The 136,051-nt window shown below is 42.9% G+C and overlaps 5 protein-coding genes and 1 long non-coding RNA gene across 8 annotated transcripts; 3 read left to right on the top strand and 3 right to left on the bottom strand.

Annotated features, from left to right (window-relative positions):
* Positions 1–734: 734 nt before the first annotated feature.
* On the top strand, positions 735–3,659 carry prl (prolactin). The gene is made up of 5 exons (XM_034539393.1): positions 735–780; positions 1,624–1,736; positions 1,911–2,018; positions 2,590–2,772; positions 3,468–3,659. The coding sequence occupies exons 1-5, from the start codon at positions 735–737 to the stop codon at positions 3,657–3,659; spliced, it is 642 nt and encodes a 213-aa protein (XP_034395284.1).
* Positions 3,660–5,527: 1,868 nt separating this feature from the next.
* LOC117734780 (dual specificity protein phosphatase 3-like) lies at positions 5,528–8,384 on the top strand. The gene is made up of 3 exons (XM_034539046.1): positions 5,528–5,691; positions 6,993–7,225; positions 8,176–8,384. Exons 1-3 carry the CDS (start codon positions 5,528–5,530, stop codon positions 8,382–8,384), a joined length of 606 nt encoding a protein of 201 aa, XP_034394937.1.
* A 9,084-nt stretch (positions 8,385–17,468) lies between these two features.
* LOC117734510 (thyroid hormone receptor alpha) lies at positions 17,469–87,180 on the bottom strand. 3 transcript variants are annotated; one of them, XM_034538562.1, is made up of 11 exons: positions 86,851–87,180; positions 80,073–80,176; positions 57,969–59,202; positions 38,345–38,573; positions 30,687–30,748; positions 29,136–29,257; positions 26,289–26,436; positions 23,906–24,111; positions 23,012–23,158; positions 21,124–21,382; positions 17,469–20,145 (listed from the first exon to the last, which is right to left on the bottom strand). In XM_034538562.1, exons 4-11 carry the CDS (start codon positions 38,398–38,400, stop codon positions 19,895–19,897), a joined length of 1,251 nt encoding a protein of 416 aa, XP_034394453.1. In that variant the 5' UTR covers positions 38,401–38,573; positions 57,969–59,202; positions 80,073–80,176; positions 86,851–87,180; the 3' UTR covers positions 17,469–19,894. The 3 variants fall into 3 exon arrangements, with proteins under 3 accessions (XP_034394453.1, XP_034394454.1, XP_034394455.1); XM_034538563.1 differs by lacking the exons at positions 38,345–38,573; positions 57,969–59,202; positions 80,073–80,176; positions 86,851–87,180 and adding an exon at positions 34,386–34,851; XM_034538564.1 differs by lacking the exons at positions 38,345–38,573; positions 57,969–59,202; positions 80,073–80,176; positions 86,851–87,180 and adding an exon at positions 34,162–34,302.
* A 3,225-nt stretch (positions 87,181–90,405) lies between these two features.
* Positions 90,406–109,003, bottom strand: LOC117734779 (vesicle-fusing ATPase). Its single transcript, XM_034539045.1, has 21 exons — positions 108,968–109,003; positions 108,781–108,798; positions 104,106–104,191; positions 102,316–102,415; positions 102,131–102,170; positions 101,344–101,510; positions 101,136–101,243; positions 100,400–100,475; positions 99,762–99,917; positions 98,749–98,948; positions 98,511–98,676; positions 98,052–98,126; positions 96,999–97,186; positions 96,340–96,435; positions 96,077–96,233; positions 95,448–95,581; positions 95,173–95,319; positions 93,756–93,890; positions 93,220–93,333; positions 92,357–92,412; positions 90,406–90,427 (listed from the first exon to the last, which is right to left on the bottom strand). The coding sequence occupies exons 1-21, from the start codon at positions 109,001–109,003 to the stop codon at positions 90,406–90,408; spliced, it is 2,277 nt and encodes a 758-aa protein (XP_034394936.1).
* A 14,040-nt stretch (positions 109,004–123,043) lies between these two features.
* LOC117734895 (cyclin-dependent kinase 5 activator 1-like) lies at positions 123,044–124,217 on the bottom strand. Its single transcript, XM_034539222.1, has 2 exons — positions 123,708–124,217; positions 123,044–123,535 (listed from the first exon to the last, which is right to left on the bottom strand). The coding sequence occupies exons 1-2, from the start codon at positions 124,215–124,217 to the stop codon at positions 123,044–123,046; spliced, it is 1,002 nt and encodes a 333-aa protein (XP_034395113.1).
* Positions 124,218–131,482: 7,265 nt separating this feature from the next.
* LOC117735105 lies at positions 131,483–132,547 on the top strand. Its single transcript, XR_004609858.1, has 3 exons — positions 131,483–131,619; positions 131,763–131,855; positions 132,042–132,547. It is a non-coding gene; the product is annotated as an uncharacterized LOC117735105 (long non-coding RNA).
* The last annotated feature ends 3,504 nt before the right edge of the window (positions 132,548–136,051 follow it).

The following is a 136,051-nucleotide window of genomic DNA, read 5'->3' as shown; positions in this document are numbered from 1 at the left end:
TAGCAACTTACACTAAGTGCATTCAACCATGAGTACAAACTCAGAACAATAACAATCAAGAAAGTAACATTTCTTCAAAAAAAGCCCAAACTACAAAAATACCATAAGTAAGTGCCATTCAAGTGCCACTGAAGTGCATGGCGTCTTGTATTTTTTTCCCCATGACACCTTGCTGTAAACATGAGCCTTCTCCATTATCACTATTTTAAATGTTTTTAGAACAAGGATGTTTTTTTGTTTTTTTTGTTTTACCTACAGGTAAAGAACACACGTTGCAGCTGACGAAACTGACCCACACTGTAACTATGGGAAGGTCAGGTCAGTTACGGACCCACATGGTCGTCAACACTCCTCAACACCATCCGATGATGCAGCATCATTACCAAACATCGTGTGAACGGCCATGTTTTTATTCATCCATCTAATTATGATCTGGTAGCACTTTTTCCACGTCGTTGCCCAACGTGCGCACACACACACACACACACACACACACACACACACACACACACATACACACACACACACACACGCACACACACACACTCCTGTTGCATCCATTCAAATCTCCTTGACCATGTTTCTCATTACGAACGAAGTTCCCAAACAATCAGCACACGGTGCTGCATAACCAAACCGCCAAAGCCAAGTGGTATAAAATGGAGGCGAAATGGAGCAAGAGCAAGACGCAGCGACGAGATAAAGACTGACAGACAGGAAGCCGAAGAAGAGAGATGGCTCACTGCGGAGGAACCAATGGAAGCAAACTCTTCACGATGGGTGAGATGAGCTCAGCTTGTCTATTCTTTTCTATTTCTTTTTTTTTCTTTTTTGATCTATCTATGAAGTTATTTGCATTCTTTTTTCTGTCTGGGATAAACAAATATATCAAATCAAATGAAAATGTTAATCTAATACACCAAGAAAAAAATAAGCATCAAATTTTAAGATGTTGTAGAATTCTAATAAACAAAAAGCAGGGCGTGCCCTGCACACCTCCGGATTTTCTCAGCCAAAAATATCTAATTAAAATCGATATGTTCTCCTGCTAATATCAGAGATTTTAAACATTGCATAGATAATAAATCAGACGGGCCTTTAGCTCATTGCGGATACAGTATGTGTGTATGATAAACAATAAGAAATTGCAGTATAAATTGTTTATTTTCACATTGTAAAATGTCCCTTTATCATTTACATATATCGATATAAGATTTTTTTTTATAACTAGATTTAAGTGACACATATTACAAATATATGTTGGTATTATGTATTTAAGGTACCACTTTCTTAATTCGGCTTTTTTATCCAACACAATTCAATCATTCATTAGTCACTCACTAAATTCTTAATAGAATGAAGAGGTGTAGAGAAGATAATATCATGCCCATCTGTTACTGCTGCCGGTTAGGATAAGCAAACCTATTCTCGGTCACGATCAGTGAATGTCTAGAATATGTTATCATATTAATAAAATGACCATGTAACCCTTTCAGCTCATTGGAGTGTTTCAGTTCTCATTGAGTGGGTTGTGGATCTGTAAAAAGCCCATTGAAAGAGTGAATGCAATATTTGGCTTTACAGTACAAATAGGGTTGACTTTGAGAACTCTGTGCCCCGCAGTGCTGTACATGGCGGCAGCGTGCGGTGCCATCCCCATCAGCGACCTGCTCGACCGAGCCTCTCAGCGCTCCGACAAACTGCACTCCCTCAGCACGACTCTCACCCAGGACCTGGTGAGTATCCGGGCTTCCCTCAACAAACACGTCAAACCGGCGCTTGGCTTTCTGATTGCCTTGGGGGCCCATTATACTTGTCGAGTTATGTCATATATCCCGCTCAACGAACATGAAATACGACATGAGATGGTATAATAATCATCCTCTGACCCCCTTCACCCCCCCACACAGGACTCTCATTTCCCTCCTATAGGCCGGGTGATCATGCCCCGCCCCTCAATGTGCCACACCTCCTCTCTGCAGACACCCAATGACAAGGAGCAAGCTCTTCAAGTATCAGTAAGTTACCTACATGCATGCAATGTGTCTGATTGCCATATCTCCTTGGGAGACGAACTCGTTGAGTCCTTGTGAAGTTTTAAATGAGCTCAGCTTTCACCCAAATAGCTGGAGCCATCACTGAAGGGGCTCTGAGAGGGGGATTGAAATAAGCACGTTTCTTCTAAATGAAAGCAATTTGCAGCCAAACAATTGGGTTGCCCAATTGAAAGATGGAAATGATAAACGTGTGCGTTATCTGACAACCAAGACACAGTTTCGATCAAACGGTAATTTGAGAGGGTCTTGTAAAAATCGATCTGATTCCAGAAGAACAGCATAAAAATGAATAAGCAATGCGAGAGTTTTAAGTTAGGTAACGTACTTCATTACATGGTCTTTGTGACGGAACAAACGTTGTCACCGGAACCACGATCTTTTACTGAACCTAATGAAACATTTCTGTTGCCTGAACCTGAGTGACGAGTTGGGAGTGAGAATAGGGTTGAATTAATTTTCGATCCCTTGTCTCCCCAGTTACCCGTCAGCGTGTTGTACCATCTTACTATCATCCGTTTGGCTTCTTTTCCAGGAGTCGGACCTGTTGTCGCTGGTTCGCTCCTTGCTCCAAGCCTGGGAGGACCCGCTGGTGGTTCTGTCTACATCCGCCAACACCCTGCCTCACCCGGCCCAAAGCATCATATCCAACAAGATCCAGGAGCTGCAGGAGCACTCCAAGAGCCTGGGAGACGGCCTGGTGGTCCTATCTGGCAAGGTGTGCAAGTGTGGGAAGACACACGTATTGTTTTGCTCTTGTATTCATTAGCCATGCACGTTTCGGGGTTCCTGGAAGTTCACGGTAATTATGGTCCCTGGAGAACTTTTCAAGGAACAAAAAGGTTCCTTCCGCCCATTGATGTATTGTGTGTCCGTAGCGCTCTCAAGAATTGGGGAGATTAATCGGCTGACATTTGCCCACTGGTCACTGATAATGGCATTCAGTGCTGCATTGTGTTTACTAATGCACGTTGGATGTAATGAATGAAATGCAGAGGAGGAAAATGGTGGTCATGGTCAACGGACTTGTATTTGCATTGCACCTTTCTCGTCTTCAGCCCACTCAAAGTGCTTTTTACACTACATTCCAAAATCGATGCTGGAGTACTTCCTTGTTTCCGAATGAAGCGGTACAAGAGTTGTGTTTGGCCAATCAGCAACGATCTTCCCTGCTAACCATAAAATCCTATACTTTCACATAGTACTACTGCTCCGTCCAGGGCCTTTTGGGGTTTCCGAGGCCCTGGGGAAAGTTTATTTAATGTACTTTCTCCCACTTTACTTTTGTGTTTGACGTATCATACATGGGTTTGATTAAAGTCTGTGTAACTCCAGAGGAGGTCGGTGGGTCAAACATGTGAATTTGGCCCAAGAGCACGGTGTGACTCACTCATTGCCTCCTTTCTGTCCCAGATGGCTCCTGGAGCTCAGACCATCTCCTCGCTGCCCTACTTCGGAGGCAACGACATCGGCCAGGACAGGATTTCCAAATTGATCAACTTCAACTTCCTGTTGTCCTGCTTCCGCCGTGACTCCCACAAGATTGACAGCTTCCTGAAAATATTACGCTGCCGGGCGGCAAAAATGCTCCCGGAGATGTGCTAGAGAGGGAGGCAGCCGGCTGGGTGTTCCTCAAAGCTTGTACTCCCTTCCAACCCGTAGCTTAGCGCATGCTGGGACTCTGCTATCTGAGTTAATATCCTAGTTACTAAGCAGTTGTAGTTCTGAGCTTCCCGAAGGTGACGACGAGGAGGAGTTACGTGGCACACGCAGGAAAGTCTTTTATTGGAAGTGACGCCTTTAGTCATCATGGTTCACCGATCCAATTGTCAATAAAATTATGCTTAAGATATCATGAAGCGACAGCTCTTATTGAGAAATATTTTCCCTTGTAAATTTGCAAAAAAGTTACTTCCTAATTCTTTATTCTTAAAAGTGGTTAATAACTAACCTGGGAAACCTGAAGCCTCACACTGTTTTTCTAATGAGGACGATGAGTCCCCAGATGATCCCAGCTGGTCTGGCATTAGGAGCTGACCATATCCTGCTCACTTACCGTGGTAAACCTGTGTGCCATCTCTCCTGTTACTCCTCCTGGTCGTGTCCTTCTTCTAAAGCTTTTTTTAACTTCTAAAAGTCATCCTTCACACTGACTGGGAGGCTTCCAGGGAGGAGAGCTTTCTCTCCCTAAACTTGGCCCCCGACTGCAGCATTTGCACTTTAGATTTCATTCCACTTTCTTCAAGGCCTTTTTTGGAAGCAACGCTAATTAATTGAAATATTTCTGTTCGTCAATAAAAAAAATCATCTCTTGCACAGTAAAATTCTTTGTCTGTCTCTTGTGAGCCCATCGACTCTGTGGAAATGCCCCATTTTCGTGTGATAAAGCACACAAGTAGATGGTTCAAAACTAATACATGACAGGTGTATTATATCTGAGTAGAGGAGGCAGAGCATGATAAACCAATTCCACCATAATCTGATATTTGCTTGGTTGATAAATTAATAGATAATGTCAAAGTGGGTGCCTTGAAGTCGGGCACCCACGTCAAAAACATGGCGACATTTACAGTATCTGCACATCATGTGCTCAGTAATAATATGTGGACAGTGATGATACATTTCAGCCCTCAACACGGCCAACTGTCGATTGAGATCAAGACATCTGAGCTGGCAACGATGGCGAATACTTAAAGAGTCATTGCACAACGCTCACATTTGTGTCTTCTGTTTGTGTTTATTCGCCTCAAACAGCCAATGTAGCAGCTGGAGGCTCCAAACGTTAGCAGACTAGCACACGCACTGATCGTGTCTCACCAGATGTCAGCCTGTCCAGAAACTATAGTTATTTTTGTTATTTCCCTCCAGTCCTGCTTCCTCTCGTCTCTGTAAGTTTATGAAGCAGATTCATAAAGCGTTCCACAATTCACAGGGATACGTCTTTCTGTCATATATCACACTCGGTGAATTTCCATTGACTTCCTCGACTGGCCGACAAGGGCCGACGGGCCACAGGGGCCCAACACATTTCTGTTGGGAGAACCGTGCTGCAGCTTCAGGAAAACAAACACATCTACGAAAATCTCAAACAACAAATACAACAACAACAGATACATGTTGCAAATAGAAAAAAAACTATAGACCTGTGATACGGAATGTTAAGTCTGTGATGATGTTTTAAGAGGGGAGCGGAAGAAAGTAATGGGTCATTTCAAATCCAATACTGTTATTAAAGCGAACCCATCACCATGTCTACAAATATATAGTTTTCTTTCTCATTCCCTTCATTGTCTCGTGACCCCTTGGATGGGAACATCTGAGAATCCCCCCCCCTAAAAGCCCGGACCAGCCCTGCATGCGAGTCTCGCTCCTCGCAGTAGGGAGCCGAGTCGCCGCCACGCCACCTGTCCACCACTGTCCGCCGCCTGTCCGCCGCCTGTCCGCCACCTGTCCGCCGCGTCCACCTCCCCGCCATGAAGAACACGCACGGCCGACCGGCGGAGCGACTCGACGACACGCCGAGCTTCGAGGTGACGCTCCAGCAACTCAACGACTTGTTGACGGACGACAGCGGCTTGTACAGCTGGCCGAGTCGACACTTCCACGAGATCTGCCCGCGGGTCTACGTGGGCAACGCGTGAGTCGTTGTTCCGTTGCTCCACGCGCGTTGTTAGCCCGACATGGCGAGAGACTGTCCCCAGAGACGCCTCTGCCTATTTATGAAAATATGTGCTGCAAAACGATGTGCCCGAAATGGTTATTAATATATTATACCACAATAGATGACAACAAATAATAACCTGCACTATCATTATTGAAATCATTCAAGGGACTATTTTATATATATATAGTCACTTGAATGATATATACAGAATATATATATATATATATATATATATATATATATATATATATATATATATGTGTATATGTGTATATATATATACACACACATATATACATCTATACACATATATACACACTATATATATATATACATACATACATACATACATACATACATACATACATACATACATACATACATACATACATACATACATATATATATTTATTTGGGTGTTTCGTTCAAATGTCAACAATCTTTCTCCGGAATTGTTAACTCCACCTTTTAAGTCGATCGCAGCTCTCCAACATGTGCCGATTATGAAAAGAGTCATAATGGACAAAGCAGAAACAATTGAGTCTGTGTTATTGTGACAACACAAATACTTCAACAGCCCTGGAAGGCCGAGAGCGAAGAGAGGATGATGCACCCACGCAGGATTCTCCCAGAGCTGGTGGTCTTCGGTGTTGATGTGTTGGTCTCCACCTGTTCAGTGTGGAAGCCCAACAGACTTATTTTTTTTCCCGGCCGCGTGACGTTGGATTCAGTGTGTGGAGACTCTATTTTTAGCTCTCTACATCTAAAAAGGCAGGAGGTGCCAAGTGGGAGAGCAATCCCAGAGGTTCACAGTGAGAAGCAGCATATCTCTCATTTGTATGGAAGAAAGAGGAAAAGCAGATGAAGAACAAATTCAAGATTTAATTCCAAGGCCAGGTACTCGATAAAATGAGGTTTATTCAAAAGTAATATACCAAATAGCCTCTTGGCTAACTCTGGCACATTTACAGAAATGTTTTTATTAATGTGCACTGTCCCTTATCAAATAAACCAAAGTAAAAAAAAACAATATATATATATATATATATATATATATATATATATATATATATATATATATATATATATTACATTGTAGTTGCTCTAGCAGAGCTACCTTAGAAGTGTGACTGTTAACAACACAAGGAAATTGACATGAAACATAAAGCTAAAGTTAAACAAAAGGGCATTTTGAAAATGAATGACAATATGTGAAATAATGTGTGAAATAAACTCTACGGTGTGTATTTGTTTTGCTCCCCAACGGGTTGCAGGTTTGTGGCAATGGACGTGATGCGTCTGAAGCGTCAGAGCGTCACTCACATCCTGAACGCCGCGGAGGGGAACTCCTTCATGCACGTCAACACCAACGCTGAGTTCTACGCCGGCACAGGCATCATCTACCACGGCATACCAGCCAGCGACACCGACCACTTCGACATCAGTGTGTACTTTGAAGAGGCCGCAGAATTCATCGAGAAGGCGCTGGTGTACAAAAATGGAAAAGGTTCGAAGATTGCGTAGCCGGGATAAACTGAATGTCAAATCCCAATTTGGAAAAACATAAAGGAATGCATGTTTTGGTTTGGAGACTCAAAGTCCTGATAGAGGCTGTAATTAAAGCTGTACATATTTTTAAACAAACAACTAATCACATGACTAACCCATAGATAATTATCGCTTGAGTCTTAGCTCTACAACACTTTCAGGCCTGTTGTAGCTTATTGTTTTACGGCCCTTAAAACTGCCCTTATTGATCTTGTTTCTATTTTCAGGGAAAAATCTCTCGTCATTCACTTCATTCGTGTCATTAGCGCCATCCACTATGGAAGAAATAACCACTATTTCTCCTTTATACTTGTGGAAATCCCGAACATCAAACGCCTTGGCGTTTGGGTTCATAACATCACCCGTAGGCTCACACAGCCCGGTGACTTTACCGACTACGTCTGGATAATGGGCAACATCTTCGGTGTGAACGCAGCATTAGCGTAGCACTGGGGAACATAGCGGAGTATTTAGCAGCTAAAGAGTCAGATACAGAAACAGAGTTGACCAAAAAGAGAGAGAATATGCCACTTACCTTTGTACAGTAGCAATAAACACAATGCCAAATTAATGTAAATCTATTCTGCTGTGGTGTGTAAATAGGCACGTATCTACTTATGCGTTAGCCACGTTATAAGGTGATACATAGTTATTACCAAAGCTGCAAAGCCACACTACCTGCCTAGCATAAACAGAAGCACACAGAATATTAGAATGATGAACTTTCTTTTCTCAATGAATGCTAATGTTCCTTGTGTCTGCTGTAAGTGTGGGCACTGGTTTGCTAACACGTTAGCCATACCAACTCAGTGATAATGGCAATGTTGTGTTTATAGAATAAAAATCAAGCCCTAATAATATTACATTTCAGAGACGATGTTGTGACCTCGGTCTTCTCGTCCTCTCCAGGTAAAGTGTACGTCCATTGCAGGGAAGGCTACAGCCGCGCGCCCACCTTGGTCATAGCCTACCTGATGCTTCGCCAGAACATGGACGTCCACCCCGCTCTGGCTACGGTGCGGCACAAACGAGAGATCGGACCCAACGACGGCTTCCTTCGGCAGCTCTGTGGGCTGAACCAGAGGCTGGCCGCTGAGGGAAAGCTCTGGAACAAATGAAGCCGATGAGACTGTCCGTAACACACAAACCTCCGAAACGAACATACAGTATTTTAACACCTTGGTGATGCCGTGTGCTGATCGTACGATGTAATCTGTGAATATACTCAGTGTGTTTACTTTCTGAATATTAGATCAGGCGTGTCCTGTATTGTTTGGTGTGTTTTCCTGCTGCACGCTCTTCCAGAAATCAACATCAAAGTAGTATGCACTGTAAAACTTTTCTCATCCAGCCTTCTTGATCTGACTCGTTTCCTTTCCTCTGTGCCCTTTGTCTTGGCCTCACTCCTGTGATCACTGCCAAATCTCTCAGTCCCAGCTGCTCCCAGATTTAAAGTGGACACTGTGATGTGTTATTTTGAAATATATTTCAGTGTATCAGAGCATGATATTACGTTACCTTTTGTTTAATATGCCTGGTATGTTTTAAAAAACAATGTGTGTGTCAGTCTGCCTCAGAAGTTTGTCTCAGTGTCTTGTTGGTGCTTTATAGGAATTCTTGATACTATTTCATAATGCAAGATAAATACATTTAAATAGTAAGATAAAGATGGTTGGATGGAGGACGTGAAATTCTGGTGATCCAAGTCGGATCTAAACTGTTTTCTGTGTTTATGACTTAATAACAGTCGAACAGGTGGTTTCTAAGTTTCCTTACATTCTTTTTCATCGTTCCCCGAAAAACCAAGACGTATTTCCCGGAAAAAAAACTATTCCTTCATTTGACGTCCTCTTGACGACGTAAAGATTGACGCCAAAAGGTCCGTTGAGTGGAACCAAGCCGCGAACGCCTACGATTGTAACTTCAATACTGCCAGAATGTTTGTCAGAAACCTACACATTACTGTTTTATCGAACAGCAGCATGCTTTGCAATACAAGTGTGAGCCAACGTCTATACATATTTCTATTTATGTACCCAGTCACAGTGTGCATTGTGTGTTAGTCACTGTGTGCATCACTGAGTAGGATGTGATGTAATTGATCACGTCGGTTAGGTGTCCATTGAGTCTCGCGGATTACGACATGGCTATGACACCGTGATTGTTGTCGCTCTCTTTTCATACACTCTAATAAACTGAAAATGACAAACAGCGGTTTCTTTTCACAGACTATCATTGATTTATGTGGTGACATTCGCCATACACGTGGGATAGTTGACTGATTGATATTAACAATCGTTTACTTCTGGAACTCTGAAGATGTAACGCTCAATACTGCAGTAGATGATAGATTCCTGGTCAGTCGGCACTTTGTCCTGTAGAGGGAGCTGTAGGACTACTGCAGTCATCACCAGCTTCACAATACTGTAAAAACACCACTAGCACGCATGTGTTATGCATTGCATAGTGTTTTGAGTGTTTTTGTTGGAGGACACGTTCATGGAGATGAGTTTATACAGGGGGTAACCTGTGAGTACAATGTCTTTAAATACAATGCCTGAGTTACAAACTGGGGCGGGGAGTTTGAAAAATGAGACCATTTGTAGGTTTGTGTTTAAATATTATTTAAAGAGTGTTTATCACCACCATCATTAGAGTTGTTCTGATACCGATATCAATATCAGAAAAGCCTAGATGCAACCTAAAATGCTGGATCAGGTCCTCTACCACGTTATTATATTATTTATAAGCCCATTTACGCTACACAGAAACAGGAACACGTGCCACTTGCTACCGGGTCCCTACATCCTGCTGGCAGATAGCATCACGTCAGCCAGAGCTGTCAAAAATGTCAGCAATTTGACGATATTTGACACTGGAAGATCTGTCAAACTAACATAATGAAAGAACGTTTCATGGCATTCATCCTCTGTATGTATTAATGTTTTACAAACAGGACCAACCTGAGCTCGGCCTGACAACAAAGATCTGTTCAGGGTTAGCAGTATACAGCTGTTAGAAACTAATATTACAAAATTGGGCCTATACATACATACATATGGTTAAATATGGTATATAATGGTATCGGGACATCTCTACACCACATCCTAAAGATATTACCTGTACAAATACTTGATTTGAGGATTGCCATCTAAAACAAGATTCTCTCTCTTTCATCTCTGTCCTGATCTGACGCGGAGTTGATGCAAGGTTATGTTCTGCTAGAGGAGCTGGGTAACTCTTACATAACACCCGACTGCATGTATGAATCCATGGGGGTGGGGCAGCCATGTGTTTGCAAAGTGTGTGTGTGTGTGTGTGTGTGTGTGTGTGTGTGTGTGTTTCGAGGGAGTCAGGTGGATGTGTGTAATGAAGTATGACTGCACCATTGTCGGTCCTCTGTATTTAAAACAATTAATATCCAACTAATGAAATGTTTTTGTACCAAATGAACCAGGTTGATGGTTCGGAAAATGTTCATGAAATCTTTTTCCCATGTGATGCGCTCGTGAAGTCATAACAAACCTGGGAAGCCAACACGGCGACTACAACCGATGTTTAGCCGTAAAATACTGAAAAGGCCAACGGAGATGTTGTCATCTTTATGCTAAGCTAACTTAGCTTCATACATACCATGCACGCTTATGAGAGGTATCAACCTTCTCAGCTAACTGTTGGCACGAAAGAGAATAAATAGATTTTCCAGAATGTTAAACTATTCCTAGAAGGAGGAAACTGAAGGTTAAAACAACAACATCAACTTCATTAATATTTTGCATTTCAGTAGATTGACAAAACGGGTTTTGGATCCGACTTCAGAGAAATAGACTTTTGATCTCGGATGATGACGATAAGACACGTTACGTAATTAAACCACGTGCACTTCAATCAGCAGCATGTGAATCAGATGCAAGCGCATGCTTTTTCTTTGCGAAACGCTGAAAATGATATCATCAAAACACACCATTTTATTTTTAGAGGCTCACTGGGAGCACTTTTCCCTTTTTGTTGAGGGGAGAGATCTGTAATGGACGTCCCGGTCTGTCGATCTGTGTCAGCGTAAAACTCTCTCCCTCTACCTCGACTTCGGATTGGTGGAGGGGAAAGCTGCTCGTTGTTACATCATCAGCTCCACAACAGCACCAAGACTAATTTGGCTTTGACTGGCTTCCACGAATCTCAGTCAATAATTTAGTAGCCCGTTTCCAAATTTAGCAAAAGTGCCCCGTGCATAACCCATTTAGATATGCGCATGTTGGGAGAACGACATTTAATAAAGTTTTTTTTTCTTCATTCCATAGAGGAAACACATCATTAGACTACTTTTAATTTGGAATCATTAGAGATTAATTGAAAACATTGACATAATGTATTTAATGCCTTTTATCACATCATGTTGATACATTGCATCCTAGATGGTATAACAGCTTGATTTGCTCTCAACATCTAACTGGGAGGTTTTACTGTGCAACACTAACTACAGCCTGAAGGAGTACTTGTGTTAGATAACAATAATCTGAAATGCTAAGGGAGCAAATCCCAGCAGGCGGGTTCCAACATCTTGTGGAAAGCCTTCCTTGAGATCTGGAGGCTTTTATAGCAGCACTTTAGGAAGTTAAATGTGTGTAGACTACTGTGTGTAGGAAGTGGACGTAGTCAAGCCTTCATTTTGGGTTTTGGCTCGAGTTCATCATCTTGGTTTCTTTACAACTAGAAGTGACACCAGAGGGTGGAGCTAAATTGGAATAAGACATTCTTTGGCAACATAAACGATACAGTTCACTTTCATGACCTGAAATCACACTTAAAAAGGGTTAAAGTTGTTAAAGACAAAGAGCGGACAACGCCGTGGCAGCAACCTGTCAATCACTAGGTAGCCCCGCACTAGAGCATACTCTGCTTTATGGTCTATTTGACTCTAAATGGACTAAATTTACTAAATGAACATCATGTTGTATTGAAGAATACTTGAGGGAACTGAGGGAATAAATCAAGAAAGAAACGTACACTTTTATACAATCAGACTACTATTTGCAACCGGAGTCGTCGCCCTCTGATGGCCAGTAGAGAGGATGCAGGTTACCCGTAACAAAATAGGAATGCTAAAGATCCATCCACACAATTTAACGCCATCGATCTCATCAAATCAGTCAATGATAATTTGTATGCAGAGTTAAAAACTAAAATGTGCTGCATGTGGAGCAGCAGCTTCCTCTTAATGCAGTTGATCATGTTAGTTCAAATGAATGTGCCATGACGAGTACATGTCCTACAATCTGTTGAGTTTCTTTCTAGTTTTCAAGCTCCAGCACCCAAAGAGGTTCTAAAAGTGAACCCGTATATACTTGTTGTATAGCCGATTGTTCCTATGGAGTGAATAAAAGACTAATGTCTCTCTCGCAGCTGGACAAAGACAAAGGAGGCGCATTGATATCAAATCATTTTATAATGTTGAAAATGAATGTCACATAGCCACGAACACAAACAGCTTTGAGCCATTGAGATGCCATTCTCTGATTGTGCCATGAATGATTTGTCACAGGAAACAAGACAAACAACAACAACCGTGCCCATTACAAAATACACCATCAAACTCTCGTCTGGGGGCGCTTCGACCTCATTCAGCTTTACATTCAACACTGTGCTGTGCCAATTCAAAAGAAACATAAAAACACATTATGGCTGCTTCGCTAACCGGGGAAATAGCCGACTGCTGGCGCGCGGGGCCTCGCATGACGTCCGCTCAGACGCGCTGATCAGCGTCTTCTGCGTGAAGTCGCTGGAGGGCAGCGAAGAGCAAACAAGAGAGGACGTTTTCATCGTGGGAATAGCGCTTCGGGATGTTTCGGGTTCCCCGACCTTTCATGTTCAAGGCACAATTTAGCGGCCTGTATTGAAAGCACACTAACAGGGTGTAATTGCATATGTGCACTTGAGGAGATTTCAAAGGCTTGAAGAGGACGGCGTCTCACTCTTCGAAGCTTTTTTTGGGGGGACGGGGGAGGGGGCTCAGTTTATTTCTTGACGATGTTTAAAGAAAAAGAACGTAATTTAGATTTTTAAATGTTTTACTTGGCCAAAAAACTCATTGCACCCCAACTCTTGTCCTGATGAAGTCCTCTCTTGGTTTGTCAGAACACACGTAGAGATGGAATAAATATCTGGCAGCTGTGGCTAAATATGCGAAGGCATGGCTTCGTATTTTCATGCTATCGATTCCTTATAGACATAAAAGTAAGTGCTGCAGTTCTCAAACTTCTTCTTCTTTTTTTTTTTATCAACAACCTGAACAGATCCTGTAAGCAGTTTTAGTAAATTCACCCTCTCCGTAACACGATCAGTGTTTTCTTATTTTAGTGTAGCGTACATTTGAGGGACGAGCTGAGGCTTCGACCAGGAGCTCGGCGCTCAATTGTCCCGACTAAAACTAACACGAGCCATCAATTTTTTTTCTCACATAAAAAAACTTTTTATGTAAAACAAAAAATGGGGGCCACATATTAATCTTCCTGAGACCCCTGTGGGGCCCTTTTCTGTATTTTGCCAACCACGGGTGATTTCTGTGCTTGAAACTGATCTTCCTCCCTCCTTCACTCTGGCACAACGCAGTACAATGAGGTATGAATAGTTGTATATATTGTTGTTTTTTTTGGTTTCTGTTTTGTGTTTTTTGTTGTTGTTTTTTTTGTGTCTTGTACACTTTCCTTTTTGTAAGTTGAGGCAGTTTTTTTTCTCCTCACGAAATGCAATATTCTCATCACAACATTGATATTAATTATTAATATACGACAGATTTATACATCACAAGATGAGCCCTGGTCTAAGGTCAGATTGTGAGAAATCTAAAGGCTAAGACCAGGATGTGGTCTTCTTTTTGTATTTTGCATTTTATTTTATTTTTTACTTATTGACCCAGATCAGGAGTACGATGAGCAAAGTGAAACAGCCCAAGCAACTGTGGACAGAAGGATTCAGGTTCATTCACCCTCAGTTCAACTAATTGGAGGATGGATTTTGCGAAATCTTTGTTTACAATAAACGTACAAAACATTTTCACCAAAATAGTAACCTGATAATTGTACAATACTGTAAGCATCCACAATGAGCCGTTAGGGACTGTACGGAAATGAAGAGGGAGGGAGGTGTTCATCTTTTTAACGAAGGGAGGGTTGGCAATATATACATTTAACAATTATAAGATTATGGTACATCATCCTAAACTGTTATTCTTACGCATCTTTTATTAACATAAATGAAGTTGTACCAATACTGTTATATTATTTTAGATGTTGGTGGGAGGATCTAATTAAACTATAATTGCCATTGTTTGACTTTCCTCACGACGGCAATCATTTTGGTACAGTTCCTCGGAAAATCAAATGTACTCATTGGTTGGAACTCTTCGGCCCATTGACCCACCTGACCACACATGGCGCTGAGCAATGTGTTGACGTGTCATTCAGGTGAGTAGCATTAGCATTCGATCTAAACCCTTCGACACGTTGAGTGTTTGTAACTTGTAGTTGTAGAAATCCTACAAAACTCAGTTACAGCCAATCAAATGCACCTGTAGTCTTAACTTACATTAAACGCACATGATAGTGAGTGTAATTAGTTTAGGTATCCCAGCAGCTAGTTAGCTAGTTAGCTGTAGCTCCTCTAATAGCTTAGAAGCTAGATTTAAAGACCCAGAGATTTGTTTTTCTTTATATATCAAATCCATCTTTTCTCTTCTGTAAATTGGTTTCAAATCTTAAAGGATTCATCCTGCACTCGGGGGAGATTACAAAATGTTACCCAGTTTATACTTTGAATAACGCGAGTCACCTAAATGAGCGCCAGCAGACATTGCAGAGCCATCTCCGATGCTGAATGTGACCAATGGGCCAGTTCCATTATGAATACATAACAATTCATCAAACATTATAACACCAGTATAAGGCGACTGAGAAGTTGAAATGCTAAATCTGATGACACGTCCCGTGAATTGAATCGCAGGCTGCTTTAAAGGATCCATGCAGAAAGAGTTTTCAGCTGAACTGAAGGGGATTTGAACCCTGGCCCCCTTGTGGTGACATCTGATCACTACAGCTACCACTGCACCGACGATGGTCCAAAAAGTGCATATACAGCCATTTCATCACAGTAAAGCATCGACACACAGACAGACATTACCGAGAAAATCAGATGCAAATTAATAACGACATATAATCACTATCCAAAACAAAACCACTTCATCTTTTGCTTTAGATCCCTTGCTTCAGGCCTCGCAAGTCTCTTGTGAACATACTATAGTAAAGAAGAAGGACATCATCAGTAGAAGTGTGTCGCACGGTTAAGGTTTTGACCACGTCCAACCTTAGGATAAGCAGAACAACGAACACTTGGTGCACTACGAAAGCAACATCGACAACATCGAAAAACAACATGGGCGCGGAACCCCACGCCGTGTCTTTAAATCGTACAATTTTCAGTATTTTACATTCCACATGTGGACTTATTTACCTGCAGGAATTGTCGACCATCTCCATCGAAAGAGTGCTCGTATGAGTCTGGGAAGATTTTCAGTGTGTGCTTGTGTGTGTGTGGGAAGGGAAGATGGAGGTTGATACTAAGAGGACAGAGTGAAATAAATAGAGGGGACTGGGTTGTAAAAAAAAACTTGAACTAGAAAAGGGGTGTTGCTGACTTACAGATGTGTTTTCCCTGGGTAAGTAATACAAGTAGTTTGACTATGAAAGAGGTTGCATGAGAGTTGAACTGCTTTCAGAGTGGTTGTGTTGTGCTACGCTGTAGCAGCAAAGCTTAGCAACAAGTTCACATTATAGCTTGTTGGTTGTCTCAGAGAGAGAGAGAGAGAGAAACAGAGAGAGAAACAAAGAGAGAATGAGAGACAGAGAGAGGGAGAAAGAGAACACAATTATGTGGTCAAGGAAAGGACAGGAGGTTTGTGTTTCGCAGCTCAGTTGTAGATGTACATCTACATGTGGATGTACATTTAGAACGTGTGTTATGTGGTGATGGGAGGCATTTCCGTTGCTTATCAGCCACACACGCAGATGCAAATGCTTTTTTTTTTTTTTTTTAACTTAGATACTACTTTTATGGCATGAAAAAAGGAAAGAAACTTTCATAAGCTTTGATGACGCCATAAAAGTCGAGACAGATGAGTGTCTCGAGTGGTCGGTGGTGCCCGGTTAGTTTGATTCGGTCGGCTAGAAGCGACGCGAGTCCGTTGGAAAGCGCCGGCTGGATTGGCCCACATGTCTGAGGTGTAATGGCTTTGGTGGTGACTGGATGGAGGACGGGGACGGGCCACTGGTCCCACTGCTATGCTGGTGCAACTGATCGTGGCGGAAGGCAGTGTGCTCTGTGGTGCTGGTGTGTTTATTCTTTTTTTTGTAAAGAAGACTGGGAGGAGGATTTCGAGGAGGATTTCTCCAGTGATCATTTGGCTGAGAGAGAGAGAGCGAGAGAGAGAAAGAGAGAGAGAGAGAGAGAAAGAGAGAGAGAGAGAGACAGAAGGCAAACAAACGCCGCATCGCAATATGACCTCAATTGCAAATTATTCTGCGGACATCAATGCGGTTGACTGAGTTCCGACACGCGACCAGTGGGACGGGTTCATGATCGGATTTGAGCTGGCGGCAGGAATTCAGCTAATGCCACGTACAATAACTGTAACATTTATACATATATATATATATATCCATCTATCTATAAATATATGCTTCTGTATAGTGTATATTTGTATTACCGACCTCTGCGAGGCACATTACCGGGTCAGAGTTATTGAGCCAGCGGTTCCCTGTCGTGGGCCACGAGCGTGGCTTTCATTCACAGTGATAGTGAGCAAAGTGCAGTACGGACACAGCCGGCCTGGAGACGGCTGCTATGGACCTGTACTGCTTTATGATCATCCTATTGCTGTGTGTGTGTGTGTGTGTGTGTGTGTGTGTACTGCTGCTTGTGTGTGTGTGTGTGTGTGTATCCCTGTAAAATCAGTGCTTACGGTTCTATTTCAATACCCTGCAATGTAGATTAGTAACACTGAGTTCGTAGTCCTCGTTAGCTTCAACGGGTAATCAGATGAGATAGTGGAACGCGCGTGTGTGTGAGAAATATATAAAAGAGATTATCATTAAGACTGCAGGAGCAGGGGAAATATGTGGGCGGGGGGGGGGGGGGGGGGGGGGGGGAAGGGGGTTCGGGGCTACTAAGGGATACAGACATTGTGGTTTTAGTGCAACAGAAAAAAACCTGATAGTTATTCGTCGTGGATGGCAATTTGGGATATGGTTGGTGGAGCTTATTTCAGCAGTACTTAATTCCTATTGTTGTTACGTTTTCCGGGGATCGGGCCTTCCATCGCTGCGCTGGCGAGGGGCGGATCTGGGCCGCGCGAGATCAAGGGGTCCCGCGTCCCCCGGACGCACGCGGCCACACCCACGGGCGAATACTGCTGACTCCCTCGCTGTTTATTCATCTCCCAGTCACCACCCACAGTAGCCCGTTGGTCCGACCCAAACAGGGCCAAAATGGCTTCCACTGGAGTCCCAGCTTCCAGCTGTCGTTTCCTTTAAAGTTTAATCAGCACAAATTCATCCCCTTCACGCGCCCTAGTTTTGTCCTTTCGGGTACCCAAATAAAAAAAACTGAATCCAGAGTGATTGCGGTCCCTCGTGGTGTGTGGTGAACACTAAATAAAAAAGGCAAAGTCTGCCATTTCAGCTGTCAAACGTTGATCCACGGCCGTTTTAAAAAGAGCTGCTGTGTACTGTCGGCAGAGCACCCAGTGCTGGAGCGCGTGCGCGTGCGGGGCAGCTGCACAGAGATGAGAGGTGAGGTAGAATTTGTCGGCTTCAGGCGGGACGTGAAACGGGTGCAGGTGACACCTCCACCTCCACCACGTGGCGGCGCTGAACCCATCACAAGACGGTGGGGGGTGAGGCGAGGAGGCGGGGCCACGGTGTGATTAACAGGGCGGTGCTCCGATAAGAAAAGGCGCACGTGCACATGGTGTGGCGGAGCCCGGTCTGCTTATTGAGGAGGCAAAAACATCGATAAAAACAACTGGGTGCAAATGTGTGTGTGAGGTAATGATAACAGGAGGTATGTGTTGGTGAGGTATTCTAGCAATATTTATGTATATTTATATATATATTCATATACTGTATTTGAGTGTTATGGGTAAACATGACACAGTTCCAAGTCATGTCTTGTGACTTTAAAATCTTCTCTTAATGACTTGAGTTTGAAACTAAACTATTTTTTTGGACACTGTACAATAAAAGTGGTGGAAACACCTCCTATGTAGCCTACAGCGATAATGTATTTTATTTTGAAGATGCTCATTATGTATCATAACAATGCAATGATTTCTAGTCTATTATTTCCTTACAGCTGCTCTATAGCATGACAGCATTCGGAATGGTGCGTTCACGACTCGTAAGAAGTCTGAGTTCATGCTTTTGCCGTTAAAATGCTCTGGATTAATCACTGCTAGGAGGCATGAACACGGCTTATTGTTCTTACCATCTATGGTTTATATTACATAGATATACATTGCAGAGCTCTTGGTGCCCACAGACGGCGACATGAACGTCTCTCCACGCTGATGGCCGTTTGCGACACAGCGTCACGCGAATGACGCGCATTCCTCGTCTTTGCGTCGACTTTTGTAGGTAATTGTCGACGCGAAAGGTTCGATTCCTGTTTGGTGTGAACACACTGTTAGAGGGGCGTCCATCTTCTCACCTAAAAAAACAATAAGCGTTGCCTCAACTCATGCTGAACTATCAACAATCACACTTGTCTCCACGACTGCAGTTATAAGACGTAACAATGCAGACAGCAGCTGTTGTAATGCATTAGAATGTTATATATATGTATATCTGTAATATTCACTGTAGATAAATGCTTCATACAAAGTGTTCCCATTGTAACTTCTAACACTACCAGGGAGGTATATGGTAACTGCGGACTGCGTGGCCCTGTGCCATCTCTTGAGACGACCGTACCCACACAATAATGTGGAAATACATATTTTACGACAGATGAGGTAACATTGGGGGTGTGCTTGGCGCACATATATATATATATATATGTATATATTTCTATCCATATATATGTCATTGTGTTTCTGTGTGTATGTGAGACGGAAAGGTCAGTAGGGGTGGGGGTGGGGGTGGGGGTCGTCTGAGGAGCTGATGGTGCCAGAGATAAAAAAAAATTAAAAAATTGTAGACGTTGTAGAGTGTCGGTTGTAGTAGAGGTTAGTGTTGTCCAGCTGTTTGTTTGTACAGGTGAGGGAGGAGCTAACCGATGAGCTCAGTGTTTGCATATGTTCATGGCAGTGTGTTTGCAACCTAAACCTTGACGGTGTGTTTGCTGGTGCCGTAGGTGTTTGAGGAAACAAACAAAAAAGGTTTAAAGGGCACATTTACACTGAGAAGAAAAAAAATCCTTTTTTTTTTCCTTCTCCTTCATAGCCACAGCCACAGCCACAGCCACTCCCCCCCTCACAAAAACATTTATTTCCTTCAACGTGTCCAGGGTTCTTTTGCGTTGTGGGGGGGTGGAGCTTAGTGTTTGTGCTGCAGTTTTTTTTCCCCCGACGCTCTTCGAGTCACACGTCCTGGTCCTCGAAGACCTCCAGGAAGAGCGGGGGAAAGAGTTCGTTGGGACACTCCACCTTCATGTGGAGGAAGCGGCTGGCGTGGCACGCCCCGATCATACGCAGGTCCGTCACCTTCATCAGCAGCTTGGGCCAGAAGTGGGTGATGTTGTGCTTGCGGGAGTTGATGTAGTGCTCGAACGCCAGCAGGTAGGCCTCTTGGCACTGCTCGATCTTCCCCACGCTGGTCAGCCCCGAGCGGTCTGGTGCGACAAGGCAGGGGAGAGGGGAGAGGGGAGAGAGAGAGAGAGAGAGAGAAAGAGAGAGAGATTACCTTTGTGTCACATTACAAACATCATCTTAGACCAGAAAGTAACTTTAAAAAATGTCTCATTTTCGTCTTGTCCGTAAGAATATTAAACATTTTTTAAAAGATAGTGAGGGTATTATAGAAAAATGTTCTCCCATATTTGTTGAAATTCTCTTTACATCCTGACAGCAATCAAATCAAATGCTCTAAAAAAACAAACTATCTGGTATCTGTGGCTGTTGAGGACCGTAATGAGCCAGCCCGGTTCATTGGGAACGGTGTAATAATGCTGACAATAGCCGTGTTGGTTGTTTACGTCCATAATGATAATTGTTGGGGAAGTGGCTTTGAAAGGGAGGCCTGTAGGGTCTTTTTGGTTGGATCTAGTTGACTTGGTAATTCCTCTAATGTTGCCAGCTCAAGCGTCACGTATTTTCTGTGTGTTTTTCTTAGTATTGTAGTACTTGCAGGCTCTGCTGCCATCCAGCTGTTTTTGTGGGAAATTTTAACTTGCCCATACAAACGGTCCGTACCGACGTGCGTTACTTGATAACAAATAAAAAAGGGGACCTGATCCAAACACATGATCAAAAACGTAGTTGACTGAAGACAGACCTAAATACAGAAGCAGCAGCTGGCCAGTTGGCTCTGATCTATTTGGTCCAGTGACGCTGATCCTGAGCCGCAGCAATAGCACAGGATCCCACCAGGACCTGATTAGACTGAAAGTGATTCTAATCCCTGGTAATCTGCTATCTGTTATTTTTTCAGATCTTGCTCAGGTTTGCGACGTCAATTGTGGCGCTTGTATTTCACATATTTCAGCTTTCGTCTGTATTTGCCAGAATCTTCTATGCCAAGCTCGAAGACAACGCCGACCGCAGAGAAGTGAGGTGAGAATCGAATGTCAATGTCGTTATTCATCCCTCACCTGAGCTCATGAGCAGCACGGTCTGCATCAGAGCCACCTCTGAGTCGTCCAGGTTAAACTGAGCCAGGCTCTTCCCCAGATCAAAGATGGCGTCCGACACCACGCCCAGCCCGCCGTTCTTCAGCTGCTCGCGTTTCACGGCCATCTCGCCGTTGAGCGTCAGCGTCTCGCTCTCCGGGTCGTAGCGGACGGCGGCGCGCAACGACATGATCTCCATGCAGCAGCCTTTCAGCAGGATGATCTGGTCTTCACAAGGCAGCTGGGAAACAACAACGCATACGAGGTAATCGCATTAAAAAGACATTCATTATTTAAAATTGCTCTCATTTAATTGGACAAAATACTGAACAAAGACATTACGGTTAATGATAGAACTTTAGCTTTAACCCAACCTCTGAGGTTTTCTAGATTAGTACAGAACCATCTTTTTAAATAAATGAATGAACCAAGTTATTAAAATGGCTGGAATTGTATTGTTATTTGCTCAAATTACGTTGCTGTTATTAAAGATGCGGAAAGAGACAGGACATGTGGGGGAGTAGACCCCTGGCTATTGGGTCGCCCCATAATAACTTTTTAAGGTGCTGATATGTCAAAGCTATGTTTAAATTGGGTTTCTGTTGTCCCCATGTGGCCAGAAAGATGGTGAATGTTTTAATCTTTTCATAGTAAATAGTTTTAAAGCTTTAAATTGAGCACATTTGATGTCATGTTTACAACTGCTGCGCTACCCCCCTAGTGGCTAAAAAATTTAAACAAATGTAATAAAATGGTTACTGACATACGAATGCAAGCTGAAAATTGAAAGCAGTACAAAACTTCAATGTGTATGTTTTACTCATGGACTCTTGTGCTAATTAGGGAGAAAGATGCAAACATACCATTAATTAGCCCACAGTGAAAGGCAATAACAAGTGTTGAGAAATCTACCTTGTGGTATTATAGCTTTCCTTCAACCCCCCAACATTAATTATCTTGCAGAGAAAAAAGGGTTATCTTCTATTCATAACAAATCCCCAGACACACTTTATATAACCGGGAAGCCTCTGCAATATACATGACGGCTGCACTCAGTAAGGTCGAACCACACACACACACACACACACACACACACACACACACACACACACACACACACACACACACACACACACACACACACACACACACACACACACACACACACACACACACACACACACACACACACACACACACACACACACACACACACACACACAGTTCCTGTAGAGAGCAAAGCAAAATCAGTGAGCGGTGAGTCATCACATCATCCAGAGAGAGAGAATGAGAGAGAATGAGAGACAGGGAGAGAGAGGGGGTCCAAACTGCCACCTTTTCCTACTTATAGATAGACAGACTGTCTATCATTTATTGGAGAGGCCTTTTTTTGCAATTAAGTTCCTTCAAAAATGACCATAGAATGTTTCTACTTTTTGCTGCCTTTGATAAAGACTAGCTTCAAAACGAGAACCCCGTAATAGGCTCATGAATATGCTCGTGATGGCTACATTCATGATTTTGTGCTAGAAAGACGGAGGATAGGATGACGTCCCAGGCAACAAAAACAAATAAAAAGAAAGTCATGCAGGAACAGCAGTCTTCTTGGGTTGCAGTGTAGAGTTTAGTGACACCCTGGGACCCTCTACACCTGGTCGGGGAAGATTTGCTATTAATTAACAGGACATTCGCTTCAAAACTCAACATGTGGCCCCAGAGGAGGTCGTTAACGATGTGCTCCTCGGCCCGGAAGTAACACAAAGTCACGTTGCTGCAGTGAGCTAGTTAGCCAGACATTCCACCCCAAATAAGTTGAAGGACATTCTCTATCTCTCTTATCTCTCTCCTCTTTCTATCTCTCTGAACCTACCTCAGAGAACATTGGAAGTTTCTTGGCAAAGTCGACGACGCGCGTGATGGCCGGGGTCATGATCTTGGTGAACTCGCTGAAGGCTTCCAGGTCCACTTTATCTCCGTCGGACGTGGTCACGATGGGACCCTGGCCGATGTCGTCCGACTGGAAGGAAACACACCACAATGAATGCAGGCTGCAACACCTGTTGTGATCCCGTCTCTGAGTGCGCCACTGGAATATCAATTGTGACAACCAAACACGCCCAAACACACTTTGATGCTGTTAATAGTTCAAATTCAATGTTTAAAGCTCGATAACTCAGGGAACAAAAGCCCCGGAAAACTAAATTACGTTGCCATCATGCACACACATATTTCTGATGGCGTCGGCTATAAAAGGGTCTATATTAAAATCTTGAGTAAGGATTCATAAAGTCCTATCTCTCTGAAGCTGTAACAACAAACTGTAGCTGTGCTCTGATTAGTCCAGCCTGCTGTGTCACAAGCACCATTAAACGTGTTCCTCGATGCGTTAGTTTGTTGGTGTCATCGGGTAATTTTGGTGTTTTAGAGAGTCAGTTCGGGTTCATTTAAGTCACTCAAAAAAATGTTAGAAAAGCAGCTCCCGTGTTCTACGATGGTAAAAGAACTGGTTTTGTCAATGGGGTCTGGTAGCTTTGAAGAGAACGTCGATAACGGCTTTAAAGGGCTGTGTGGCGGCAAGAATATATATAGAGTGTTCTTAAACTGATATTGATCTTTTTTTGGGGCATTGTTGGAAGAAGACAGGGGATACAGGCTGGCATGATGTTCAACCTTTCTAAATAATAAGCAGCTGCGATTGCACTGCAGAGGACTCGTTTGTGAAACATTTCCGTTCATCTCCGTCTGCTCAGAACCAGATGCTCACCAGGAACTTGCGCTTCTGTTTCCAGCTGGAGCCCTGGGCGTTGGTGTGCCGGTGGGCCTCCGTCGCCATTCTGATGAGCTCCCACTCGGCGCTGTTCGGCTCCGGCCGCGTCTGCAACGTCCGCACAATCTCCTCCCTCTTCCTTTTCTGTCGGTTCTCCTCGATCAGACGCCGCTTGGCCACGCGCTTCGAATCGTCCAACACCACTGATCGGCGGGACGGGTGGGGGTGGTGGGGGGGAGACAGTTAGGCGAGTTAATGCAGTGAAACAAAAACACAGAATACACGCGTGACTGACTGCTGAGTTGGTCCACGATAGTACGAAATAAATTATATAGATATTCAACTTTCTCAGAACTGAAGCTGAAAGACTGAAAACATCCAGTGAAACACTGAGAAGAAGTTGGAATGAAATATCAGATGTAACACTGAAAGCTAAAATCACATATTAGGACTAAGACAGCTATAATTATTATTATTATTATTATTATTATTATTATTATGATTATGATTATTAAATGACACAATATAAATGCAAGGAACCCATCTTTATGTTTTGTAATATAAATGTTGTACAAAGATCCAAAGATATTTCTCTGGTTACTACTGCCAGCTGCTGTGAAATGTAAGCAACATGATTTAAGTGCAGTGCCATTCATCAAATTATCACGAAAAATGGAACTTCCATTTCCTTTATCCACGAGAGCAGCTGTACCGCTAAATCAATATCCCCATCAACGTGGAATTAGATTATGTGCATGTGTTCTGTTATTCTGCTCAACGAGGCGGACAAATGTGATTAGAGAGTGTCTGTGAACTACGGTTAAAATAGTTCTCAGATGTTAATGTGGAGTTTTTTTCTACATCTCGACAACCCTACGCCCGATATCTCCACAACTAGGTATCTCATTCCAAAACACACACACGCGTTGTATTGATGAGCTCACGTTATTGTTTCACCGCCGCTACCTCGGCTAATCGCGAATAGGGTTGTCACGATACCAAAATTATAACTTCCGATATGATACCTGCCATAAATATCACGATACCTTATACCACGATACCAGAATTCGATACAATACTACAAATACGATATGATACCGGTATATTTATCTATAATAGCAATAAATAAAACATTTGTATGGTTCCTTTTTATCAGCTTGTTCCTGCACAGCTTTTTGAACTCTTAACAAATGGCATTAGTATTAGCCTACAGCAAGATATTAATGAAAACTACATGGTGCCATCATAGCATTGATTATACACGGCTATGTAGGCCTTTTGTTTGTATCTGACCAGATGACTACATAGTTCCTTTCATAAGTATGAGCAATTGTAGAATTACATAATTTTACAGATGTGTGTTTGAGGTCAAACCCCCTTGGTCTGTGTGTCAGTGGGCTTTCCTTCACTGTCTGTGTGTCAGTGAGCTTTCCTTCACTGTTTGCAATGTAGCCAAAGTACTTCCACATTTCACTTCTGGCATCTTTTTCTCCAAAAAGCTGAGGACGGTCAGCAAAAACTGACGCCACGTCTCCTGCACTTGATGCCATGTCTCCCCTGTGATCACTTGCTGTGAGTGAGCACTGGGTAGCCCCGCCCCCTTGCGTACAGGCAGAATGACAGGGAGCGGAGCAGTGAGTGTGCTCTGAACACGCGCACGCTATTTTAATGAAGTATCGATACAACAAATATGCGAAATCGTATCGTTTTTAATGCGCGGTACCTTTTTAGTATCGATACACCGTGCAACATTAATTGAGAATTACTATAAAAAACATTAAACAAAAGCGCTCTGTATTTATTCTAACTGTTTAGCTTAGTTTGCAACGAATAGCAACATTCTTAGTAACTTAAAAATATAAAAACATTCTAATCCTGTTCTGAATTCATTCTTTCTTAAAATAATACGTAATGAAAAAGAAGCGATAAGAGTATCAATAAGAGTATCGATAAGAGTAGCGGTATTGATAAATCCTCACAACACCCAACTGTGATGCATGCTGGATAATATGTGCTTTATATTTGCTTTTCCATCAATATTTTTGCTCTACTTCAGTATTCAACGACACATATTCTGCTACCTAGATGTCACAGATCTAAGACTAATGCTCGCGGCTCTATGACGCTCTGCTGAGGCCCAGCGGTGCTTGAGCTAAATGCTAATGTCCACTTGCTAACATGCTCAAAATTACAATGAAATGCTAACATCCTAACGTTTAGCAGGTACGGTTTACCATGTTCACAGTTTTATATGAAACAGAATATGAATTACAGCTGTGCTCCTGACATGGATTAAATAGTTTTGCGCAGTGACCATCTTAACCCATGGACCTGTTTAGAAATACTAGTAATAAGAATACGTAATCTAATAATAACTCACAGTCCATGGCCATGCCCACAGCGATGCACTTCTTAAAGCGGCACAGCTGGCACTGGTTGCGTGTGATCTTATCGATGATGCAGCAGGCTTCATATTTACAGGAGTAAGCTGGATGGAGGTTCTTCTGGATGGTCCGGCGGAAGAAACCCTGAAGAGAGCAAAGGAAATGGAGATAGAAGAAGAAAAGACAAAATGGAGGAACCGTCAAATAAAAGGAAGAAAACAAATTTAAATGAGCAAAAAAAAATAAGAAAGAAAGAGCATTCATCGATTGAGGGGAATAAGTAACCCCATGCCCTCAAAATTAAATCCTCCAATTAAATGTTCTTGCCTTTTAATCGGCGTAAAACAAGTGCAATCAATGGTTCACATCACATGGCAGGCTGATGACTGCATGGCAGGAACCTGATTGAATTATAAGTAATGAAGCGGTGCTGTGACTGATCATGTCTTAGTGACCGCTTTTGAACAAGAGAGTCGGGGAGCAGTTTGATTAGAATCACTCTCTGGGACCGCTTTACAAAGACCTGCATTCAAGCAGAGAAGTATCAGGGTAGGAGGCTTTGCAATTTTGTAAAATCCTTCTGAAACCATCCAAAAATAAACTGCATCGCAATAAATAAATACTCTTATCACTTTCTGGCCGGCTTCACGATCACCACCATTATCCCAGACAAGGACAAGACAGAAACAAGGACCAGAGGACTTAACGACAACAGACCAGTCGCCCTGACCTCTGTGGCTCGGAAGTCTTTTGGGCACCCGGTCTTGTCCCACCTAAAACCTTCACGACCCACTCCTGGATGCCTTGCAGCAGTAGCCTAAAGAGCCAACAGGTCTATAGACTGTTCAGTCAACATCGCTCTCCAATTAATCAAACCGCAGCAGGACTCCTCAACAACCTGTCAGGATCCTGCTTGTGGACTTCAGCTCTGCATTCAATGCCATCATCCTGACTCTGCTGAAGGAAGAGCTCTCCCAGCTCCACCTGCAGCTGGATCACAGACTGTCTGTCCGACAGGAAGCAGCGAGTGAAGCTGAGGAAACACTGACTGTGACTCTCTGACTCTCAGCACCTATTCCCCTCTGCTCGGCTTCCTGTGCACCAACAGATGCACCTCCAGTCACCAGCCCGTCAAGCTGCTAAAGTGAGTGGACGACACCACCCTCAATGGACTCATCTCTGGTGGGGATGAGTCCGTCTACAGGTGGGAAACTCACCATCAGTCAGAACAACTTGACATTGACAACCACTTCTTGGCATTTTCTTTTAGAGACAATGACAAAGCAAATTAAGTGTTCTGACTTAAGAACTTAAAGTTTGACTCATATGATGAAGAACCAGAAGCCAGCCTGGAAACCACTTTTAAAAGTAAGTGCTGAGCCCCAACACCACGCGTGACATCAACGTCTTCATATCGGTCTACAAGCGTTACATTAACGCACATCTTCAGATCTTCAGGACTTAGATCTACTTCCTACTGTGAACCTTTCCACATTCCGTGAACAATTTTACACACCAACAAACAACCTCTAAGGACTGCACTCTTTCAATTGGATTCAGATATAATTTTTCTAATACTTTTTTTTTTAAACTTAATTTCCTCTTACCAAGTTTGTGTTAAATTCCTTTTATGTGAAAACCTACATGGCAATGATCTGGATTCTGAATACATTAAGGCTCTCATGGGTTTGTGAATCCCCTGAAGTTAATTTCTTCTTTTTAACACCGCAGCAGGATTTCAGTGTGCCTCATTTCCTGCGCGAGTACATCAGAAGCCATTTTTAGAGACTGCGTGCTGTCTGCTCTACGGGATGCCATTAATTGGATAATAAAGCTCGGCCCAGCGGACACCGACTACTGCAATCAAGAGGCCTCCAGTCAAGTCAGAACTGTACCGTGTAATAAGTATGAATTAATAAATAAAAGAACAGGAAAATAAAGTTACATTTGCTTTAGGCCTTAAATTCTGGATGATAAACAGCAAAGCTTACATTCAATGACTCACTCTAGTTCTGTCTTTCTCATTTGGTATTCTGAATTTTAACACTCCAGTGTTTTTGCAAACTTTCGCCCTCCTAACATCACGTAAGAGAGAAAAACATGTTTCGCCAACTTCTAAGCAGCTGTTTTGTCTTTTCGGATATAAGTAGAGTATTGAAATTAAATTAGCTTCCAAAGACTTGAAATCTGTTGCGATAGAGGGTTGTGTACCAAAACTATTTCCAGGCAACAAGCAGTAATTTCCCGGTTTTATCTGTGGCTGAAAATTGTCCCCGACAAATTTGATTAATAATGGAATTGAGGCCACAGCCAGGGTACAGAAGTCTGAAAGGTTTGAGAGACGGACTAAGACATGTTGGTTCAAACCAACAAATTCTGTTTTAGTGAACACAAAACCCCTTAATTGGTTAAAGTTAAGACGCAACAATACATGAAATGTAGCATAGTTCCAACAAGAAGGGCACTTTTCATCCCCTTTAACTCAGAGTCAGCTGACTCGAGGCATTCACAATCTAATTTTGCTATGGCCATGAACTTTAACCCTTTATACAGTGCGTTCTTCAGTCCATGAACTTTATGGTAACATTTGAATTGCCTCGATACGTTGTGTACAGCATTCAGATAATAAGCTCCACCCTCTTGTGTCACTTGGCGCCGCTTAAAATGCCAAACTCGAGGCTTAAAAAACTGGAGTCCACAAACCGATTGGTGACATCCCGGCATACCTGAGTACAGCTGCTAAGTTACGATTGGAAGCGATTGTTTCGGGGGGAGCGGTTTGGTGAACTCCAGTCTTAACTGAGTCAAAGACCATTTAGTAAAAGGGAGATGCTGCACTGTACCTTACAACCCTCGCAGGTGATGCAGCGGTAGTGATAGCCGGTCGCCTTGTCCCCGCACACCACGCACGGCTCATCCTTCTCCAGGTAGCTGGGGATGTACCCTGGAACAGAGGCACTAAGAGCTATATAGGAGAGGAGGAGGAGGAGGAGGAGGAGGAGGAGGAGGAGGAGGAGGAGGAAGAGTTAGACAGGGTGGAAATAAGTGTGAGCTAATGAGGTCAAACGGACAGTGAGGATGACGAGGTAAGGGGAGAGGCTCCTATAAGGCTCCTGCGCATAGGGGTCCCAGGAGGCTGTGATCCAGGATAGAACGTATAAGAATCTTTTCAGGCACAGAGACGTGACATCACGCCAGCCGACGAGGTCTACAGACACACTCCCAGAATGTTATGAAATACGCTTTTCATGTTGACATTTCAGAAGCGAAATGTTGAATCCTTTTTACTCTCAATATGCAACTCTGTCCTATAAGCTGCGGCGATGTGGAATAAAGTAGAATTCTCAGTGTAATATATAAAGTAACAAATCCACATAAACGCAATCGGAACAATGCAAGATATTAATACAATTTGATCTCGGGCTTGTTGGGGTCTTCGATGGCTCAGAGGCGAACAGACCATTTAAAGCTTCAGGGGTACCAATGACTTCTGTTGCAATCTTTGCAATCTGTCTTCTTGTCTGAACTGAATTAAAACAACACAAACGAAGAAGAAAGTTGAAATAAAATACAAATGATCTGTTATTCTATTGTTTGTTTTCAGATCATTTCACCCTTTTTATAATAGTTGACCACTATGTGTTGCTTATTGTATGCGTTAGTTGCTCCTGGAGATAATCAGAGGAATATAAATATATATTGTTTTACTTTAAGTAAAGGCACACTACACTGGGCTGATGTGCTGAAGGTAAACCCCCTTGTGTCCATTCCTACTCAGGGCGCACATGTGATTAATCAAGTGATCATCAGTTGTTCGTCCTCATATAAACTAATCACTGAATGAAATTAGTACATTACTTCATAAATATGTCCTTTCTTTACTTTGCATTTCTAAGTATAATTCCTAGAACGATGCTAAATATACTGTAGGCACTGATTTCAAGACAATAACCTTTATGGGGACTAAATCAAGTCGAACTGTACAATAACTGGCTGGCATCACATATGCTCTTACCCCGATACCTGTTGCTTCATTGATTGCTGTTCAGACTTTCAGCAAGGCTTGAGCCTGCTCATGTTTGGCTCAGAGATGTATCCAAAAACAAGTGCCATATGAAGTTTAAAACTGTAACTCACATTTATTTTGCCATCTGCCGCTCTACTCCGACAAATCTATTAATCTGGGGTCTTGTTGTCCTAGGTGAGCTAATTTGAGTCCAACAAAGCCTCTGAAGGAAAATAACAGAACTATAACGACGGAGAGGAGATTATCACAGTAATCACACCTTGGACGACGTTGAATGCCCGAGGGAGCCCATCAGCGTGGTGTTCGCTGGCTTGTTTGGAGTGGACAGAAACACAAAGAGGCGAAGGCGGAGATCATAACTCCTTACCTGACACGCTCTTCAGCGAACACTGGCTGTTCTTGCTCTTTCTCTTCGGCACATCTGGCCACCTGGGAGGCGGTAGTGGGAGAGGATTGGTAGTGGGGGAGAAAGAAAAGGAGAGAGCGATGTTACAATGTGAAAAACAATCGACCACTTAAAGTACTGTACAACTGATAGCATCTTACAACAAATTATAACAACTAATCATCAACATATGTTTTGCTACTCTGCTCTGTTTTCTGTTCTTTTTACAACAGATTGCAGAGAACAAAAAGTTTGCAATATATTCCCTCGCCAAAGCAAGTCACCCAAACTTAAAGCTGTATCAAACTATTATTTTGTCCACTTGGTGGCAGCAGAGCGAGGCGTAGACGCAACACCGGCCAACAAAAACAATGAGCTAAAAGAAGCTATAACGCAACACACAGCTGCAGAGTAGGGTGATAATTCTCTGTCGATTCCTCACTAGAATATTCCAACCAACTCTTTATATAAACATGCAAATCCACCAAGCTTTAAGATAACTGTTTTGTTGTTTTCACTCTGCAGCCCATGCAAAATGACCAGAAGCTAATTTAAGCTAAGTAGTAGCCCGCTGTACGCGTATGGCCGCTTATGGACGACTTCAACAGCAGCCAACCTTTAAACACGAATAAACAACAACAAAAAAGATGGAGTGGACTTGTGCTGGTGTGCATGTATTTTTTTATTAAAGTCTGCTTGATTGAAGATAAGTCGCTGCAAAACAGCTGGACCCGAGGCATGTCTGAATCCATAACCTCGAATGGATTCTTTTCTTTAACCATAACCTCAAATGGATTCTTTTCTTTCCCTGTTGCTGTATTTGTGAATTCATTTTTGCCTTTGCTATATCATTTCTTGATTTTCAATCACATATAATAAAAATACAAAATATATATAGGAGGTAATTCAAAGCCTAGCCACATCTTGTGCTTTCAGTGTCTGTTCGGTATAATGACTGAATCCTACTTACGCCAACACACGTGGAGACCACACACACACACACACACACACACACACACACACACACACACACACACACACACACACACACACACAGACACACACACACACCAGGATATGGATAACTTCTTCACTCATCTCTTTCCCACCTCCTTCTCTAATTCTCTGTCCTTCCTCTTTTCTCACTCTCATAGGATGCACTCTGCCTTTGCTCCTGGCAGCAGATTTGGATTACTGTCCTCTGTCCCTTCCCTTTTATCTGTCCATCTGGGCTGTTTGCTCTCCCCCGCCCACCACCCCCATTTCCCTTCTCTCTTCAATGAAATCTCTTTCTCTGTCTTTGGCTACTCCCCATGGCCACTCCTCATTTCTTACTCTATGCGTCCTCAACTTTCCTTTTTTCTTTCCTCCTCCCAGATATGTTATGTCATACAGTATGTTATCCTGTCCTCTAAAATTCCATCAGCAGTATTAGGTAACACCACTTTCCTCCCCTCCCTCCCTCTGTTTCTCTCTAGCTGTCAAATCCACTTTCCTCTTCCAACCCCCCCTCCCCCCCCAAAAAGAAAATCCTGACATCTCTTTCTCTGTTCTTGCTGCTTTTCACGGTCGAGCAGACTTATTACTTCTATTGCTGTGCACATGGTCAGGCAGTAACATGGTGGGTAACTGTCTACTCCAGTCTCTGATCACTGTGATCTGAGCTACTACCACAACAGAAACACTCACATTATCATTTCTGCCTCTATTAATTCAATAGTTTATGGAGTTTGTGACAGTGTTGACAGTGTTTCCACAACATGAGGCAATTAATTAAATTCATCAGATGGTGGTGGGCATGTAAACGTTGGCAGTCTAGTTTCCATTCATGCAAAGACGGCAATCGAAATAAATATCTGGCTCTGTCAAAGAAGACATATCGTGAGTAAAAAAACACAGTCTACTACAGTCTACATAGAAAAAACTTAGACATCTTTAAAACCTGTGATACAATGAGCTTTGTGCGATTAAAAGCGGCATTCCTTATTTGCTCCATTTTGATCTCCAGGATATATCTTATTCTCCAGCTGCTAAATGCTCCACTATGTTCACCAGCCGGTTGCTAACTTTGTCTGTCTGATGTTTTGTTCTCAGTGGGTTTCTTGAGCAAATTTGGGGCTGGATAATAAAAAGAAGCTAAAGCACTCCGTTAGCTGAGCCCTGTCCTCTCACTTTGTTCTCACTTCTCATGCTTTCTGTTCTTGCATGCAGTTTACATCAACGATGGCCGATTTGAAAAATGTGATACCACTAAAAATCGTAGCAATTTTTAAAACGGGCCCTTGAATTCAGGTTGAAATGACACGTGTAGCTGGTGGAGTTTAGCTCGCTAATCAAGCTAACGTTGGCTGGAAACGCCATCTCTGGATGAATTGAGCTGTTTCCAGGATTACTATTGTGTGTAGTGAGCTAGTTAGCCAGACGTGCTATCGTTTGACGCTTCTATTAGTGCAGATAGACACACATGTTACATCAATTCTGTACACTTTTGTTATTTTTTATTTGAATGGAGCACTATTTGATTTATTGGGGTAATGTCTACCTGAGCAGAGGATGAACTAATTCTTCCTCTGTGTGTGTCCTAAACTAAATTTCTCTGTTCTTTGTTTACGTACCTGGGCCTGGCACACATGCATTTTTTGAGCTCAGGAACCCACCTGGCTAGCTTACGGTCGCAGCTCCACACCGCACCGTTCACATAGCTGATTGCGACCGCGTCATCGCGGCAGCGTAACACCGACCCCCCGGTTCCCTCTCAGGTAAACACAGTTAGCTCTGTTAGCACTGTTAGCTGCAAGCCGTGTCGCCATGTTGACGCAATAGAAATGCTCTTAATCTCGTATTATACACCTTTTACGAGGGTAGAAACTTGACATTCTTTCATATTAAAACACAGTTATTTGATCCATTGCTGTCAAACACATCGCTAAATAAAACTTTAAAGCCAATGTGTATTCACTTTGAAAATGTCAAATGTTGGTGCCCCAGGAGCAGCAACAAGAAAAGACATTGTGGCAGACAGCAATAAATGCTGCTACAAAGCTTTGAATGGTGCCATCATTTCATTAGAAACCTTACAAACGGAGGCTTGAACACCCCCCGAGGAACACATGGTACTACAGCTGCAACCAAGGCAGAATCAGGCTCTGTCCTGAGGGCATCAGCTGAAAGATAGTCAGCTGGAAGATACTGTGGCTTTCACAAAAGCGTCAGTGTTAAGTTGGCATGGTTTATAGAATCACATGCATTAACAATGGATATCACCTCCCACACAATACAAAGAAAGGATGCACGGGCACATTTACATAAGTCGATTGCTACAGACCCTCCCACTCGACTAGTAAAACGTCACGTTCTCTTCCACTAATCTCACCAAATAAACACAATGTACTACTTTGAGGGATAAAAAAATGTTTTGCATGAAAAGCCATGTTTTATTTGAGATTAAAGTACATACATGCGATCATCTTTAGGAAATCCAATTTGTGGACTACTGTTTTGTGCATTTGTCAGCAGGGACAATAACACCAACCGACACAGAGGCCAGCCTTCTTAACTCAACACACAGACACACTTCTCACGTTATCTGCTCTAAACATGCGCTGGATGCCAGCGGACGCCCACACCCACTTCTAACACACAGAGTAATACATTCGCAAATACATTCACGCAAACACCAACCTGTTGATGCAGTATGGCTGTAAGATGTGCATGCTGCCCAGATTGCAGTACTACCAGAAGGAGGAGGGGAAGAATAAGAATGTCGCCCCAGCGACCCTTTTCTACCCTTTCAGCCTCCCAAACGGCCGAGCTGAGTCAGTGCACGTGTGCAGTCGCGTGGCTCCTTTTGTTTAGTATTGCAACAGTTCCACTGCAAAAGCAGAAGCCTGAGTGTGCACGGAAGCTTTCGTTGATCCGTGAACCACTGAGGAGGAGGAGGAGGAGGTCCTTAAATCCCACCACCCTGAACCCACCTCCCGGTGACCCGAGTGCTCAAGTCCATCCCAGAGAAGTACAGTAGAGTGTTGCTATCAGCTAAGATATCTAAGACAGTAGTGGCGCTCCGCCTCAGACTGGCTGCTGAGAGGAACGACTACTCTGTTTATCCCCCCTCACCGCTCTCTTTCTCTCTCTACCTTCTCGCTGCTCTCTCCAAGCCTCCCTCGGCTCACCCCCCCCCCTCTCTCTGTCTGTCCGTCTGCATATTTATTTCCTCCCCTGGTGTCATCACAACACACCGTTTCATGATCTGGTCTACCTCGTACAACCCCTCTCGCTCTCCATCGCTTTCTGTCCTTTCTCTATTCTTCTATCTCTCTGTCTTATTATCACTTTTTTAATGTTTTTATTTTTACAATCTTATTCTTTTCGTTTTGTCCCCAAGGAGGAAACTAAACAACCACAACACAAATAGGTTCCTGGCCTCTCTGCGTCCAAACTCACTTAAGCTTTGATGTTACCTCGATTACATAAAGACCGGCTGATGCAGTCTCAGTACGGCTGAGTGAGGTCTTTCGAGGACACAGGGGACGCTTGATATCTCATTAATTGAATTAGAGTGCACTGATTTCTTTTTTCCTCCAAGTGCAATGACAGCCAGTTATCGTGGAGGCCACGCTTACGGACGGATTTTAAAGCTGCCATGTACAGTGTTGTTGCGTGAACACTAAAAAGGGCTCATCTCGGGCTCACAAGCTCCAATGCCCGCAAATAAAAGTAAATTCTCCAAGTGAAAGTATTCAAATAACTTCCGTGACCAGCAACGAAAATGTACTTTTGCACAAAACAGAAAATATTTTTAATACTTTGCTGTTTTTTTCCTTCCATTTGTGTTCATGTTAAGCTGCCGTCAATAATACTTGTGACTTCCTGCTGGTCTTTTGTGTTAAAAAGGTACCATTCCCGTTATGGAGGTGTGTAGCTTCATTGGTGGTAGCTTAACAGCGATAACAAATAAATAAATAAGGAAAATTAAAAAGAAGCAATCAATATGAAAAAGGAACAGCATTGCCGTTAAAAAAAGAAAGAAGAGAGAGGTGTGTGTGACATGACTTTTTGTAGAGATGAGGATTTACTGTTTAATCTACATTTACCAAGATATCAGGTGAAAATGGTGGATGTTTTTTTAAACAAGACTGCTAACATGCTCCCAAAGACAATGCTTACTTTGCTAATTAGCACTAAATGCAGAGTTAGCCTTTAGTTCTGCAGGTATTTGGTCACACAGCAAAGTATTGGACAATATTAGACCTCATGGCTGGATAAAAAGAACAAAAAGTATCTTAAGGGGATCATGAATATTTTTCACCAAATTTCATTGCAACCCATCCGATATAATTCAAGACATTTTACTGAAAGCCACAATCCTGAGCCTCATGGTGGCTTAATGGGAGCAGTCAGGGAATCACAAGACAGGAGATCCTCTGGGGATCATGAATGTCTGGTCTACACTGAAATGTGTGGACCAGAGCCACGCCACTAGCTAAAATGAGGACCAGGTATCTGACTAAAATGTGATGAAATACATTATCCTTTAAGATGAAGGCTTGTCTGTCACAAAAGCCGATTTCAAATATAGACACGTACTTTTCTGCAATTGAGGCAAAACAATTACCTCTCAAACTAATTGGGCCTCCCTGCCAATTACTTAGAGAGGTAATTGTTTCGCTTTTTGTCCCGAGTTGATCTGCTAAAATAATAATAAAAAAATGTAAAAATTAAAAAAATAAGTACACATTGCTCCCATGTGATGGACAACTGTCACGCTGAAAGGAAATTACATCCTGGCGTTATATTTAATAGGACAATTCCTGCTTGCAGCTGTGCGACCGATGATCGACCGGGCGAAATCCGATAAATTGCCCCATGTGAGTCAGTGTCGGTTTGAAAGAGTTAGAAAGAAGTTACCGCCGCTGCTCAGCTCTGCTTGAGGCTACATTAGCCGCTACTAGCACAAAACACGGAATTCCAGTTGCATTGTGGGTAATGTAGGCACCATATATTTCTTGACAATGTCTGGAATCCTGACGAATCCTGCCGGCTGCCTCAATTCTGATTTGAAATGAGTCCAACAATGTTATAGCGAGGCAAGATTAAATCAGAACAATCTGAATTAATAAAAACATGCAAATTATGTTAGACTAAGTCTGTTTACCATGTCGTTTTTATATAAACATTTTGAAATAGCGCTACGATAAATGAAGATAGAAACAACATTATCAAGAGTTGACATTTCTGCAACAAATCTGCTTTGGAATAGCAAATGGCCAAGAGGCTTGTGAATTAATACACATCTGTTGTTGCGCTCGCTTGTGACGCCTGAGCTGATAAACTCAATGCGCGACCACGGAGGGGTTTACCTGAGGACAAGGCCTCTGAAAGAGGGAGGAGGAAGAATGGCCCTTCGAATGCTATTGGTCCATTTTACCGACCGAGCCATGCTGTTCCTGGTATAGTCGTCACTCACACATGCAAGATGCAATATACAACAACAAAACTTATTCGCTCCTTCGTACGCGCACCTCAGCCAATATGTTTTTTTAAATATTTGCTATATTTCCTGTAATAATCAGAGGCTTCACACTGGCACACACACAACATTCTATTTCAGCATCCTCTACTCCAGGCTATGTGAAGTTCTGCATCAACATCTCTGTGTGTGTGAACGTGTTCATGTGTGTGTGTGTGTGTGTGTGTGTGTGTGTGTGTGTGTGTGCGCATGCGTATCGCTCCGTGACTCAGCAATCAGAGGGGGAAGGGTTAGGGCATGAGGCAGCCCTCTCAAGAACATGTGCGCGCTCAATGACACCAAGAGAGAGAGAGACACACGCAACAAAACAAAAGTGACAATCCCCCTGTTGATGTCACATATCGAGGCGTCCTGATCTGTTCTCTGCTTTCTGTGGCTCCATCTGCCCTCGCTGCTCTTAATCCGGCTCCACTAATCTCTCTCCACACACACACACACACACACACACACACACACACACACACACACACACACACACACACACACACACACACACTCATGTGCATCTGAACTTGTTCAGTGTGTGTGTGACTGCACGTGCTGGAGAAATGGAGAGAGCCCAGATGGCAGCGTGACAGAGTGTTCTGTCTTAACTCTCCAAAAAATACACTACCCCCTCCCCCCATCCAGCCCTTTTCTCTATCTATTTATAAAGCTCACGCAGCACAAGCGCTCGTCTGTTATTGAGCGTTACTGTTTCTATCCTCGCTTTGATTAAAGCATCAAGTCTCTGATGCATTTGGACCTTGCATCCGCCCTGTGAGGATTCACATGATGTGAACTTCCTCAGTCCATCTATCCGTACATCCACCCATCTATTGATCCATCTGTGTGTACATCCATCACCCTGTCGATGCGTCCCTGCCTGCATGCATCCATCCCTTTATCCATGCATGCATCCATCCATCTACGCATCCCTCAATCCATGCATCCCTCCATCCATGCATGTATCGCTTTATCCATTCATGCATCCATCATCCCTCAATTCTGTCATCCGTCCAATCCATTGTTAATCTGTGCTCTCCTTTCAAGTTTACATCAAAGATGAAGGACATACACAACCAGAAGTGGCATCCATCACAGTGTGACACACACAGACACTCTTTCTCACCCTTTCTCTTCTCCCTCTGATGAGTTGCTATCCTGCTTGTTGGACATTGGCTCCATGTAGCCTCAGTCCCGTCCAGCAGCCAATCACAGGACAATGAGGCGGACCTCGACCTCGCCAGCCTGCTCAGCATTCGCCAGCGGCCCCTTCAACAGACAGCAATCTGTGAATCTGAGCAGTGGTTGGCTGAGAGGAGCACGGTGGGCGGGACATCAGTGGACGCATCAGAGAGCTGAAGGTGCAGAGAGAGAAGCCACAGTCAGAAACAGACACACGGTGACACAAATTGACAATGATCTGCTTAAAATGCATGACCGTCATGACGTCCACAAACCACCAGGGGATGTCGCAATGACCACGCCTACTTCTTAAGTTGTTACAATTTATTTGGAGGAAGGCATGACCGCGAAACCCACCATCATTTTCAATCATCTTAAATAGGTAATAAAAACCTGTTTATGCTCGGATTTTGCAGCGTCACAAAAAAGGGAACAAAACGATAAGGACAAAAGTGGTCAAAGTGTGTTTCATCTGAACTCCAAACATATGTTTGGCCATCAAGATATATAAAAAGGGAAAATAAAGGAGTGTTATTCTTTGAATACACCTAAGCCAATACATACACTAGCCTTTAAGCTTGTTTTTCACTGTGTGGACCACTGAAAGTGATCCCACGAAGATTCTTCGAGCACAAAAAAATGCTAAAAATGTTTGGCCGATTTTGAGGCGAGTTGACACATTCAAAACACATTTATTTTAAATGCAGCTATCTAGGCTCTAGGGATGGCGATGTCTGTTGGTGGGTCAGTCGATGGGTCCAACGCTTTAGTCCAGACTTCAATATCTCAACAGCTATTGGATAGATTGAAGTTGCACACAAAATATTCCGCTGGCACCATCCTGAAGTAAAGTTCATGTGTCCTTCAAGATGAATTAGAGAAAACTTTTGGGAATCCTCTCGTCCATCAGGCCAACGTTTTATTACGGTCCATGATGTCACCCGTTGGCTTGTTGACTGTTTTGACGGCTACATTTCTTTTAGGCGACCAACATGTTCCAACAAACTCTCAAGAACTGAAAACTCACTATGAAAGTGTTAAAGTTATACAATAAAAACACGGACAACTCCCATACCGGACAACGCTGTGGTAGCATCCTGTCAATCACAAGGTGGCCCCGCCCTAAAGTATACCCCGCTTTTGGTCTATATGACTCTAATTGTACCATCATTTACTAAATGAACATCATGCTGTAAGAAGCCACAAGCTCATGTTTACAATGTTTACTGAGGGAATACATCAAGAGAAAAGTAGAGTCATTTTCTTGTAGACTTCTATACAACCAGAGGAGTCGCTCTCTGATGGAATTTAGAGAGAATGCACGTTTATGGCACTTCCACACTGGCTTCCCTTTTTAGACTTGCAGATTGCCCGCCTGCAAAAGCAATGACATTCCCATCAGCCTTAGCAAGTGATAATTGCCAAATGTTAACATGCCAACATGGTACACATCCTACCTGCTACACCAGCCTCTCACACCTCTAGTTCTGCATTACAAACTGGAACACAATCAGTCCCAGATGTTCAAATGCTCAAAAACTGCACCTAAATGTTGAGGAAGGAAACTCACTTAATAATAATCAACTGATAATTCCATAACTCTATTAGTATTTGTTTTCATACTATGACCACACGGAGGATACTTGACTGGCACTGGCTGACATGATCATGATCTGATGTCTTTATCCTGAATACAAATCAAAGTAAACAGCAGCACGAGCTTCCTCCGGTAGGCTGAACACTTTGGCTCTTACTGGACCGGCTTTTATGAGTAATGGACACTAGCCAGAAATTTAAATATTCGTCTGGTCATGGTTTAGTGCGTCTGTCAGAAAGATCCTTTAACAAAAATAAAGCTATGCTATGATATAACTAATAGTAATATATTTTTTAAAAGATCAGCCACTCGCCATGTACTAAAAAAAAAAAAAACTACGACTACATCACATGTTTTTGACCCCCTCCCATAAACTGTATGCGTATGACCATGCGAGGAACAGCGAGCGCCAGATGAGGACACCAGAGTCACCACAACACCGGTGGTCTACCGCACATGTGACCTGAGCTGACCTGGTTCCCTGCACAGAGCCGGCCTGTGAGCTCGGATCATTTAGCATGACCGCTGGATAAAACAAACAGGAAAACTGTTGTCTTATGAGGGGAGGCCGATTCCCTGGAGGTTTATTTCATATATTGAGCAGAAAAATTGCACACAATAACGCACATGCATACGCGTACTTATACAAATCCGCACAGTGTTTCCCACAGGATCGCGTGATCTGGGTCATTCTCTCCAGGAAGAAAAAAAGTGTACAATTTAAATTAAATGCATCAAGCCGGGGTCACTGGAGTATTTCCATTTGATATAACTTTCTACTTCTAGTCCACTTTATCTCAGAGGGAAAGTACTTTTAATGTCACAGTATTAGATCCTAGTGAGGCTGCTTTGCAGATTTTGATTCTTCATAGAAAATATATATCAACTAATACACTATAATGTATTATTAAGTAGTATTTAGGCACATTAATTAAAATGAGCTGTATTTGTATCGACCGCAACATTAAAGTTATGCATACAATAATGGATCAGTAATTATTTACCCTTTCTCACATGAGCCATTCTGAATTAGGAGTACTTTTACTTTGGTACTGAAAGTATATTTTGATGTTAATCAGTAAATTGTGAGATTGTGCAATCCCAAAACTCAAAAGATAATTAATTTACAAAGAAACAAAGATCACAGAATGCATTCCTTCTTTCAGATTTTATTTTATATCTATAGTTGTTGCACTCACACATCGACACAAAATACTTTTTTTTTTTTTTTTTAAATACTCGAAATTGTAATATTATATAGGTGAAGGCTTTAGATAAGCCCAATGGGTCTTTGGCCTCTTCCTGCACTGTGATAATATTTATCTGTGTTATCTGTGTTATGCTTGTTTATTTTTTAAAATGCGCAAAATAAACTAAACAAAGCTTAACGATTAATTGGTTGTGTGTAATTCATTATTTCTCACTGTACTAACCAATTTCAATTTATTTTGTTTGTTTTGGGTCTTTTCTGTTGATTTTAATAAACATTATTTAAATAAAAAAGGTTTACTTTCTTTCTGCCAGTTTGATTTCTGCAACTATATGTAGAGAGAAATAAAAACAAACAGCTGAGCTCCACTTCTCTAGCTGCAACAGTAGATGGCATCAGAGTGTGTGCGATCAGAACAAGCAATCCACACACACACACACACACACACACACACACACACGTGCGCACAAGCAGCCAACAACAAACACAGTTTCAAGATGCGATTGCTCCTTGTTCCAATAATTTGGTTTGATTCGGACCGAGCACTTGTTCCGATGAGGTGAGTGATCTGTTTACATCCATCATGTTGCAAACAGGAACTGCGGATTTTGCATACTTCTAATGATGCCAGTTTGCTTTAAAAACATATATAGCCACATAGCTCAAGTAGTTGCCACCAGCGAACAACATGGCGACATTATACTTCCTGTATACTTCCACAAAAAAAGCCCCTAAACGATGGCAACTGTAGTTCCAAAAGCACAATTATCCCACAAATGGACGCAACATTTTCAGATCCCTGACTGACTTTGAAAACTGTTTTCAGTTCATCATGTATCGAGGAAGTCAGCCAACTTGCACGAATGCTCGTCTGTCTCCATGTGTCAGCCCTCTGATAGCTGGGATCAGCTGTTCTTTTCTGTATTCCAACATGTGTAACTTCATTTCCAAAACAAAAAAAATCCCCCTGAGAAAACTAAATATATATAATGAGAAGTTCAACTCAACCCCGTCCTCTGGGGCTGCGGGGTCAGTGACGCTATACAGATCAATGTTATGTGCATCAACTGCAGATGGACCAGTTTGTACTCTCCAATGTGTACATAGGGATCCAGTCTGCCTGGAAACAGACAGGCTCGGCAATTTTACACCCCAGCCTATTTTTGTAGGATTCTGCTCGAAAAACATACCCAAACTTAAAAAGGGTGTATATCCTCTACCAGAAGGGCTATTTGAATAATGTTGGTGTTATAATAAAGTAAAAACTTGTGAGAATACTTCAGATGTGTAAATATCAGCCTATATGTTACTGGTTAAGATTAAATGAAGATGGCACACAGCACAAAATAAAACAATTACAGGTTTGCCTTGTAAAAAACACTTATTATTATGATTATCTCTTTGAAATTATGCAGCTAGTAGTTTTTTTCTCCTCAGCGCAATATATGAACAATATATGAACAGTATCTCTGCAAAGGTTGACTTTGAAAAAGTGAAGCAGAATAGAATTAGAGCCTTGTTAGTAAAGACAGTTTAGGCGAGATCTCAAAAATGGGCATTTGGGCACATTTGGCACCATCTGTGCCATTTGAGTTTTCTCATGTACCAGACTATATATCTCACATTTATATTACTAATGGGGTTCAATACATGCAAATACAGCATAAAAAAAATTGTATTAGTAGTAAAAAAAATTGTTTTTTGAAATTTGCACACTGTATTGTGATGAAGCGATTTGTGTTACTGTGTTCTTTTGCTTGTATCACGGTGGGGGTTGGGTGTAGAGGATTTTTAAAACTATGACTGGAATCTGTGTGGACTCCTCTTGCCTTTTGGTCTTTATGAATATGATACTTGAGTTCTTATTTTTACTATTGTGTGAGTTGTGTTTGGAGCATTTGAAAACGGCTTACTAATTATTGTAGCTTACGTTCTGCTGTTTAATTTGTGTGAAACATCATGATATTATTTTATTATTATCTTTATGGTTTTACCTGAAAACCCAGAGTCTCCTAATTAGGACCCTTATTTGGGGGCTGTGGGGTTTAAAAGGTTAAGAAATCATACACAGGTGTTACAAAACACACGCACGCATGCACGCACAAACACATCACATACATACTATTTAACCATCAAACACACACATACATTCAGTCTTCGTGAAACATGTTCTCCCAACACATTTTCCTGAACACACCAAGTCAAAGGCACGTGCACGCTTCTCGTCTGCCTCAGAGTAGATGCCTTGGATGGCGTCCACGCTGATTAGATGGAGAGAGGAAGCAGCACAGCATGATCAAAGATCTGTTTCCCTCCCTCCCTCCCTCTCCTTCCTCCCACTATATCACTTGCTCGAGCTCCGTAATCACATCGGCAAATCAACAGAGGAAGGAAGAAAAAAATTCTATATTTATAGTCAGCGCACACACAGAGCTGCAGCGGCCCAAAAGGATTCTCATTTCAGACTAATCTAATGCTTGACACTAAGCTTTGCTCGGGAGGGGGGCGCTATCACAAGTGCATGTCCGTGGATCTACAATAAACTTCATAGCGCAACTTATTTGCTATTGTGCGCAGTAAAAGAAGTCAAAGCATCTTCATGCTTGTCGAGGTCCATTTAGTCGCTCTTCTGAAGCTGTTAATTATGTAACTTTGTTGTACTTGTTACAGCAATCAATAAATCAAATGCTCCTACATAAAAAAAGGGCAACAATCTGGTATTTGTGGCTGTCGCAAAACTGTAATAACCCCCCCCCCCTCTTGCAAGAAAACTCAGGTGGACACACTGCAGCTATCTGATGGTGGGGAATAGCGTTGTAACAGTTGACATTTGGATGTTTACAGTTCGCTGGGTGCATGTTTAACATGAGCGGCCTCGAGATAATCCAGGACTGTACTGTACACAGTACACGCTGCATTATATCTGGAGCTAAAATCTGACAGGTCGGCGGGGGCTGCAAGTCGGACTTAGTGGGCGAAGCCAGGTCACAAAGATTAGGCCCTTCTGGGCTAAGATGATTTTATCAGTGCAAATGAGCTAATGACTGAGTCTGAGCATGTTTATTTAACCCGCGCCCGGGTCACACGGTGCACGGACGCTTAGGAAATGATGGCCCCATATAGAGACCAATGAGACCATAAAGCAGGGTGGACTTTGGGCCGCGGCCACCTTGTGATTGAGAGGTCGATATCACAGCGTTAACCGGCAGAAAAGTGGAAACATTTCTAAAAATGTCTAATTCAGCACTAGGCAACCAGTGTCCCATCTGGCATTAGTCAAAATGACTCCATCCGCTTCTCATAAGCGGTCTTTGATCGTATCGGAGCCGATGGAAGCGCACATTGATGTCATTTATCAAGCGGACAGAAAAACACAAATGAATGCCAATGATGCTCGGAATTCTCTGGATGGGTTGTTGGGTAACGGTTTGCTAATACGGTCACCATGACAACTCCATCAGGTGAAAAACTGTACATCAATGAAGCTCATCCCGCTGCTCCCCGGTGGCAAAAGAATATATTTATAGACGTCAGGGTTAAGCATCAAATCATCTCATGTCACCGAAATGAAAAATCTAATCATGGCTCGAGGTCAAGAAGCTCTTCCCAGATGTTTCAGCTGTATCGCTCACAATTTAGAGAAGAGTTTGTCAAGTTGTGATGGGAGCGCAGCGTTGCCATGGGGACTCTCATTTATTTATGCTCTGGGGGTTTCTACACCATCACAAAAGATCTGAAGGGATTCAATGTGAATATACGGACGTTCACCCTCCAGCACGAGGCAGGTGCAGCCGCCAATGGAGGGAGCGGGCGGATTCCAGACGTTTGTGGGATGGCGCAGCAGAACAACAGCGGCTATGTGTTTGAACGTCGTCTTTGAGTCATTACCGGCTACTTATTTTATGTTTCAAAATCGACACAGAACATAGAAAAACAGAGTGGGAACTTATTCCGTGCCCCGTGCCTCCTCATTCCAGCCCGTTCTCCTTCTCCCCGGCTCCCTTTGCGGCATTGCGTCCTCCGCTCCATTCTTTTATTTACAGTAATCATCCGCTCTGTGTGCTCATTGTTTTCCCCGCTCTCATTGACTATGTATGGCTGCCGTTTTCTCTGCCAGCGACTGCATTTACCAGCTGCGTGTGTGTCTGTGTGTCTGTGAAGTTGTTGGAAACCGAGGAATATTCTCCTTGGGGAAAGTTGATGTTCCACAATATTTATCCAGCTGAGTGTGAGTGGGCAGGTCGTCATGGTTGAAGAGCAACTGAACAGCTTGAAGACGCCCCCCTCCCCCACACACACACACACACACACAAACACTGTACCCCCCTCTCCTTGAAGGTCTGTCCTATTTGCTCCAGTGTTCCTCTATCTCTTCCACTGTACCATCTTACGGTCATCCAGAGCTAATAGAACCAGGGTTACATATACACAGGTATATTCATTCAAATTCCATTTATTTGTGAAAAAAAACTCTATGAAATAAAAAAGTGAAAAGCTGAAATATTGCATTCGTACGCCGGTGGTTGAAAAGTTGATGTATGGATGACAGCAAAGTGCAACAAAGTGCAAGGAAGTGTCAAATAAATCATGATGTGCATGTGACGCGAATGTCTTTTGACATTGAAGAGATGGAAAATGGCAGCGGACAGATACATCATGTCCGTGGGGAGCGATGAGGAGGACGTGACGTTCCTCGAATGAATACATGAAATTAACATAAATCTCCCCCCTCCCCCAGCTAGCTGCTTGTGTTACGCAGGATGCTGTATTCCAGCAGCCTTACAGAGAGACTTCACCTGCTTTCAACACAAGTTCATTTTTTCCCAAAGTAGGAAAGTAGTCTAAACTGATTAAAGAAATTAACAAATCTCGCATTTGAGAAGCTGAAGCATTTGGAAAAAAACAGACTATAAATCATATAGTCCAAAAAAAACAGCTGTTCCAAAGGTCATGAGGAGGACTCTCAATTTCAGCTTTGAAGCTTTGATCGGCTGATCATGTGTTGGACTGAAAGCTCCAGAACAGCTCCTGGCTTGCTTACTTATAGAGTACCTTTTGGAAAGTTTGAAACTTGCCTTAACAGTCACATAGTGATAACAGGGACTGTTGCTTCAGAACTTTGTGTTTGTACTCAAACCGAACAACGTTGCTGAGCAAACCTTTTTTCCAGGCAGACAAGAAGAAAAAGAAGAAGAAAAAGAACAAGAACAACAATAAGAACAACAAGAACAAGAAGAAGAACAACAAGAACAAGAACAAGAACAAGAACAAGAATAAGAAAAAGAACAACAAGAAGAACAACAAGAACAAGAACAAGAAAAAGAACAAGAACAAGAACAAGAAGAAGAAGAAGAAGAAGAAGAAGAAGAAGAACAAGAAAAAGAACAAGAGGAAGAGGAAGAGGAAGAAAAAGAACAAGAACAAGAAGAACAAGAAGAAGAAGGCTTTTATCCTTTCTCAAGAGGCAGACCATGGCAACCTAAGTGCGCCATCTGCCTTCACACACCACAACCGCTTTGTGCGACAGCAGCGAGCGCTCACACGCATCACGATCACGGCATCGCGTCGGTACGCTGCCAAGGCGCTCATTTCATAGTTAATAAATTAAACAAAAGTACGGAGGGTGGAAAGTTCTAGATCTGTGTTTGAATTCACACGGCGCTGCACACAGTTTAAACTCAGATTACAGCCTCGGCCCGTTTCCACCCGCCAGTCATGTGGCATCTTACGTCCTCATCTATTGGACATCTGCGTGCAAGTGTCATGATTAGTAGACATGAATTCTTGATTGACACATTGGATTCACTTTCCAGACCCGGAGGTCGCCTCCTGGTTTCTAAACTAGTTTACACAACTTTAGTTTTTTTAATGGATGTCAACGGGAATTATAGTGAGTGGGTTATATTTTTCCTTCAAATTTTGGCACCATTAAATACGCCAAATAGAGATATCGGCAGTTCCTGTTATCAATGTGCCCACAGATGTACAAACAACTACGATTTCCATAAAAGCACCCAATTCAAATGATGAGGAAATAAAGACTATTTCTATACATCATTTTTATGTCATTTGTAGTTTTAATGATGTATTAGCTGCTTAAAGTTAGTGTTAGGGCGTTAAACAGGTGATAATTCCCTCTTTAACATGTATTTTATATTGCTGTGAAAACTTCTTCAGACAGCTGGGTTTATTCAAGTTTCTCACCAAAAACAAAAAGTATTTAAAAAAAGATTACCGTCCAACACAGATTTTTTACCAAACACAGCTTGAACGCATCATAATGTAAGTCTATGCAACCTCTGCGCGTTAGCAGTACGGCTAACGCTACAAGCTTTCACAGCATAGTGTCATCAGCAAAAAGCACATTTTGAATGAGTATCGGCCGAGAACGGTCACTTCCTTTCCCACTGTGGTTGTTAGACTGTGTAATTATACCACATTTCACATGCGTGTGTGATGATGGATCAGCAGCGGTCTCGCCATAAATCACTCTTCTGGAAAAAAAAAAAAAGCTTTTTTCTTTTGCAATGGACATTAGAAGACAAAAACATATAGTAGCAGCTAAAATGCATTACTTGAATACACTATTATGGTGTATCAAAATGTGGCGTTTCATAGGTTTTTATGTTGAAAACTGTATTTTTCATAGATTGTATAAAAGAAATGTTGGGGGAATATACAGTAAATAATCCATAGTTGCTGGTTTAATTTAGAAAATAAAGTGATTTGGGCTGATTTGGTTGCAAAGACATATGTATTCCCTCACACCCAGCGGCCTGAGGCATTGCGTGGACACAGATGTGTATTGAACACACTGAACGTTTCACTTCTTCTATATAAATTTGACATTCTTTCTTCTGTTTAAGTGAACAATATTAAAGCAACATACAAGGCTGCGCTGTGAACGCACACACGGAGTGTAAGGGCAAACATCGCTATATATACACTGTATATATATATTTATATGCATTAAGTCAAACATTAAAGAAACTGGCCCGTGAAGCCAAACACAAAACCGCTGTTCTTTCTCAAATCAAAGCGCCACAGCTTTCTCCCCCTTCTGTCTCCATATCTCTGCACTCTCTCATCCTCCACTCCTCTTTCTCCCCCCCCCTTCTCTCCCTCTGTAACGATCAGCCGCGCTGCCAAGAATGTGAGTCTTCCACGGTTGACCTTCCTTTCGCCTCCCCTCTCCTGTTTGTGTGGATGTGTTAGAATGACTGCGCCCCCACACACACGCACACACACACACACACACACACACACACACACACACACACACACATCTCTCCGTCCACCGTTGGTGTTATTCATTCAGCATAAGCTGCAGCTGTATAATTGACCCTGCTGTAGGAACAATCATAATCTGATACCCGCTCTTGTTGCCCAGGCAGGAACAAAAAGAGGGAGGCGCAACCAGCTGACTGGCAATTCTTTATTTGATTTTTTTGTTTCATTTTTCTGCAGCGCTTTTACAGTTTTAGATCGTTTCACTAACTAAAATCTGTTGTTGTTGCCATCCGTCCGTCAAAAAGAAAAGCTTGGAGTGAAGAATTTGATGTTAATTCACGTTGCCACTTGTTTCAGTGCTCGTGTTTACAGCACTCGCTTGCACGGCTCTGTAGTTGGCAGGTTGACAGGCAGACACTATTTTGAGCTTTTCTTAAAAGGCCCAAATGGGATCCATTAGCAGAAGTGGAATATAATATTCACAACAATTAGTTTAGAATCACCTGAAACTAAGAAGAGTATTGGAAGCTTAGAATGAGCCCTGGTCACCTATAAAGAAGCAGCCATGTTTCTACAGTAGCCCAGAACGGACAAAACACAGATTCTGGAGAAGGCATTTTGCTACCGTAGTTCTTAATATGGTTGGGCGATATGACAAAATATACCGTTCTCATGTAGAAATAAGTCCGCCTGGCAGAGATTTGGCGATTTAAAAAAATCACAATGCCTCGCTTTGAAATAATTTGAAAGGTGAAATAAATGATGGCAATAAAACAAATCCTTTTCCCCTTCTCTGTGGCCCTTCGCCTCCACAGACTTCCTGTTTGTTTGCGTAATGGCGACGCCAGGGGGGCAGCATACTGTGGCTTAATAACATGTGGGCATTAGGAAGCCGTAGAACCAGACAACCTGGAGCGCGTGGCAGTCACAACTTCCACAGGTCAACTAAATCATCACATTCTGCCAATGCACATTCTCCCTGTCGCATCTTTAACCAAATCTCATAAGGAGTTCTATGACCCCGAGGACACGGCGTTGGTGGTGGAGATAAAAACCCGGGACTTCTCCGTCATTGGATGGACTTAATAATCTCGAGACCAGCCTTCCTTCCTCTGACCTCCCCCCTCTACTAATCCTTTTCTTATATATAACCTGCTACGACCTCTCTGAGCTCCTCCCCCAGCCAATCTAGTTATGATATTATCAGTTTAAGTCACTTGGAAAATACCAACGGTATTGGAATTGCAAAATGAAGCCGGAGCGAACCTGAATCCCAACACCGTATTTTTCTGAGCTTCTCTTATTGACCTTTCCATCTTCAGCGCGTGGTCCAGCTGCTATCGGATGTATGCGTCTTGTGGATGGAGGAATTGAAACCCAAGACAACGTTAATGTGTTTAGTCCCATTTAGAACGGGGTGCACGTCAGCCTCTTGTGGCCAAAGTTAGTATGACACAGATAAAACAAAAAAGTAAGGAATTAAGAAAGATTATCCTGGAAATGTTCTTTCCAACTGTTCCTAAATCATAAAAACAGTAGAGAAAACTATTTAGATCATTAGGAGAAAATGGATCATCAGAATTTTCCCCTGAGTGCTTCCGTACTTTCTTATTATTATTGCGCATGGAAAGTGTGTGGTGTAAACCTACAAATGATTTCATGCAGTTTCCAAATACTGTAAATCATTTCAACTTATGTCTGCGTCCTACTTTCACACCCTGCCTATACGGTCTTCTGCTTTACAGATTGTAAACAGCGGCCATCTGTTAGCTCGTAAATCTGTCCAGCGGAAGACAACTGCGGGGTACGTTTCATACGTCATCTCTTTATGTTAAAGGTTTGTTTCGTTTCTGCAATATGCAGTATATATTTCAAATAATGTTTCATGTTCAGCTCTGTCGAGTCAGTATTTATCTGCCCCCTTGCCTTGACTAATGTAATTAATCCTGTAATGAATATATTCCGTTGCCTTAACTTTATGCGAGTTAGCTGCCGTTCAGGTTTAAGAAAAGGGGGGGTGGAGGGGGTTTAGGTAGCAATATGTCATATTTTGTAGGGATTATTTCTCAAGAGATTTCCATTTCTGAAATGAAAAAGCTTCATTATGCAAAGTTAAATAAAGACTTAAGAGAAAACTGCTAGAAAACCAAATTAAAGCTTTGTGTTAATTGTGATGGATCACCCAGCTTGGGCAAATTAAATTAAAGGGTTGGAAGTTGTTTGTCATAATTTGCAAGAATAGAGAGCAGCTTTTTGTAAAGGGAGGGAGAAAAAAAATGCTACCATGCGATGATCTGTGTGCAGACACACCAAGAGAATACTAAACAGGTGATTTGATGAGAAGAGGATTTAACTTCTAATTTCTAGACAAAACTAAATCATGAGCACAACCAAAAGGTTCTCTCACTTGAACCGGAACATTTAAATAACCCTGGATGCAAGCTGGTGTTTGGACTACAACTTTGACAAGTCCGCTGGCATTTAGCTCTTGTTGAACAAATGTATGTCTTATGTACACACTTATACAACAAACTGATTTAACTTTCCCCTCATTATATTTAATTTTGGACGAACAAAATACAGCTTCTGTATCCGAGTGCCGTGAACAAGAATCTACAACATGCCGACTCAGCTGGAAATGTTTCCGGGCTTTTCAGCCGTCTCACGGCACTAACAATAGCTAAATTAGCTAGCTAGCTAAAACTAGAAAACTAAAAATTAGACGCCTTTTTTTTCTTGATTCAAAAACTGATTATGAGTTCAGGTGTAATCTGTCATCATTGTCATTGGCCATTTGCTCAGAGTATCCGTGATAATAAATCCAGGTGGAGCAACAGTAACTAAGGGGAGCGGTGCTGAGCGACCAGTCAGACGTGAAATAGCCTCAAACACACATTTAGCATTCCTTCTGCAATTTCTTGCAGGCTTACATTAATGTTGGTACCGACCTCTCCAGTAAACTCCAATTATGCGGTTTACCGTGTTTCCATTAATAAGATTAAAGAAAAACTTTAATCCAAAGAGCTAATGGGCATTAAGCACACATTAGTCAAATGATATGATATTATAAGTCATGTATGAAAACATTTATTGAAAGTAAACTTTAGGTGATGTATGTCAAACACAGTATTGATAGTGTGTGTTCATCCGGTTTGCGTCAGTGTCAGCACACACGGGCCGTCATATGTCTTTATATTGCATTGATTGAGAGCAGCAGGTTGACAGATGCAGCAGGTTGACAGATGCGAGGGGGGCCACTGAATTGGACATGTGACACTGCAGGAATCGGCAGGCAGAAGATTGACCGATCCAGGCTCAGGCTGCTACGGTTGCTTGACATTTAGCTTTTTCAGACACTTGTCCCTTGGGCAAGTAGGTGAAGTGTTTCACTCAGCCAAAAGCCCAAAATGGAAAATATAGATCTATTAATATATAAATAAAATCAATTTAAAGATTTTAACAAAAACTAAAAAAACTTTGTTAGCCTGCTTCATTTCTAAAGCGCTAAGTTGCTAGCAGGAGAGACCCAGACTGACTGCTGAACCCAAATCATTAGGTGACTCTCATTCCCAGGGTACAAAAGTTCACGGTCAAAGTCGAGATTAAATAACACAAATGCCTTTTGAACCCTTTAAGATCACATCACTGAGCCTATTTAACAATATGAAAGGAAGCCACTCCCTCATGAGTATCATTACTCATTGACTGGCTGTTTTCCACATTTCAGCACTGATACCAAAGCAAGCGCGATTCATTTAACCATAGACCATAATGATTATTATTTTATAGTTTCGATTGCAGCCATTTCACCATGTTGCTTCAGTGGTTTGCGGCATCGCAGCAGTATCTCTGGACACTAAATAAACACTAGCATTTGAATGAACTACTTGAATACTTCTGGTTTATAGATTTTTGCTGTATTCACATAAAAATAATAAAAATAATCTTATTGCCACATGTTGTATACATACTGTATTGACAGCATGTCAGGTCCTGTACAATAACTAGCTACCCTAGCTGCGTAGTCATACCAACCCGGATAACGCTAGGATTTAGATTCCCGACATTTAACCGCGACTCGTGATTTGCAAAACTGCAGCAATTGAACTCCCCTGCATATCTGCGTAAACAACCTCTGCCCTGGTGCACATAGCAGTAGTGAATGCTTCTGAGCAACAACATTTGTATATTTATAGCATATGTTGCAGGCTTTGCATTGCTACTGCGTCCTGCAGTCTGTGCCCGAGGATTAGAAAAAGACTAATGGAGATTATGTAGTCTCATCGCTTGAACAATTCATAGCTACCAGTCACACATGAGCCCGAAATCAACGGTATTGATAGTCTCCCATCCGGCAAACTCTTGTCAATCAATGTGGAGTTTTTGTGGACACACTGATCAGCATTGGGGTTACCTATCACTGCCAACAGGAAAGTGTTGTGGACCGTCAATGTGCAGACTCGCTGTTTTTTCCCCCTTTCTTTTTACTTGTTTTCAAGTGAAATAATTGGAATAAATGGAATTGAGGCCAACCAGATCCAACAGAGGTGTTGTGGGTGGGACCCAGTTTGGCAAAGGAGAATGGGGGATAAATGGTTGCAAAGCTGATCTGAGACCTTATTAGAGACATACTGACTGAATGTGGAACAGTATTAAAAACCTGTCACATTAAATCTTCTTTAATTCAATGTCGTATGGCAATTGGGTGAAAATATCTTTTATCGCCACGATATCAGAAATAATCCATGTCATTTTACTGCATAGTGTTAAAAGGTGGTAGTGAACCCGTAATATGAGATTCTACCAGTATTTCTTGTTTTGTAGAGACAGAGAGAGTCAACTTGAAAATCGAGTGAAGGTCAACCATTAGTGCTGATTAAAACACACACATATAAATGGGATAATTGGACACAGGGGATTCAGTGGGTGATTGGGTAATAAAAAAAGTATACAAAATGGACCTAGACCTTGGTGTGTGTTATTCTTGCATTTCATCATTCCTACTTAACTAGTGGCTGCCATCTCGGGGTATTCTCGCTTCATTGACATTAATCTTGGGCGACAGTAAAACACGAGCAAAAGAGGGGGAATGAATGATGTGATAAAAATAGTCCTGGGGTAAATTATAATCACAAGCCCGCTTTTCGTGTGCAAAGGTCACAGACATCTAATACGTTAAAAGTAAAAAAATTGTAAAAGATTCTTCGATTTGAATTGGCCTACAGTCAGCTATTACTAATTTAACTCTCGTACTGTCTCTGTCACAATGTGGACCTGACAAAATTGCAAGAAACTGTACGTACTGGATGTACAGATGTTTAAAGACACAGCTGTTATTTGCAATGGTCCAATGGTCAAGTGAAACAGTGCAAAAAAGAAAAGAAAAGCGCCTTTTTTATGAGGCTGACGTATGTTAAAGCAAAGGGATATCATGCATGTTTTAACAAGGACGTTCTGGTCAATGAGGAGACAGAGGAGGGGGATACATGGAAAGGGAGCGTTAATTAAAAACATTCCAAATTGCCCTGTTCTCAACTACCAGTTAAATAGGTAATTAAGCCAGCTTAATTATAAAATGTACAACCCAAGGAAAAGAAATGACACAGGCATTAGCAGGACTGCAAAACAAGAGAGAAGGCTGCAGTGGTGTGTGTTTTATTTTATTTTTTTAAAGAAATGTACACAACTGGGGGTTCCGTGTCTTGCTCAAGGACACTTCGACATGTAACTATGGGGAGAGCGGGGAATCAAACTGGGTACCTTGTGGTTACGGGACAAACACTCTCCCCCATGAGCCACAGCCGACCCCAAGCAGGGTGACGGTATGGGTAGGAGATCAAACACAAACCACGGGCTTCAGGTTGAAAGCCCATCAAAGCACCTGCATATACTCAACCAGCCAATGCAGCGGCTCACAGGTCGACGCTGCATGTTCACAAACCACTGCAGTGGGATGGTGAAGGAAGACTTCTCAGGGCCAATGTCGCTCTGAAAGGGGCCCAACGCTCGCTGACTAAACACATCTGCTAAACCAACTAATTGGAACACACTACTGACCACTCCAAAACACCAGGTACCCCTTCCCCAGCTCAGCAGGGGCCCATGCCTTACAACCACCTATCCCAGAGCCCCTCCCCCAATCCCACCCCCCACCACAATGACAACAACGTCAACAGGCTGTTAAAAAGTCAGAAGCCCCGCGAAGCAGCCGGCCCAGACTCCGTCTCTCCCTCCACCCTGAAGCACTGTGCTGATCAGCTATCTCCGGTGATCACAGACATGTTCAACAACCTCCTGGAGACAAGCCTGCTTCAAGACGTCCGTCCCCCGAAAAACGACTACAGACTACAAACACGTGTCCCGTCCCACCTCAAAACCCTCACCGACCCTGGACCCCCTGCAGTTCGCCTACAGAGCCAACAGGTCTGTAGACGACGCAATTAACATGGCCCTTCACTTCATCCTCCAGCATCTGGACTCATCAGGAACCGAGGCCAGGATCCTGTTTGTAGACTTCAGCTCTGCCTTCAACACCATCACCTCATCTCTGCTGCAGGATGAGCTCTCCCCGCTGCACGTGCCATACATCCCCTGCAAGTGGATCACAGACTTCCTGTCCGACAGGAAGCAGCATGCAAAGCCAGGGGAACAGGTATTATTCTCTCTCTTTGCAAAAGCACGATCACTCTTTGATTTAAGTGTATTTTTATAAAAGATTTTTCCTTTCAGTAAAGACCCAGAGTTAAGCTTGAATTGGCAAACAGACCTAACAGCAAACCTCGTCCAAAGTTCAAACAATCCAGCTCCCAGCAGCTTCATAATTAACCCGCTGTATCACTTATATCTTTACACACTCGGTCAGTTTTGATCGATGGCGACATCATTCAATTTAATAGTCAATTCAGTAAATTAGGAACTGTAAGATAAATGTAGGGAAGCTCTACATATTTTTGACAAACCTGTACTCAGCCAAACATCACATCATACAAACTGGAGGTTAAGAATCAAACTGAAACATAAAACTACAACTACAAAGTACAGCTGGGTATAATTCATGTTTCATACACTCAAAGAAGTTTTGTATGTTTCATCTCCCCCAGTGGAGAGATATCTCACACAGCATGATTGCAGTAATAGTCTCCGAGCGCCCGGTGATGACTCATTCGTCGCTCGTGTACCTGTGCACACAAACGGGATAATCAGATCTCTCCCTCTCCCTCTCCCTCTCCCCCTCTCTTCTATGGCCCCATGTGTCCTTTAATGCGGCAGCCAAACAACTGGGCCACTTCCCAATGCATATGTGACCACATACTCACTTCACTGAGCCATCTGATTGGTAGGTCAATGCTTCTTAAACATGACCTGAGCCAAAAGAGAGCGAGAGAAAGAGAGAAACACACAGCGGCCGATCTGATTGGTCGATGTGGGACATGCGCTCTGCGTGCATTACTGTGTGTCTGAGCCAAAGGTGGCTTCGGGAAGGGTGCGCGTTGCCGTGGCAACACGAAGCAAAGGGGCGGGGATTAAGTTGTGGTTGCCGCGATGTGAGCAGACTGTCAATGACGGATGGTGATGCTTGTGGAACTCCTGCTAATTGACTGAGGACAGAGGGTTTTTGATGTAAGACATGTAATGCTGCCGGAGTCACATCCATCTCAGCCGCTCACATGTTATTCCCTCGGTTCCCCCCTCCCCATTCTCCACCATCTACCTCTAATCCGTCTCTCTGAAATCTCTACATCCCTCATTCACACTCTTCCTTTACTCCCTTTCCTTCCCACGTTGTCAGACAAGGAACAGCGTGTCCTGTTGTTTGAATAAAATATAATTTCAGAGAACAGAGTTAATACTGCGTTTAATTCAATTCGATTCAATTTATTTTGTATAGCCCAGAACACAAATTTGACTCAGAGGGCTTTATAATCTGTACACATACTACATCCCTGTCCCAGGACCTCACATCGGATCAGGAAAAACTAAAAAAAACTGAAAAAACCCTTTCACAGGGAAAAAAGGGAAGAAACCTTCAGGAGAGCAACAGAGGAGGATCCCTCTCCCCGGATGGACAGAAGCAATAGATGTCATGTGTACAGATGAACAGCGTTACAAAGTTACGTTTATTGTAATCAAACATGGAAGTTGATTTTTGGAAGTCTAGGTCGTGATTTTTTTGTGTGCAAAATGCAAGTTTATCAGGTTTGAAAGGAATTCACTAAATGATGGACGGCGGTAACATTCCCTGTTTCATCTGTGTGATTATTCCGTTGCAGGTACAACATGAAGGCCGTTGCGGATGCAGTTAGGAGGAGGGTTTAATGTGACAGCAGCTGCGCTAACTAGATGGGAAATCAGGGTTGGCAGATATACCAAAATATGATTAACAGCGTTTCCCACACAATGAGATTTTACGTGGGGTTCATGCTATTAGCTCATTCTGCTACTATATATATATATATATATATTATCCCAGGCAAATAACATCTGCTACGAAATAAAAGGTACAACAAAGTATTTCATAATCCCCAAGCCAAAAGAAATCAACATAAATGGAGGTAATTTCTCTAAAGAGTACATCTTTAATGTCCTTGTAGACATTGGTTAGTTGTCATAATTAGCGTATGAATTCTTGAGTTACGGACAAAAAATGTGTAGTCACAATGACCTTTGACCACTAAAATATAATCAGTTCCACATTGAATCCAAGTGGAAGTTTGTGCCAAATTTACAGAAATTCCCTTTGGCTGTTCACGAGATACCGCACGACGCAAAACCATCATGCCGCTGGCGTGGAGGAATTAAAATGTCCTCATGGTGACGGAAATCCATCTGACAGTTATATATTTCCGTCTTTACCAAAGCGGTGATGGTAAATGGACTTTCATTTGCATAACCACTCAAAGAGCTTTACGCCAAAGGTCGTCATTCACCCGTTCACACACAGATGGCACGGGCGACCATATTGGGAGCAATTTGGGGTTAAGTGTCTTGTCCCCGGACACGTGGACTGGAGGACCTGGGGATCGAAAACCGCCAATCTTCCGATTGGACGACAACCCTCTAAGCTCTCTGCCATCTTTGTGCTCGTCAAACCGCATTTACCACGGGCATTAATCAACCCGAATCTTATATCATATGCAGCTACAAACTTCCCGGAGACTTTTATCACAAACCAAGTGTTCTTCTGACTGAGGTTTCCTTGCCGAGATGTACGAGTTCTTGCAGGGGTTAATGACCTTTACTACAAAGCTGTCCGTCTCCACTCTGTATCATCTAATAAGGCAGAAATGACATTTAAATGTCAGTTTGTGATTCAAAGACCTGAAACGATAAGAGATGGAAAATCTCTTCTTTTGTCCTCCTTCTTGTAATCATTAATATATAATGGCAAAGGATGAGAGCATGGACGAAAAACGTTTTTATTCTTTACACCCTAAAGCATGCAGAACCTTCTGTTGTTGAGAAGAAGAAACCTGTGAGGAAAAGCATGCCGATAAACAAGCATGTAAAGTAATAAAGAGATAGGGAACTCACCGCTGCATTCTTCTCTGTACTGAACGTTGTCCCCCGTCACACAATACGGATCGTGGTAACTTTTCGACGGTTCACAATGCTCTGGTTTTCATCTGCCAGAGAGTTCTTTATATATTTTGCTGTTACGGCCCCCTTAAGAACGTCTCCTGCTCCGTGGGTGGATTAACTTCTCTTGAGGCTTCATGTGGGAGACACACAAGGCAAATGGGGAACTTCTGAGCCTCTCCTGTGATCTTCCCCAGAGGCCTCTTGGGCAATGGCTGATTTATGCTACCGCTTGGATCACGAGGCTTGTGTATGATGCGACTTTGCTGGGGAAGCCGATAAAATAAAATTGTCTGCCGGGGCAGCGCTCCTGAGTCTCTCTCGCTTTCTCTCCACCCTGCTTCTCTGGAGGCCTCCCTGGCTACTGTTGCTATACTACTGCCTCTAAGGCAAATGGAAGATGCTAAAGGAGAATCTTCTACTGGGTAGACTGAAGCACCGGGCTTGTGAGCGCGAGTTACCTGGGTTTGAGCACCAGGATAGTGAATGCTGTTGCTGAAAAGTTCCCTTCGGTTTCCTTGAGTGAGGGTCGCTGAGGTATATAGTTTCCTGCCGAGTGTATTGCACAGAAGGGTGAGGCTATTGTGAGTGCGTAGCTGGCTTTCTGGCAACAGCACCCCCTTCCCTCCGTCCAGTAATAACCAACCCAGGCTACAAGTGTGGATCAGTACAATTCAGGCAGTGAGCAGGTCTGAGCTGGCGAGTGGCAAGAGGTCCGAGGTCGTTGCTGGTCGTCACGGCTGCAGTGAGAGCTCGAGAGGCAATACAGGTTGTCATGGTAACAGCAGCGAGAGGTCACAGGTGTGTTTCTGCCCTGTGTTCCAGTCACTGTGGTTGGCCGTTTCGGTGGAGGAGGTAGGCAGTGGGAGAGAAAATCCCTGAGGTAAATGGATGCACGAAGACACGAAAAAGAGGAATAGATAACGAATAATAACTTGCTTTCACTTTTCCCATCTCTATTTCTCTGGGAGGTAGAAAAAAGGAGAGGTCGTTCTCTCTGATTTGATCAGAGGAAGAGGAGAGGACGGGCGGGAGGTAAAGCAGTGCTGTGGCAGTCTTGAGGTCTATTCTTCCATCTTGTGTCTTTTGTAAAAGAATGCTGGTGGTTTCCCCGAGTCCATCTGAAGAAGAATTCGACGCTTGTCCCCGCCTCTGAACATACACAGGTAGGTTTCTTCAGGGGCTCCACCTGTGGGAGATATAAACACAGAGACAGGTTAGCATCTTTGACCACGGCACTTGTTAACCACCAGTTATTTTTGTCATCGGCGAGTTTTGGGGCTCAGTTTGGTCACTTTAGGACCCGACAAGTTCTCCAGACTTAACAACAAAGTAGTTCTTCATCGCCTTCAAAGTGACCCGCATAACTAATTATGCCGAACAAGCTGCTAGCCCAGGTAAAGGGGTTCAAGCATCTTGAGGCCTGCCTCCCGATTGAGGGGTTAGATGAAGTGCAAGGCAGGAGACCCACGGGAAAGACCCAGAACCTGGAGGGTACTACATATCCCATCTGACCAGGGATACCTCAGGTTCCCCCGGCGGGATATGGAGGATGCAGCGAGGGAAAAGGACAAATAGAGAATTTTAACATGGGTGCTTCTTTTATCATACTCTCGAGTCATGAGGCAAGCTGTGTGTTGGTCTTCATGAGTGGTAAAGCACTTACTGTGGGGCTGAGGAAAAACAATCTTGGTTCAGAACATCTGTCAAGCCGTGATGGCTCTTGGATGTAATTACATGCTAATGGTGGATTTCTATGACATGTGCATGCTGTCAAAAGACATGCAGGCTATGTTGCACAAGAAAAGTGATTCACAATGATAAAACAACAGTGTGGATTGCTGTGGTGTTCCCACACGCCACAATGGCTCTGTAGGGGCGATGGAGGCGAATACTCAATTGCACTGAGTTCATTCTGAAACAACAAAAGCTACAGTTCTTGCTCAGTATGCAAATCGGCTACGGGGTGGGAACATCTATTGTTGGCAACCCACATTTAAATGCACAAAATGTACAGACACATACACACTGTTAGTCTTCCTCCATCTGTGCAAGCTGCTCTTGGGTTTGGACACACACACACACACACCTCGTTATAGCTATGTTCATCGTCAAGTGGAGGCAACCAACAGAATCGAGGTCCGTCCACCATTTCAAGTACATTTCAAAAACAAGACTTGCAGTCAACCCATTTATCTGAATGCCTTCCATTTGCCTGGCTGAGCTTCAAGCCCTCTTAACCCCGTGACCACCACTCGTCCATACATTAACAGTAAATAGGTCCGGCAGGTGCATAAAAAGTCACACACTCCCCATCTCGCTCTCACACAACTCGTATATTCAATTTACCCGATGAGCAGGTTTTGTGCCTTTAGGTTGTCGTTTTACATTGGTGTGTGGTTGTTTTGTGTCTGTGTGGTAGTTTTGTGTCTCTATGCGGTCATTTTGTGTCTCGATGTGGTCATTTTGTGTCTCGATGTGGTCATTTTGTGTCCCTTCAGAGTTGTTTTGTGTCTCCATGTGGTCATTTTGTGTTAGTATATAGGGCGTTTGTGTCTCTTTGTGGTCGTTTTGTATCACTTCATGTTCATTTGGTGTCTCTTTATGGTCGTTTTGTTAGAACAAAGAATAAAAATAAAGGAATGTTAACTGTCACATGATGCAAAGGTTCCGGTCCAGCGGCTTCTGAGCCTGTAACCCGTGTACATGTTCAGTAATTAATCCACGATACAGAAAGGCCAACTACTCAGCATCTGACTTTGGTTGGAAGGGCACCAGGGGAGGGCCAATCAAATTCCAAAGGTGGGACCGTGTTAACTGAAGTCAAGGTTTGCACCTATACACCCACCTGTCCACTTTCTCCTCATTTCACTTCTAATATCTGGCAAAGAAATGTAAAACAAATACTGAAGGAACAACACCCCCTCCAGGAAAACCACTTCCCAGGCAAACAAATGAGAGCTAGGCAGAAGGACTAATTAACCAGCAGCAGGAAACGCCATATGAAAGACACATCAACATTAATCTTATGAAGGAAGATGGAAGGAGAGAGAGCGGGCATCGTTTTGTACAATATGTATTATTCTGTACGCAGGAGGCATAAGATACTTCCTTTTTCAACCAGCTACAGTAACAGGCTGTTATCAATAGTTTACCAGGATTATGGCGTGAGTGTCAGAATGCAAAAGAACCTTGTTTGCCTGCCAATTTGACTGTGTGAATGTGGCAACACAAAGACCAAACTACCAACCATTTGGTTGTTGGAAAGTGAGAAAAAAAAAGATGGATTGGCTGGAAAACAGAAGTGGGTGTGAGTGGTTCTAGAGATGTCCAATGTATCCAATTTCTCTTCAAATATTGGATTTAAGACCCTTGAGGATTCAAAGATTTTTCCAACCGTCAAAAAAACGTCTTAATAACAGGTATTGTCTGTTTGTGCTGAATAGCAGCCCTCTAGTCTGAGGCATACAACTCCATTGTTGTCCAAAAAACTATTAAAGAAATCGATGGGCCTCACCGCTGCACTGGGTGAACATTGGCATGAGGCAATACAAGTTAAATCCTATATCACAGTCTTATATCATCATACAGTCATTTATAGTAGAGCAATGTGTGTGTCTTAAAGGCAATAGGAACAAACGAGAAATAGTTTGTTGTTAAAATAACCAGTCAAGACGGTTTTGAACTATTAAACTATATATTTTTATTTAAGTACCAATCGTTGACCTATTTTACTGTCACAGATTTTTTTTTCTTCATTTTCAGCATTTCCTCACATTCTCACTGCATTGCATACTGAAGAGTTCTCGTAGTGTTTAAGGGCTGGTTGGCCAGTGAGTGGGCTGACGACCTGTCGTTCTGTATCACCCACGACTTTGACCTCGAGAGACGAGGCAGGAAAACCAAAATAGGGAAGAGATCCTCCAGGCATCAATAAACTTGTTGTTTTTATTGTCTCTGGGCCTGCTAACATGTCCTTTACTACTAAAGAGACTGGCACACTGACCTGGAACAGAAGGCATGCTTGTGTGTGTGTGTGTGTGTGTGTGTGTGTGTGTGTGTGTGTGTGTGTGTGTGTGTGTGTGTGTGTGTGTGTACTAAGCACAGTCTCTTGGCTGAGGCTCTGTCTCAATATTGGCAGCAGGTAGTGATGAGGTCATAGAGTGCTCGTATCTAGGGCTTTTCCTTTCTTTCTTTTTTTTCACAGTGTTTTTCACAATCTATTTTCCTGCGATTTTGGACGTTGATGTCATTTTGAGCCTAGAAAACACCCACCAACCCGCCCACACACACTCAGTAGCAATTGTGGGTACGCAGCCAAGTGAGTGTGTGAGTGTGTGTATGTGTGTGCGTGTGAGAGAGTGAGAGTGAGAGACCTTCTTCCTAAGCACGGCAACAATACTCTAAATCGATTATACCGGGCTATACCAGGATTACCGTGGTTGTATGCCTCCGCCAGACAGTCAAGGAGCAGTTTGCATCCACGTCCACACTGAAATGTCGTCACTTTATTATTTTATCCGTCAAGACGTTGGTGTGAAATTATGGCTGAGCATTATATCGATAACGTGATACGAGGCTCAATACCGTCTTAGATTTTGGATATTGCAATGTGTCATTAGTGTTATATTTTCCTGGTTTTAAAAGCTGCATTACAGTTGCAAACTGTTCTAGCTGTCCACATCACTGCTGACTATTTACTAAAAATGTCATTGTGTAAATATTTTTAATGGAAGAAACTTCCATTCTGCTGAATTCAGAAAATTAAAAAAATAATAATAAGCTGGGTTTAAATAATACGTTATCTCGGAAAAAATAAACATGGAGCCCAGCTTTTACTACAACGAGAAACACATCTGCCTTCCAAAAGCAGAAAAACATGAGAGCACTTATCTGTAAAAAATAATTGAAAATGGCTTTCACTGCTTTGAAGCTCCACTTGCATCTGTGCCCTTTTTATTCCTTCTTTTTTTCTTCGTTAAGTAACTGGGCTGTAAAATTAGGATCACTTGCTTGTTAGTCAGTGTGTGGGACTGCAGAATGATGTGGAGACGTCCAGTCACGGTACAGTACGTATAAAACCATCGGGCGAAACAACAAGACGTGATCCTTTGAAACTGGTGAAGCCTGTTCAACAATACAGCGCGCGGCTTACAGTCTGATAACATCACCCGCTCTCTCTATGTGTAGGGTGTGGCGTGGTGTGGTGCTCCTGACACAGGGGTGTGTGTGTGATGAATGTTTCTCTGAGTGTTCAAGACTCACTGGAGCACTGGTAGCGTATCCTCCCCCGCCCCCCTCCACACACACACACACACACACACACACACACACACACACACACACACACACACACACACACACACACACACACACACACACACACACACACACACTTACACTTTACCTGAAGGATATCAAAACACAACACAGTCTCAGAGAGAATACCCTAATGGATCAAACGCTGCCTGTAATTTGTCCCATACCTTACTGATAAGGTATGGGACAAATTCTACAATCTCACTGTTGAGCTACAAGAGAAATGGGTACGGCGACAATATACAATACATATCAGAATATGTATGCACAGGGTCTGAGAACGCTGAAATATCCAGTGTGGCTCAAAAATGACAAGTGTGCCCCAGAGGCGTTGCGGTGCTTTACTGGCATGAGAGCTTTCACGCGTGCAAAGGAATAAGCATTCAGATTAGCAAATGTCAGATATGCTAATGACAGGAATGAAAGGAAGCTAACCCTCTAATTAACCGGTCCATAAACTCAGAATTATTCCCCCAACAACTTCCCGGTAAATAAATGAAACACTGCCTTGGGTTTGAATGGAAACTGTTTTCAAAAGAAACAAGTTTGTACCAAGTTATGGGATTATATAGAATAAATCTAAATGACACAAAATTATGATGAATAACTTAATTAATTAATACAAATAATACAAACTACATTGTGAGAAATAACTTAAAACTTCATATAATTATATATAATTATTTAGAATACAAAATCACTACATTATGTGAGATAAATGTAAACTATACAGTATATAATTATTTAGAATACAAAATAAACAGCTTTACATACCTTGGTATTAAAATTACGCCTACAATAGAATCCACGGTACCTACTAACTATAACCCTGTGACTGATTCAGTGGTTGAATCTATTAATAGATGGAAATCTTTGCCAATTTTCATGATTGGGCGTATTAATATTCTGAAGATGAATATTCTTCCTAAATTCCTATACCTCTCCTAAACCATCCCACTTGCTCCTCCTTCGAACTTCTTTGCCAAAATAAAGCGTTTTTGTAAATACATTTGGAACGATAGACACGCTAGACTTCGTATGACCCTGTTATACTTACCATATGACCGAGGTGGGTTAAAACTCCCTTACCTCCAGGGATACTATTGGGCTGCCCAACTACGAGCAGCCTCATATTGGTTTGAACACCAGTCAACACTGCACTGGATAAGGATGGAAGAAACCACAACTTCCAAAATCCCCTTATATCTCTACCTTTATTCAGCAAACTCAACCACTTTGAAGAAACACACTGCAAACCCCATTGTTTAAAATACGCTGACAGTATGGCATGAGGTGTTAAGTTATCTTGGGGAAAAGACTCCTCTATCCCAATACTCACCTATTTGGGGGAACAGAAACTTTACATCAGGTACTAACGACCATGGTTTTAAGTTATGGGCAGGTTATCGGAAAGATTTCAGATTTTTACGATTATGATGCTCAAACTCTTTTCAGCTTTAATGAGATCAAGCAAAAGTTTAGCATAGCTACAAAACATTTTTTCAAACATCTCCAGATAAGAAGCTTCATAATAAAAGACACAGCACTCTGTAAATCTCCCCTCTCTAAATTATTTAGAAAAGATAGCTCTAAACCAGCATGGATCAGCTGGTCTGATCTCAAAGTTTTATCAGACTAACATCGCTGTAACAAAAGAATCCTCAGATGACAAAAGGCTACCATGGTGTTCAGAACTAAATGAAGAAATCACTGTAGAAGAATGGCAGGACATATGTCTACATATGTTTCTCCAGTATAAATGGTTGATGAGAACATACATCTCTCCAGAGTTACTACATCGCATTTACCCCAATACACCAGATACATGTGCTAAATGTGGGATACATAAAGGTAGCTTGGCTCACTGCCTCTGGGAATGCACCCTCATTCAAGATTTTTGGAAAGAGATTATTAATGTTGTATCTATTTTTATCAACAAACTACTTCCATTATGTCCACAACTTTGTCTCTTTGGGTATTTCCCAGCAAACTGTACACTTAACAATAGCAAAAAAAAGACGGGAATATTTTGTCTACTTGAAGCTAAACATAAAATTGCAATGGCTTGGAAATCTGTTCACAGGCCGAGCAAACGGAATTGGATAGAGGGACTGCTACAGTGCCTTGCCCTAGAGAAACTAACATATGTAGTTAAAGGGAAATATGACACATTTGCAAAGATTTGGAGCTCATTTATGGAGTTTTAGGGGGGGGGGGGGGATTTTGTTGTAACCCTATAGTCTATCGTTTGTCACATCAGGGAATGTGGGAGTATTCTATTTGTGGGGTTTAATATGTATCTATATGTGCATGTACATATCTGTCACCCTCTACTGTTATCTTTTATTTATTTGTATTTATTTATTTATTTTGTTTCTGCTGAGAAACAGTCAGTAATGCCGAACAACAAATCATGCCACTGATATCTCTATTTTAAATACCTTATATGTGTACTTTTTGATGTGCCTTGTCTTGTCTTGTGTGTAAAGTGAAAAAAACATTTGTCAAAAAAAAAAGAACAAAAGAATACAAAATAATATAACTTTTTTTTGTGTGTAAAATGCCCCTGAACGCTGTTGAAAGGAGTGAGGGGGGGGTGGTCACTGCTGTCTTAAAAGTGTTTTAAAATGGCTGCCACACGCAGATAGTAGATAGTAGATAGTAAAGAGAGGGGTGGGGGGTTATGAATTTGTATTCCAATCATGTCAAGCTGGTTGGTTAGGCGTGGAGTCCGTACTATTATCATGGATTCTTATAACGGTTCTAAATGTTTTCAATATATTCAAAGCTGCAACTGGAAAGTGATTGAAATGAAACCCTCAAAGCAGCATTGATTTCTCTATACGTTTCTTTCTGTTGCCACTTGGGAGCAGCACCGCAAATGGGAAACGCAGACGAATCAGCGCAATTGAAAACTGTAAGTGTCCCGGATTGCTTTCTCCATCTTCACTCACAAGTTTCAAAGATCTTCCTGGAAGAGATTCCTAAAACTACAACTGCTGATTCGATTGGTCCCCCGCAGCAAGAAAAGCTGCAGTGAGCAGAATATCACCGGACAAATTCCACGCGACTGGTTTATCGCGCCGACTGGAAAGGCGAACGCTGAGAGGCCACACATACACATACACACACACACACACACACACACACACACACACACACACACACACACACATGAATTCCAACCCGATAATAATGATTGAATGCACATGTTGCCGTCGCAGAATATGCAGCCAGACAGCAGAACGGACACCGAGTCGGCCGAACCGGAGCAACCCGTAACATAAAGATGATAAATGGTCACTGTCAGTGGAGATAGAAAAAAAAATTACAACGCAGCAAAACTATACAGAACATGTGAACAACAACATCGGGACTGATGTCTAATTGATTGAGTTAATAATACTCTGGTGTTAAGTAATGAGTATTACCATCAGCTAAGCCTTTGATAAGGGAGGTACCGTAACCACAATAAATTAATCAATGAATAATTTATTGCAGATAAATACACACACACATTTATAATGTATCATCCCCCTTGAATGTTAATGTTAATTTACACATTATGTGCCATTAAAATATGTCCACATCCCGGTTATGAGCGTCATATTTGATTTGCATTACGTTGCCCTTCCCTCGTTAATTTATTTTAAAAGCTTGTTCCTCCATCTGTATATTTCCTGCCGCACAATGCGACATATAATTGGCAGGCGTTCATTGTACCCGAATGGTCCTGCGCGACCGTGCGGACGTATTCACGCCCTGACTGGACACTGGGTGAAGAAGTACAAGTGATTCCTGGTTCCCTGTTAACCCCTCCCCCCCCCAACAGGGACACGTCTCTCCTTGTGCTCTTTATCTGAGACAAGAGTCAATATTTGCCGGCTGAAGTGACTGCAGGCAGGCGGCACGAGGATCATGCGCCCCTATCGCCGAGGACAGTTATACAAGCAGGCAACGCGAGGACACACACACCCCCCCCCCCCCCCCCCACACACACACACACACACACACACACACACAGGAGGAGGCATGTCCAGCATGAGGACATATACATAAGCGTTGACGTACTTGAAAGTGCACATAGGAATTCGCTCGTGTCAGAACAACGTGCACACACACACTGAAGCCGGTGTTTACATCTGTGCATAACACAGCGCTTGTGATAAAACACACACACACACACACACACACTATGGGTGACCTTGGATGCCATAAGCCTTGCCAGCAGCTGAGTCAAGAACAGGACCAGGGGGGGTTGGTCACATCAGAGAGGAGCCAAAGTATGAACGGATAATTTGAAGAGAAAAAAAGAAAACCAGAAGAACATTTTGCATTTTGAGGACTGAGGGGGAGAGAGAGAATTCCAGCAGGAGGATATTGAGTAGAGAATGACGGGGGAGAGAAGGGAAGGGGGAGGATGGCAGGGGGGCGGGGCGAGAGTGGAGGTGTGAAAAGCTATGTATGTATATGGTTCGCTGGGAAACGGCAGTTGCATAGCAACCAAACCAAAGTCACGAAAACTGAACCCTGTGCAAACTGCCAACAATTGAAGGATATACCACTCTCTGCTTTCTAGGCACTGAGAGGCTGAACAACTCCCCCATTGGCACGCACGCTTACGCACGCACACACACACACACACACACACACACACACACACACACACACAGAGAGAGAGAGGATGTGGTCAGGGAGTGATGAGGAAAGGGGACAGCTTAAAGGATGGGGAGACAACAGCAAGGAGAGATGTGGAAGTTATAAAATAAAAAAAGAAACTGATTGGTGGCAGCCATGCCAGGGAAATTGAATTGAAGCTCTTTAATAAATGGAACAAAGGAAGTTGGTCATATCAAATGACAGTACTTGCCCTGAAGCAGAGGATTGTTTTTGTTGATTGTGGGCTAAAGATTTTTCTTTCTTTTTTTTTAAAAAGAAGTCATGGTGGCCAAACAGTGAATTTATTAGTTCCAACCAGAACATCAGTGTGTCAGAAAACAAACAAACAAACATGTGGCAAGGAGAAATCATTGTTCCATCAAAATAACTACGAAACACTAAAGGTAATTTAGGGGTGGGCCCTGCATATTAGGGACGACCCCTTCAGGTCGGTTTGTCGACTGCTGCGCTGGTGTTCCTTAATCCCTTAATTTCAAGGACGGGAGGGACGTGTGTGTGTGTTTAAGAGACAGAGCTTCATGTCTTTGATGAAGGGCTGCTCGTTTCGCTGCTTTTATAAAAAGAAAGAAAAGAACTAAGTAGTTGGAAGACTTATTTAGCCCATATCCTCCCACTACTGTGGGCGTGGGAGGGGGGGAGGAGCGAGAGAGAGAGAGTGCTCAGTGTCTCTTTGTCCTTGAGCCTCCAGCCTGACAATTCTTCTACTATAATGCATAAAGTTGGCGGTCTGGATCGGTATAATTTTGCCGGTTGGGGCGGTGAGGGGAATGGCTTTCATAACAAGTCGGAAGGATGAAGATCTAAAATAAAACAAATAAAATACTGACCGGCGCTTCACTTGACATATCAGAATCTGCACATGTCAGTATGTTCGTTCTAATAAACACCAGATCGTATGCAGGCTCTACGATGTTCGATTTTTGGAAATTATATGAATATGGGTACCGGTCGGCTTTGTGTTGGTTATGATTTCATTATAAAAACAATATAATATAAATTATTAGCTAAAAGATAATTAAATATGGTGCAAATAGCTTTTTATCTTTATTTATAATTGAAATATGCTACCATATAGCGTGCATTGAGGCCTTTTAGTTCATCTAAAGTAACGCACAGACATTTTTTGGGGGGGTTGGTACCGAATTTTTAGTAGTCCCACATATTGTAAAAAGGATTTCTGTATCTGCTGCTTTTAAATATAGTTTTTAATTAATTTTGATAAATTAAATACGCATACACTTTGGTACAGTATCCACTTCACTTACTACGACGTTTTGTGTAAATCTTTGAAGAAGTTAAAGTTAACAGGAATTCTGCCCTCTTCTCACCAGCGAGTGACGTTCTCTCCACAAACACCACTTCTTCCTGACTTTAGCAGCTTTTCTACTGATCAACTTACCTATTATCATTTTGTGTTTTTTTGTTTTGGAAGTGTCTCACCATCTCCTGTGCTGCAGTACCACACTCCGCCTGAATTGTTACCGATATGCGCTGGGGGCGCTGTATTACCAAAGAAAAGAAACCTTGTGTTTGTCTGTTTCATATATAGCAAAGAAATCAGTTCAACTCAAGTATTAAGTATAAGACTGCTGCGCACATTTTTGTAATAAATAACAACAACAAAACCAATAAAGAATTTTAAGTTCCATGATCATCCATGAATTATTCCGTTACGTTTCCTTATCTTTATTGCTGCGGTATGGTTTCAGTATCAGTATCGAGAGATGATCAAATCAAAACCATCTCAATCCAAGACCAAAATGAGGTAAGCTAACTTTTTGACTCATTCAGTTCCATTCAGGCTGCCGTCAGAACAGCCGCAGCATATTTTGCAGAACCGTCTTGTATTTAAATGAAGAACGTTATATGGTACCGGGGTATGCAGACGTGCCATTTGCGTTCCCAATTATCATCTTGAAAAAGTTAAGCTGAAGGCAAGGCGTCACTTTACCTAGTCATTAAAATGTAACCTAACCCTACAGTGAGAGCGATGCCGTTATTAATTCAGTGCCAAACACTGATTAGCTGGGAGGTCGCAGACTAATCACTCGACAAACACTTACGTAGAGGCCCAATCAGCAGCGTGACACCTGTGATTTAAATGTCATCCCTCCAACACAAGTGGTTGTCCTCGCTGGTTCAGACGGCATTTGCAACTGTAGGGGTTCCTTCCCTTCCCAGCAGCTGGGAGGATGCATGCATCTGAAATCATTTGAATATAGACTGAACCTTGAGCATGTTTCTTGAATATGACGATGGAGTTTCCCAACCACTGTGAGAAAAAGTCCTCAGGTTAGACACATATAGCGCTTCAGTCGATACGCAGTGGGTTGCGCTACATTCCAGGTGTCAGTCACAGCCCGTAATGCAGATAGAGCTAGCCAAGATAGTCCCAAATTTGTGTTTTTAGACTTTAGGGATTAGCGTTTTGTCCTAATCTTCTGGATTAGTGGGAAACTTGTAGTTAAAACATGTGTTCCCCCAAGATATGTGCGTCCATTTTAGTCCACGGACTAGTCCAGACTGCTGTCGGTGTTTCCATCACATTTTAAAAAACCTCAAGGCTGAAAAGGGCTGCTGGTGGTCGCAGCGTTAAACACAGACAGAAGAGATACAAAATCAAAAAGATATAGTAATAAGTTTACAAAGTTGTGCACTCTGTCACACACACTGCATATTAAATCAAACAGATGTTTTAAGAGTTACTTTTATGACTCTTATGAGTACATGCGGGTTGTGTGTATCAAAACTCGACAGTCAGGATTCTTGAAGGCTCTCACCTAAAAAAACCATGTGGGGTCAATTTGCATCCAGCCTACCTGCGGAATGTGACGGGAGGATGTTTGTCATAAATATGTCATGCCTTTTGTGCGAGTGCACACAAACCCTCGCGGGCCTCGTCGGGCAGCATTAGGAATGTGGTGATTAGAAGGTTATGCAAGTCATGCTCAATAATTGACAGTGGAGTGGCTTTAACAGCACCGTAGACCAATGAGGCCGCTTCGAAAGACGGAGACTAAATAAAGCTGAGCGTCCCCATCTTTATGAAGACGTCCTCTTTTTTATTTTTATTTTAAACAAACACTCCCTGGGAAAAACTTTTGAGTAACGATTAAAAATAATTAAAAAAATACCAGTACTACATTGTCACTTTTGACCAAAGCCTGCAAAAATAGACAACCGGCAATGGGTCTCTGAGATGATGGAGGGTAGCTGGAAGCTCCTGTAAAGGTCTGCCTCCATGCCTGATGACAAGCCCCGCCCCACTGCTGCACACAGCGCTTTTGCTTGTTTATTAATAAAATGATGTTGGTTGCACCAAAGTAGTCCCTGCACGTCCATGCGTTCCCAACAATACACCCGCCAAGTGTGAAGTAGATCGAAACGAACAGTTCTCAAAGTATGTTAAGGACAATCATCGCAACCGAAACTCTATGCCTACATTGTCACTGCCACTTCGTCTAAAATAAACAACCTCCGAGGACTCAAATTGGGTCATCGAGCTAATATCTCCACGCCAAAAGAGCGTCACCTTTGACTCCAACCTGCCGATGGGTGCACCCCGCGGTCAGCTGGAGTCTCAACGCTCGAATCGATCACGCAGCATCGAACAAAACAGGGAGAAAGAGTAGGGACAATAAGGGCGGCATTTTTTGGGGGTTATTTTTGTGGGGCGCTCAGATGGGAACAGGGGTTTGCTTGTCTCCCGGTCCGCCGCGTATTATCTGGGCCTCGCGCCAGATTTCCTGAAAACCTGCCCAGAGCACCTCATGGTTTTGAGAATGGGGCCTGGGACACAACAACAGATGACCAAACACGGATGCTACGGGGCGGCTTCATTACTGCCGTTTCGGAAATGAGTCGCAGTGTTTGTTGTGCTGTCACAGCGGCGTCCCAATCATGCCTCTCCGGAACGGGGGGCGAATAGTGACATGATGGGAGCAAACGATGGGATGGGATTTGCGCACTTGTGTAACCAATAAAGCTGTACACTTGTGTTTACCTCACAGTGTGGGAAAGCAGTGGATGGTGTCTGCTTTTGATTTGGTTGGCAATGTAAAGGTCACCAAAGCTTTTGAAATGATGGATGGCTGCGCTGAGATATGTATATATATATATATATATATATATATATATATATATATATATATATATATATATATATTAGGGCTGGGCACGTTAGCGCGTTATTAATGCGTTAGCGCAGCAATCCATTAACGCCGATATATATATATATATATATATACACACACAAATATATATATATATATATATATATATATATATATATATTATTAACGCCGACAATAATTCTTTCATGCGTCAATAGTATTTTCTTTTTTGCATTGGGAGGGGCTTAACACTGCTGCACACATTAACCGAGAACATGGAGAAAGGTACTTTTAAATGGACATTTTCATTTTAAATCTCTACCAGATGGCGTAGTTGATGAAAGCAAAGCTATTTGTAACCACTGTAAACTGGAATTATCTCATCACCGAAGTACCACGAGCATGAAGTACGTCTTAAAGGCGTTACACAGCATTGATGCCAGCCAAGAGCTACCCAAACAACAACTGGATCGAAACCCCGGCAGACTACTTTGGATGCGGCGTGCGGGAGAACTGTGGATAAACCAACGCAGGAACAATGAACACATGCCTCGGCCAAGTGGAGAGCAACGGACTGCAGGCCGATTCCTGCAGAGGAAGATGTCGGTCTCAAGACGCACCGTCGATTTGGATGAAACGGAGCGGACTACACAAATGGCGGCGTTACAATGTGCACCAACTGTTGCTCTCACTGGAGACGACTGGACATCGCTGGGTAACACTAGGGCTGCAACTAACGATTATTTTAATAATCGATTAATCTGTCGATTATTTGTTCGATTAAATGGATAAAAAAACAAAAAAGCATTAATTTCCAACCCTTTATTCAACAGAACTGTGCCAGAAAATGCACAGGTAACAGGTACCGTAAATTCAGGACTATAGAGTGCGGGTGTGGCTTGTCTCTGTAAAAACAGCCGTCCACCACGGGGGAAATAACCATTAGTTCTCGCACAACGTTACGGGTCTCTCCGATGGTCTCAACTCTCGACTTTTTTTTTTTATACTCAAACATCTCCGCGTCTTATTGGGTGGCGTAATAATCGCGCGACACAACGAATCGATAATGCAATTCGTTGCCAACTATTTTAATAATCGATTGTAATCGATTTTATCGATTCGTTGTTGAAGCCCTAGGTAACACAATTATCTCTGAGATACAGTTCATTATATTGATGAACTGTGGGAGCTGCATTCACGTGCTTTGACTGTCATGAAAACATAAAAAGGACATGTTGCAGAAACGTGCGCGTAACACTTTAAATCCAGCTGTGTACTTTCTTTCGTGCTAGACCACTTAACCTCACAGCGACCCTAACTACTGAACATATACTGTTGTTGTTGCTGTTCCCTGATAAAAGACTAATGTTTCTTCTGGTACCTGTTCAGAAAAAAAGAAAAAAAAGATTTAAATACTGTATGTTAACTTGCTGTTGCTCTGAGAGTGCCTGTTATATTGTTCTGATAACATTACTTTAAAATAAAAGCGTTTAATACACAAGTTTTTAATTCATTATTGAATTTTGCGCATAATGCGATTAATCGCAGAAAAATCATGCGATTGATCGATTAAATGTGTTCATCTTTGCCCAGCACTAATATATATATATATATATATATATATATATATATATATATATATATATATATATATATACACACACACACATATTATATACACAAATATAGAAAAAGTTTGGTCACCCCTGATGGAAACCTGAATATGTCGGATACTCTGACGCACATTTGGAGCTGAACATTAATGATGACGCTCATTGGAAACGCCTGCATTGCGAATGAAGACATGCCCCTCGGGGCCCCGAAGCGTTCATCCGTCGCTCTGATTTTGTGAGGGAACGAGGCTGAAAATAAAGCGCAACATTTTGTACAAATTATTCCCCCTTCGGACCCCTCTCCTTTTACTACAAGCGCTATGAAAGGAGCTGGGATTATTTGGCAGAATACGGGAGCTCATGTGAATGACTCAACCAAAAATGCCCCCTGGCAAAACACTGTGTTTCTATTCAGGGGTTTTGCTCAGAATACTAATGAGAATAACGTACAGATAACCTTCCTAGATCTTTATTTCTGCTGCTCAAAAAAAAAATGGTTTTCTGTCAGCGACATTGGAGTCGATACACAGTTTTCTCCGGAGTCAGGGCCCTGGAGGGCAGCGATTTCCCGCCAGCTGTTTGAGCCTCTGGTCCTTGCGATACGATTAGGCACTCTGGATAAAAGTGCTGATCAATGTCATTCGCCTCCTCCTCCTGGGTCTGGAAAGATGCCGCCTGCTCCGATGACGCCTGCTAGGGTAATTGCTTGCAGTCGAGTGCCTACAGCCAAAGGACAGAGCGGCTATTCTCAACAACTGGCCCGGGGGCCCACTGGTGGACCTCAATGCACCATCCAGTGTGTGTTGGAGGTACTGACAAATCATACTTTTTTGGGAAATACATGCTAGCTATTTTTTTATATCTAAATGAGCTCATTCAATTAAATAAAACAAAATGGAAAAGCATAATGTCATGAAATTCATGTCATTCACTGCCAATGTTAGCTAGCTAACCTTCTCTCGAATGCAGTCAAATGGATCATTTCTTTTTAGTTTTTGCGAAAAAGTGATGCTGGAGACGCCTACGCCACCGTCTCACAGAGGATGTTGCAACAGTTTTCAGTAACTGCATCGTTAGAAATAGTATAAAGAGGACAAAAGGACGGCCATCACGAAATATGATCCTCAAAACATTTGAGGGGAAAAAAAGAAGGGAAAAACAGAATCTTAATTCAAAACTAGAAAATCCCCCCCCCCCCGGGAAATTTAGATGGTGTGGCTTTCGCTGAGAGGCGTCGGGAGACGCGCGCGCCACGACGTCGCGAAGAAAGACGCCGCCGAGTCGCCAAAACGGTGTCGTCGTCGGAGAGGAAAGACCGAGCCGAACGCGCCGATATATTGGATATCTCGGTGGAGTAAATATAACTGGAGTTACCGTGAAGCTCTTTCACCGCTGATCGCTCTATAAAAGACGTTTGACGCGCACGTGATGTTTGGCGCGCACGTGACGTTTTAGCGAGGGGGGAGAGAGAGTTCTACCAAACAGTTTAAAACATTGTAAAGAAAAACACGATCAAATCACCAAAATAGTATTATCATTAGAGAGGAAAAACTGAGCCGAACGCGCCGATATATTGGATATCTTGGTGGTTTAAATATAACCGGAGTTACTGTGCTGCCTGTGTTACTGTACACAGAAACGCAGCCAAATCTCTCCTCCTCTGTGTGTGTCAAACTGCACTGAGAACACCTGTGTGTGTGTGTGAGTTTGACTGACGTTTGGTGTGAGCATGAGACATGCCCTCGATTCTCTCCCCCTCCTTGACTAAGCTGTGTATTTCCTTGAAAAAGAGCCTGTCGAAATGTGGAATTTAAAAGAAAACCATAACTCTGAGCCCAAAAGTGTGGACAATGTGAGCGGCTCAAGGCTTTTGCGAACGTGTACATGCCCTTTTTGGGTTTAGATATGAAGCCTTAATCACAGTTCACAAAGTGCTCCCACTTGTCTAAAGAAAGAAAATCTGCCTCTGTTTTATAATGGGAGCGGATGGGCAGATTTGTGGACTTGCTCGCTCGTTGAGGGTTCTCCTGACAAATGTGGAAAACTTTGTGGATTCTATCGACACATGTGAGCACCGGCACAATATTCCCTACGTTTTGATGCATAAATGGTGTAAATAGAGTGCCGACTGTGAGACTTGTGGCAAATTACGTTTTATTTTTTCGGACTTTGGCTGGCTCCCCTGCACTCTGTTTCTGGGCTGCTCCACTCTGTAGCTCAGCATGCAAACCACATACACACCGATTGTAAAACTCTGAAACAGCCCAGAAATCTTCGAAACTCAAACAAAGATTCCGTCTAAACTGTACTAGTTATGAAAAAATGTCCAATTAGGCAAATAAGCTCCATCCTTTTGTTAACGTTTTAAAATTAAAATCATTTCTCTTCCTTAATGTATGGCGACACAGTGTGGGCACAAAATGTATGTAGCTTAGCGGCTACCTTTCCCGTAGCCCCATTTAAGTGGATGGGACAATTTCTCGCCATTTTTGGCGTTTTGGGGGCTAAACGCCGGTTCGATCTCTTAGTCTTGAAATAGCGCTCGATTCCCGATCAGGCCGCACGTTTTGATGTATTTTTTATGCATCTGCGAGCTACGCTTTGGGATACTTAGTGGTCCAATCTTTTTTTCCCATAGGGTTTGCGTTTTTTTGGTTGTTTTTCACAGTTTTCCGAGAAACGGCCGGGTCGATCTTTCCGCCTCTTAAACGCACACGCTTCCCGATCAAGGCGCACGGTTTAATGTATTTTTTATGCAGATCCGTCCAACGGTTCGAGCTCTGCTTCGCAAAGCCACACCGAATTAAATCTAGTCCTACTCTTTGAGTTCACAAGCTTTACTAGCAGTGATTGACAGCTACATTAGAGACTCCTCGGGTAGCGATTGGTCAACTTTATTCTGCAACAACCACAACCACCACCCGAAGTCTTTCAGAAGGATGCATCCGAGGAGAGTAAGCAGAGCAGAGCCAGAGGAGTCAGAGTTGAACAGGAAGTGCCTCCATGAGCGGCCCATTAGAGGCGGTTGTTGGTAAGTAAATGTGGGTTTAGGGCCTTCAAGTCCACCATCACTTTCACCTTTTTTCACCAACAAGTGTGACTAAGATTTTATTTATTTTTCAAAAGGCCGGAGGGGCCGACGCTTCTCTCTCGCTCTCTTGTGACGGACAAATTGTTCGATGTCCAGGTAATTAGCATGGCCATTAGAGAGCAAGTGCTGAGGAATGTTCACCCCATTCATTTTGGTGTGAAAAAGTTGTTATGTTATGATTCATGGTTTGTTGAGTTCTTATATGTATAAATGTAGATGTTAAGGCAATTCATGATGTATTTTTGTCAGAGAGCTTTGAGTTGTAGTCTTTGAACTTTTTCCAATTTACTCATCATGGCGACGCACGCTTAAACTCGATTCCAATATACAAAAGTACAATCCGGCACGCCATGAGGCGCGCCCGCGCCATCATTAGACCAAGAGACACGGCACCCAACACGGTTGCTCACACGCATCCAGGGCTGCGTTGCATGCGAGTGATGTAGGGCAGCGAACACAGCCACGGAGGCGCCGAGCGTGTGTTGTATATTTGGATCGGGGGAACCCAAGAGCGTGAAAATAATTCCGGGGCGGGGTGAGACAGAGTTATATCAAATCAAATTAGATCCAACCTCGTGTCACAATACGTCCCGCCACATCACATCAGGGCTTCAAGAGCATCTATGTGTGACTCCCGACGCTGCTAATCTCTCCGCTCTGCTTTGCCCACATTGGCCCAGCAGGGGCAATAAGGCCATACAAGCATTGTCCATTGTCTCTGCATTTCTCTAACAGCAGGGGAGGTACCACTTTACAGTCCGCACACACACACACACACAGCACCTCTCGGGCTGCACTGGTAATTCAAAGACAGTGGGTATGGCGCAGTGGAGGAGGAGGAGGGGTGAGAACGAGGGTTATTTATACAATGGTACAATGTTCAGGGCCTTTTTGCTCAATAATTAGTGAGCTGTTCTTTCTTCTTTTTGAAATATTAATTGTGAACAACTTTAATTAAACGTTTGTCAAAGGTGTTCAGAATCTGCTCTTCTGATTGACAGAATAAGATTTTAACGGGGCATTTACGGTAGTTTTCAACTATGGTAAGATTTGTCATTAGGCTTTTTGGGAGTAATCTAGAGTAATAGTAGTATTAATTAGTAGTTTCCTAATAGCTCACATGCTGTCTGACTGGATGGTGTTGATTGCAGGCTGAAAGCATCCTATAATATATCATAGACTGGCATGAAAGCAAAACACTTCAAGTATTGACACTATGAGTAAATATAAAAACACTCCACCATAAGGCCATACTGTTTCAGTTGGATATATTATGGGATTAATATAGGCCTACTATAGAAGACGCATAGCCCACATATCATGCAATAACAATAAAACAACCGACACAGCATGAAGAAAGAGGTGTAAACAGCAAAAGATTCACACCAGCATGTGGAGTACTGGCACTTATTTGTTCTACATCAAGCTCCAGTTAATCTAATTAATAGAGAAAGAAAAAAAAAACATTATTACACAAGTAGAATTATTGCAACACACAATGTGTTGAGGTGTCACGTTCATTCAAAACGTAATCATCACAGTCATGAGGGTTCAGCCTCTTAGAAAACATCGTTGAGATATTTCAGTCGGCGTGGCGGACGGACAGACATGCAAATGGCTGGCGTTCATGACTCACTTGCAGAATGATTAGTTGCAGAACATAAACCCCATATTTGCAGACAAGAGGCCACCCAGGTGCATTCAGTGGACTAACACGACAGCATTGTCATCACACTTCAAAAACACGTCAGCCTGAGACACGTAATAGACTTTTCAACACAATGAGAATGCCAATAAGCGGATGTCTAGGCATGTCTTGGTATCCAATTAAAGAGATCTAGCGCAGACCTTCTCCATTGAAAAGGCCTCTCCTGTCTGCACACCTCTTCGTCTTTCCCTGCTTTGTTGCTGCATGCTGAACTCTGCAGGTGCGACACATTTATCCCACTGAAGTAAACCGAAAAGCGCAATGACGACCGCCGCTGTAATGTCGATTGAGTGAATGCAAGCCGCAAATGTCCATCGGCCCCGTCTCGACCACGAGGCGCGTCATTCACTCGCTCGCCTCCTCTTGTTTAGAACGATGTGACCGTCAACACCGCCGACGTGCCGGCTTGAGCATCCGCGGGGTCTCGCGGGTGTAACTTCAATTCAGTTTCAATTCAGTTTATTTTGTATAGCCCAATATCACAAATTACAAATTTGCCTCAGAGGGCTTTACAATCTGTACACATACGACATCCCTGTCCCAGGACCTCACATCGAATCAGGAAAAACTCCCCAACGACGACCTGAAGCGTTTTCACGCGTCTGTTTTTTTCCGGACAAATACGTACACACTGCATCCGTATATTTCTCTACATTTGCGGATGCTGTGCTGCATCTGGTGTCTGTGCTGACACCAGTTTGTGATCCCATGGCGGTTCACCTTTGCCCACCAGCTCGGAAGCAAGACACAGGAGCTTCTTGGGTCCTGGAGACAGTGTTTATTCACGGGTGTTTGTGTTTGTCAAGTAGCAGTATCCCTTCATCATTATCTGTATGCAAGGTTGTATTATTAGTTTTTAATAAACCTTTCCATTGCGATAATAGAGACCGGTTTGATTTCATGCCACCCGGCTCAACCAATATTTCTCATTGTGACACACCTGACAAATTAAAAAAATAGCGTCTACATCTGTCAACATGTGCCAACTTTTAATTACATTAGTAATAAGCAATATTAAAAAATGATGTTTGTTTGTATACATACTAACTGACACGTGTCCGTTGATAGCCACACACCGTTAACCGAAGATCAACTGTTAAGAGATAAGTGCCTTGCATGCAGCTGGTGAAGTGGTTGAAGTGCGTGACAGGCCGCCCAGCTGCAGCGAACAGGTCAAACCCATCATTCATCAACCGGCTGCAGCTTGTTTGCTGAGCAAGCAACCGAAGCCGCGGATCACCTTAAAGACAGGAGAGTTAGCAGCCACGGGGTTGTTAAATCTTTAACGGCTAAAAATTTGTATTGTTGGTTTACGGTTAACAGTCATCTCTAGAGGTGAATGCGTCAGCGGTCCTGCTGATTGTGGCGCCGCTTTGCGCTTCTTAATCTTATTTAGGGTTTATTGGCGTTTGACGAACCAGCCCCGACCCTCTCATTCCTCCCTCAGTCTCTGCATGTCCCACTCTTCCATTCCAACACTCTTCTGTTGCGTTCACATGCGATCGAGCGTTGAAGATGAACGGAAGATGAACCGACCTGGTGCTGTGAAGATGGAGGTCGGTCCTTCTCATTGATAGAAACATGCCGTGGCAGCGCGTCCTCGTTTGAAATGGAAATATCCCTGTGCTGGTCTGAAAGATCTGAAACAATACAACAACAAAAATATGCTTTGATTTTTTTGTCTTTATGTGGCATTGAAGTAAAAAAAAAAATATTTGTATTCCACACTATCAATACATTTCCAGTCAATAAAGAAACTATTTAAAGCTGCTTATTGATCCTCCCTTCTCACTGTAAACTCACCAGGAGACACCAGCTCTTTTAGCTTCATATCATTCTGTATTAAATCACGTGAAGATGGAACGTGCACAGCTCTGGATGTGTGTGTGTCTTTGTTATACTGTTAAGCTGGTTTAGTTTAAATGAAAGGGCGAGAGAGAGAATCTACTCATGATCTGAATGTTCAGACTTTTTATAAGAAGGTCAACATGTGCCTCAAATCACATGGCTCTTATATTTTCCCCGGTCCTCCGCAGCAGCCAGCTCTGACCCAATGAAGCTGAAGTGAAAACTGAGAACGCATTTAATCCGCTAACTGGCCAAACGGCGGGTGTTAATGATGCAGCGTGAGTGGCGAGCCACGCGGAGGCCCGTGCCTGCTGGCTCGGGGGCAAAATCCTGAATCAGGGATTAGAGAACGTCTGAGTTACTAAAGAAACATTGCGGCGACCCGGAACTAACCTTCACCGCCGGGCTACCTGTTATTTCCACTCCATTTAGCTCCCATGGAGTCTAGCCTGAGCTACTGCCACTTCTACATACATGTCGCCGCCACGGGCTGGCCCCCCCTCTCACACTTACTCTTTATCCAGCACAAAACACTTATCTCTATTTTTGTAATGCTTTGCTAAGCATTACAAAAATGTTTTCAGTAATAAAAAATGTAATTGCGAACCCCCCGCCCCCCCCCACCCCTCCTCCTGAAACTAATGTTTTGTTCTGAGCGGTTTGGTCTGTATTACGAGCTGAATAACTAGCGTCTAAATTAGCTTAATGCCCGTTTGTCTAGGTGTCAAAGTGGTTGTGAAAATAAAGCAACACTCCCTGCGGTCTGCCTGGCGGCACACTGAAGCGCATGATGGGAGTCATGCTCCACTTTCATTCATTGAAAATCCAATGTAATGTTGGGTCAAGCTGAACGAGGAAAACGTTCTTGATTCCCTGCACAGTGCGTCTCTCCCATCTTCCCCAGTCTCAGATGTTGACAACAGCAGGAAGCCAGGGAAATACTCCTGGCGTGAGCTTTACTCGACAAGAATGCTGAACTGCCCCCGCCCCCTGAGAAGGGGAGCAGAAAGGCCTTGACCTCCCTGCAGAGGTTCATTCTGAGCGCCGAGTCCGGTCCTTTAATGTAAACCCTGGACCACTTCCTGTTGTGGCCACTCCCGACGCCGGTTCCTCTCTCTGCAGGACACGGAGTGCATGTGTGTGCGTGTTGCTACAATATTCCGTGTGTACTCTGAGAACATGTGTGTATGTGTGTGTGTGTGTGTGTGTGTGTGTGTGTGTGTGTGTGTGTGTGTGTGCGAGAGCTTGTTATAAAGTCTCTCTCTCATCCCGCCGAGGAACATTTTTTTTCTTCTTCTTTTTTAAATCTTTCCTTTTATCCGCTGAAACAATACAAGCCCCTTGAGAGGTTCGACTGAAAAGACAGAATGCGAAGATGGAGGGAGGGGGACACGGGACAGAGAGCGTTGCGGCAAACATGCCGTCGCTGACGGACGCTGCCGTGAGTATGTTTGCTTTGTCGACCTTTCGCCCTTATTGCACGTGCAAATGGGTAAAACGTTAACGTGTAGGCTTTGTTTTATAAATCTTTCTCAAAATAAATGTTATATTTTTGGCACGCACATTTGTTTCAAAATATCTCCATTCCACCGTTGAGCAGGAAAACATCTGTGCACACTTACTCTCAAGCTGTTCCAACTTCTTTGGGTAACCAGTGTGGAGGGTTCCCATGCTGGAGGGACATCTTGTCAGGCCGGAGAAAAGGGAAGCAGCAGGGAGCCCACTCTACCAGGGCCAAGGCTGGGTTTGAAGTTGACCCACAGCCCTTTGCGGCATGTCGCCCCTCCCCCCCTGGTTGTGGCCCATCAGACCGTACCAAGTGTGCCACAGCAATGGGGGCGGATTCAGATTTTTACTTTACAGATTTTGTGTATCATTTTTGATACTTTCGTATTGGTTCATTGTTAAAAGTATTTATACCGAGACTACATGTCCACCTCTGTTTTGTGGGTGAATGTGGGTCAGGGGTTACCAGGTCCGTCTTTCAATCCCCGCCTCCTCTAGCCCTCGTCGATGTGTCCTTGAGCAAGACACTTAACCCTGAATTGCTTCCTGTAGCTGTGTCTATGATTGTAAGTCGCTTTGGATAAAAGCATCAGCTAAATGACATGTAATGGAATAGTTTAATTGTTGTTGTATTTTCTTTGTGTGTAAAACAATGAACTGATCATGCTATCAGTATATATATCTATATATATATAGATATATATATAGAGATATATATAGATAGATAGATATACACACACACGCGCACATATATATAATATATATATAGCTCTCTTTTAAACGCCTTCTCTTCTTCCTTTTTTCGAAAATCCACCTGAGACTCCTCGCGCCTGCCAGCTCGGCCCCCTCGTCAGCAGCGTCTGGGATGATGCAACGCCCTCCCCCCCCACCCCCTCCGCCCCACCTGCCCTATGGGCCAATCACTGTAATTCAAACCAATTTGATCCGGAGTGTGAGTTAGATGAAGTGTGACACAAAGGACAATCAATTGGAAGGATTAGCGTCCCCCTCGAGTGTTGATACTGAAAACGCTGCGAGTGAGCTGCCTCATCCCGGTTGGGTTCAGATCCCATTTGTGATGTCATGCAACACAAACGTAACAGCGTGATACAAACTTAAGCTTAAGTTAACAGGGTTTGTTATATCTTGTTTAGTTCTTCATGATAACAGACATAACATAACATGTGCATTATCAAAAAGAGAATAAATACATCAGAAAAATTACGATGACTTTCTGTCTTTTCATAAAAAGATACCAACCTCGCCCAGTGGGACCAAACCAGTGGGACCAAACCATTGAGCACTAATTTGTTTTTTCTTATATATCTTTTTTACAAAAATGTGTGATGTGAAAAGAATAGCACAAGGTGACAAACCTGCAACTTTAATCACATCCATGCAGCCCCCCCCCCCCAAAAAAGCCCTATAATTACTTCCTTGCGAGAGGTAGACAGCTGGAAGCAATAGCTGTTAAAACGCTAATAGCCAGGTTTGTTTCCCCAAGACAGATTCCAGTCCCTTCTCCTGTGTTCCAGACCGTAATATCTTTAAGGTCTGTGGCCAGTTTTCAAGATCATGCCCCCTGTTTAAATCCTTTTTACGTTATGCTGCCTTTATCCCGCGCTACTGACGGACCCAGTGGATACCGTTGTGGTGTGTGGGGCCCACGACGTCCATCTAAATGTTTCAGTAGGAGAGTACTCCTTCGTGGACGAGAGGAACACTGTACTTACATTGCCATTATAGTCATTCAGTCTCTCACTTTATTATTATTATTTTTTAAATAGACCCTTTTACATTAAGTGTAGGCACACAAAAGTATTTCTGATACACGTTTAAGAGCTTTAGAGGTTGTTTTTTTTGCTTTAATAATTGAACGCTTTAAGCCGAACGCGTTCAAAGTTGCTCGACGTGAAGGAAGCCGCTAAAATACTAGCGGAACAAAACGTGTAAAATATCCGTGTTCATCACCTGCAACCTTTACAGGAGCATCAAACCTGACGGACGAACTCGCAGCAGCCGAAAATTGTAGCGTTCCGTCGGCCATCATGTGCACACGTGCTACTGACGATGTCGCCTTTTAAAAGCGTCTATATATATCTACACTAAAGCCGAGTGGGGTTTTTTCCCCTCAAATACCACTTCAAAACCCCCGTCTTTTCCTCCACTTCCGTCTTGACTAAGTAAAACATGCGGGACGTTTTAAAGAACTCGAAGAGAGCTCCAGTTTCACAGACGGCTCAGGACAGAGCGTGGAGGTGAAAAGCTTATCAAGATAAGCTCAGGGACAAACAGTCGGCCTCGAGCAGGAACTGTGTCACTTTGTAGTTAATAAAGGAACGCGCGTTAAGCGCCTTTAAAAATAATTCGGAATTCTGTAGCTCATAGTGAAACCCCCAATAATCTAGAAATGTCCAGTTTTCTGATTAATAACCCCCAAACACAATACACTTTCTCTGACCTGAGAATTAAATGTTTTTAGTATATATTCCTTTAAAAAATACATTACTTATTCAAACTGAATCAAAGCACTGTGCCATGGTGATTCTCAACTCCGGGCTTGAGAGCTTCTTTAGAAGTCATTTCCTGTCCCGATGGAGGGAGAACAGTCCCGGCTTACTTGTGTTTAATTTTCTGTGTGGGAGACGGTGTCTCACCCTAATTGAATAGAGGCTGTATTCATCATCCCCTCTCGGAAAAAGAAAAGAACATTCTAGAGCAGCGCGGAGAAGCCCAGAGGCCACTTTGTGTGTGTGTGTGTGTGTGTGTGTGTGTGTGTGTGTGTGTGTGTGTGTGTGTGTGTGTGTGCGTGTGTGTAGCAAAGACCTGCCCTGCCTGTTTGGTGTTGTGATATGTACACTATGTACATCCTCTAGATGGTAACTTCTCTGTCTCTTTCTCCGTCTGACAATCGTTCTCTCAAATGTAATCAGCCTCTCTCCTCATCTCCCATTTCAGACAGTGTATGCGGTTGGAATGAACGGAGAAAAAGGTGTGGTTACCGGGTCATGATTTCTAGAAAGAGGCTGTTGAGTTTTTCTAATGTATATATTTTGTTTGGTGTGTGTGTGAGTGGAAGACAATCGTGTCACATTAAAATTAGCGTGCAAACTCTATTATTCTGCAGATCGGGCCCACATGACAGACGAGTCGACTCCTCCTACATGTCTGACGTGAGCGGGCCGTGGGAGCTCGAGGGACCTGCCTCCACGGCCTCGCTTATGTAACCAATTTCCCTCAGACTGAGGCAGGCTGGGAGGAGGGTGGGGGTTGAGAGACTGGTTTTCTTCCTGCCCCCTCCCTTCACCCCCCCTCTGCTCGCTATACATTAAGCCTCAACCTCGGAAAACCAGGACGCTGCCTTGCAGCAGCGTGCTATGGGAAAAGGGAAGGGCCGGGGGGTGAGAGGAGGGTGTTAGCGACATACGTCAAAAGAGGTCATGTCTGGCTGGAGGCAGAGATTATGGCTTTGTATGTATATATACATACATACATGCATGGAGTACTTTTACATGGACTTTCTTTGGTTTGCCATTAATGCAAGCGTAGGCTATTTTTCTAGTTTTATCCTGACAGTTGGCATATGCCTCCTAATATGAATTGCTGTTTTTTATTTTTAATTCAAGTCATTAGGAGTTAGTGTTGTGTAATTGGTTTGTTAAAAAATGTTAACAAGACAAATTGCCCCTCTTCTGAGAGAACAAGTCTGCGGGAATCAAACTTGTGAAGACGACTAGATCTTCGGAATGGTCGCTGAAAAAAAATGAAAAAACACCAGCTACCAAAAATCAAAAACTGGGTTACTAGGGGAAACTCTTGTAAACAAGCCAGAGTGCTTCCTGGGTAAGTGTGTGTGGGTCTCGCTACAGGGAAATATTATGTTTTAGTTTCGAGAATTAATGACAAGGATTTAAAAGACTCAAAATGAAAGGAGGGGGGTCACGCCTCCCCCAGGAGGAACATCAGATTTGCCCACAAGTGAAATGTGAAGCTGCAGAGGAAACCTTTGCTGTTGCCATGTCGTGTGGACGTTTTTATTTATGTGAACACTGGAAGTTCAAATGTACTCTCTGATGTTCCGCCCCGGTTGCCTTGAGCTGCAGCTCTGGGCCCAGTTGTTATAACTAAAATCATTCACAACACCTCCCTTCTAACTGTACCTTAAAAAAACACTTTCACATACACAATTCAAAAGACTGGCACTGTGTATATTGCAACACACGTGACACCACGCCTCAGCCTGTGGGAGCAGCTATAGGCTGGGAACCACATTAAGATTGTTGTGCTGTCCCTTTAGAAACACATGCACGATTCATCTCAAAGTCTCCGGGAGCATTTCAAACATACACTTTGGCACACTTTGGTTGTTTTTTTTGCACCCCCCACCCACACCCACACACACCGATTTAGCTACGCCACAGCAGAGGAATGGGGCCGCGCAGTCTCATCACGAATCAGGAGGACCGTGCATATAAAGAAGCACACATACATGGCAGCCTGTGTGCTGCCTATATGTTGGCATAAAGCCACGTCTCTGTAGCTTCGCGAATCCATTCGGATAAACGCGTCTCGCGCGCCCCCGCCGCGTAGGGGCAGAGTGATGGTTGATGGGGGGGGTGGACAGGTTTCTCGGACCTCAAACCGGGCACTTACCTGACCCAGGTGCATCGATACAACGACGGCAAAATGGGTTTGAGCATATCTCAGCGTTAACCTATACATAGGTTAACGCGAAGAAGCCCCCGGCCACCGTCCCGTAGCGGGTCTTTAACGCTTCACCTCCGCGCGTCTGTTTGAGAAACAACCGAGTCGAGCTTTAACCTGTACAGTACAGGCGCAGTGCCCGGGTTGACTTGAGGACAGGCTCTGGCGTTGCACCGCCGCCCCGTAAAGAAGCCGCCGCTGTACATTGCGCTATAGTGCGAAGGGGAAAAAAGAAGAACAAAAATGACACACTCACCAATGCTGGACTTGATATGAAGCCGCCTCCCGTGCCGTCAACATAAAGCCCGTGAACCAGGAACAGACGGATTAGCACGTGAGGAGAAGGAGAGAGAGGAGGGGAAAAAGAGAGAAACGATACGTAGAGATATACAAGCGAGTCCAGGCGGCTGACCCTCTCGAGCGGCGTAGCTAACGCTTCTCCCGGTGTTAGCCCCCCAGTTCAGTCCGCTACCAGGTGTGAGGAGACGGGAGCGCCGTGTCTGTCAGGGACTGCCAAAGCCATGGCCACGGTCTGCAAGGGGGAACTCTCTCTCCGGCGTTTATTAGCTTGCTGTGCCGTGTGCTCGGTCCTCCTCCCCCTGCCCCCTCCTGCCTGTACAGTACGGGTGAATGCGGGTCAGGAGAAGCGGAGCTGCTACGAGAGAGGCGGTTCGTTGCCAGACTGCGCACTGCCCCCTACCGGCCAGAGAGCGGTAACTCGGGGAGGGGGTTGCATAATTTCGCGACCCTAAGATAATTACAGTTTTTCTCGATTGCTAAGACACATTTCTTGAAACGGTCACCCGTTTTCTCAAAACTGTAAACACAAAACCTAATCTCCAAGCACTATTTACAAAACCTCTGAATCCTTTTGCAAAATGAAACTTTCGCCTCTAAACAGAATTACCTGTGCTCAAAATCACAAACACTGCTCTCAAATCGTAAACAAATAGATCAAAATAATATACACTATTAAATTTCATGAACGAAAACATGTTCTATAGCTCTTTGCAATTTATTTTGTTCTTCCTCCTCCTTGTACCCCAATTTGTACAGTATGTGAGATGCAGGGTATACCCTGCATCTCACAAACGTGTCCTTTGTCACTGTGATACTGCAATTCTTGTTCTTTGTTGATATGAACCTGCAACCGGTCAAAATCTATTGAGCAGTCAGTACTATTACTGTAACAAATACAATTTGTTTATTGTACATTATACAGCCTACAATGCACTGTAGGCATACTACAGTATACAATACTACAGTAAAAGGGACAAAAATCAAAGGAGTCAACATGTCATCAATGCTTCTTCTTGTCTTTGGGCTGGGTCAGGCCAGAGCACTCGTATTGGGTTGTGTCACATCATTTGATCAATTTTGATTGTGTTTAATCAATGACATGTTTTCTCTATTTGTATTTGATTGTTGCCACTTGTGTTTACCAGTATGGATGACATGTGCATTAGAGTGCAGAATGTGTTTTGAGACTGAGAATGTTTAGAGTTTTGCTGAAAAGTCTAAGTGAGATCTGCAAATTGTGTTTTACCATGTGAAATAGTTTAAGGTATTGACAACAGACTGCACAATTAGCTAAATGAGTTCAGGCAACTGAGAACTTTGTTCAGCCAATGGGTTTAGTGTTTTAGCAATTGAGAAAAACTGTAAAGGGGAACGTCTCCCGTTTCCCCAGCAACTTTAATTTTATGCTATTTTACTTTAGAACAAGTAGGCAATTAACTCCACTACATTTAGGCTCACTGACGGCTATCATTCTACACATATTGCTAAATTGTTGTTTTAGCATATGATGTGTTGTTATAGATTAATATTTTAAAAAGTAAGTAGCCAATACATGGTATCTCTCCAAATATGCCACATTTCAAATGATGTGACCCCCCCCCACAACAAATGTCAATAACAGCATTCTAATAATTCAAAGTACCACCCACTCCACTAACAGGTAGGTCTCTGCCAGTCATTCTGAAGGCGACAGACACAGACTTCTTGGTGTTGTGTGGCGTAATATGCTCTGTAGCGCCCCCCAAAGGGGTGACGCTGAAACAGGTGGTGTCCAGGAAGTGATGCGTCTGCAGGGATGTTTGTTTACCTGCCTGCTTCCTGGTCCAGGGTCTAGGGCAGCAGGCTGGCACCAATTATCTCCTTCTGCAGTCCAGATTCTCTCTCTCTCTCTCTCTCTCTCTCTCTCTCTCTCTCTCTATACATATCTTATTACCAACTGTTTACTAAATAAGGAGCTATGCTCTACCTTTTACTTTAAATACTGTTTGTTATTGGTATCTACTGTATTATTATTATTGCTTTATGAACTGATCATATTCTGTAAAACCAGAATACAAGTCAGCAGTGATTATGGTCAGATACACGTAGTGGGTTAGAACTTGCAATATTGCCCTCTAAAATGTAGTGTAAAGTATGGCATAAAATGGAAATACTCAAGTAACTTCTTACAGCTAATAATCAATTCTATTTTTTATCGGCCTACGTATACACACGTCTATCCATCCATCAATAAATAAATAAATGAGACCAGACGAGCAGCTGTGAGTTCCTTTTTCTTGTGCATCTGTGCCTTTTATTGCAATAATACATCTGCATGTTGATATATATTCACACACACACTTGCACACATACACAATCACATCATCAATGGTCAGAACAAAACAAGAACTTTGGACAATAAGCACCAAACACATGACATGAGAAAGAAAGAAAAACACGAATAAACCACCGACTGTCTAAAACCTATATTCAAATGTACACACACACACACACACTCACACAGTCACACACTAAAACACACATGCACACATTCAACAGCACGTTCTGCCACTCACGCACACTCCGAAGCACTCGACACATGCAGCGTTTGGTTCCCCACGCACACAAACAGAAACAAGCTCGGGTTCACACGAAGAACCGCCGAGATAAGTACCAAAGGGTTTTTTGTTGGTTTTGAATCTTGTTGATGTAATAAGTGAAGAATAACTCTTATTTTTAGAACTCTTGAACACTGATGATGTTGTAGCTACAATATAGCTTGTCTGAACCGAACGGCACACGACACACAGACAATCCGACATTTACTCTCACTATTACAGTAACCTAGTAAAGTCAACATCTCTGGCTGGAGGAATAAAGAAGAAGAAACGTTCTGATATATCGTTTAAATTATTTTGTCTATATATACTATGTACAGAACATGAACGATTTACATACTGTAGGTTTGAAGGGTTTACATTTACACATGGACCAGCTTTTTTTATTTAATTTTTTTACATACAACCACTACATATTCACGAAAAGCCTCTCATAGATTAAAATCTTAAATATTCAAACACTTCGGGGTTTTGTGTCCGTTGTACTCTGTTTATTCTGATTGTTGGTTGTGAGGATACATATCGTACTATCTTCAGCGGGGGGGTATGCAACGAATACAACAAATACTACAGCTGAAAACATACATTGCTTTTTTTTGTCATTTCTTTTGCACGATGCACAAAAAAAGCACTTTTCTTTATTTTTTCTTTTTTTTTTTACAATCATCTATTCCAATTTCTTCACAGATGTTTAACAGTACGACTTCCAGTAGTTTGCTGTGATATGTCAATAAGTAAAGTTGTTGGCGGAGATACAGAGATATTGCCTATACGGAAACATGCGGAGATGAAGGGGACTCGTGTGTTCCCCTCTTTGACCAGGTGGGTATTTAAGTAGGTGGACGGACAAGAGGACGACCTCTTCTCTTTCTCCTCCTCTTCCTCATCTTGTTTGCTTCACTCCTCCGGCCCTTCTACTCGTAGAAGCTGCGGTCACTAGAAAGAGGAAAAAGCAGAAGACGTGTTGGTTCAGTTTCGCCCACAATAGACTCCTTTCACTAGAGGGCCACTTTTTAGCAACCCTCAACAAACTCCAGTGTACTCACACAACACCAGCACGCAGGGCGGTGTCTTGAGCAAAATAAAATATGACGAGCAGGATTTAACCGGCTATAAAACAAGAAGAGAGCAGCGATGAGCACCATCGCTCATTGATCTTTCAAGATTAATGCACTCTTCATTCTGTGTACCGATGCTGGCCATAACGCCATGGCGAGCCTCAATCCTCAGACACACCATCCAAAAATACACTTTAAAAGATTGCATTGGCTTCCACTCCAGCCATCTACTCGAATATGGCCAAGTTAGGGTTGCACCAGCTATTTGTAAGTTCAGTACTGCTAAGTCTGTGTCATTTTAGACATTGGAAAGTTTCCCATGTTACCAAATTGCAACAGATTTCAGAAGACAACTCAAGATAACGTGAACATCGTAATTATGATAATGCAGAGATAACAAGAATTACGATAACCCAGAGATAATTATGATAATGTAGAGAGAAACTTGTGATTATAAAACCCAGAGATAACGTGTAACTCGTAAGTACGATAACCCAGAGCTACCTAGAGATCATTTTGAAGCATTTTGATCAACTACCAGGTTATATATGTTGTATTGGACATATTACCTTAAATGTACTAATCTGAATGAGTTATATGCTAGCGAGCTAACAGTCAATAAATGTAGTAACCTATGAAACAGTCACACATGGCAGTTATTGGATATAAATAATAAGCAACAACTAATCTTTACAAATGGTAGAGCTTGTAGAGTAAATTGTGCTTTTGTGTATGGTTTGTGTGGTACAAGCCATTTTAATTGAGTCATGCGTTAATCTCCATTTAGTAAACACTTAATTAGCTTGTAAGTACGCTAAATTTGAATTTATGAAGAGCTGGGTCAAGCGACTCCTGAAACCTATACCTTAAGAAGCAGTACTGAAGATGACATCCACAATGCAAAAGCTAAAACATGCTAACAACATGCTTCACAATCCATGGAACCGCTCATGTTCAGAAATAAATGCAATTGAGCTATAATGCTAATTGCTAACAACAGTAAAAAAAAAAAAAGATTATGACGGGGGAGTAAAAAATGCAATGCCTGCATGGCATTTGGAATGTCATGTTACATAAACTCAACAAAAATTCTGAACGATAATGTCAACTGTAGGGGCCAATATATACTATACTATGTAAGATATACGGAGGGTACAAATTCCCATGTAGGAATCCATTTTGCTATCGAGACTAGAAAGACAGAAATTCTGCATTTATTTGGTGAACAAAATACAATCTCCCAAGTTAAACACCATAAACAGTTACTTTTGAAGCTGCCACTGCCATTTAAATCCTGAATCGAAAAGAAAACAAAGGTGTAAATGCTAATCTAGCGGCTAACTGCCCAGCTACAGTTTTAGTACTGCTAATCTATCAGGCACTAGCCTCGTTGCTTTGCTGAGGGCCTTACCAGTGCATAGCGAGAGCGACCAACAGCTTTAAATTCGGATTTGATCGCCTTCGTTCAACCTGGTGATTGCAAAAATAAAGCTGTTAAGGTCAGTAGTTTGTGCCTTTTCTGCCATGTTTGTACTTCTGTGTGTGCAGTGTGGATATACAAGATTCCTTATCTTCATTAATATGTGTTCTTATGAATGACATTACTGAGCCGTGTTCAAAGTACATTCTGCAAATGGTGTTTTATAGAAATAACAATATACATAAGAGTCTAAAGAGAACACACTGACAGGGTGATACAAGGAGAAACGTAAAAATGAATGGAGATGAGAATAAAAGAAGGGGGTTTAAGTTGATGGAAGTTGTGGGTAAGCGATAGAAATGATTGGTGCAGAGCGGTTGTACTCACGCCCCCTCGTCTCTGAGTAGAGACAGGAACTTGGTCACTCTGTATTCAGGGTCCATCTGGAGAACGAGAGAGAGAGAGTGAAGAGTCTGGACGAAACAAACAACCAACAGTAGCTTGGTCTGACTGGGTGAAGGTCTGCCGGTTAACTTAGCTCAGCATGAAGTGAAAAACAGGTGGAAACAGTTAACTTTGCTCTGTCCTCGAGGAATACTTCTACCCCAAAAGGACCATCTGTATATCCCTCACTCAACCTGTGTAACCTTGAATTCTTGAAGTTGTCTCGCATGCCTCGAAGGTGAACGAAGAATCCCAAAACGGAGAAAGGTCTTGACACTCTTCACAGCAAAACTATTAAAATATCAATTTACAAACATGCACACAGGCGCGTGAATTAAATGCAACTCCCTAAATGAGATTTAAACGGATGTTTTGATATAGTTTCGATGTTGTTTAAGGCGGCCCCCATTGACTTCAATTCGTCAAGACTTCTTGTGGTTCTTGCTTGTCCTTTCACCGTGCAGGCATTCGAGGAAAACAACGTTTTCTTCAAGAATTACATGTAAGATGGGGTGAGTAATCGATACACAAAGGGCCATTTAGTGGTTGACGCATTTCTTTAAGGCAATATAATCCACCTATCGGCACCTCTAAAGCTCACAAAATGTTGCAACTGGTTTTATGTGGATTTAAGTACGACAAGGGCTAACAGTGACTTTAACTAGAAATTAAATGTAGTTTATATCAGCAATTCAATAATTACTGTAATCCGGTCACCATGTCCTGTTTTATTCCTGTTGTCTTTAGTTTCCTACTGTCTAACACCCTGACACATAAAGCAGTATATTCTGTGAAGTGTCCTTCACCTGCAGTGACATCTCGATGAGGACGAGGAGCTTCTTGATGCCGATCCACACTCGCTTCCCTTTGAGCTGATGTGCGATGCTGGCCCGCTCTTTATCTGTGAAGCTCCCCAGCAGCTGCAAAGACAACAAAGACATTAGATCTTCAATACTACCTTCAAAACCTCCAACCGAGAAACTAAATAAAAAAAGGAGCGGCCGATGAAAACAAGCCCTTTTAACACACACACACACACACACACACACACACACACACACACACACAGGATACAGTGTCGGTTCTTTTCAGGGTTGTGTGTGCATGAATGTGTGCTCTTGAGAACGGGGGATGGTAATGCACCACAGCTCGATCAGCCAAGAGGAACCGGTTATTTCGCTCTGCAAACAGGAGTGAATACCTCGAAAAGAGCCGGCCCTTCTCATCACTCATCACTGTGTCCATGTTTGGGGGCGGACCATGAGTCTCTTTACCTTTCAAGCAGCCAAATGCGTTGACTACATCAAAGTGATAGGATTGTTGTGCGATTGTTGGTTCGTACCTCTAAAGCGTCGACGAGTTGCTCCCCGGTAGAGATGTTGGGGATGTGGATGGTGGTGCTGAAGGCGTCCAACATCTCCATCTCCTGCAGAACGTCCTTCCTGCTCGTGGTGCCGATGATGAGCAGCTTCCGGCCCTGCGGGAGGAGTGGACGCTTGGTTTTGTCCTTTGTTAATCGCACCGCATGGCAAATTTGCAAGCCAATTTTTAACGGAGATTGATTTCCCATTCATTTCAGGTTATGGTTGGGTCAATGTGAGATAAACAGATATACTGTTCCAGCCTTTACTGATCTAATTAAAAAGAACATGTATGTCGGTCTCCAGCTACATTTTATTGCATAAAGAAATAAAATAATAATAGTTAAAGGGCAAAACTGAAACAGAAAATGTTATTGCCTGATTATTATATAATATGCAGCTGTCATCTTAAAGGAACAGTCAACATTTTTGGAAACATGCCTTTTTTGCTTTATTGTCATGAAAAGATCCACTCTCATATCTGTCGTTTAAATATGAAGGTAAAGTCATCAACCACTTGGACTAGCTTAGCATAAAGACCAGAAACAGGGGTCGGAAAGGTCAAGCCAGGCGAGTGTGCCATGCCAAAAAAGGTGTGAGTCACATAACCTCCCCAAAGCTACATTGTGTCGTTTGTACACTTTGTACACAAAGATAATTGGCTACAGACATGAGATTTTTGAATGTAATTCTCTGCAAAATAAGAAGGTTATTATTATTTGGTTGTTATTCTATATCGTTCTTATTGTTAAGGAATCCAATGAAAAGACCCCCCCACAAAAACACTGGGTACAGATAATTTCTGTTTTTCAAAGCCATGACCCCTGCTGACACTTTGGTTGGAAACCATTGTCCAGGTATTCTGTTTGTGAGATTGAGTCAACATAATGTGTTTCAGTGACTGACGATGGAGCTTTATGGCACAGAGGAAGAAGATATCAGGCTGTCTACATACACAATACTTGTCAGATTTGTTCTTTGTTGGTTTCGGCCTTTCTGTGTTGATTTGTTGACAATGTGTCTTTTGTGGCAGCTATTCTCAGCCAGAGCACCATCTAGTGGGCCGTAGCAGTACTGCCAAAAGGTCTAACTTTTTAGATTTTTGGTAATATACAAAGATAGTTATTGTTTTGTCTTGAGGGGAACACACAATAATTCACCTAAATAAAAAATGTGATATCAAAAGAATGATTTCAATGTGTTCTGCCGCCGTTAGCAGCAGCATGACACATATTTACAGGCCAGTTTAGTTGTTCTCATTGTTTTCTTTTCACATTTCTTTAAGGGTGTCCTCTGTTGTTGTTGTTTTTCATCAATCATAAGTAGGCGTTGAGTTACAAAAGGTCGGCTGTAGGGTGCACAGAATAGTAACAATGTGTATTCGGGTGCCAGATGAACCTTTGGTGGAGTTTTCTTCAGCAGCACCAGCAGAGCCTGAAGCACCAGGTTGGAGAAACGAGGCCCGATGGGGACGTAGTCAAGCAGACGCTCAATGTCATCCACCACTACGCAGCTGAGCTGTGACTTATAGGCGTCATCGAAGACCTGAAACGGGAAGGGGGGGGCAAAAGGTTGAGGAAATGGACAAAGGAAACACCGGCAGGTAGAATAGTTCCATAAGCTATTGTCTAAACACAAAGTCTCATTGTTCGCTGACCCTCTGCGGCGCTCACCTTTTTGATAGCTTGGCACTTGGAGATTTCCGAATGTCCAATCATCTTGTCTGGAGAGCAGATCTTAATGAAGGGGAACTCCGAGTCCTCTGCAATCTGAGCTGCCAAGGCCGTCTTTCCACTGTGGGGCGGGCCTTGTGTGTGGGGAGAGCAGAGGATGTGTACAATTTACTGTGTGTGTGTGTGTGTGCGTGTGTGTGTGTGTGTGTGTGTATGTGTGTGTGTGTGTGTGTGTGTGTGTGTGTGTGTGTGTGTGTAGCCTCTATGGGTTGTGCTAACTTTGTACTGTGGGCGGCTACTTTCTGTGTTTGATTTGGGTCCGACTCAGAGACAAACCTTTTGAAATGGTTCATGTCTAAAACGGGAGGTCACAATAACCACATTTATCGTAAATACGGTGCCTTGAAATAAATCATAATTGCAAATGTTCTCTATTTGAACGGTGTAAATATTTGCATTGATCTCACTGGTCTGGATGATTGTACACCACCAGAACTCAGTTCATTGGATTTATCAGACATTATCAGCAATTTTGGCAAAACTATAAAAACAAGTTGATGTAACTTTGATTGGAATAATAGTGCATGAAAGTATTCTTGCCCAGTTTCTCTGTGTGTGAGGATTCCTACCCTCCAGTAGCACAGCCACCAGTGGTGTGCGATCACTGTTCTTGGTCTGCTGCACCAGCAGCTCTCCGTCACCAAGGACACGAGTGACAGGGTCGCCCCATTTGATGATGCCGTTCATGATGTAGTTGGAGTAGTCCTCCTGGTTCGTACCAAACGCCTGGATAGAAAACAGTGTCAGGAACTGCGTTCTCCTTTTACACGTTACAGCATTCAACCGTGTTCTGCAGTCAGGGACATGAACGGTAAGACGATCCGGTACGTACAGGTTTTATGTCGTTGTCGAGAGATCCCATGAAGTCGCTTCTGGTGACCTGCAGCTTCTCGGCCTTCTCCATGTCCACTTCCACCGTAGATGTGGCCTGGAGAAGAATGCAAACGCATCAAAACAGCGTCAGGTTCAAAGGGACCCCCACTGGTTTTATAAAGTTCAGTTTCCTAACCGTTTTAACTCAAGCTTTTTAAATCAAGGTCTGTTTATTTAGGACTTCATCTGGGTTAATTCAGTGGATTTGGTCACGTTATGAGAACTGAGCCGGGTGAACTGGGCGAAAGCTCCAGATAAAAAGCGAGTAAATAGTCCTTAATTTGAGATAACTTTGTCTAAATTACTATTCCCAAAGTCAAACAAGAATTTAATTTCCATGGCTTTTGCTTTTTGGAATGGGATTAATATGTGTTCAAGTATTTACCAGACCCGGTTCCCACCATGCTTTGCACGACAAATTTTACAACGTTTACTTTCTGCAAACCGCTATTTGGCTGTGCCAACTGTTATTACAATAACTGCAAATTACTTACTTTGACTTTCAACATTATTTTATTCGCTTTTTTTTCTTCACATTTCAATCTTGAGATCTAAATGCGACGGCATTCCAACCAAACCCTAATGCAAGCTTTGAGTATTGGAAAAGCGCAGAGAGACCTTGATGTGCCGGTTCATGGCCGTGGACTGAGCGGCCCTGACGAGCCCCTCCAGCTCCGCGCCGCTGTAGTTCTTGGTGTCGGCCGCCAGCTCCTTGATGTCGACATCGGGGGCGAGCAGGTTGTAGCCTCGCATCTTGTTGGTGTGGATGGTCAGGATCTGGACACGCCCCTTCTCATCCGGCAGACCTGGAGGGGAGAGGACGAGGAGGAGAAGGGTGTCGCGAGGACAAGATGGACACGGGAATGGAAAGGAAAGAGGAGCCGAGAGGTCATTGGGAGAGAGGGATGAGGCAGAGTTGATATGAAAGAATGGAAGAAGCGAGGAAAGGAGGGAGGAAGGATGGGAAAGAGCCGAGGAGGCAATAAAAATGTGAAATGGCCTTCACATGGAGGTCTCTATTCACATACTGTATTCATTTACACTTCATGCTGCTTAATTGGCATGATGTGATTAAAAAAGCATACAGAGTGCTGCAGGGATGACGACTGCACTAGTCCCGTCGACAAAAAGCCAGTCAGATTTTTCCATTGCATTTTAAATTATTGCAGAAAATCAGCTCTGTGGCAAACTGTTCAGCAAGATAATCTTTACACAAATGAACACCACTTTCATTATTTTTGAAGCGTGAATGCAATCTGCCGAAGTAAAAAGCTGACAAACACCCCGCCCGTGGACACATGACACAGCAACGCCGTAGAGGCCGACTAGTGATGTTTTCTGGTCTCATTTACTCACTTGTTATTTACACATAAAAGCTGTATCCATCGATGTATTTTATATCGTAGAACCAGTAACACATAATAATATTCACACATCTGAACTAAAGCACACATGGTTTTCCTTTATTATAACACCAACATTATTTAAATAGCCTTTGTGGTTGCAGAGATACACCCTTTTTAGTTTGGGTATGTTATTTCGAGCAGAAACCTAGAAAATGGCTCGTGGCTTAAAAGGTTAAGTTAGTGTCTCAAGCTGAGTTGTTCGTATCAGAAATGGGGCGAGCGGATCAAGACAGAGAGAAAGAGAGGGAGGTCCCGTAGTACTCACTAATTTCCATCTTGACCTCGAACCTGCCAGGCCTCATCAGGGCATCGTCTATCAGGTCAGGCCTGTTGGTCATACCTGGAGAGACAGAGATTGAGAGAAGGCAGAGGGGTTCTTTAAAGGTGACAGCTGAGCTGTGCTGTAAGACAGCATTTGTATCGTCATAACATGTCATCTCGAACTGATATTGTTCATAAATATCACTGCGAGGTTTACAATCTGGGACCCGTTTACAATCTGGGACCCGTTTCAAAGAACCGTCACCTTTTCCAGCAGGGCTCTGGCATGCTCATGCATGGGTCACAAGTGTGTGCTTTTAATGTGTGTGTGTGTGTGTGTGTGTGTGTGTGTGTGTGTGTGTGTGTGTGTGTGTGTGTGTGCGTGTCACCGATCCGTAGAATATATTGTACAGCTAGCGAGGGGGATAAATGGGGGGGATCAGTTCCCTCTGATGCTACTGACCGATGACCAGGATGTTGTTAAGTTGCTCCACGCCGTCAATCTTGGACAGCAGCTGGTTGACCACGGTGTCGTGCACGCCCGTGCTGCTGGCGCCCGTGCCTCTCTGCTTGCAGATGGCATCCAGCTCATCAAAGATGATGATGTGGAGGCCGCTGTTGGCTCCCAGCTGCAGACAAGTTGAGTTAGTTTTTTATTTACTTGAACACAACAAAGAAGCACATTGAGAGTCTCCCCTCACCCTCTTCTGCTCTTCCTCTGCGTCGGCGAACAGCTTGCGGATGTTGGCCTCAGACTCTCCCACGTACTTGTTGAGGATCTCGGGGCCGTTGACGACCTTCGGCTCGCGGGCGTTGAGCATCTTGCCAATCTGCCTGGCCATCAGTGTCTTACCACAACCAGGGGGACCAAACAGCATGATGCCCTTCACGTGCTTACACCCTGGGAGGGGGAGAGAAGGGAAGAGAGAGGGGGGGAGGTGGGGGAGAAGATGGTGGGGAGTAAAACGTGCAAGAAGAATCAGAAAGGAGATTAAGATGTAAGAAATACATGAAGGCAGAGGAAAAAGCATATAGAGGAGAGGATACAGATTTATTAATGTTGAAGAGCCGGAATGAGAAGAAACCAGGTTAATAAAATAAATCATACAATCAAGGAATAGTTACTGTCTGTGTGTGTGTCGCTCTATGTGTGTGTGTATGAAGGGAAAACAAGACGCTGTGAGTTTCCTCCATTGTGTTAACGTATATTAGATTTTGCTACCGCTGGGAATATGCAGTTTACAACAAGTAGCAAAGTTTGGTTATGCAAACCAAATGACAAGGAAAGAAACATTTAAATATATACTTTTACAATAATACCCTTCTATGAAGACATATTGGGGCCATTGTAGGGAAGAAAAATAAAATAGAACTTAGCCTGGGGAGGGTACAATATGTCGTACATTTATGAGAAAAAAACATTGATAATCTTTGAGATCACCAGCCTCTGTTGTTTCATTCTTGTTGGTTCGACAATTTTTTACAGATAAATTTACAGATAAATCGAAATAGCGAACGAAAGTTCCTGAATTACATACACTATATGTCATATGAGGCCAGAGAAAGTTACAACCTCATAAATACCAGAGAATAAAAGAGACATGGTGACAATAGTCTCGTAATAAGCCAGTAAAAGGATGGCGGACGTGCAGTAGATTCTCAGAAATAAGTAGATGAAAAGTCAACCAGAGGGAAGACAGAGAGGCGTTCTCACCCATTTGCTCCACAATGTCTGGAGGGAAGACTCGGGAAGCAAAGGCTCTGCGGAAAATGTCGGAGAACTCCTTGTCCAGACCTCCGATTCCCATCTTCTCAAAGTTCCATTCTGGGTTGATGATCGACTGTCGAGCCTCCTTGGTCTTTGCCTTACCTGGTAAAAGACAGAGGGCAACTCACAGATACATGTTTTTAAAGACAGTGACTCCAAGATATTTGTCCAAATTGTCTTGGGATTGTTGTCATATGGGAAGGAAAATAGTATTTCTGTAGCTAAATAAAGAAAAAAAAAAAAAAACTTGGTCTATAATTCTTCTTTTATTTTTTCGCAGACTTTGTGGAGGCTGACGCATCCGTAAGAGAATACTGCAGAGTTCTTACTGCTGCCCAGTAGAGGAAATAGATATGGGACTGTTGCATGATGGCTCCACACCCCTTTTTTTTGTATTGTTTATGCGGCACCCTGGGTTAACCATGGACATTGAAATATATTGAAAACGTCATCTTACGATTGACAAATGATGCCAAGAAAACCCACCGCTGACAATAGTTCCCGCTTTGATTTTTGTGATTTTGTCTTTATCTTAGATTCCGGATCCTGAGGTCGATCCCATTTTGGTAAAATAAGGAACTTACCAACTAGTGTGAGGCATGAACTTTCCGCCTTCTCAAAAATCACCTGGCTGTTGCCCACCATCAGTCCGATGTCGATCTGCCCGAGAAAACACAAGAGTTACAATCGGTCTCCATTCATTGAAGCAAATCACTCCTGATTATTTTTCTATTTTACACCAACTCTGAACGCCTGTCTCCCGCTGTTTGAGTTTTCTCTTTTTATATGTTGAGGTATTTGAAGCATTTCTGAATTTGGAAGAACATTTTCTCTGAACGTGTGCATTTTTGCTTGTGACTGCTTTTTGTCCTCCAAATTAATGTGCATAGCTATAATAATGTGTAACGCAATAAATCACTGTCATGCTTCTACTGCCATGACTCCCAGGCGATATATATCCGCACCATTTTATTACTCATAAGCAATTCAATTTTGAGCTTTAGGTAAACACCTGGAGTTTAATTATTGAGGGCCATTTTTGTCCAGTTTAGAAGTAACGGAGTTATGTTTTCATTGGGAAAGAAAGATATGCTTGGGAAACGATTAGGTGTCCCTCTATGTTCTTTTCAGAAAAAAATAAGGTCATAATAACACAAACACACTTTCTGAGCAGTACGGGGCGGATAACCTATTTCAACAAAAGTCTAATAAAAAATAAAAAGGCATGTGAATGGTGACGCTTTGATCTGTTCCTTTCACTGGTCATGATGATTAATGTCAAACCAAATAAACCTCAGGTTCTGCATGCTGGCCGTGTACCTTCTGTTTCTTTCCAGAAGCCGGTTCTCCTCTGAGGATGCTGGCATCCATGGCCTCGATATCTTTCACCATCAAGCCAAACAGCTTGTCGCAGAAACTAAACACAAACTGAGAGACGGAGAAGAGCAAGAGGATGATCAAACAACCTACGGAGCAACACTGGACTGCAAAGAGCAAAGCCAAACCAGTGTGTGTCTGGGATATTTACCTGCTGGGTAACAGAGAAGCCCTGGTTGTTGAACTGTTGGATAAACTCGGCGGCCATCCTGTCTGAGTCGTAGGGGGAGGAGTCTGTACTCTTCTTCTGCAGGAAGTCAATTTCGATTGTCATGGCGCCAATGCACTGCTTGGACTTGTCAAAGTTGTAGTTGGCCACTGGGGGGACAGATGAATTGAACGCATATAAATAAATATAACATTTTGTATAGATTAGCACACATTAGATTACATATTAGAGTAGGAGACTGTTTGGAGTTTATCTTTTGGCCTTTTCAAAACTAAAAACAGAAAATGCGCAAGGAACGGAATAATAACGCAAACGTTAGCATATCCAGCGACCTAGCTTGCTGCCTGCAGTAGCTACCTAGCATGTTGCTTTATTAAAAGCCAGAGTTTAGCACATCGCTAATATTATATAGACGTAATATTTCCCCAACCGTGTGGAAAGCTGATGTTAGCAGCTCTGTCCTGCTCTTCATTGGATGTCTGTAGCCAAGTAAGTGCGTACTTATTTATTATTACAGGGTTCTTGTTTTAAGCTGTTTTAAGCAGTAAGCTGGAAACAATAATAATAAGCTAGCTAGCGGCAGTTGATGAAATTTCAGTTGTCATTTCAGACGGCGACCTTGGACCCATTGTTTCAGAAATTAAATAACTATGGAGGTCGCTAATGTCAATGCTAATGTCAATGATGGCAAGACGTCTTACGAACGTCTGTTACGTTCTGTTAGTAGCATTTTGCAGCAATCAAAGAGAGAATGTCGAGAATGTCGTACCTTCCACTTCCTGGCCGATGGAGAGGCCGGCCCATTTCCTCTACAAGAGAGAAAAAGACAGAGATAATGAAAGACGACAAACAGCAGGCTAATGTGTGTGTGTGTGTGTGTGTGTGTGTGTGTGTGTGTGTGTGTGTGTGCATGTGTGTCTGTGTGTGTGTGTGTGTGTGTCTGTCTGTGTATACCTGTGGCAGGCTGAAGGCGATGCTCCCGGGTGCCACAGTGTGGTGGGTTGTCACTGTGAACACAAACTTGTGGTTGGGTGTGGTCTTCACCGTCACATGTCTGCAGAGAGAGGAGACAGACGGACGCTGGTTATTACACGTTTCATTATAAAAAAAATGTTTGCTTTGCACAGGACTGTCATCGATGCAACTGCTATATGCAATGTAACACTGCTCCCTCATCTTAAAACCAATTATTGGACCTGATGGTCTGATATGTTCTTTTCCACTCCATTGTTATGGTTTAACCTCAAGTTCACCTTCACTCCCCTGTTTCTATTGTTCCTTTCTTTGGTATGTTAATGGTATAGTAGCTGTGTCGATTATTAAAGCAGATTATTCTTGGGCCATGACATGCTTTACATCTTTGCAAACTATTGCTTTGTATACATCCAGCAGACCTAAAGCTACATTAGCATGTATTTAGAGTTTTGTTTCTGGCCAGCTGACAAATATGAGTCCACTATCCAGTCTCCTTTATGCTCTGGGTTGGTCTCTCCCAACTATTGATGGAATGGCGTACTCTGGGATGACAATATTGTGTAACTCATAATAGACAACACAATACTGATCACCTCTCTGGAGGTGAGGAAAGAAAGCCACCAACATATCAGTGTGTGTGTGTAGAGACCACGCACAACCATTTAATTGGCATCTTTGACGTAGTCTGCGACGGTTGTTAGGATATCACTGCTTTCTTCTCACATAAGGCACCTTCACATACATGTCTCATCTAGACAGTTTGTTACGAGTCAGAGTTTGAGTAAAAACATCTTTCTGGAGGAGCGCGTTGCATGACATCATTGCAGTGGGTATTTAACACCTTCATTTCAAAGTATTACCTTGTTACTAGGCTACGAGAGAAACGTCTTAAATATTACTATGAATATCTGCATATGCTCATGACCAGATATTTACAATAATGACAACAGTGTTCAACCTGAAGAAAAAAAGAGGTTATTCTCGACTGAAATCATCACGCACAGTGTCCTACTGGTGGCAACAACATTGCTGCTTGGTGGCAATGAATGATAAAAACAAGACAGCCGTTGCCATGGCAGTAAAATGTAGGACAAAGCCGGATAACACATTTATTTTAAGGATCTGTCGTGAGGCTCCCACTTGAAAACAAGTATGTTTGCTTTTATTCGTTTGGATAATCAATAGTTTACATCTAATTCTTAAAATGCTAACAGGTCGGCATACTAATGTGTGCAAATGTATATTACCAATAGTATCTGGTGGCACGATCGTCTTTATTCTTTGTGTTATTCTTTTCATATTTACGTAACAATGAGCATGAAAACCCAGCTGTTGTTCGTCTACATTACTTTTTACTATAGCGACCTTCCTTGCTTCAACACACTAAAAGATAAAGTGCAGCAGAAACACGATGACCTCTGGCGTGTTTGTCATGCAAAGACAAGTGGAAAGGCTTTTTTTTCCCAGTTGCACAAAATGTCCTGATAGGAACAAAATAATGCAAACACTGAAAAAGGGGGGGATGCGCAAACTGTTTGCACCTTAATTTAGAGGTTTCATTATCGCACCTCTGGTTATCATTATTACAATATCCAGCGAAATAATCACGATGATCACACGCTGCATATCCGGCAGCCTCGTATCAGATTGATGACCGTGACCTTCTGGATGAAAGATAAGGTGAGGGGGTGGGGTGGTGGGAGATGCCCCGGTGCGTAGGCCGGTGTTGACAAAGGCACGGATGAATCGGCCATAATGATATTACTCACTGTCCTGACTGCAGATCCTTCTCGTTCACCACGGCACAATTACTCAGCGACAGCTCATCGGTCGGGCATCGCGCCGCTTGCATGGTCTGCGAAGAGAAAGAGGAGGAGGAGGGGGAGGAGGGGTGGAGGAGACGAAGAGCAAACATTAAAAAAAGATATTGACACAAAGCGGTTGGAAGGATCAGTAGTTTTTATTTAGTTTCATCTTAAGTGAAATGTTATTTGAACATTTGAGAGCAGTATGGGGATGAGAGTTATATATTCTGCCTGGTAAGAAACGCGATCCTTATGAGTGTTGTTTCTTACAATTAACAACAATATTCACTCTCTGCATTAACAATTTACTGCAAAGTTTGTGCTATGTGCAGGTTTTTTAACAGTCTGACCTATGATATGATGGAGACAGAATGTTGTAGCTATTCAATTTCACCCTTCATTCGGGTGCACATTGTTTTTATTATTATTATTATTAATATTATCAAACAACCATGATTTAATTCAACTTGTATTAGAAACATACAGCAAGTTCACCTCATATTTATCTTGAAACTACAAAAAAGAGGGATCTCTGGAGACTTTTTTCTTTAAAAAAGAATGCATGCTGGGAAGTCTGCTAATATGCTGATGATGTTTCTTTAGACACTTAAATGAATGAGTTGAGTGAACTCTCAGCAGCACAACTCATTACACTCATCATACCAAGTCAAAGTCAGAAGAACTCATGTTTATAAGAAAACATGATAAAAAGTTGAATTAACAAATGTATCTTATGGTAATAACAACAATGTTGATTCCACTAAAATCCTGCATGACGTTTTACAGTGTATATTAATATCACATGACATAACTCCGTTCCAGATGTTAAAGGCTGAGATAACAAGTGCTTTATTGACGTATAATTTTCAAGCACTTGTATTTTACGTAACTATTTATATATTTTATACTACTTCATACTTCTACTTCACTGCATTTCAGAGGGAACTCTTGTACCCCGCTAGATTTATTTGACAGCCGCAGTTACTACATATATTCCAGTCGCATAACTAAAAAAGCAACATAACCCTGCATAACTATATTTTTGTCCACATAGAGGCAGCGGAAACACAAGGCGGACATATCATGCACCTTTCAAGTTGATGAGATGAATGTGCTGGCAAACAGTTGCTTATTTAGGCATCCAGTTACAGAGCATTCATTTGAAGTAATTCCTCTGGACACCTGAAAGTATAGGGAGGTTGTTTTCTGCAGTTTGAATGAATACTTTTACTTTTGATGCTTTAAGGATATTTTGCTCATCATACTTCTGTAGATGTATTTAAGTAGGATGGGGATCCAGGTCATATAATACAACCTATTGATTCACCACTTGATTTGCCTTATGCCCATGGCTTTCCACTTGAGACTGTACTTCCTTATCTTTTAGGAGTCTCAAGTATTGTACAGGTTCAGTAAGATGAAGGTCGAATACAAGGACACACTGCCATGTTCTCATTTCGGTATGAATTGAAAAGCCTCGGCAGCACAACGGTCTCTGCAGCTCAATAAGAAAGGTTCATAAAAAAATCTGCTGCAAGGTTCAGCAGAGAGAGACATTCCAATGCACATCGCTGCAAGTGGTAACCATGGTCACTGCATTAAGCAATCAGACAGCGCCTCAGACCATACATCGGGCTTTAATCGTTGCAAGGCGGCAAAGGTTACTCCTTATGAGAGCAACATAACGCCCGTTTTTTTGCACGAATAAAAAATACAAAATGCATTTGAATCCAGACAGACAAAGGAAAATAATGATTATTAACAATAATCTAATGATAGTCAAATGGGACTAAAATGTAAAAGTCTGTGTCCAGAGGTCTGTTGCTGTTTTAGGGGCTTTGAAAGTGGCTAACAATAACATAAAAAGGAAAAAAGGCAGCTTCAAGACAAAGGATTTGGCATCTGCTTTCGAAATACCGAATGAGTTAAATCCTGTTTATGAAAATGATTGATTGATAGAAAGTCAAAATGTTTATTATTCAGCTTTCCTTGGGCATTTTAAGTCCAATATTCCCTCTTTTAGCTGTTTTTGGTCTCCACCCAGTCCTGCAGGAAGTATCAGTTTCTTTTATCTTAAGTTAAGTGTGTCTGTCAGCGGTTTATTGAGCAGGAAGCATGCAGCAGCTTTTTCACTCATAACCTCTTGAAAGGGGAGAGTGACAAAACAGATAAAATCAGATAAACAATGAGCTGAAACTCTCCGTAAGGCCGAGGGAGAGCTGCAGATTAATGGGATAATGCTTTGTAGGTTCATCGCTATGTATTGTCACATGTATACATTGGTATTATAAACATATTGATTAAAAACGTACAGCTGTGAGGGTACCAACTTTCCCTATCTTTCTTTGAGCGTGAACTGTATGTGTCAATCCATAAAGCTGCATCTAAACAAATATCCATCTTAGTCAGAGCATTCTGCAACTTGCACATCTGCAGCCTCTGCACAAAAATAGCACAGAAAGCTGTATTGTGAGGCTTCCTCATTAGGAGGGAAGCCATATAGACAACGAAGGCTGTTTCACAGAAGGAATTCCAGATCCACATAAAAATAAAATCTGGTTACCAACCAATTATTTGTCAAATGCCCCCTCGTAGATTTCTACCAAATCCATTCATAATCTCAAATCCTTGTAGGTGTAATCCTACTTGGCTAATAAAAAAAAATACACAAATGATGACCGTACTGTTGACTAAAACACTGATAAGTGCTCAGGCTGTATCTATTTTACAGCCACCTGGTGTATAAAATGAAACAAAGTGGAAAACTAGATTTTAAGTTCATTACTTGTTGTTGACAGATACATTGTCATCAATAATCAATCACGTGTAAAAGCAACCAGAAGACATGTTGGCATTGTACGTTTCTGAAAACCACGAGGTATACGTTAAATGTGGTGGTTTCTGGACTGTATATATGTTAGTGTACAAAATACTATATATATACTAACTGTGTATTTATACATAGTGAAATGAGAAGACAGTAGATATAGAGGAGAGAACAGAGACAATCAGAGACTATCACTAGAATGCTGGCACGGTGCCCACATCAGCTGCTCCCCGTAGTATGATCCAAAGTCTTTAAGGGGTCTTTCACTCATAATAAATGTCATTTCGTTCTGGATTTTAATCCGAAGAGGATTAAAAAAATATATACCTCTTGTAAAAATAGTTTTGACTGAGTTTTAAGATGTGAATTCAATGTCCACCATAGTATAATAACTTGTCAATAATGTATCATCTAAGGTAAACTAATTTTTTCTTTTCTTTTCTTGTGGCCACACACGAAACAGAGGAACAAGCTGTAAACACATTATTGACCAATCATCACCTCATAAATGTGTTGGTTAACGTACTGGTTGTCTTGGGACTGCGGGTCTTAATTATCTGTCGAGCTAACCCTGGAATATTTAGAGTATATTTATTTACATTGCTGCTGTTAACATCAGTCCCATAAAAATAAATAAATAAACCCCAACAAATTAAAACGTTGCCTATTTAGTATGATGATTGAAATTAATTTGCAATTATCTCAAATATTATCATAGACCATCAAGCCAACCCATTCTCTGTTAAAAAGGAGGAGCCATACATTAAAAAACAATTACCCTGTGGAACGCGATATAAATGTGATACATAATGGAAAACATGTTGTTGTAATGGAGATGTGAAATGTTGCTTTCAGCGGGGACGGCAATTTGGCACAAAAATCAATAAGGATGACATAGAGGGCAGTTAAGAACAACGGTAAAATGAAATACTTGGAATACAAACACACGATTGCCATGGTTATCTGTAAACTGTGTCCCATCTAGGCTACCCTAGAAAACAAAGTATCATAACACGGTTTATTTAAAACCTGAGGCAACTAGATAATGAGATAATGAAATAGACTGAAAGTGAAATCACGTCTGTCTTCCAACCCAACCTCCTCGTTGTGCACTAGGTCACCTGACTTCCTCCTTTACCCTCGTCATAACGGCCACTAACTGACTGTGGAGGGATTCGTGGAGCTCCACAGCTTTACACATTATTTGACGAGTTGGGAGGGAGTCAGGTTTGTTTCTTTCATCACTGGAATCCATTGAAACTGTTGCGACGTCCTCGATGCAGCTTCTGTCTTTTGTCTTTGCGACAGCGTACAGTTTTACAGACAACCAAGCAAACAGGAAGTAAGGTTAGGGATTAAATAAGTTCAATTGCTTTGTTTCTTTCCACTGCATAATGACCAAATCTCTACAATATACACCTTCATTTCACATTTAAGATTCTTAGATGCTAGCAAAACACGACTAATGCGCTATAAGCCCAATCTACCTCCCTGGGTATGTATGTATGTATTCAGTATTCAGACTTCGTGCCTCCTGAACCAAAACGGGAGCTCTTAAATGAACAAATCCATTTTGTTCGGGGCTTCAGAGACGAAGCGTTTCCGTGAGAGATGACGAGATAGACGGGGGAGTTGATTAATGGATGCTAATTAGTTAGCATTTACATTCAGTCAGCACATGACACCAGCTCACTGCATTGCAATAGTGCCAGACATTCCAGGGGTGTTGCAATGTGCATCGTTGCCTATGGATTTCAGCCTGCAGCGTCCGCTATACAAACACAAATGTAACTGATGTGTATCCATACATACCTTGAAAAATATTACGACCTTGTGGGCACCAGCGTGGGCAAGCAGAGAGGGAGGACAGAAGACAGTATTTGAGACGAGGGGGGGGAGGGGGGGGGGGGGGGGGGGCTTTAGAGCAGCAAGCTGGGGCTGAGGTGCATATCCAACTTTCATTCAGATGTCTGGGTTCTCTCATGCAAGCCACACTCACCATAATGGAGATCACCAGCGATGGTGTCAAGCGCATGCAGACCAGAGTTGGGGTTGGTTTGGATTCAAAAACCTTTTTCTTTCTTTCTTTTTTCAACCAGAAAACAATTATTTTTGTTTCTGTCACTTTTTTGCCGAATGAATTAAATGCCACCCCAATTCTTGTAGCGGTCGGATGATGCGGGTGCCATGCCAAACATACACTGTTATGTTTATCATGAGCTTGTATCTCTTCCCCACAATAGAGACAAAGTGACAGCTGTCTTATTGTGGGACGAGGCATGGATAATAGAGACCCGATGGGTGAACTGTCAATGGTTGAGAGGGGAAAGTGTCATCAATGTGACCATGTACTGGGAATGGGAACCTTTACGGTGATATGCCTTTATGGAAATTTGCCTCCATAATAAATAAAAAATATCCGGCAATCAGGTTGATTACATTTGAAAATCCATCATTTGTGATTGACTTCCATCATGGAGTGAGATTGGCAGTGATTTACACCAGTGCTAGTCCTGTTATTGCTTTGAGTATCGTTGAATTGTTAGGGCGCTTAGGACGGGGTCAGTTTGCATTAGTCGGCATGCTCAAACAGACAAGAAATCACATGTAGTGGAACAGTGTCAGAAGCAAATACATTTTTTAAAGTTTTTAACAGGTAGTCATGTTAACATCAGTTGTTCTGCAGGAATTCCCTGTTTGACTTCCTGCTCCATTTTCCGAGTGGAGGTGTGTCTACCTTCGCCTCAAGGAAGCTCTTTAATTAAAGTTCTGAGGAACGGAGAAATCAATAAAAGCTCATGTTTAATTCAGCGTACTGTATCTCTTTGCACCTGCGTATTGTGAAAGCATGGTAGGGATTGACTTTAAATAAAATCATACAGCTTATATAATTCATAAAATAAGTTACGAAAGCATATTATGACTACATTAAATGAATAGTAAGACATTTTAGGAAATACTTTTATTCACTTTCTCGGAGAGAGACAGACGAGACGATTGATACTTTGCGGTTAATATGTAGCTAGAGCGACCAATTGATTAGCTTAGCTTAGCTTAGCATAAACACGTTTAGCCTAGGCAGCTAGCATCTCTAAAAGCTCGCTAATGATCAGGTTACAGCTCTGGTCCGGTAGCTTCTGGAGTTTCCACTGGTTGCCTGGCAACTTGTTCCGGCCAAGCACAAGAAATAGTCTCTGCTATTATTTTCTTTTACACTTCACAGTTTATATTTGAAGTACTACAAACAATATATAACAGCCAGAAGAACATTTAGCAGCAGAACATTTTGCAAGCGATCAGAAGTGTAGATGTTGAATGAATTGCTGGTGCATTCCCAGGATGTCTTGACATTAAGATGGTCCTTCCTTCGTTCCTTCCATCTGTTTTTCCATCTTCCGCCTGTCTCTCTGTTTCCAAAATATTTACAATAGGCTCTCAACTTTTGGGGAAAGTGTGCATTAGAGATCATAAAAAGGCTTCAACAGTCTCTTTGTTTGATCTACTTGGAGACAATACAACTTTAGACTGTGTCTACATGCATGAGAACATCTGTTTGAGTCGCTGCTGACTATTTACTGTGTTACTCATTATTTCCTGCTCCAAAAGCATAATCTCGAAAAATAATCTGTCCCAGGGCTTTCTGTTTTGATGTCGCCCCCTAATGACTTAATGCGTTCATTTTAGGAAACGTCATTATCAGCAGCAAAAAAAAATAGTTTTAAAACCCTGAGTTGAATTGATCTCTCCTATTTTTAAGGGCAAGAGAAATGAAAAGAGCATGTCCCTTTTTGTCTCCCTCCCCCTGAGCCTGTGACAAATCTCTGGAATGGTCTCCTATTTTTTCAGTAAATTAATCCAAAGGTGTTTTGTCAGTGCGGTCTGTGTAGAGTGTCCGGATAAAGAAACGGTAACTCCCTGCGCCTCCCCTCGCTCGCTCTAAATATTCTAAGCATGCCATTAAATTATTCATCCTGCTGTGCCTCGGGGGGAGGGGGGGGGGTATCAAGTCAGATGCTGCACTGGCAATCGATGGCTGTATCTCAGCCGAGGGTTTAAGCGACACAACACATCTGTCATCCCCTGTTGAGCTGGACTGCAAAATGAATCCTGAAGACGTTATCAGTTCGTATTTTCTGCTATTATGAAACTGTTCATGTCACCAGCGCTTGAAAATATAGACTATTATATATATATATATATATATATATATATATATATATATATATATATATATATTGTCAGCAGAACCTACCTTTCACCAGTATGTTCTTTTGGATACACAAAGCAATCTCTGGATGTGGAATGGGAGTTGGTGGTCACATTTCTAACCCTCTCTTCCATTTGAAAACATGGCCTGATATCTGGCCTCTCAATTAAATAAATCAGCACTAATTAATATTTATTCACAAATATGAATAGTGACCTTCCCATAGATGGACCAGCAGTGGGCCCAGCGGTTGAGAGTAGCTGAGCTAAAACCTCTCAACCTCTCGTCTCAGTTTGGCTTTGTGATCTCGCCACAGGAGAAATCAATGTCAAAACCAATGTGTTGCATCTAAGCGATGGCAATTCAATCTGAAAGCGTTGCAGTTTGACTTTTCCATCCAAATGAATGAAACATGAGCCAAACTAAGCTGTTGATGGAGTCAGTGCTGTGTGCTTTCTTAACTTTAAGTTGTGCTTTGGTTTTTCATGTATAAACACTGCGCATGAAGCACAAACAAGGTTTAAAGGCCTGGAGCACTCAATGTGATAATAGCTGGTTCATGTTTCATACAATAGATCATGAAAAGCCAAAGGTAGAAAACATCACAAATCAACTCGGAAGCCCAAGATTCGTTCCTGCTTGGCACAGACACGCGTTCGATACCTGCACATTATGAAATGAATGAGCTGCTTATGAGAGGCAACTCATTTTCCAATTTAAATAAATCAGTAATTCCTTGGCAGTCTTCTGTTGTAGACGGTAATAAATCAGGAAGGTTTATGAGGTCATCTTCCAAAAGGCAGTGATGGTGCTTCCCTGCCAGATTTAATTTGTGTCTGTTGAGTGTCTGATTTTTCGGGGGCTCTTCAACAAAGCTAATTTGATTAAAACATTTGAAGAAACGTATGCCATTATAAGCATTGTAAAGCATACAAAAATGGGACATGTAAAGCAAAGTTGTCATGTAGAGATGTACAATTCAAAACACCAGCAGTGAGGTACTCAACAGGGACCGGCGAACTCGCACCCACAACTTTGAATCACACAATCCAAACACAATCATAAAAGCGGTTTACACTGACACATCCATATACAGGGTTTGTAGAATACTGACACAAACAAACACACACACATGCATGCAGACACTCCCAGAAACACAGTGTGTGTACAGTGTGTATCAGTGTATTTGCCGGTGTGTTGTGATGGCTGCCCCACAGCAGAGTGCCTCTCTAAATATAGCTACAGCTCAGGGCTCACAGAGGAAGGCCCAGCGCCGAGACAGCCGGGGATTAACCATTACTATCCCTCTCAAGCACACATACACTCACACACAAACATTCCTACACACGTACACTTGCATACTAAACACGCAATTCCTCGATATGCACAAGAGCACAACATTTATGTACAGAAGATATATGTGTTTTTTATAAAGGTGGCGCATGCACGGCACTACATGTCCACACGCATAAACACTCAAAATGAGCCTGCTCCTGTTACATATTTTTCATTTGACGGCATGTACATAAGTGTTTTGACCTTATTGATAAGAAAACATTCAATACGAATCTGACTGGACAATAAACTGCAAAACAGAGGGACAACATTTTGGATTTGTAGCAACGTTAGATCGTCAGCAAAGAATGAAGGACCAAAGATATCATGTAAGTGGACACAAAGCTCTTCATTGATTGATATTGAACTTCATTTTGTTCACGAGTTAATTACATAATAAAGGTAGTAGGCGACACTGTGGGCCTTGAGCTGGTAAAACAATCTAGCTCGTAGTTTTAACAGGAAAACCTATGTTGTATGTCGTAAGTCGAATTAGTCCTGATATGTCAATGGATTGATAGTTAGTCGAGACACTTGAGGTTTATGTAAACAAATGTAGTCTAGTTATCGTCAAATAACATCTGTCTCAGTGAAGCTCAGCGTTGATCACAAACTTTTTTTTTTAAATGGGCTTCCCAGAAGATATGGAGAAGTTAGCTAGCTAACATTATCTTCCAGCTTTTAAAATAGTCGATCGCAGCAGCTCGGTTGGAGTGATATTTGCTGGCGGTCGAAAACACATTTTGAAGTTACAAAATCCTTTTCATGTGAGTTCCAAGTGGGGGTTTGTTCACTTTTGCTAATAAATCATATGAATGTCAAGAGAAAATCTATGATGAATGGCAACATTTGCAAACACACCTCTAGCTCTGTGTACAAATAGTTTGATATTAATTACACTTTTGTTAATGCCTGCATTGCAAGATTTCAAGTGAATAGAGGGACTGATTCTCAGGTTGATTTGTACTGGAAAGGAAAGAATCGTATTCATTTAGCAAGCTAGTTAAAAAAAATTTAAAGATAGAAATGACTGAAAGATGGCAGATAAATTGTTGCTACTGCTGCCGCTGTTGTTAAGAGAGGTCGCAGGTCCACGAAACAGCCGATTTGTCAGCATTGGAAAAAAAACTGTGGAAAGCTTTTCCACTGCTTGGAGGGAGGGATGAGTTTGTCGATGCAGAATAAAACAGTGGGACTCTAACAGCCTCGACGATGTGGTCTGGGACCTCTAGAATTGGGTGTGGGTGCTGAAATAGAAGTGGGAATGGAGAATAGACAAACAATCATCTCTTGACGAATAGCTGCTCAGCAAAAGATGGCTGAACTGTGAGATAACGAGAGGAGCTCACTTCATTAGAGAGGAGACAGGAAGAGACGCACAACAGCAGAGCAGCCATCTTTTGAGCCCCCTCACTTGCTCTATCACGCATGTAGGCGTCTGTTTCTTTTTTTTGAGGCTTTCCTTGAAGCTCAACAAACACCTACTCAGTACTGATTTGAGACTATCCATAACACGAAGCATATAGTCTCACTGTTTATTTCCCTATGGACATATAACCTGGTTAATGGCCACAATTAACTTAAGGGTCTAATTAGGTCTAAGCTGTTTACCTTCGACACGGGCCTGCTGTGATACAGTTGATGTTAGAAGTAAACTGAAGATTTTTGTGCAAAGATGTAATTGTCTTCCATCAAAAAGAAGGAGAAATGCTTATTTGGGAGAAAGTTACTTATAATACATGGCATTGGGAACATTTACAATGAGACAGTGAGACGATAGAGATTCGTCAACTGGCAACCAACATCATATTAACAATGAAAGCCTTATTTTATCCAAATTATGTCTTTTGAAACTGTGGAGCCATGGTGTCACTCTGTGGAACTGTTGGTTTAGTCCTGACCCCATCTGACAGGCTGCAGTATGCCCAGCAACAGTAGGTCTACGTGGTCTGCTGGGTGTGTGTGTGTGTGTGTGTGTGTGTGTGTGTGTGTGTGTGTGTGTGTGTGTGTGTGTGTGTGTGTGTGTGTGTGTGTGTGTGTGTGTGTGTCATCAGCCAGGAGAGTCGAACAACACCCCACTGGATACTTTTGACTCATGCTGGATGGCCAAGAGGAGGAATGTACCATCGCATCTCCTCTTTTTTCTATGTACGCACACTCACACACTCACACACTCACACACTCACAAATGCACACACACTCACTTGGCTAACAGCTAATGGAACTAGCAGTACATACACTGCTGAGTACATCGAGTTTAATTTAGTTTCTGGTAAAATATGAAATGATTTACACAAACAAACCGACTTCCTGCGTAAGGTCACCGCTTGTTTTTGAGTTTATACATAATGTGTTTTTTTTTACAACGTCTAGACAGAGGTGTAGCCAGTTGTGGGTCACACGATACAGCAGTGGTCACCTGCCCTCTACTGAGTCCATCTTTCTAGTTTTACCGCATGCAATTGCTTTAAGACATATTTCCATGTATAAAAAACCTGACATATGAGTCAGGTGTCAGAATGTTATGCAAAATGCTGCCGTTGAGGTCACGTCATGAATCGGCGCTTCCTTTCAGCTTCATGTAATGTTTGCTTCTTTCGTCAACACAAAGAGTTTTCACTGACAGAGCGAGTGTTTCCCTTGCAGTCACATTTCCACCGAGCAAACCGGCCGATACAAAATGCCCGAGCCTCTTTGAGGTTATGAATGACTGACCCCCTGGTAAAATATCCTCGTGCATGAAGGTACAGGATTTATGGTCACTCTCTCTTATGGTAAAACCATGAGCATAATGACACAATATTGCTGTGTAATGCTACAACTACAAGCACCTTGCATCATGACTCTGCGTGATGCCGGCACTACGATGTTGCCACGGGTTTGGGTTTCTTCCAAAAATAATACAGAATGAGAGACAGACAAGAGATATACCAAGGAGCCCCACCCTGGATTTAAAGCTACTCTCATGCACCATGTTCAAGAATGACAGGATGCTGTCTATATTAGTGTGGGTGGGGGGGGGGGGGGGGGGTTACCTCCTCCATAGTATGTTTCTGAAAATACCTGAGATTGAGACCACTCCTGTATCTGAGTGGTAAATATGAAGCTACAGCCAGCCACTTGTTAGCTTAGCACAAGGACGTCTCAAAGCAACAACAAAAATATTCTTAATTTTGCGAAGGGGGGATTCGGGGCCGCAGGAAGTTACTGCTTCCAGCCCAGAAACACTTCGGCATAGAAGCACATTGTTATTTTTCGTACAGGATGAATGGTAATAATGAGTTCATCGTAACGGGGGCTGGTATCGGCAGATTTTGTCACAATAGATGGTTTCTGTTCTTTATGCTAAGCTAAGTTAATTAGCTCATGGCGGTACAGCTTCCTATTTAGTCGTTAGAGAGAGACTGCTGCAAAGACAGCATATATTTTTCTAAAATTTGTTACAAAGGGGTTTTACGGGAAAAACAGTTCGAGAACTATCGGTAATTTTATTCTCATTTATTTCTAATCCCCCCCTCCACACACACACACACACACACACACACACCCTCCCCTCGAAAACCAGCATGATGTTGGCTCGCACCACACCCTCATTACATGTTACTGCTGTATTATATTTAATCAGTATGATACCATATTAGACAACTGCATGCACACAATCCACAATCCACATCGCAGCAAACATTGGGGGGGTTTGGGACCAAAACGTCACGTTAAACGCGTCACTGCTTGACACCTCGCTTGTGTTCTGAGCGCTCGCGCAAAAAAACCTTTACCTTTATTTTATATTTGTATTTTTTTTAGATGCATGTCTCGTGAACGCGTCTCAGTGGCCGTGTTGCACGCAGTCTCAAGGGCAAGCAGGAGCGTGGTCTGAACCAGCGATACTTCCAGGGAGAAGGCAGCGGCTAGGGGCACGAAGGGGGTGGGGGGGGGGGGGTGGGGGGGGGAGGATTCTTCCTAACACAACGTCAGGGTTCGGGGGGACTGCGACATTACGTGAAATAAACACCATGTTCCCGCTGTGGCGTTGAAAAGGATGGTCATATTGTGAAGGGGGACGCTCGTCCGACGTTATACGCCATTGCCCCCCCCCCCCATTTCCCGGACAGAAATATGAAGATATTACATATTTTTGGATGAAGAAATACAGCACGTATACGGTATAAATATTTGTCTATCTTACCCGGGCCGCCATCTTTGCAGTTGCGGTAGTTCAGGGATGCAGCCGGGGGTCAATGATTCAGGACAGCGGGTGGACGGCGCAACGGAAACGGCTCGGCAGCAGATGGGTTTATAAGCTGCAGCGCACCTCGCTCTGATTGGCCGACTCGGGCGGAAGCGCACCGATTAGCCCGCGTGCGGCGGAGAGGGAGGGAGGGAGGGATGCACCCTCTCTCTGTGATCCTCTGCCGTGCAAAAAAAACACTCACGTGGCAGATTGACATAAGTGGGCAAAACACGTTAGACATGTGGCTCGATGTTACAGTATGTGAGCCTAAAATGTGTTCGTGATGCACATTGGCACGTGAACGCGCATTTGAATGCCCTCCTCTTGTCATTGATGTTTAAAGTCCGCCAGACATGCATATGTTAATGAATCTTGAATTGAACTGAAAACCACGATGTGTTTGAAGAAATTGAAAAGAATTGTTAATTTTCCCGCAGCCTGTCATCTTTACACCGGCTATTTCCGCCCTATGATTTTGCAAAAACACGATCTTTTATTGTGGTTAACATCAAGCCTGCTTCAGCACCGCGGACAGCGCCCCCACTTTCTGCATCCGAGGGGCTCAGTGGAGGCTGCGGGCTCCCATTGGCTGACATTGAAGCCCATTCAGCACCATGGACAGCGGCACGTGAAGAGGAAACGTCGCAGTGTTTCTGCCTCTTCTGTGTTTATGCTATCAGCGTGAACACGTCTCAATTCTAGCTTCACTTCAATCAGCCACACTGGCAGCTTATATTCCTTTCATAATGTTTTTTTCTTGCGTATTGACGCTGTGGTTATACTGTGGTATGTTGTATGTGTGTGATGCACATCTTTAATATTTAATATTAATATTAATATTAATATTTAATATTAAAAGGGCTGCACGGTGGTGTAGTGGCTAGCACTGTCGCCTCACAGCAAGAGGGCCGCGGGTTCGATTCCCGGTCGGAGCGGTCCTTCTGTGTGGAGTTTGCATGTTCTCCCCGTGGCAGCGTGGGTTCTCTCCGGGCTCTCCGGCTTCCTCCCACAGTCCAAAGACATGCTGCAGGTTAATTGATCTCTAAATTGCCCGTAGGTGTGAATGTGAGAGTGAATGGTTGTATGTCCCTACATGTGCCCTCGATGGACTGGCGGCCTGTCCAGGGTGTCCCCTGCCTTTGCCCTATGTCAGCTGGGATAGGCTCCAGCGCCTCCGCGACCCTAATGAGGATAAGCGGTATTGAAAATGGATGGATGGATGGAATATTAAAAGATGTGAATATTTAAGAAATATGTGAATATTTAAGAACAAAACAAACTAATAGATATTTCAGATTTCTGATTTAATTATTTTTAAACTATAGCCTTAACATTTGGCTTGTATTTACCACTTGTTTTTTTTTATAGCCGTGAGAATTGCTGTTAGAATGTGAGATCTAGCGTCTCCGAGATCATTTCCGCTGTAGCAGACGTGTCTTCACTACAGGATTTAGAAGATATAGTCAATCGAGAGTAGGCTTTAAATAATAGATGCATATATTCATACTGTAGCATTTAAAACTATCAGCACAGTATCTATGATACACTTTTACAGAGTATATTTATACAGGAAGTCTGATATGAGTTTGAACTGTCCCTGAAGCGCTCATGTGCTGCCATCTCTTTGCGGCGCTTGGTAATAACATTGCAGATCCTCAGCGAGAATTATATCCAGCCTCGACGGCCTTGTGTGGTGTCTCAACATCAACACTACGCCTGCTGATGGTGCTCGAGAGTGCCCTGTGCCCTGCCTATTATGGGGCTTTTTCCCGGACTAGGAGCTCTCAAAAACTTCATCCCCGAATCAGCAGCCTCACCTGCAGCTCAGTGCTGCCCTCCTGTGGTCAGACTAAGAACTGTCTCTCTATCTATCTCTTAAATGACATGACCTGAACTTTAAAAAAAGGAACACCATACTTGTAAATGTTTTTTTATATAAAGTACCTGTAACAGTTGATCGAATGATTCTTATTTCTCACATACATATTCATACATCCACATTGTTACAGACTGCAGCATCAGCACTCGAGTAACACCTTGTACTTTAACGCCTTGACTTTTGTTCAACAAAGATTCACAAATGAAAAGGAAGGAAAAACCATAGTAACTTCGTCATCATTATCATAAGCTTCACATGTCACATTAAAAGTTGATGTCTTGTACACGTTGCAAGATAAAATATGGCACATAGTTATGAGTTAATCAATGATGAGAGCATGTGTAGGAGGGGGGTGTTGACAACCCATACTTCCCTCTTGAATACAAGAAAAAGGTTCATTCAGAGCACACAGTTCCTTTCCTCGCCTCCTGTCCTTGCATCTTTGTCTCTTTTATTGTCCCTGCACAGATGGAGGGAGCCTGGAGCAGGCCGAAGCAAAAATAGTGACAAAATCTTTTTCCTCATCAGTTCTTCTGTTTCACAGCGAAAAAATACTTAATCTCTCCTCTTCTCTGTCGAAAGCTGTCGTCACACGGTATTGAATAATCAAATTGTTAAACTCCTGGGCTGTATGGGGCTGTGAGTTGTGTACCTCGGATAGGACATCAAATCAGAATTTAATAGAAAATAATACAATTGACCGTTCGCTAAATCTTTTTTCAAAAGTTTAGAGGCTTGTGTCCTTTTATTCTTTAAAAAAAAACATGTTAGTTCTGTCAAACACTTTGGTCTTGTGACATTAAATATGCAGCAAAACAGTAAAATCCTACATTTTCCTTTTCATAATTACAATATTAGGGCTAACTACACTGCAATACAAGGACAATACAGATACAGATGTATATCTATTTCCATTTCATAAATCAGCTTTTTTTTGCCATAACCGTACACCTGATAGCATTAGCTGCGCTCTTTAACATGATATCATGTACACACATGTATCAGGGTCATATTGAGGAGCCCTTTTTTTAAATGACTCAACTGGAAACAAGAAAAAAAGTGAGCCGCAGATGTCATTGTTAACCGAATCATTGCCAGTCGCCGTTTTGTGCGGCGAGAAAGTAAATAAGCTGACAAACACATCGAGCAGCGGTAACCAAAGGAGGCCGGGCTTAGCGAACGGTCAATTGAGGCCAGGTGACGGTTCTTGATTCCAACATTCATCGCTCCCGTCTTGAATCTGGCTGGTAGTCAAACCGTTGATGTACATCACTGTGACTTCTATCAGTTTATCAAATCCCTTGATGCGATATATATCTATCCTGAACCAGCAACCTGCAGTTTGATATCTTTAAGTACAAGCAATTAAGAAATAAAATGATTATTCAACAGTCATCATATGCTACTTGTGTACCGTTCAACCCATCAGAAACAGCTCGGATGAAGGACATGTAAACCAGCTTGTTTGCCATGGATTCATTCTCCCTGTGCATATTGGTCTCATGAGGTCTGATTCTGCATCAAGGCTACATTAAGTTAAAACATCACCTGCATCATGGACACACCCAGTCTGGAAACAGGCATCACATCATGTTTTGTTAACTGGCTTTTAAAACCCCATTGCCTCATTTTCCCATGTTTTATGTTATCAGAGAGCAAGCCAAAATCTCTTTTCCATATTTATAAATTTACTAACAGAGTGCTTTAATGCTCCAGCTTTGGATGACTCCCCTTTCGGCTTATATTTTTTACAAAGTGACACAGTAAATTCCACCGTGTGTTAAAATCACAAGCTTCCATTTCCATTGGTCTAAAATCCTCAGTGCGTGACATCGCAGCATCGTGGAAAAGAAACAACGTATTCATGATTTTCTGGTTCAGCCATCGGACACTTGGAGTTGGCTCATGTTTCTTTGTGTTGTTGTATGAGATATTTAGTCTTTAGAATGATATGGCATAATATCTCTGACCTGTTTGAGAAGGCAGAGCTTTTCTCAACTTGAAGACAGTGTTTTAGACTCAGTGACATGACGGCATCAAGGCGGGAAATCTCTTGAGGCACTCGGTTGATTCTCTTTTTTATTCCATGAAGTACAGTTGTATATTTTCTTGAGCTTTCCAAAGTTTGAACATATATTCCTGATGATGTAATCTGTGCTTGAGACTTAAAACATGTTATCTGAAAGCCATTGTTACAAACTGGAGGTGTGGTCTTTGTATTATGGGACATGTAGGATCCACCATTGTTTGAGCTTCACCCATATAAGAGATTTAAAAGTCCGGATAGCTTCACATCTGGGGCTTCAATTTCAATCATTCTTTTTAAAATATTGTCTCCAGTGAAGCTTGGAACTTTATTGAACTGCATCCGTTAAATATTTACTCAAACTGAATGACACTGGAGGCTATTACTGGTTTCTGTAAGGGGAACCATTGAAGCTGGGAGGGTGTCTTTAAGACCCCTGAGCACCATGGAACCAAGAACAGAAGGAATCCTGGTGAAGGATTGATGCTTGAACCCGCATTTTGGCGAGGATACAACCCGCCTTTCACACATGCCTAGGCGTCACATCACTGAGTCTATAGCTTTCAGCAGTTCTGCGTTGCGCCCGCTCAGTCTCTTCTGTAACATCAGGTGCCCAACACAAAGCAGCATGCTAGGGAACCTATAGAAGCACTCATGCACGTCAAACAACTCTGTGAATAACTAAGCAATCTGGTCAGCAGAACAGAGAGTCTCTAAATATGGGACACCTGGATTGGACTGGACTGGACCGCACCAGACCAGACAGGAGCGGTTCAGACCAGACAGGAGCAGGTGGAAAGAGAGAGATAATCGGTGTGGTTTCAGTTTGTTTGAACAGTAACAAGCAGAGGGGGGAGGAGAGAGGAGGGAGGAGGGAGGAGGGGAGAGGGGGAGGCGACACTTCGAACAGCAGAGGAGGTCCCTCGAGCTGAGTGGCCGCAGCAACATCAACGCGGTGTTTAGGAAGTAAAAAGTCTCTACCCTTGTGGCATCTGCCCACACACACCTGGAATATAGTCATCACATCTTCTTTCATTCTGACATGTGTGGCCATTGGTTGAAACCGATCACATGATCTACTCTATGAGTACGTCCTCCACGACCCAGCAGCACCACTCATTCATACAGTACGAAGCATACAAGATGAGTGCAGGGTTCTTTCTTTCTTTCTTTCTTTCAGTACAACATTTCCCTCTGTTCACCTCAGGACAGCACCAATGTGGACTGCAGGAGAAAGTGCAGGGGAGGAACAGGAATGAAAGAAATATTAATCTTTGTTAAATATGCCTTGGAGGGGTCAGTATTGCATTTTCCCATATTTTTGTAAATGTAAACATCTTACAGAACGGCACGTTTAACGATGAATCGTCTGTGCCCAGTGTGTTAGCATTTTATACTCTGATCTTCACGTAAGATGTGGATGAATTGATCAGGTTTGGAGACTCGTTGTGTTGCGGTTGATTCTAGATCATCATGTTGTGGTATCATCGGACGCTCTGAAAGGTTCAACAGTGGAGCTGGCAGCCAGTGTTGGTGAGTGCAATAAGCTTGGGCAGGACAATAGGTAAAAGGTAAAGTGGAGTTGGCAATAAGCAGGTGTTCATCTGCACGGACATATGAAGTGACCTCATGCAAGGTGGTTCTTGGTTTTCATCCCTGTGACATTATAGCGGAAATGCCTGGATGCTACCACAGAATATCACCGTATCAATTCACTGTATCTGTGTAGCTAGAATACTCTCGCTTAATTAGTAAAGCGGTGTTGTCTGGCGTTTCTACACCCATTAATTTTTATCAAAAGACAGAAAAATACTTCAATGGGGGCATCTGATTTCTTATCTCACTGAAACAAAATACATATATATCTCTGAGCCTGAGGCGAGAGATGAAAATTACAGATATCTCTTTCTCGCAGCCTCGTATGCCTGCTGGCCGGGCCTTTCATAAATGATCATATCTCTGCTTCAAAGCATGTTAGTGTCACAGACTGAGCAAAGTGTACCAGGCATTGGATATCAACAAGCAGTCTGACCGTTTTGAGAATCTAATCAGATCCAATCAGGACCAAATAATGTGGTGGATGGTGGTTCTGGCAACACCACGCAGCAACCCTGATTTAATTTGCTTTGTTGTGGTGAAAGGGCTCTGGAGGCCAATTGCTGCCTTCAGGTGAGACACAGATCAGTTACTGCCTCTTGGATCCTTACCAAAGGATTTAAACGATGTGTATAATCCCAGAAAGTCTTTGTTCTGGGTTACAAAACAGGACATTTGGTTAATGATAAACTAGTAAAGACGCCAGACAACAGTACTGCTCCAATGTGTCGCTACGCTGCATTACATTAGTACTAACTCTGTAAATCTTTCTATCCATCCATCCTTCCTCCCTGCTCCCTCTTATCGGTCAAGGCCTATGAAGAGTTTGGTCTTCTCCTCCTCTTTCTTGCTCTCGTTCTTCAGGTCGGCAAACACCTGGGTGAAGAAGTGCGGGTCGGTGTTGATCTGGAGCATCTTGCCGCTCATGCGGTTGATGATCTCAAGGCAGCGGTCCCAGAAGGCTTCCTTCTCCGCCTCGACCAGGAAGGGCTTCAGCGGGTAGGAGATCTCGTTGCCCATGTAGGAGTAGGACAGGTAGAGGCAGGTGAGAAGTGAGGCCTGCAGCTCACGCTCGGAAGCCACCTCGGATGAAACCACATCGCGGCACAGCATGTAGAGGAAGACCACATTGGCCGGAGTGATGAAGCCCTGATCCTGCCAGCCCTGAAGGAGGAGGGAGCGGTCGACGCTACGCAGCCACAGCACCGGATCGGTTGGGGATAAACGCTTCAGTCGGTAGCACCGGCGGCACAGGAACTCACCCAGGCTGCGCATCAGTTCGCTGGTGGAAGCCTGGGTTGCAAAGAAAGAAGGAAAGGTAAGAAAGAGGAATGGGGATCTCATTTGTGGAATGAGGTAGCAATAATTAGCTAAAGATGAAATACTACTTTTAAAATATTCATTTAGCTATACAACATTGAATCAAATGTTGTTTTAAGACCAAATAACAAACTGTTTGGATTACCTGGACTATGACACGTTTTGGTGTGCCGGTCGCAGTCGTCGGCTTGATCCCAGAACTTGTGAGGGAATTCTTTTTGGCAGCAACAGCAGCTACGTTAGCCAAGGTCTTGGAGATTGGCAGGTGGGAGGAGGTAGTGGTGGTCGTGGGGTCTTGGCTCGAGGAGTAAGCTGAAAGGTTAGCACAGGACTGAGACTTCTTCAGCTTCAGGCTGCTGGAGGCCGAGTTGGCCATGGCCAAGGCGTGGCCATCCGGAGAGCTGCCTTTGCCGCCATCCCCGGCGTCTGCCTGCAACTTCTTGGAGCCCTTCCTCTTCGCCGATACAGCCACAATGCGTTTCCATGGCAACACACTGATGATGGAGGGGCGTTTGAGGGATTTTCCAGCTGCCGCGGTGGCATCCTTGGCATTCTTGCTGTTCTGGACTGCCGTATAGTGGCCTACCGTGGCAGGGCCATCCTCAAACAGCCCTGCCTTGCGGTAGCTGGGAGACAGAGACAACACCGTACCCATGATGTCTGCACAAGGGTTAGCAGTGGGATGGAGAAAGGGTGGAGTGGAGAGCAGGTGGGGGAAAGCTCTTTGACTCGTCCAGACAAAGAGCTTTGAGAGGACCAAAGTGTCTCACTTCTGGAGGAAGTCAAACCTGGGAGCCAAAAATCAAGGTGTGGAAATATTCTTCATTAGTAACATTACGTTTAGTAATAAATAATGATCAACATGATCACATTTAAGTTAAACAGAGACAACACTCATGTCCACTTTCTAGCCTTTCCTGAAATGTTAAGTGCATCTCATCGTCTTCCTCAGCATGGAGATAGATAGAACTTTCATGTTACTGTTGCCGTGAACCTGATTATGTTTTAAAATCTCTCAATTTGACTGACAAAATGTACTATGAATTATATAGCTACATGTGATGGCATTCCTAATCCACAGATCACAGCACCAGTGTGTTAAATGTCAATTTAGCTGAGCAACCGTGAATTTAATTTCCAATTCAGGGGTAAAATACAGAGTGAAAAAAAACATAACAGAATTATATGTTTTACATAAACTATAAAAGTATATTCAAATAAGTAAACTGTTTTTTTCGTTGTAATTGATGTCATATACAAATATGCAATTCCTGGGTATTATATCTGTTGATGTTGTCCAATGTGAAGTCTCTATGTGGCAGTAAGTAAGTAGGGCCCCCATCATAATAGTGTGCACTGGGGCCCATGTAGCTACCTTACAGCTACCTTCCAGTCCATCAGTATTATATAACAACCCAGAGAAGCCCACAGAGGCACGAGAAAGAAATGTGCGCAAGCATCCATCTTAGCTTCAAAATGGAAGCCTCGAAAACAGTCCAACAACACAAGGCAGCTTCAGCATCAGCACTCACACACCCACAACCTCAACACCAGCAAGATGATGCTGCTGCCTTTAATGTGTGTATGATCCATTTTCTGAGCAACACGAATGATCTGAATATGAAAAACTGAGTCTATGTTGTTGTCTTTTAAGCATTGTGTTGGGGATTCTCATTTAATGTAGGTTTTCTCATTTGCAAAGGTGAACATATATATATATATATATATATATATATATATATATGGTGTTCCTATATGCAGCAAAACAATCCTTTGTATATTCCTACCTTCGAATTAATCGACTCGTCCTGTGGGATCCATGCATCACACCTTGAGCCCACCCCCCACCCCTTGCTGCTGCTCAAATGCGGTCAAAACGTGAAAAAAAAAAAGAAGCTTTCCATCCGTTCTGCTCGGTTCCACACCGCCAACATAAGCTGTCCGGGGTCGAGGGCGTGAAAACGGCTCGGTGCACTGGTTATATAAAAAAGCCCCGTCGTTACAGGACCGGGCCGGTGTGTCTCCCGGTGGGCTGCTTCTATAGGAAGCCCTTCGGCTCGTCGATGGGAATACAGATGCGGAGCAAATGCGAAACGCACTGGACACCTTTGCTCCCGGCGAGCAGGAAGACGTCTTCCATTGAGCAACGGGGCAATCTATAGGCCGACCGTCACGGAGATGAGTGTCCCGCTCGGACGCTGCAGGCCGCGGGGACTAAGCTCCATCAGGCGGGTGCAGAAACAGCACATCTCGCTCTTCATCAACACAAAGGCGCGGGACACCGAGAGAGCGATCAGGGCAAGAAAATGGCCACTATGTATTCCAAAAATAGACAGCAGCTTATGCTCTCAGTAAACCTGCCACAGAGAGAGAGAGAGAGAGAGAGAGAGAGAGAGAGAGAGAGAGAGAGAGAGACCCGTTGCTTTGATGCGGGCATCTGCAGTTATTCGGGGTTGGATGTTGGGAGAGAAACGGCACCTTCTCATTGGCTGCTGCCGGGTTGCTGCTGCTGAGGCTGCCGGTCGTCGCAGCAACGCAGCTGACGCCATTGGCCGCCATCGGGCTGCAGCCAATCAGAGGAGCTCCGCTGTCCGAGGTGCTGAAGCTGCGGCGGCGGAGAAGGCCGGCCCGCTGGAGATGAGCACGGACGGATTTTTATGAATCACCTTGTGGAGGCGCGCGAGCCCCAAAATGACACCGTGGGTGCTAAATGAGTGGGGAGAAGTGGGCGAGGGGGGGGGGGGGGTTGCATCAGCAGGGCCAAGGCAGGAGGCCGGCTCACCAGGCAGGAGGCATCAGACACATCCATGGACCCTATGAGATGTGAAGGCACAAAGACTCCGGGGAGGAAGCAGAGTTAGTAAGGTGCCGTAAAGAGACGTGAATTCATCCATACGTAGAGAGAGAAGATGAGATAGGTGATCAGTATATCCTAAAACATCCCCCAGCAGCCTATACGCCTATAGCAGCATATCTAAGGGCTGGACCAGGGCAAACCTGCAGCCCTAACTATAAGCAAGAGGAAAGTCTTAAGTCTATTCTTGAATGAGGTGACTGTGTCTGCCTCCCGGACTGAAAGTGGAAGCTGGTTCCATAAAAGAGGAGCTTGATAACTAAAGGCTCTTGCTCCCATCCTACTTTTTAGGACTCTAGGAACCACAAGTAGCCCTGCATTTAGTGAGCGCAGCTCTCTAGTGGGACAATATGGTACTACAAGCTCCTTAAGATATGATGGTGCATCACCAATCAAGGCTTTGTAGGTGAGGAGAAGAATTGTAAATGTGATTCTTGATTTTACAGGGAGCCAGTGCAGAGCAGCTAATACAGGAGTAATGTGATCTCTTTTCTTAGTTTTTGTGAGTACACGAGCTGCAGCATTCTGGATCAACTGGAGGGATTTAAGAGACTTATTAGAGCAGCCTGATAATAAGGAATTGCAATAGAACACTGTAAAAAAGGATTTGAACAATAAGTCATGATAATGTATTTTTGTCATTTACTTCAACTTATCATGATAAGTTATACAATTACAACTCAATTGTATAAGTTGTCGGTAGTTCAACTCAGGTTTTTAAGCCAGTTCAATAAATTGTAAATTTCAAGAAGTCAATTGAACTTAATACTGTGAGTTATAATGATGGTTATGTCCAACAGTCAAAAGCAAGTGCCATTAACTGCCGTTCCTCAAACGGCCACTTGAGAATTTAAAAGCGATTCAATTTCCATTAGACCCCCATGTTAAATAGTCAAATTCTACCCAGAAATACAAATGCATACAGCCTACTACAAAAAACAGTTTTATTCTCTTTAGCTAATTTGCCTCTTCAGGAACTGTTCATGGGTGACTTTGTGTACAACTAATCCATTTACATTGAATTGAGGCTTATCCTGCATAACTTTAATAGGCGTTCACAACAAACGCGTTGCGAATATTCGCAACGCGTTTGTTGTGAACGCCTATTAAAGTTATGCATAATCGACCGTACCAGGTCGCAAACTGCGAGCTGCCTGTCAGCTCAGCTGCATCACTAACCAATGGAAAACCAGACGGCGAACTAACCTAAACCACGCGGCGGATCAATACGTTTTTGACAGCCGGATCACAAACGTGACCTGGACACTACCACGCAGTACGTAGGTTCAGCGAACCAAGTGGCGGATGAATATCGTTAGCTAGCGAGACGATGTACGTGAGTCGACCCTGGACATGCGGCGCGACAGCTCGGAAAGAGAAAGCCCCAGTGAGGTGAGTGACTCCATCAGCAATATCATTCAACCCAATAAGTCAATGTAAAGAAAGTACCTGCTGTCATGTTAATATATTGTCTGTAAATGTATGACGCGTAAGCTTTGTTTAATGCGGGTGGTTCAGTATGGAAAATAGTCCAGTGTTAGCTAACATTAGTTTTTAATAGTCACATTTGAGCCGCGTAAACCCCGATAACCGGTTTAATTGGACCCGGAAACGACAGAAAGGTTGATTAACAATAGTTTCAATCAATTATAATATTTCAGAGGACATTTAGAAAAATGTAATTTAAAGCTAACGTAATGTTTTTAGCCAGCTTCTCAATGTAACTTAGCTTAGCAACAGGACTGTCTCCAGGACAGTTCGCTACGGTCAGTTTATGGACTATTTGTGGTGTGGCTAAAATATCAGTAGCTAATATAAGTACATTTAAAACCTAATTACATTTAATTAATATTTTAATCTTTTTGGATTTGTGCTGGCAGGCTAATGCTTTTGTCAAAACATGCCTCGAAAACGGGACCTCGTTATCTAGCCAGTTAGCTAGCTAGCTTAAGTTAAGGTTTGCACTAACCTACTTATTTGATGATAATTAGCTATCTGTGTTCGCGCCACTTTCGCGTGCTTATGAATTGAAGTCATGGATTCCAGTCTTGAAGCTCCGCCTCCTTCAACAATGCTGACGCTAAAATATTAGATTTGAATTATTTAAAAAGCATTAGTAGATATTCTAGGCCTAAAATATAGTGCAGCAATATAAGATACTAATAAAATATATAACATGTTACTAAAATGAAGTTAATAAGAATAAATTCAAATGCTAAATATACAATGTAACAATGTCTGGACGGGTGGTTTAAAGTGTAACATTGGTTGTGTACATTGTAAAGTGATGAATAAAACGTGAATGCTTTTATCATTTTAAAACCTGTTATTCATCAAAATGATACTGTTAGGAAAATAGATTTGTAATCCAAATGACAAATTCACTTGGCTTATGATTTTGTTATTTAAAAAAACTCACCATAGGTTATGGAAACTACCTTTTGTTCCTAAGATCATAATTGTTTGTCCTATTACTGTGCAGTTTACTCTCTTAATCAAGTTTGCAGTTCATATGACTAATGGTTTTGCTATATTATGTTATTGATTGTGTTTCTGTGTTTCAGGTGCAGATGGTTTGGTCATTGAAGTTTGGTTGCTGTTGATGAAGTGGAGTTGTAAGTTCTGCAGTTTTGCCTCATACAATGAAAAAACAATTGAGTCATTACAAAGACAATCATGGACGTGGAAGACGGGGTTTCAGCTGTATATACCCAAACTGTCTAACATTTTTCCAATCTCATGTGGAATTTACGCAGCATCTAAAGGAGCACAAGAAAGCAACCAATCCAGTTGCTAAAATTCGCTGTGAACTTTGTACATTTTCAGCACCAAGCAACATCAAACAATACTTTCTTCATTTAAAGAGACATTTGGGAAAGAGAGAGACTGTGAATTGCCCATTTGTGGGATGCTCTTTTAAATCTAGGGTATTCTCAACTCAAACAAAGTTCTCAGCTACAACTTATAAAAAAAAAGGACTCATTATCAGATCCTGTCAGTTGTTCCTGTTGTATTTAATGTTCTTTGTGAATAATTCTGTTTAACCACATTGTGGAAGTTGTTTTAATGTAAAATAAATTTGTTTTGATGCAAAAAAATAAATATGATTTTTGCCACAAGATTCTGTGTTTCTTATAACTAAATTGTCATTTGAAACAATGCATACTTTTACGTAATATTAACTAGGAAAGTTATGTCAAAACGTCCTTCTAACTTAAATAAGAGAGTTGAAATCATTAGTTGGATAACTGAACAGAATGCATGATAATGAGTTAAATATCTTTTTAACTTGCATTGTTAAGTTGACACTACTTATTTGGACAAGTGAACAGAATGCATGATAATAAGTTATATATCTTTTGAACTTGCATTGTTAAGTTGAATAAACATGTACTATACAGTCATGTGAACTTACATAGAGCAATCCAAAGCTAAAGTCAACTAAAAATCATAAGTTGTAGCAAATTGTAAATCCAATTTGACTACTTGAAAGTTTAAGGCAGCAATTGAACTTATGTTTTTAAGTTGAACCACATTGATTTTTATTACAGTGAAGTAACAAACGCGTGAAACAGCTTTTCTGCATCTTTGAGTGTGTGACTCTGCTAAACAGAAGCGTGGTCGTTTTTTCCCACCAATTCCTGTCAGGATCTGTAGTGTTGTGTCGTGTTTCCTGTTTTATTTTGAAGTCCTTGTCTCTCGTGTCCTCTGTTTCTCTGGACTTCCTGTCCCTGTGATTGTCTGCCCTGTCCCTGATTGTTTCCTCCTGTGTCCAATCATCTGCACCAGCCCTCTGTATTTAAGTCCTGTTTGTGTCATTCCCCTTTGTCGGTTCGTCTTGTCTAGATCGTGGAAGATCTTGTGTGCGTGTTTTGTATCCTGGTTTTTGAAGCCTGTTTTTGGAATCCTGTTTAGCAATAAAGTTGCTTTTCCATCGTTGACGGCGTTTGGGTCCAGTGTCCTGTAGCTGCACCCATAACAGAACGAACCGACCAAGGATGGACCCAGCCTACAACCCCTTCGAAGGGACCCGCTTGGCCTATGGGGGCCCTCGGAGCCTCCAGAAGGGGAACTACAACCCCCATAGGGTCTCGGCACCAAACCCCTTCGAGGGGACCCGCTTGGCCTATGGGGGCCCTCGTAGCCTCCAGAAGGGGAACTACAACCCCCATAGGGTCTCGGCACCAGACCCCTTCGAAGGGACCCGCTTGGCCTATGGGGGCCCTCGTAGCCTCCAGAAGGGGAACTACAACCCCCATAGGGTCTCGGCACCAGACCCCTTCAACGGGACCCGTTTGGCTTATGGCCTCGTAGCCCCAGGGGCAGAGGTCACCCAGGCCCAGCCCCGGAGTGGGGGGCGCAAACCTCCGGACCGCGTCCGTGGAGGGTTCCGGCTGCCGCCTCTGTGCCGCAGACTACTCCGGTTCCCGCAGTCGCCTCCGTGCTGCAGCCCTCGCCCGTTCCTGTTGCCGCCTCCGTGTTCCGGCCAACCCCAACTTCCTGGGACCTATCGGACTTCCGGCCGGCCCTTGCTTCCTTTGCCTTGTCCCAGGACGCTTTCCGGGACATGATGGAGTCCCTCCAGGCGTTAGACAGGGTCCTGCTTCGGCCGCAGTCTACGGCGGTTCCTGCTAACGCTGCGCAGCAGTCAACGCCGGTTCCTGCCGACGCTGCGCCGCTGTCAACGGTGGTTCCTGCCGATGCTGCGCCGCAGTCCACGCCGGTTCCTGCCGATGCTGTCCCGTCGGCGCCCCGGCCGACCCCAGCTCCTCGTGTCTCGTCGGCGCCCTTGCCGACCCCAGCTGTGTCCAATCATCTGCACCAGCCCTCTGTATTTAAGTCCTGTTTGTGTCATTCCCCTTTGTCGGTTCGTCTTGTCTAGATCGTGGAAGATCTTGTGTGCGTGTTTTGTATCCTGGTTTTTGAAGCCTGTTTTTGGAATCCTGTTTAGCAATAAAGTTGCTTTTCCATCGTTGACGGCGTTTGGGTCCAGTGTCCTGTAGCTGCACCCATAACAATTCCGGCGATGCTTTGTGTGACTCGCTCTCTTTTGTCTCAACATCAGTTAAAATGTTGTGGGTTCTACAACTCCTCCGACTTCGTGGGCTCGCCGTACTATTTGGACCACGAGAAGCAATACCCACCGCAGTGCTGCCCAGGCATGGAGAGCCCCTGTAACCAAACGGTGGCTGACAGTGACACGGTATGGGCTTTGGAAGAAGTAGAAATAACAACAACAACTACAACAACATCCAAGTTCATGATCCAAAACACCTTTTGAATTTATAAATTGTGTTTTTTGACCTCTTTTACCATCACTTTCTTTTTCATTTTCTCTTCCCTCAGACCATTACTGGGTGCTTCCCAAAGATCAAGAAGCTGATTGATGACAACACAGTGGTCATTGTGGCCGTGGCTCTGGGAATTGCATTGCTGGAGGTAGGACCTCATCTCTCATCACACTTTAGATTAGGCCGAGGATGTATACTTCCAGTTAAAATCAACACTTGATTAACAATACAAAAATAAATAAAAACATTCCTTGAATATACAAAATTTCTTTATAGACACATTTTTCTTACTTTACTTATTATTGCGTGTTACTAATATATATATTCTCCCCAGATATGTGCCATGGCGGTTTCCATGATCCTTTTCTGCAGAATAAAATCCAGGGGGGACTAACTGCAAATGGTGAAGGCCCAGGAAGCATCCTTTTAATCACTGAGATCTTTCTACTTCCTCTAGAAGAGCGAAGGGCCTCATCATTAAAGGCAGTTCATGTCATATCTCGGGCGATCAGAATTACCGAATGACATAACCAATCTATTTTTACTACGTTTAAATCTATTTAAGCAATGCCGCATATGAATGTAAATGATCTCTAAAGAACTACACGTTGTCAAACGGCCTACACACACTGCCTACTTCGCCCAGAGACCTTTTTAAATCTGCTACTACCTGAACGCATGGTAAGTCAATGAGGAATCACATCATATCTGCGTTATCATCGTGATAATGAAACATGGAGGCTGCTGTGTCGGGCACAGGAACCACTATTGGTAATGTTGATGCTGTGACGCAGCCTGTGAAACAGCAACAGATGTGATGCACTATTGGATGTTGGTGAAATAAAGTGCAATGTATTTCTAGAACGTGGTGTGACATGTTGCATTGGTTTTGAAAGAGGGGAGTGGGGGCACTGCAAACTGCAGATTAACACTATCAAACATTCTTCTACTTCCCCTTTTATTTTGAAAACAGGTATGTGTTTGTTTGTTTTTTATTTCGTTTTCAGATTATAATATAAGTGGGACCATATTAGTGCCACTAGGTGTCACTTGAAACAGTGGAAACATGAGCTGTGATTTTTCCAGGAGTTTCAGACTTTTGTTTAGACAAGATACCATTGACCACATGTACTATGTATCTGAATTGTGATTGAGCCAATTGTTTTGGTGTATTTAGCTTGATAGAAAAGTACAATGGCAGATGTTAATATGTGACGTGGAGCAAAGGCCGTTCACCCTTTCTTTGATGTAGGTCGGCTTTTTGGATTTGCAACACACAGCTACAAGAGGAGCAGCCGCCATGAAGGAAGCTGCTCACTTTGGACTCTGGCTTCATTTGATGCTCTCCAGTCTGGAGAGAGACTTCCTCATGTGGGGAGACGCTGGTGAACTTTGGAGTGCGCGAGTTAATGATGGAGACAAGGGGAGTGAAACCCTTGTGAATGTGTGCGCGCATAGAGCGCAGCAAGTTTTTATTGGGACCGCTGATATCCATTGTTTCCGACAGTTCATAGATTGGTTTAATCAGAAAGAGTGTGATTTTGCTCTGTAGTTTTGCTTGCATTCAGTATATGATAACACAAGAGACAGCATTTCAGGGTCTTAGTGATATGTTATGCTCATTTGGACACTATCACCGATATAAAGATGAACTAGTTCAGTGTCAAATATACCATTCAATGGAAAAAAATATTACAATAATCTATATTAATGCAAAGAATAGAGAGATGTCGATAGTTATTTCTGAGAGACGTCCTTATGTGGGGAGACGCTGGTGAACTTTGGCGTGCGCGAGTTAATGACGGACACACACACACACACACACGCACTCACACATAGGTCGGCACTCCCACAGCGCATTCACAGAGCCTTGAACAGAAACAGCCTCTCTTACATTCGTCCTAGCGATGTCCACATTTCTTTTATGTATGTTGAAAAAAATAAGGACACAAAACAAGTATTTCATGTGGGCAATGAAATGCTCTCGAGCTCGAGGCTGCATCACAGCGGTGAGTCTCTGCCTGTTGTACTAACTTGCAGACTGGAAGTGAGAAGTGGGAGGAGTGCACGTTGAGGAGCGTGAAGAGAGGAAGGCCAGCAGAGAGTTCACTCATGATGAACACTCGTGTGTACTCTCCACCTCTGAGTCTTCAGACCAAGATTCACCACAAAAGATCGCAGATACCGCTCTATACGTGATCCGTGCAATAACTCTCAGCAACCAGGCATCTTAGTGTCTGTGTTTTATGTATGTTGACCAAAATAATGACACAAAGGAAACAAGTATTTTTAATTCATTAAGTGTCGAGAAAGCGCCGGTCGTATTCGGAAAGGTGCGTTGCTGCAGTAGTGGCGTTTGAGTGGCGTTGAACTGAGACCTGAAGAGTACGGTCCCTTCATTCAACACAATCGTCTCCTTTTACCCACCATGTACCTGCAATTTTTATATTAAGACACGCAGCTGGATTGTGCACTACGAATGGAGCTCTTCAGTCGGGGACAATTTCACACTGAAACACACAACACTTCAACCTCCATTCAGTTTGTTGGACTTTCATGGAAATGTGATGGATAACTTTTAAAAATATTGTTCGCTGATACAATTTAATTTTTTTAATGTGACAATGTTTTTTATTCATTAAGTGTCGAGAAAGCAACGGTCGTATAGTTCGAAAGGTGCGCTGTGCAGTAGTGGCGTTGGGGAGTGCTTTGACTTCCTCGTGCGCACTTTCAACAACGAGGAAGTGAGATCATGTCGGTCTGTAGTCGAAAGCCTCCGGTCCCGCGCGTTCAACGCAAGCGTCTCCTTTACGCACCGTGTACCCGCACGTCTCAGTTGTTGACGAACGCGCGATGGGGAATCTTGGTCTAAAGACACGCTGGTGGATCGAGCGCACTACTGCGCCGCTTCACAGGTCCGTGCGGGCTGTGACACGAAGTTGTACTTCGCGTGGGTGTTCATGTAGCCTCGCTTACGCAGAAGCTCGCGGACACTACACAGCTGAGTCAGCCGAGTTCCGCGTCCTGGCAACATATGAACCGAAGCCTCTGGGTGCGTCATTCAGTGAACACGCGCATCAATGGTTGAAGTGAAGAGAGTGATCGTTGCTGCGCTCCAGCACACACTGCGACTTTTTCGTGCTAACGTCTCTCGCTTTGAATTCAGGCTGATATCTGAGGAGCCTCATGGGCTCGTGGTTGTCCTGCTCCGTGACGGAGAGAGGCTGGCTCAACTCTTCATCTCTAATCTGTGGACGCGGAACTCGGCTGACTCAGCTGTGTAGTGTCCGCGAGCTTCTGCGTAAGCGAGGCTACATGAACACCCACGCGAAGTACAACTTCGTGTCACAGCCCGCACGGACCTGTGAAGCGGCGCAGCAGTGCGCTCGATCCACCAGCGTGTCTTTAGACCAAGATTCCCCATCGCGCGTTCGTCAACAACTGAGACGTGCGGGTACACGGTGCGTAAAGGAGACGCTTGCGTTGAACGCGCGGGACCGGAGGCTTTCGACTACAGACCGACATGATCTCACTTCCTCGTTGTTGAAAGTGCGCACGAGGAAGTCAAAGCACTCCCCAACGCCACTACTGCACAGCGCACTTTTTCGTGCTAACGTCTCTCGCTTTGAATTCAGGCTGATATCTGAGGAGCCTCATGGGCTCGTGGTTGTCCTGCTCCGTGACGGAGAGAGGCTGGCTCAACTCTTCATCTCTAATCTGTGGACGCGGAACTCGGCTGACTCAGCTGTGTAGTGTCCGCGAGCTTCTGCGTAAGCGAGGCTACATGAACACCCACGCGAAGTACAACTTCGTGTCACAGCCCGCACGGACCTGTGAAGCGGCGCAGTAGTGCGCTCGATCCACCAGCGTGTCTTTAGACCAAGATTCCCCATCGCGCGTTCGTCAACAACTGAGACGTGCGGGTACACGGTGCGTAAAGGAGACGCTTGCGTTGAACGCGCGGGACCGGAGGCTTTCGACTACAGACCGACATGATCTCACTTCCTCGTTGTTGAAAGTGCGCACGAGGAAGTCAAAGCACTCCCCAACGCCACTACTGCACAGCGCACCTTTCGAACTATACGACCGTTGCTTTCTCGACACTTAATGAATAAAAAACATTGTCACATTAAAAAAATTAAATTGTATCAGCGAACAATATTTTTAAAAGTTATCCATCACATTTCCATGAAAGTCCAACAAACTGAATGGAGGTTGAAGTGTTGTGTGTTTCAGTGTGAAATTGTCCCCGACTGAAGAGCTCCATTCGTAGTGCACAATCCAGCTGCGTGTCTTAATATAAAAATTGCAGGTACATGGTGGGTAAAAGGAGACGATTGTGTT

This window comes from Cyclopterus lumpus, chromosome 8 (assembly GCF_009769545.1).
Source record: "Cyclopterus lumpus isolate fCycLum1 chromosome 8, fCycLum1.pri, whole genome shotgun sequence".
NCBI lineage: Eukaryota > Metazoa > Chordata > Actinopteri > Perciformes > Cyclopteridae > Cyclopterus > Cyclopterus lumpus.
Note: the sequence above shows the minus strand (reverse complement) of the source record. Positions and strands in the feature narration are given on the sequence as shown.

Coding starts and splice junctions, on each gene's coding strand:
- prl (XM_034539393.1), top strand. CDS start 735: ATGGCTCACTGCGGAGGAACCAATGGAAGCAAACTCTTCACGATGG. Junction 781..1,623: donor AAGCAAACTCTTCACGATGG/GTGAGATGAGCT, acceptor TGTGCCCCGCAG/TGCTGTACATGGCGGCAGCG. Junction 2,019..2,589: donor AGCAAGCTCTTCAAGTATCA/GTAAGTTACCTA, acceptor CTTCTTTTCCAG/GAGTCGGACCTGTTGTCGCT.
- LOC117734779 (XM_034539045.1), bottom strand. CDS start 109,003: ATGCGCTTGACACCATCGCTGGTGATCTCCATTATG. Junction 98,127..98,510: donor TAACAACATCCTGGTCATCG/GTCAGTAGCATC, acceptor CTGTCTCTCCAG/GTATGACCAACAGGCCTGAC. Junction 93,334..93,755: donor AACTCGTCGACGCTTTAGAG/GTACGAACCAAC, acceptor TTGTCTTTGCAG/CTGCTGGGGAGCTTCACAGA.
- LOC117734780 (XM_034539046.1), top strand. CDS start 5,528: ATGAAGAACACGCACGGCCGACCGGCGGAGCGACTCGACGACACGCCG. Junction 5,692..6,992: donor CGGGTCTACGTGGGCAACGC/GTGAGTCGTTGT, acceptor AACGGGTTGCAG/GTTTGTGGCAATGGACGTGA. Junction 7,226..8,175: donor GGTGTACAAAAATGGAAAAG/GTTCGAAGATTG, acceptor CGTCCTCTCCAG/GTAAAGTGTACGTCCATTGC.
- LOC117734895 (XM_034539222.1), bottom strand. CDS start 124,217: ATGGGTACGGTGTTGTCTCTGTCTCCCAGCTACCGCAAGGCAGGGCTG. Junction 123,536..123,707: donor CAAAACGTGTCATAGTCCAG/GTAATCCAAACA, acceptor TTTGCAACCCAG/GCTTCCACCAGCGAACTGAT.
- LOC117734510 (XM_034538562.1), bottom strand. CDS start 38,400: ATGGAGCCAATGTCCAACAAGCAGGATAGCAACTCATCAGAGGGAGAA. Junction 21,383..23,011: donor AACTTCCAATGTTCTCTGAG/GTAGGTTCAGAG, acceptor GTTGTTTCCCAG/CTGCCTTGTGAAGACCAGAT. Junction 20,146..21,123: donor CGTGCTGCTCATGAGCTCAG/GTGAGGGATGAA, acceptor TTGTCGCACCAG/ACCGCTCGGGGCTGACCAGC.